At 35.7% G+C, this 144,179-nt stretch overlaps 9 protein-coding genes and 1 long non-coding RNA gene across 28 annotated transcripts; 3 read left to right on the top strand and 7 right to left on the bottom strand.

The window, feature by feature from the left end:
- Positions 1-5,287: 5,287 nt before the first annotated feature.
- On the top strand, positions 5,288-8,248 carry LOC110930746. Its single transcript, XR_002588067.2, has 3 exons — positions 5,288-5,460; positions 6,165-6,219; positions 7,973-8,248. It is a non-coding gene; the product is annotated as an uncharacterized LOC110930746 (long non-coding RNA).
- A 3,157-nt stretch (positions 8,249-11,405) lies between these two features.
- LOC110932567 (G-type lectin S-receptor-like serine/threonine-protein kinase LECRK3) lies at positions 11,406-15,638 on the bottom strand. The gene is made up of 3 exons (XM_022175894.2): positions 15,503-15,638; positions 11,858-13,826; positions 11,406-11,763 (listed from the first exon to the last, which is right to left on the bottom strand). Exons 1-3 carry the CDS (start codon positions 15,636-15,638, stop codon positions 11,406-11,408), a joined length of 2,463 nt encoding a protein of 820 aa, XP_022031586.2.
- Positions 15,639-32,096: 16,458 nt separating this feature from the next.
- On the top strand, positions 32,097-33,344 carry LOC110932568 (G-type lectin S-receptor-like serine/threonine-protein kinase LECRK3). Its single transcript, XM_022175895.1, has one exon. It carries the CDS (start codon positions 32,097-32,099, stop codon positions 33,342-33,344), a length of 1,248 nt encoding a protein of 415 aa, XP_022031587.1.
- A 10,504-nt stretch (positions 33,345-43,848) lies between these two features.
- On the top strand, positions 43,849-49,121 carry LOC110930747 (ATP-dependent Clp protease proteolytic subunit-related protein 4, chloroplastic). The gene is made up of 7 exons (XM_022174114.2): positions 43,849-44,193; positions 45,760-45,963; positions 46,308-46,363; positions 46,538-46,664; positions 47,144-47,221; positions 47,619-47,732; positions 48,793-49,121. The coding sequence occupies exons 1-7, from the start codon at positions 43,939-43,941 to the stop codon at positions 48,862-48,864; spliced, it is 906 nt and encodes a 301-aa protein (XP_022029806.1). The 5' UTR covers positions 43,849-43,938; the 3' UTR covers positions 48,865-49,121.
- A 2,671-nt stretch (positions 49,122-51,792) lies between these two features.
- LOC110930748 (histone-lysine N-methyltransferase, H3 lysine-9 specific SUVH3-like) lies at positions 51,793-55,650 on the bottom strand. 3 transcript variants are annotated; one of them, XM_022174115.2, is made up of 2 exons: positions 55,511-55,650; positions 51,793-55,222 (listed from the first exon to the last, which is right to left on the bottom strand). In XM_022174115.2, exon 2 carries the CDS (start codon positions 55,179-55,181, stop codon positions 52,032-52,034), a length of 3,150 nt encoding a protein of 1,049 aa, XP_022029807.2. In that variant the 5' UTR covers positions 55,182-55,222; positions 55,511-55,650; the 3' UTR covers positions 51,793-52,031. The 3 variants fall into 3 exon arrangements, with proteins under 3 accessions (XP_022029807.2, XP_035843640.1, XP_035843641.1); XM_035987747.1 differs by having other exon boundaries at positions 51,793-55,218; positions 55,511-55,633; XM_035987748.1 differs by having other exon boundaries at positions 51,793-55,210; positions 55,511-55,632.
- A 13,543-nt stretch (positions 55,651-69,193) lies between these two features.
- On the bottom strand, positions 69,194-74,396 carry LOC110930749 (GATA transcription factor 26). Its single transcript, XM_022174116.2, has 8 exons — positions 73,864-74,396; positions 72,707-73,129; positions 72,234-72,636; positions 72,065-72,131; positions 71,137-71,240; positions 70,310-70,496; positions 70,089-70,209; positions 69,194-69,789 (listed from the first exon to the last, which is right to left on the bottom strand). Exons 1-8 carry the CDS (start codon positions 73,901-73,903, stop codon positions 69,494-69,496), a joined length of 1,641 nt encoding a protein of 546 aa, XP_022029808.1. The 5' UTR covers positions 73,904-74,396; the 3' UTR covers positions 69,194-69,493.
- Positions 74,397-113,746: 39,350 nt separating this feature from the next.
- On the bottom strand, positions 113,747-116,768 carry LOC110930750 (bax inhibitor 1). The gene is made up of 6 exons (XM_022174117.2): positions 116,520-116,768; positions 115,483-115,626; positions 115,298-115,389; positions 115,017-115,203; positions 114,063-114,218; positions 113,747-113,979 (listed from the first exon to the last, which is right to left on the bottom strand). The coding sequence occupies exons 1-6, from the start codon at positions 116,634-116,636 to the stop codon at positions 113,929-113,931; spliced, it is 747 nt and encodes a 248-aa protein (XP_022029809.1). The 5' UTR covers positions 116,637-116,768; the 3' UTR covers positions 113,747-113,928.
- Positions 116,769-117,468: 700 nt separating this feature from the next.
- LOC110930751 lies at positions 117,469-126,031 on the bottom strand. 2 transcript variants are annotated; one of them, XM_022174119.2, is made up of 15 exons: positions 125,724-126,031; positions 123,550-124,212; positions 123,303-123,464; positions 122,423-122,734; positions 122,234-122,325; positions 121,327-122,112; positions 120,650-120,791; positions 120,399-120,558; positions 120,158-120,321; positions 119,994-120,079; positions 119,687-119,786; positions 119,036-119,097; positions 118,005-118,122; positions 117,712-117,919; positions 117,469-117,646 (listed from the first exon to the last, which is right to left on the bottom strand). In XM_022174119.2, the coding sequence occupies exons 1-14, from the start codon at positions 125,886-125,888 to the stop codon at positions 117,743-117,745; spliced, it is 3,189 nt and encodes a 1,062-aa protein (XP_022029811.1). In that variant the 5' UTR covers positions 125,889-126,031; the 3' UTR covers positions 117,469-117,646; positions 117,712-117,742. The 2 variants fall into 2 exon arrangements, with proteins under 2 accessions (XP_022029811.1, XP_022029810.1); XM_022174118.2 differs by having other exon boundaries at positions 117,469-117,919.
- Positions 126,032-129,596: 3,565 nt separating this feature from the next.
- Positions 129,597-133,476, bottom strand: LOC110930752 (vesicle-associated protein 2-1). The gene is made up of 7 exons (XM_022174120.2): positions 132,939-133,476; positions 131,664-131,734; positions 131,398-131,479; positions 131,023-131,138; positions 130,812-130,928; positions 130,644-130,718; positions 129,597-130,054 (listed from the first exon to the last, which is right to left on the bottom strand). Exons 1-7 carry the CDS (start codon positions 132,997-132,999, stop codon positions 129,881-129,883), a joined length of 696 nt encoding a protein of 231 aa, XP_022029812.1. The 5' UTR covers positions 133,000-133,476; the 3' UTR covers positions 129,597-129,880.
- Positions 133,477-136,689: 3,213 nt separating this feature from the next.
- Positions 136,690-140,102, bottom strand: LOC110930753. 16 transcript variants are annotated; one of them, XM_035987744.1, is made up of 8 exons: positions 139,739-140,102; positions 138,947-139,243; positions 138,781-138,814; positions 138,659-138,700; positions 138,286-138,443; positions 137,624-137,922; positions 137,521-137,544; positions 136,690-137,434 (listed from the first exon to the last, which is right to left on the bottom strand). In XM_035987744.1, the coding sequence occupies exons 2-6, from the start codon at positions 139,001-139,003 to the stop codon at positions 137,764-137,766; spliced, it is 450 nt and encodes a 149-aa protein (XP_035843637.1). In that variant the 5' UTR covers positions 139,004-139,243; positions 139,739-140,102; the 3' UTR covers positions 136,690-137,434; positions 137,521-137,544; positions 137,624-137,763. The 16 variants fall into 16 exon arrangements, 8 of the variants coding, with proteins under 8 accessions (XP_035843637.1, XP_035843635.1, XP_035843636.1 ...); XM_035987742.1 differs by having other exon boundaries at positions 136,690-137,137; positions 137,300-137,544; positions 139,739-140,101; XM_035987743.1 differs by having other exon boundaries at positions 136,690-137,137; positions 137,498-137,544; positions 139,739-140,101.
- Positions 140,103-144,179: the final 4,077 nt, after the last annotated feature.

Here is a 144,179-nt window from a genome sequence, read left to right as displayed (position 1 = left end):
GTTGCTAGGGATCACATCACTTTACTTCACGTGTTTGCTAAACATGTGTCGCGCATACTCTACAACGCAGTCTCGTGGTTAAGTGTGAACATAGTTTTGATAGTTACTTGCTTCGCCCGTTACGTGACACATGCTGGTTATGCGTAAACGCTTTATCTACTATATGCTATGCAAACTTGTGTACTCACCTTTACATTTTTATGTATTGACTTTATTTTAACGTATGTGACAGGTTGATGAAATCTTTTGTGGAATCAAGATAGGCAGTCTAGAAACTACACGAATAGAAATCTAGGTTGTCGAACTTGCTTTGTTTGAGAGAAACTCGTTATCTGTAATAATTACTTGTTGAATATTTGTTGATTGGTATGGGACAATTAACCTTTAAAATATTGGTAACAAATAGTTGTTATGGATCTCTTGAGCAATCTGGTTCGCCTAGTGCCGCGTCCCGATGTTTCCGTCATCGGTTGGGGTGTGACATAAAAACACATAAAAATGTGTTTTACCTAAAACGCAATGGACTAAAAACACTTCAAAATGTGTTTTTCTAAAACGCATTGGACAAAAAAACACATAAAAATGTGTTTTCCTAAAACGCAATAGACAAAAACACAAAAGAAAGTGTTTTTTTTTTCTAAAACTCAATGGACTAAAAATACATAAAATGTGTTTTACCTAAAACGCAATGGACTAAAAACACAATAAAATGTGTTATTTCTAAAACGCAATGGACTTAAAATACAAAAAAAAAAATTCATTCCTTTGTAAAACGCAATGACTCAATTCAAAAACCCAGATCGTAAAAATGCAATTCAAAATTTTTTTATAGGGAACGAAGCCGATTTCTTCGACGATTAACGACATTTGAATGCTAGAAACACTTACTAGCGATCGAATGGAACGAATCGAGTGATTCACTTCAAAATCATGGAAAAAAATGAGATATTTTATGAAATTAAACTGGGTTTCTTCAAAAAAGTTGAAGAACACGTTGATTAGGTGTTTGAATCATTGATTGGTGACGAAAATCACACTATAATATAGTGATTATTGAGATAGAAAGTGAAAAAAAGATTGAAGATGATGAGTTTTGAAACTGATGGGTTTGAAGTTACAGAGAAAGAAGAAGAGAGAAAATTAGATAAAATTGACTAAAATACCCTTCCCCTTTATTTTTAAATTTTTCCACATGTCATAATTCTATTGTTTCTATCCTTCCCAGCCAAAAGAAACTTTCTATTTGATCATCTCCCTATATATAGAATGAAAAAGAATCTTAACCTTTAATTTTTCAAATCAATGGTTATGATAAAAATGTAGGAAAAAAAGGATGGTAAGGGTATCTTTATAAAATCATATTTATTGACTTTCTCTCTTCACTTGCAAGATGCATATTTCACCCTTATTTTTTAAACGTTCGTAACTTTTTTATACGACATTATTTTTCATAAAACTTTCACCATAAAACCGAGCTTCTTTTTATCTTTAATTTGAGTACGCTATTGCTATATAAAATATGACAACCAAAAAAACCCAAAAATATGTTGTATTTCTGTGTTGTATAGCATTTTTTGTGCTGGATTTTTTTACTACATTTTTTGTGCTACATCTTTTGTGCTGAATTTTTTTATCTTAATTTTTTGCTGTATTTTTTGTACTATATTTTTTTTGTGCTAGATTTTTTGTACTTGATTTTTTTGTGTGCTATAACTTTTGTACTGGATTTTTTGTGTTATATTTTTTTTTTGTATTTCAATTTTTTGTTGTATTTTTGAGAAAAAAATGGGATGTCACATGTCATCTTCACACTACTACTTATAAAGACCAAAATATTTTGCTTTGGAACAGAGCTAACTGTCACGGGGTTATCTTTCAATCCCCGTGTGGCGTTCCCATTTCCCCGAGGATAAGCCAATCCTTCCCACTCTTTGTGTGGGTTACTGGTTTTGTCTTGCCTTGGACTCATCAGGAAACCAGCGACAACTCTCAACTAGTGGTGCGTTCGTCGCATAGACACAACCAGGCACGCACATCTTCTTAATCTGTTGAGGCCGTCCCTGATAAAGTCTCAGACTAGCCAGTAAACCCAAGCATTCAAGTACATCCCATAACAAAATGACATTCGAACATTTGGCCCTTGTAACATCCCAATTTCAGGTACAACTATACGTTCATGTACCTAATTTAACAAAGGGATGTTTTTGTTAAGAGTTTATTTATACACGGAGAAAGAGTACATTTTGTGGGTTTGTTTTTTTTTTGGAACTTGAATTTCATTAAAAAACACCGCGTATCTCCAAGACGGAGAAACCACCCAAAACAACTACATCAAATCAAAAGAGAACTTACTTCATTTTTTCCAATCCACGTTACCATCTTTCATCCTACTCCTATACCAAAGATAACCCAACCCTTTAACATCTGACACTACTTGGGAGACATTGACTTCCTGATTTCGAAATATCTTATCATTTCGAGCTTTCCAAATGTGCTAACAAGCCAGCACGAACAAACCATACACTATCTGTTTCTTCCTGTCGTTAGCTTCCAAGTGGTTTGTAAAATTCTGCACATCAGCGATAGAAAATAAAAACACCGGGGACAATTTGCACCATGACGCAATACCACTCCAAACTCCACACACCAACCGACATGCCGAAAAAATGTGATCCGTAGTTTCCTCCTCATCACCACAGAAAACACACTGACTGTCCCCTACCCTCATGTTCCTTCTACGAAGAGCGGTCATCATAGGAATCCTATCTAGATTCGCCCTCCACATAAAAAGATTACACTTACTCGGGAGCCACTTACACCACTTAAACTCACCTTCAAAATCCGTTCAAAAAGATGGTAGGTCAAATGATGAGGATCGTGTATTATGCAGTCATGATGAATCGTTTTTTTGTCAAATGATGTCAGATCGCTTATACGGAACTTGTCGGATCGCCTTTACGGTAAATGTTGGAACCGCCTTTACGGCATGTCACTATGAGCGGTTCCTAGTTAGTATATATAGGTCTTTGTTCATGTCATTTGTAACGGAGTTTAGAACTGATACCGAGGTGCTGCCGGTATTTCCTCTTACTGTAATCGCTGTAATATCAATATACAAGAGGATTAAAGTGTGATACAAGCTGTGTTTACATCCGTTTCTTTGTTTCCGCCGCTGAAACGGATTTGAGCTCTTCCAAACGACTCGTTTAGGTCGGAAATCGATCCTACATGATCCAATCTCTAGTCGCTTTAACCGAATAGTCCTTAGTCAACCCACCATTCCAAACCCACTCATCCTGCTTGTTGACTAAACGGATATCTCCAAGCAACCTATGACACTCAATCGCCTCCATCACCTCCACTTCCGACTCCGGATACGAGCTCCAATCCCAAGTCATGACCCGGCTGTCTTGTTGCATCTCCACTCTATCCGAAACATTACACCATCTATTATTATCCAACCGAAATAAATTTGGAGTGTACTTTAGCGGTTCATTGGCAACCCAAGGATCAATCCAAAATTTCACACGCTTCCCATCACCTATTACTCCCCGAATCATATTCACGAATTTCACACCTTGAATATTAACCCTATACCCAAGTCGAGCCACTTTAGTCCAAGGACTCGAAATCACCCTACTCGAGGGAAACTCATCCCATCTCCTGCTAGAAACATGAATAGCATCAATCACTTTCCGCCACAAAGCATCATATTCTAGTCAATACCTCCACAACCACTTCAACAATAGCGCATTATTACTAACTTCCAACTTGTTTATCCCAAGCCCTCCTTCTCTCTTTGACTTTGTCACCTTCTCCCATGAAACCCAGTGAGACTTATGAATCTCATCATTTCCACCCCATAAAAACGTTTCATCATAGACTCCAACTTATTCACCACTCCAACCGGAGCTTTAAACAACGAAAAATAATACGAAGGCAGACTCTCTAGCACCGACTTTATGAGAACAACTCGACCTCCCATAGATAAAGTACTAACCTTCCACTTTGACAGACGATTCGCAAACACCTTCACAACCGGATCCCAATTATTAATGCGATTCATATTGGCCTCCACCTGGATACCCAACTAGGCCTGTAAACGAACCGAACGTTCATGAACTGTTCATGAACTTGTTCGGCGGAAAGTTCGTTTATGTTCGTTTATTTAATAAATGAACGAACACGAACAAAAAAATTTGTTCGTTTAATTAAATAAATAAACATGAGCATACTTTGTGTTTGTTCATTTATGTTCGTGAACATTCTTTTATGTTCGTGAACGTTCGTTACGTTCGTTTATGTTCGTTTAAATCTTAATAAATACATAAATAGTTATATTTATATAAATATTAGGTTTTCTAACTAGTTATATAAATATAACTAATTAGTATATCTATGAACCCTTATTTAGATGTGTTTTCGGATGAAATGTAATATATTAGACTTGTTTCTTCAATCATGTTAATTTATGTTTATTCAGATATGTTCAGTAATTTTTTTTTATGTTCGATTGTGTTCGTTTATGTTTGTGAACTATTCGTTTAGGCTTTAAACGAACGAACATAAACGAACAGGAACATACCCGATTTCTTAATGAACGAACACGAACAAAAAAATGTGTTCGATTATATGTTCGTGTTCGTGTTCGTGTTCGGTTAAAATTAAATGAACGAAAACGAACATGCCTATGTTCGTGTTCGTTTGGTTCGTTTACAGGCTTACCAAATACTTAAAAGGCATAACACCCGATCTACATCCCAAAAATTTCGCCTCTAAAATAATTTCTTCTTGATTCACACCGACCCCAAAAATAATTGATTTATGAATATTTATCCGCAAGCCCGAACACAAATGAAAAATCCTTAGCATTCTCCTAAGAGTCTTGAAATTAAATTGAGACCACTCTCCCATAACCATCGCATCATCTGCATAAAGAAGATGAGAAATCACAGGACCACCATTCGGCAGACGAACCCCGTTAAAAGCACCAATATCACACGCCTTTCTAATAATACCAGAGAACGCCTCCATAACAATAATAAATAAAAACGGAGATATCGGGTCCCCTTGACGCAAACCTTTCTCACAACTGAACTCAAAAGTGGGAGAACCGTTCACCAAAACCAAGGAACGGGCAGAAGCTAACTATAGTTAAGTATGTTTTTGAAATAAAAGAAGTGTGTTTAAACAAAAGATAAAAGGTTTGTGTATTAAATGAATCAAATGAAAACATAGGGACTATATGTGCTAACCCCACTTGCTTATTAAATGGTATGGTGAAAGACCCATGTTTCTTCTGGAACTTAAAAGAAGGCTGATGTGTGTGTGGGCTATGGTGCGATCATGGAGAAGAAAGCAATAATGCAAGGAGAATCAAGTAATCGAACCGAGTAACTAATGATAAATTTTACCCAGAAGGTCATCGTCTATCATGAGTATTTGTAGTAGCAATCACTGGTATGTATTCTTTAACATAAAACTTTAAGGTTATTGCGGTTCATGTGTGTTCCTAATCTCATCTTAAATTCATGAAATTTAGGATGACTAGGAATGAAAAGTGATTACGATAAGTATAGAAGCTAAAATACATCAGAACCCATTTCTTTATGATGAACCCTAGTTCTCTAAATTAGGGGTTTTGGATTAAAGATGATTTAATGTTACAAACTGGATATTTTGGCTGATGTGGCTTAGTAAGATTTCAATGGTGAACATATTATGCTAAAAAAACGAGAAATGCCATTATTCATAAAGGTACATGTTTTCATGTTAGAGCTTTAAAGATTCTAGTTGATAGTGTATACATTTAATCTGAACTTTATGTAAAGATGATGGTGTATGCAGCTATAATAGTCCCGTCTCTCTATAAAAAATAGAGAATGATTGTGTTCATAAGTAATGGAATGAGTTGTTTTGAAATATCGAATCAAGTTGTTAGGTAACTCAATTTTCTGAAACCCGCCAAGTGTTTGATAAAATGTGTGGGTGGATTTAGTATAAAATTTATTTTAATGTATTTGTTTCCAGAAGAGAAGGTTTAAATGAGTTGTTGATTGTAATCAAGTTGACACAATGATTTACGTGTAAAACTAATCCATAAATGTTGAAACGTGAAGATATATTATGAACTTGATTATGATATATTGTGAGTTTTACTTCAGGGTTGTCAACTGGTCAATGGAGAAATTCATTACACGGACAATCCTACGGACGAAGGTGAGTGACTCTAGTTATGTTAAAGAAACTGTGGGTTATAACTACTTTCATATAAATTATTGTTACTTCAATATGCAACTAGTATTAAGCACCCCCCGCGTTGCGACGGGGGCGAACATCAATGCCACACTATTACCAGCGACCTCCAACACTGAAGTTGTAGCGTGTTAGTGCTAAGAAATTAAACCGAAACGTAAAACATATAAAGAAATAACTAAGTCGATCTAGGACCCGAGTGTTACGATGAACATGTCAAACGGAAAAAAAATAGACAATGTAAAAACGTTTAACCACACACACGTTGCGTCGTGTTAACTCGCAAAATAATTTATAGTATTTAAATGAAATAAAAATTTGTCTTTGTGTTAATGCGAAGAAATTAAACCGAAACGTAAAATACATAAAAATAACTAAGTCGATTTAGGACCCCGAGCGTTACGATGAACCTGTCAAACGGGAAAAAAAAATAGACGAAGTAAAAACGTTGAACCACACACGCACATTGTGTCGTGTTAACTCGCAAAATTATTTATAGTGTTTAAATGAAATACAAGTTTGTGTTTAGTGGATACAACTCACTAAAGATTATGGTACAAACGATAATGCATAGATGTATTGGAAATTAGATTTATACAAATGATGGAAGTATTATTGTGAGGAATGGTGCAATGTATGCCACATGACAAATAAGGAAAAGGTAGGTGGTGACTAAGCTTTAAAACAAAAATATAAAGGAAAGCAATTAAGCATAAGTTACAACATTGGTATGCATACCAATGTTGCAAATTAGATATATATATAATGGAATTCTGTTGAAAGGTTTAAGTTTGAGAGCATAATATAGGTGTTAAATTATGTATTGAATGTGTATAGAGTTGTAATGTTTAAGGTGATGTCTTTATGGCATAACTTGGTAATAGATTGGCATTTACCTTAAGGTGGGGATGGTTGTTAATTATTAGGCGTGGTGTGTAAATGAAGCCTTTGAACTTCAATGGGCGATCGATGGAGCTGAGATCTCTATATCTCAAAGAAAGTTACATGATTTTGTTAATCGGGAGGTTAATTACGAATGGGATGGTAAACATATGGTCATTGTACATTATGAATGGTGAAAATGGTTTAAAACCAATAGGGTTTGAACCACTTAAGTTGCATTAAGATGGGAAACAAAATTTGGGCATAGCATACGCTTAGCTGGTAGGCCAACGACCCTAACCACTGCCTTACGACATCATGGAGTTTTACCCAAGTCTAGAGTTATTTCCTAGGGGGTTAATTGTACGATGTTTAACCAGCATTAATATGTTTTTTTGGGTGTTTTGATGCAAGAGAAGTTCAAATACAAGGAGTTTACATTCTAAGGGCGGGTGTTATGAATACAAATAGTAGCGGTAGGTGTTGGAATAACATTAAAACAATGACCATGTATGTTGTTACGTGTATGACAACATTTAGTGGTATTTTATTTTTATGGTGTAAATTGACCTATGTAGTGTTTTGTTATTTCAAGTTAACAGGGCTTCTTTCTTGGAGGTGAAACAACCTAGAGACGGGGTCGGATAATGGAGGAAAAACCTAGAACTACAAAGTTGGGCTTTAACCCATTAAGGGAGTGGATTTCGGGAATGGAGTGTGATATACATCGATTTAAATATATTTATATTTTTTCTAATTATAATCGAATAACCAATTACTCGGGACCTGAGTCCTCACTTAGCTTTGACTAATCCATTGTGATGGTAATGTGTAGGTAGGACGAGTTGATTATTCATTTAAGTGGCCAAGACATGTGGATTAAGCGGATAGTCCCCAATTGCATATCATATTGGGAAATTAATTCGAGGAACTATTTTAGGGGAAATGGACGGAGAAAGGAGCGACTTAAATCGATGACCTGAAAGATAAGTGAAACCATGAGTTGTTCATAATTAGCCCCGTTGAGTAATACACATATAAACATATTTGTATATATATATGGTCGTGGATATGATACCATTGAAATATACAAACTTATAATTTTGATTAATGGTTTGGTGATGTCGTATGACGGATTAATATGATGAAAGGTAAGGGTGATCAAGACTTGGAAACGGGTCAACGGGAAAGAGATTTGACGTCATCAAGTTCCTTATTCGCATAGTTATCCTAACTATGTAGTATTTTATATGTTGGTGTTTTGAGTTAAATTTTTGTTGTTTTAACCACTTGATTGGACATGCATAGATATTTTGAGTCGAGTTAGTTTTAGTACATGTTTAATCAGGTTTTGTTCGTAAGGGTAGTCGATTTTACGAACCAGCCTTGGCGAAGTTTTTTGTAAGAAAGCTCATGTGTAATTGAGCTGTATTTTGGTGTTTAGATTATACGGAAGTACTTAAGTGCATATTCTAAAGTTAAAAAATGGGCCTACTTTCCGCAGAAGTATTCAATACTCTATTTAAGGTTTTTGGGCATTACAAGTCTGAAAATAATAATAATAATAATAACAAAAAAAAGTTTTGTGTGTTACAGCCCGTGACACCCTCCCACTACCATTTCATGCACGTCCTCTTGCACGCTTCCCGTCCAATACTAGCTTGCGTACTTGGACAATGCATCTTCCCATTTGTTGAGCATGATTTACTTTGGGAGGGTATGACACCCTATAGCACAACAACAAAAATCTTCTTTCGCGCCAGTTCAAAGTTTTTCCTCGATTAGTTTTTGAAGTTATTGTCGAGGATCCCGGTAGTAGTTTCAGGAATATGGAAACTGAAGAATGAAGAATGTAGTAGCTTTCACCCTTCATCTTTTACGACATTGTTTGTACCGTAGTTTGTAGTTTTTGAACACGAACACGAAGGGCTTCATTGACACCATACAAGGGCGGAGCTCACGATCCCATACTCGTGGCGTACAAAGACCTTCACCGAAGTGTCCCATATTTGGTCTTCTCTCACCACCATTGAGTAACCATACTCTAGATGTTAAACACATTTTGGTTAAGGGTCATGTTCCAACATATTCGAGAATCGACCTGCTCTGATACCACTTTGTCACGTGGTTATCTTTCGATCCCCTTGTGGCGTCCCTATTTCCCCGGGGATAAGCCAATCCATCCCGTCTTTGTGTGGGTCACTGGTTTCGTGTTGCCTTTGACTCATCAGGAAAGTGACGACAACTCTCAACCCGTGGTGCGCTCATCGCATAGACACGACTAGGTATGTACATCTTCTTAATCCACTGGGGTCGTCCCTAATGAAGTCCCGGACTAGCCAGTAAACTCAAGCATTCAAGTACATCCCATAGCAAACCGACTTTTGAACATTTCGCCTGTGACATAATGCCATGAAATGAAGTCGAATTGAATGTTACCCAGTCAGTCTACTTAGTATATTCATGCATGAACCAAAAAAACATCACTTGAAAGTAGTGAAGCAAGTACTACGTTATATCAAAGGAACTAAAGAGCTTGGAATCATCTACAAGAAGCAAGGATGATGTAAAATCACAGGTTATAGTGATAGTAGTTATGGAGTTAACACAGGCCAAGGAAAAGGTATAACTGGTCTGGTATTCTACTTTGGAGAATCACCAAGTTGCACTCTCATCATGTGAATCAGATTGTTAAGTGAAGTTACAGGCTGGAAGGTAGAAATGATAACACTAAGGGTGGATAACGCTTCTACAATAGCACTCATGAAGAATCCAGTCTTTCATGGAAGAAGTGAACACATAGATACACGCTATCATTTCATAAGAGAATGCGTGGAAAACGAGCATATCACTGTAGAACACATCAGTGGAGAACTATAACGAACATACATACTAACAAAGGCACTAACAAGGGTCAAGTTTGCTACAATGCGAGAACTGCTCGGAATTCAAGATCTACAACAACTCAAGGATATTCATGATTAGGGGGGGGGGGTGAATGAAACCGCTAATCCTTCACATCCAAGTACAAGGGTTATTTTGTATTTAGTATGAAGTTAGTTTAGTTTACATTTAAAGGAAGTAATGAAGTTCAAGGATTAGATGCGGCAAAACAAAAGTTGATAACCAACTCTCCTATGTGAATCGACATGTCCCTGTGGACACATCTGTTCTTCGATAGATCGGCTTCAAGAAACAAAAGGGAGGCGACTATTGGATCAACAAGACACACCTCTTCATATTCATTCTTAACCACAAGTTCAAGAGACACACCTATTCGTGAAGAGACACGTCTTTACAATCGCACCTTTAAGATTCTATAAATAGGCTATAGATTTCATTTGTAAAACACATTCATGTATTCAGATTTCAAGTTATATTCAAGTTCTGTTTAGTTTTATCATTCGTGTTCTAGAGATCAAAAGATCATTCTAGGCAACAATCATGACAACGCCCATTGGTCAGAAAGAGGATCACATGTACAACAAGAAACAACTGAGATAATTGTAAGTTTTAGATATACACACACATATAGTACTACAGGTTACAGATGTGTCCATGTGGCCATGCTACATAAGTAGAATACATGTATTAAAGTGAACATGTTTTCAAATACTTTGGAAAAGTTTGAAATTATTTATCTTTTATTAAGCAAAAAAACAAGTTTGGCCATTGAAGCAGCATGCATGACTTGAGTGATCAAGACCTCCAAACTAACCAACAAATGGTAACCTGAATAATTTAACCTTCTTCCACCAATCTACAAACAGAGAAGATGCATAGTTAAAACCATGCAACATTAATTCCAAAAAGGAATACATGCATAAAAATCTGAACTAATATATTTAAATAGAATAATCCAAAAATGGAGTGACTTGAGTTATGTTATATGGGTTAAGCTATCTTTATTACCAAAAAAGGAAAAGGGTCAGTTGTCTCATATGGGTCAAAAGTTATCATACACATTTTCAAATGTGTATTAACCCTCTTGTTTGACTTGTTTAAATAAAAAAAGGTAGACCATTAAAGATTTATTAGATTATAGATTTGTAATCATATCTAATATGCTAACTAACTATATTCTAAAAATTAAATAACCAACCCTTGCGGGTTGGCCTGACAAGACTTGCAAACCACACAAAGTTACTCGTTACGCAAACTGCCCAACCATCCCCATTTCGCAACCTCTAGTTTCATACACTAAATGACAGTAAAAATGCTGCAATGTTTTGCGACGTTTTAACTTAATAAAGTTTAAAAATTGAGAATTACCAAGTGGAAGTTGGACAAGGAGGAGTCGCGATGTCAGTAATCCCTTCTAACATCAACAACACACACTTCATAGAGGGACGATGAGCAGGTTCATCCTGGATGCACCAAAGTCCAACTTTGACCAGCCTCTCCAATGCCTCCTTCTCCACTTCTTCAAGGTTAACAAGCAGGTCCAATTGCCCCCTTTCAAAGCACTTGTAAACCCAACTAGAAAGAACAATCTCATCCGGATTTGAAACGTGTACATCTAGATTCCTTCTGCAACATATGGTTTCAAGCAGCACAATTCCATAGCTAAAAATATCAACCTTCAATGATATTGGGGAGTTTTTCTGCCACTCGGGTGCCAAGTACCTGTAACAAAAAACAAAACATACGTCATACGGTGTATCAATTGCATGAAACTCGTATATTAAAATAAATCTTCTATTATGCAGAGTACCCTTACCCTCTAGTCCCTCGGACGATTGTGAATGTCTTGGTTTGATCTGGCATTAATAGTTTGGCCAACCCGAAGTCGGAGATCTTAGCAGTCCAGAAATCATCCATTAAAATATTTTGGGGCTTTATGTCGCAATGAATGATGGGAGTTTCACATTCTTCATGAAGGTAAAGGATTCCTCTCGCAACGTCTAGCGCGATTCGCACTCTTTCAGACCAGTACGGAAGCCGTTCGGATTTAAATAAACAGTCCGCAAGGGTTCCATTGCTCATGTATTCATAAACCAAAAGCCTTTGGGTCTTACCTTCGGCACAATAACCGAGCAGTCGCACTAGATTTTTGTGATGAGTTTTCCCAATCACTTGCATTTCGGCTCGGAACTCTCTTTCGCCTTCATCCACCACCTTCTCGAGCCTCTTCACCGCTATCGGTTTCTTCCCTTTGTATAAAGACCCTTTATAGACCGTCCCAAATGAGCCTCTTCCTAGTTCTTGTTTGAACCCGTTTGTTGCCTTTTTGAGCTCGCTGTATGAATATGATCTTAGGATGAGGTCCTCAGCCAACCCCAAAGTTTTACTTTCCAACAATCTCTTGTACTTTAGAAGACGGAACTTGAATACGAAATATCCTGACAAACTTAAGGAAATGCAGGAATAGATGGAAAACCCGATGGTTATTACAAGAATTAGAATCCATGTCTTCTTGCTTGTAGTTGTGGTTACCACCACCTTGTCCCCCGCCTGTGGCACCCTCCTTACAGAACTACTATTAAAGAATTCATTGGGTTGGACATAAAGGCTTGCATTGTTGGTCGTCTTGAAGAAACTCAGCCAAGCATTTACATCTGCAACATGTACATATCGCAATGGGTACTTGTATTTGGAACAATAACCATTTAGAAAAGTAGCGGCGTCACAGTCACAATCCTCCAAACAGGATTTGCTGCAGTCCTGTTTGTTGTCAGCAATAGCTCGATAGTAGAAACCGTCTTCTTCCCACAGTAACTGCTCTTCTGTAGCCAAGTTGTAGTATGTCACGTTTTCGTTTCTGCTTCCACACCTTTTATCTGTAAAATTCTTTTGGCAGCCACTAGATTTCTGATCAAGATCTATAAAATCAGAACCCGGCAGGCAAACACAGTAGTGCTGCTCTGTTCCATTTCTGGTGCAATAGCTGTTAAATCCACAGTAATTTTTCACATCACATGGATCATCTGGCTTGCTCCATACTAAAGAAGGGGAGGAGTTAGTATGTCTGTAAGCATATAGCCGAAAGATTCCGTCATAACCTAGCGTTGCACGATACATGACAGGATAAGAAAGTTCTGTATATAAAAACTGGATGGCTGTTGAAGTACGGTTATCAAGAAGCTGCAATCCCGTATCATTTAGATGCAGGTAGCTCTCTGATTTCGTTAATGGACCCACATAGGTCTCGGTAGCCCAGTAAGCATATAGAGGTTCATCTGTCGTGTTTGTTGGGTACATAACAAGATTACCATCCGTCTGCATCTTGATATGAAAACGTCCACTCGAGTAATTGGTTTTAGAGGTACTAGAAACCAATTCGATCCCACCACGCAGACTCTGGCCTTGCAAAATGGTATCAGGAGGATTGTCAAAACTCTGCCACAATACCTCCATATGATTGTTGTACAGCATAAAGTTTCCATTGTTTTCCAACACAGCAAACGAAATACTGGCTTCAGTTGTTACGGGCTTTCTAATATCGCCCTTCTCCGAAATTAATACCAGCTCCCCTTTATGGGTAAGGTTCAGCGTGGTATTTGGTGACACTGGCGGGTTATCTCGGCCAAGAGTCCACACAACCTTGTTTGCGTTTTCTTTATCTTTAAGCGTTAACCAGATGGCAACCAAATAACCAGCTCCTTGTGGGTAAAACCCAAATGCAAACAGCTTAGACTGGGAGTACCATGCGCTAGGTTGTGCACCAGCAACAAGTGAAGATCCCAACCCTAATTATGGAGTGAATATTTGACCCTTGGTCTGACCCAATAGGGCAATAGGAAAACGAGAAATGCAAGAAGTAGTGAAGCCATGAACAGGATATGCAACAACACAATTATTAGTACGTAGCTTGTGGGTTACAGAGGCTATGAAGATGAGATACTTGATATGAGGCAAAGACTTGAAGGTCAATTCATGGAAAAATAACAATGGGTAGTGCCAACTAACACCATTCATTGAATCTATAGCGACTATCACCAGTTTTCATACACCAACTAAATTCTAAAGGCAAGACTAATATTCAGCGAAGAATAATAAGTCATCCTAGAAGTCTTTGTTTTTTTAACTTTTTCAATTTTCACACTTGTTTGTATTATGACGAAAGTTTAGACCATCCTCAACAATTAAGTAGGTTTGAAATCCATCTGAAAGACCCTACCAAGATAAAACAGTTTACTATTCAGAGGACTAAAATGCAGAATTACAAGTCAATATCCAATAAATTTGATCAGCTTCTTTGGGCATTCCACCTAAAGCTATATGTATAGGGTATTCAATCAGAAAGCGTGTGGAAAAAGTTGTGCATGGTTTGATTAGCACTGTTACAAAAGGTTGAAACATGATGGAACCAATTTGAATACGACACAAGGATAGCTAACAGCTAACTGGCATCAGGCCTTACTTAATATTGGTCACAACTTACGCTCGTAAACTTCTCGAGATAAGGCTAGACGGTACGGGGCTCGGCCTGGGCTCGTCCAGGCCCGTCGCCGATCCAAACACCGTTTCACCCCCCTCCGGCGTCGTCCAAAACGTCGAGACCCACGTTGATTTTCAAAAAGGCTATAACTTTATCATACGTTAATATTTTTTTTTTAAATTACACAGTATTTAACGAGCATTTTATTCTCTTTAATTTAAACAGTCTATTGCTATAGTTTTCTTAAAAACAATTTACAAGATTTTGAATACTCATTAGTCCATTATGTGATTCTAAATACCCAATACGTGATTACACATTCAACATAAAACATTACGTGATTACACATTCAATATAAATCCATTACGTTATTACACATTCAATATAAATCCATTACGTTATTACACATTCAACATGATTTGTTATAACTAATGTTATTACAATTGATTTTGTTTCCTACCCTTCGTACAAGAGAAGCCTTTTGTACATGATTCTTTATCTCTCTGCATATGTGTGTGTGTATATATATATATTGCATGCATACAAATAATTATATATATAACATTATCTGTTATGTAAATTATGAAGCTCAAATTGTGTATTATAAAGGATCCGCGGATTCATGTTTAATTCCAATTCAAAGGTCTTAGCTTAGTTTGATTTGACTGTTGATCTTGTAAGTTGTTACCAAAATTAAGTAGGGCCTGATGCCTGTTCGCTAATAGTCAGATTAGTTTCATCATGTTTCAACCTTTTATTCCAATGCTAATCAACCACGCCCGATTTTTGAGAAATTCACGAAAATAGCCAAGAATAAGTTTGACTTACCAAAATGGCCACCTCATGCGTCGGTGGAGGAGGGCATCACTAATTACGAGAGATCTTATGCGTTTGCAGGGCTCATTCATGCGTCCGCCAATGTAGAAGTGACACGTGTCTCAATGACATCATGCGTCCCATGCGTCCGTGGCTCATAAAATTTACTTTTAGGAGATTTGAGGCATCCCATGCGTCCGTGACTCATCCCATCATCACATGCGTCCGTTTGAGGCATCCCATGCATCTGTGACTCATTCCATGCATCCCATTTCCGTACTTGCTGCTTCATCCATACACGCATCCATTTAAAGAATTAAGGATGCATAAGAGGGGTGATGCCCCGTTCCAAAAACGCATAAACTGGCTATTTTGGTAAGTTAACTTTATTATTGGCCATTTTCGTAAATTCCTCCCGATTTTTTCCACACGCTTTCCGATTGAATTCCACACATTGGAATAGGATGTAGGCAGGGCCGGCCCTGAGAATTCGTGTACCCTGTTCGAGCTTGAAAAAATGTGCCCCTAAGGCCTTAACGAAATTGGGTATTTGGCTCACCAAAGGTCTAAACCTAATGCCAAAGGGGTTAATAACTAATCTAAACCATAAGAATAGTTTTGTAAAGAGGCCTATGTTGGTGTTTGTATGGATGTACCCGATTAAAAAAATATTTTACATATACATATCTGGTTTTTTTCATAAAAAAACGTGCCACTCGAAATATCGGGCACTGGCCGGTGGTCCTCCCCGCCCACCCACAGGGCCGGCCATGGATGTAGGTTTAGGTGTGTGTGTGTGGGGGGGGGGGGGGGGGGGGGGGGAAGGACCAAATTGCCATCATCTATCTTATTTTATTATTGGATAGTGACTTGTTGCATTTTAGTCCTCTACTTTGTAGGGTCTCTCTGATGGAATTGAATGTGTGGCAGTAATTGTACTAGTTACTTCAGCTTCCATTTATTTGGCTGATTATTTAACTATTCAAGAAAAACACTCACTCTCGATCACCATATATAGAAGCTCTATAATATGGCCTTGGTTATGATAATCTTGTTCACGATATTCTTCCTTTTAGTTACACAAGGATCTCTGGTTAACGACTCCGTCTCCTACAATATCGCCTTAAATTCCACATTAACTCCACACAAAAACCCATCATGGTTTTCGCCTTCAGGCCTTTTTGCATTCGGTTTCTACCCACAAGATGATGGTTTTGCGGTCGGAATATGTTATGATAAGAAATTGAAAGAAGAATCGTAAGAGAGACGAAAGATCAATTCATTATCAAGATACCTTCTTACAACTGATTGTAACTACTAATAACGATCAGAAACAACTAACTAACTATCTTCTAATATTAACCCTCAAGTTTACAACAATAGCAAATTCGTCCCTGTACTTATTATGCTAAAAATGACAATTCAGCCCCTTATATTCTAATGTTCCTTTTAACATGTAACAAAACTCCCCTCTTTAAAAATTCTTGTCCTCAAGAATCAGTGCAAAAATCTGGATATCGAGCCATAAAAACATCAGCTTCCACCCACGTAGCATCATGACTCGGTAGATTCTTCCATTGTACTAAGAACTTTACCACGGCTCGATTACCACTTTTAGCCAACTTCCTATCCAAAATAGCCAAAGGTTGAAGAGTCTGAACAGGTGTTTCAGGTATTGATACTGATTGTATTGGAGGTCCATATGCTCTTTTAAGCAATGACACATGAAAAGTGGGGTGTAATTGAGAACCAGCAGGAAGATCCAAGGTATACGCAGCTGAACCAATTTTTTTAATCACCTGGAATGGTCCAAAGTACTTTTGAGTAATCTTCGAATATCTGTGTAATCTTAATGAAGACTGCACATAAGGTTGAAGTTTAAGATAAACCCAATCACCCAATTTAAATTGTCGATCACTCCTTTTTAAGTCTGCGAATTGTTTCATGCGATTTCTAGCCCTCTCCAAAGCATGTTTCAACGTACCAATCATCTCTTCTCTTTTATTCAACCACTCTTCTAAAGAATCTACAGTGGTATGACCAGGAATATAAGGCAAATGTACAGGAGGATCGATGCCATATAATGCTTTAAAAGGCGTCATACGTATAGTTGAATGCCAGGTGGTGTTGTACCACCATTCAGCTAAAGATAACCACTTTACCCAAGTGTTCGGTTCAGACATTGCCATGCACCTTAAGTACGTTTCTAAACATCTGTTTAAGACTTCTGTCTGACCATCCGATTGTGGATGATATGCAGTGGATAATGCCTGATCAATGCCCTGCAACTTAAGAAACTCCTTCCAAAATAAACTGAGAAACAAAGGGTCTCTATCAGAAATAATTGTCTGTGGGCACCCATGCAACTTAAACACAGTATCCATCATCACTTGAGCAACTTGTACAGCTGTAAAAGGATGTTTCAAAGGTAGGAAGTGACCATATTTTGTAAATCTGTCCACAACCACCAAGATCGTATCTTTACTTCCCGATTTAGGTAACCCACTTATGAAGTCCATAGAGACATCCGAAAACACAGATTGAGGTACAGGTAAAGGACTCAACAACCCAGGAGTAGAAATGGCTTCGTACTTAGCTTTTAAACAAATGTCACACCTTTTAACCCACTGTTTAATATCTTTGTCTGCTATTTTCCAGTAGAACATACTTTTAAACCTTTGCAAAGTAGGTTGAATTCCAGAATGGCCACCAATTGCAGATGAATGACATAGTAATAGAATCTTTCGTCTTAAGTCATCATCTTTTCCAATCCATAACTTTTTCTTCCTAGTTAACAAAATACCATCCCATGACAAATGCTTAATCAGTTCACCTTGAGTTAATCTTTGAATCAACTGTTGAGCTTGTATATCTTGGATCCAATGAGCTTTAATTTCCTCTAACAACAAAGGATCATAGGAAGAAACTGCCAATTCAAATAAAACTGAACTGTGAACTCTGGAGAGAGCATCAGCCACATTATTCTCTATGCCTTTCTTATACACAATATGATAATCATACCCCATCAATTTGCTTAACCATGTATGTTGTAATGGTGTAGTGATCTTCTGTTCTAATAAGTGCTTCAAGCTTTTTTGATCAGTTCGGATAATAAAATGCTTCAATATAAGATATTGATGCCAATGTTTGACTGCAAGAAGTATGGCTAATAACTCCTTTTCATATACTGAAAGAGCACATTGTCTTGCCGAAAGTGCTTTACTCACATAAGCTATTGGGTGTTTACCTTGCATTAACACAGCTCCTAACCCCTTAGAACTTGCATCAGTCTCTACAATGAATTCTTGAGACCAATCCGGAAGAGCTAGTACTGGAGCCTGAATCATAGCCAACTTCAGTGTTTCAAAAGCTTGTTGAGCTTCATTTGACCATTGAAATGCATCCTTCTGTAAGAGGTTTGTAAGTGGCTTTGCAATTGTTCCATACGAAGACACAAATCTCCTGTAGTAGCCTGTTAACCCAAGAAAACCTCTCAATTGTTTCACATTTGTAGGAGTAGGCCAATTCTTCACTGCCTCTATTTTAGATGGATCTGTAGATACCCCTTCCTTTGAAATCACATGTCCCAAATACTCAACCTTAGAACCCCCAAAACTACATTTCGACTTTTTTGCATATAGCTGATGTTCTCTAAACAATTGTAGTACTTCTTTCAGATCCTCCACATGTTGCTGCATACTCTTACTGTAAACCAGGACATCATCAAAAAATATTAAGACTGTTTTCCTTAATAGCTTCTTGAAAACCGAATTCATTAAACCTTGAAATGTGGCTGGTGCATTGGTTAATCCAAAGGGAAGGACCAAGAATTCGAACAACCCTTGATGAGTTCTAAATGCTGTCTTAAAAATGTCATCCTCATTCATGCGAATCTGATGATATCCAGACCTCAGGTCCAGCTTTGAATACACTTCAGCTCCTCCTAATTCCTCTAACAGTTCGTCTATTAGTGGAATTGGAAACCTATTCTTAATTGTGTGATCATTAAGTTTTCTGTAATCCACACATAATCTCCAAGTCCCATCCTTCTTTTTTACTAACACCACAGGAGAAGCAAATGAACTAACACTGTGTCTTATGATGCCCATATCTAACATCTCCTTAACCATCTTTTCTATAATATCTTTCTGTCCCACTGGATACCTATAAGCCCTTTGGTTAATCGTTACTGATTCATCAATCAACTGAATTCTATGATTGCACTCTCTGTTAGGTGGCAAACTGTCAGGAGTCTTGAATACATCTTCATATTGTACCAACAATGCATCTAATTCACTATTCTTTCCATCACTAGTTACTTTAGCCTGATGTTGAAACACCCCTTTAGCATCTTCTTGCATGCTGAATAACTGTAGTTGAACCATCTGATCATCATTCTGCAGCATGTTAGACAATTTTTCTATTGAACATAGAGATACACTATTTTTATTAATCCCTTTTAACACAATAGTCTTCGAATCAACTTGAAATTGCATTGTAAGACTCTTGAAATTCCAGACGATGGCATTCAAAGATTGTAACCATTGTATACCTAACACCATATCGTAATTGTCCAGTGGTAATAATAACACATCAGTTCTAAACCATGTACCTTGCATCAACCACTGAAAGTCTTGACACAGCTGATTACAGTCTAATTTTTTCCCATTTGCAACCAATACCTTCATTTCAGGAACTTCTTTAGTATGACATTGTAATCTAGAAGCCAACTTTGAATTAACAAAGTTATGGGTTGACCCTGAGTCAATAAGGATGTGTATTTGCCTAGTGCCAATTGTTCCAACTACTCTCATAGTGGAAAATGAGGTGACACCAGTCATAGCGTACACAGAAATCTGAGCTTCTGCCTCTCTATCTTCTTGTTCATTAGAATACTCGTTTCCATCAATTTCCTCATCATCATATATTTCTAAAATGTAGAGATGTTTGAACTTACAGTTATGAGTAGGTGAATACTTCTCGTTACACCAAAAACATTCCCCCTTAGCCCTCTTTTCCTCAGCAACTTTAGCGGGAACCTTTTTAACATTCTTTTGCAACTTGTTATTCGATGGAGTTGGTAATAATGCCAGAGTATTAGTTGGATTTCCCAAGGTCTTATTACCCATAGACAACCCACTAGAGTAAGTAGAACCACTGTTGCTTATACTGTTATTCACAGGCCTTTTCAACTCTTTTTCTTTAGTCCCAAACAAAGTTGAGTAAATAACAGTCTGTTGTTTAACCATAGATATAGCATCTCTCATAGTTTTAGGTTTAAAGATCTTGACTAAACAACGTATTTCAGGTTTAAGACCACCCACATACAAACTTGCAGCATATTCATCATGCAACTTAACTCTATTTAACAAAGAATCAAATTCTTTAGTGTAATCAGAGAGTGAACCTGTTTGATTTAAGTTCTTGAGTTCTTCCATTGGATCCTCAGACAATCTTTCAGAGAACCTGTTGATAGCGGATCTTGAATACTCATCCCACGTTATATCCTCTATACTCCTATTCTGGCTATCTACATAACCTTGATGCCATTCTAGTGCTGAACCTTCTAAATTGATGACTGCATAATGCACCTTCGCATACTCTGGTGTTTTGTCCACCGTGAAAAAATGATTACAACGAATAATCCAACCCTCAACCTCACTACCATTGAACTTTGGAAAGTCCAATCTTCCAGTTCTAACCATTCTTTGTTCTTGATGACCACCAAATCTGTCATTCCCCAATTTGTTATTGATTTCGGTCATTTGAGACACCAGCGTCGTCATTCCGATCTGCAACATCTTAATAGCTTCTGAATTCTGATCCAAAACCGCTTGTTGAATCTCAAGAGTTTTCGCATTCTCTTGAGCTGTCTTCTCCAATCTTTCCATTTCTTGTTGGCGAGTAGTCATGTTGGAATCAATCGAACAATGATTAATCCCGAATTGAACTGAATCGGACTGAAATTGATCAAAAGAATGATCAATTCTTAACAATCAAACGAAACACAGTGAAATTAATCGAAAGAATGATTAATCTCGTTGACAATCGAATCGAATTTTGGGAATTTTCTATGAATTAGGGTTCGACTTTGGGTATTTTCTATGAATTAGGGTTCAATCGAGAGCGTCCAGAGGATCGAATCGCTCTGATACCAATGTTATGATAAGAAATTGAAAGAAGAATCGTAAGAGAGACGAAAGATTGTTGGACCGTTCTATGACCCGAAAAGTCAGTCGAAGTAGTTCATCTTCACATACGAAGGCGGAATCAACGTAAGTAAAGTAACAACAGCTAATCCTTTCAATTCCTTGTGTTTGTATTGCTTTCTGATAAAATTTCAGCAGAGTTTCGGCACCTTAGCACATACATACACTATTTCAAATGAAGAACCGCTCCTCCCTATTTATAGTTATCATGGGTCGCTTATGTGACAGTCCAATAAGCGATCCAGCATCTTGTCACATAAGCGATCCTACCTTAATGTCCTAAAAGCGGTTCCAGTCTAAACCTAATGACACAAAAGCGATCCTAAGTCTATATTACTCAATATTTACACTTTGACCCCTTTAGACCAATCTTGACTTCAGACTTTTTGTAGACGCAGTCAACAGACATTCCGTGCATCAACAGACTCCCCCTTGGATGTTGACGTAGTCTTTTTAGCATCTTCAGATCCGTAGTCTTTAGTCTTTGACTTTTCACCAACGCTGTCTGTCACCTCAAACAATCTTCACAGGTTCTCAGACTGACTTCTAGCTTTATCTACCAACTTCCCAATAGCTGTTAATCCAGACTCCCCCTCTCACTGACTCCCCCTCTCATTATGCTGGAATCTTGAGATATCTGGTTCAAGCTTTTGCAATTTGCCTCCGTTGGGAAATATCGTCCAAACCTGTTACTCAACCGATAACATTACATTCTATCTTATCAAACAATAAACACAACTTCAATCAGTTTTTAAAAATCCACTCAAGTTTTCAAGTTCAAATTAATGACCCTGAATACTTGATTAATCTACCAAGTTCAATTTAATGACCCTGGTTGATCTTGTGACGAAACAAACTGATTTAGTAAAACAATTTTCCAATCTTCTGAAAAATAACAAGTATCAACTTAATGAACTTGTTTAAAACTTTTGAAAACAAACATTTTCCAACAATGTAAGCTCTCCTCGATCTTCAGCTCAGAATCTCCTGCATCTGCTTCATTTTGCAAGAATCCGACAATCAACTTTCCACTCTGGTTTGTCTAAAATAAAGCAGAAATAAAAATTTTTTGGATTTTAGGATGATCTAAACTAAGAAATGAAATAACAGAAAACTTAAATTGCAGAAAACAAACTATTTACAAATTTGTTTTGGCGAGCGTGTCAGGGAATCATATCAGCTTTTCAGACAGATTACAAGTACCATTAAGCTATATTACATATTCAGATTTAAACAATTCACCTCGATTGTCGATATACTGATCCATCTTAAATTTTCATACAAACTTCAATCTATTCAGGATACTGTTTAAGTGTTTTAAGTACATAGATCGATTCATGTGTCCCACCTCTTGAATATACTCCCGTATCCAGAATCCCAATATTCAGTCTTACAGGCAAAGATACTACAATGATGTCTGTACATAAATTAGGGTATGCGAGAACTGAGGGATCTCAGGTCAGAACTTCCGTTCAGCAGAGAGATATCAGCTTCGACTTTGCAATGTGTTCCCTTTAGAGAATCTTTTAGCTACAACAACTGATTATCAATTTTATTGTCTAAACAGCTGAGGGCTATAATGCTATATTTCAAGCATTTTGGAGAAAGTATTAGCCAGGGACTAGGTCAGAACCACCGTTCAGCAGAAGTCCCGGAATAATACCCCAGACATCATAGAGTATAACCACCTAGTATATCAGAATACGAGACCTTTCAAACGAGATTTCAGGGGTTACCTATATATCCAAGTAGTGTTCCCCACGAATTTCACCAGTTTGAAATTTTAGGTTTATATCCCGGAAAAATCTACTAAATGTACGAAAACCTATCGACACATCATTAGTGAGACTGTTTAACTCATTTTATCTTTCCAAATCTTTAGCATACTGTAATTGTCTAGCTGATGTACTATCATTTTCCCTATATACATAAGCTCTTTTTCAATTTTATCATGTTTTTGGATTTTTGCATTTTTTACTGTTTTTGTATTTTTCTGAAAATAAAATATGTACACCTATCTATCTCCCCCTAAATACCAAAACAAGTAAAAAATCGACAAACCATCGCAGATTGTTTCTCATCTTCATCCGCAATAGTACTCTCATCAACGCTCACAACCCCATCCGACACCGAAAGCAATTTCATACCATTAAGTTTTAACAAATATTGAAAGCGATTTTTATCAAAAGCTTTGGTATGCAAATCAGCTTTTTGGTCGTCAGTGTGGATTTTCTCAATTCGTATCAACTTTTTCTCGAAGCAATCGCGAATAAAGTGATGACGAATCTCAATATGTTTAGTTTTAGCGTGATGTACTGGATTTTTAGTTATATTAATTGCGGCCTCATTATCAACAAACAGAGGTGTGTTAAGAAACTGCAAACCGTAGTCGCGCATTTGTTGCTGTATCCACAGGATCTGAGAGCAGCAACTGCTAGCAGAAACATACTCTGCTTCACATGTAGATAGCGCCACAGATGTTTGTTTCTTACACTGCCAAGTAACCAATCTCGAACCAAAGAACTGGCATCCTGCAGTTGTTGATTTCGCGTTAACTTTGCAGCATCCGAAATCTGAATCGGAAAACCCTTCGAGTGTAAAATCGCCATTGCGAGGATACCACAACCCCAATGTGGGTGTGCCTTTCAAGTAACGTAAAATCCTCTTCACAATAATCATGTGCGATTCTCTCGGGTTAGACTGAAATCTTGCTGCGAGGCACGTTGGGTACATGATGTCAGGCCGTGAAGCAGTTAGGTACAGCAAAGAACCTATCATGGATCGATAAAGTGTCTCATCAACCCTGTCTCCGGTGAGATCTTGGTGAATACCATGATTTGTCGCAAGTGGGGTAGCAGCTGGAGTAGAACTTGACATTCCAAATTTCTCCAGAATATCATGCACGTACTTCGTTTGATGAATGAAAATCCCTTCAGGAAGTTGTTCAACCTGTAATCCCAGAAAGAATTTCATCTCCCCCATTGAAGACATTTCAAATTTCTGCTTCATCACCTGTTCGAAATCTTTGCATAATTTCTCATTCGTCGACCCAAAAATTATATCGTCTACATAAATCTGTACTATCAGAAGATGACCATCAACGACTTTAGTAAAGAGAGTGGCATCCACTTTTCCACGTATGAACTGGTTAGCGAGTAGGTGTTGAGATAAAGTCTCGTACCAGGCTCTTGGCGCCTGATGTAGACCGTACAACGCTTTGTCCAGCAAATAAACTTTGTTCTTGTGGATTGGGTCAGTAAAGCCCGGCGGCTGACCAACATAAACCTCCTCTTTGACCTTCCCATAAAGAAACGCTGATTTAACATCTAACTGAAATACTTTGAAATTCTTCCAAGACGCAAATGCTAGGAAAATTCTGATAGCCTCTAGTCGTGCGACAGGAGCATAGACTTCAGTAAAATCAATCCCCTCCTGTTGACTAAAGCCCTGAACAACGAGTCGAGCTTTGTTCCTTACAACCACTCCTCTGTCGTCCCTCTTACATTTGAAAACCCATTTTGTATTAATTTTTCTTTGACCATCCGGTAGATCAACCAACTTCCACACACCTAACTTCTCAAACTGACTTAATTCTTCTTGCATCGCTATGACCCAAGAGTCTTCAGTAAGCGCCTCTTTGTAAGTCCGCGGTTCGACCTGCGAGATAAAACAACTTAATGAAAATTCAGTTTGTAAAGGTGCTACTGTAGAATAAAAACATGTTAAGCCCTGGTCAATTTGACGTCTCGTCCGAACGCCCGATTGCAATTCTCCTATTATCAACTCCTCTGGATGATAAGAAAGAGTTCGCGGCATCACTTCGCTTGGAACTTCTATATTTCCCTCCAGATTAGTAACATTCTGCTCTGCATCTTGTTCACCAACTTGGTTTGTTTGACTTGACAACTGGATCTGCTCCCCCTCAAGATCTGAATCACCATGGTCAAAAAATGGCATGTTTTCAGCTTCTTGATCATCATTCACCGCTGACTGATTACCAGGAGCAACTTCATCATCATGTTCATCAGCGTTACTAGGACCTGCTTCATCATCATTTGAAGTCTCCCGAGGTCTGCTAGAATACTCTGCTGGAAACCTGAGCGACGATTCATATTCTCGTAAAATATCCAGCTCATCAAAGAAATCTTCCTCTTCCTCTGATTCTTCTCTCATGTCAAACGACTCCCAAAGTTTGTCATAATTAAAACGCCATGAATCACCAGGATTCTGAGGCGGCATTGTATAACCCTGACATTCAACATTTGCTGCTTCAATAATACGCTTTTCGCTTGGAACAAAGACACGCCGTGTAGGACCTGAATATCCAACAAATATTCCTTCAAAGTTCTTCTGACTAAGCTTGCCATGTGACTCTATTACCGTACAGGGTGACCCAAACGGTTCTAGATATTTCAAATTCGGCTTGCGTTTATTGATTAGCTCAAAACACGTCTTGTTGAACTTCTTCACAGTAAGAACTCTATTGAGAGTATAGCATGCAGCAGAAACAGCTTCAGCCCAGAAATTGATTGGTAACTTGGAATCTGCAAGCAGCGTTCTGGCTGTCTCGATTAGCGTCCGGTTCTTGCGTTCTGCAACTCCATTTTGCTGAGGAGTGTACGGAGCACTAAACTCATGCAGTATACCTCTTTCATCACAGTATTCCTCCATCTTACTGTTTTTGAACTCAGTACCATTGTCACTTCGAATTCTACAAATCGGTCTCTGGTACAGATTCTCAATTTTCTTAAACAAAACTACCAAACTATCAAAGGTTTCGTCTTTCGTTTTCAAGAACATGACCCACGAAAATCTGGAGTAGTCATCAGTCACGACCAAACAGTAAGAATCTCCTGTTATACTTTTAACATTCACTGGACCGAACAAATCCATGTGAAGTCTTTCCAAAGGTCTCGAAACTGAATTGACTTGTTTTGTAGGGTGTGACTTTTTTTTCTGTTTACCTCTGACACAGCTTATGCACTCCCCTTCCAGATGAAAACCTTTAATATTCACTCCGGTGACCAAGTCGTTATGCACTAAATGATTCATTTTCCTTAAATGAATATGCCCCATCTTTCTGTGCCATAACCTTGACTCCTTCTCCGTTGCTCTGGACACAAAACAATGAGCCTGACCCGTGGTTGTAGTAGCAATGCTCATGTCCAACACGTACAGATCGTTGACTCTTGGTGCCCTCATGATGATCCACTCTTCAGGTATCACAAAACCCGGTTTCAAGATCAAACATTCTTTGTCGGTGAAATGAGTAGTATACATCCTGTCACAGATCTGGGAGATACTCAGCAAGTTGTTTTCCAGCTCAGCGATGTAGTTAACTCTCTCAAACGTGATAATACCATTTGATAATGTTCCTTCACCTATGATCCTGCCTCCTTGATTACCCGCAAAACCCACATAACCACCATTAATGTCATTCACATCATACAGCAATGCGGTCTTCCCTGTCATATGCCTTGAAGCTCCACTATCCATTATCCACCTGGATACAAGTTTTGGAAGATCCTGCACATAACAAATCATCATTTAAACAACTTCAAGAAAGATGCCGATTCATGCTTCGCAATCCAGGAAGCTCCGGCAATTCAATCTGTTTAGTCAAACATAGAGTCCACCCAGGCCTCATCAGCCTTAGGTGCAACCTTGACTCTTGCAATTTGAATTTTGAAATTTTCAGCCTTGAGAGGCGGAAAATTTGCATCATAATCAACAATAATTGGCTCTTCAGCCTTTTTCTCCTCAGAATTTGAAACTTTCTTCTCAACTTTTGGTTCAATTTTAGGTTTCCACACCTGTTGAGCTACAGCAACCCTCTTATAAACTTTATCATTTTGATATACCAGCTTCTTTACGGGTTCAGTTTTTACATTCAAGTTGTCAATTTGAACATTTTTCTTCCAAACAACTTTCTTCTCAACATACATCGGTGTTTTACCCTTCACATCAACTTTCTTTTGTTGAACCTTCACAGCTTCAGTCTTAGGCTTCACATATGTACACTTTCGTGCAATATGACCAACCTGGTCACATCGAAAACAAGTACGAGTATCAACTACCCTACTCGTGCCTTCAGACTGAGCCTGTGAAGCTCTCTTCTCAAAAAATTCTTTGTTTGATTTTGTAAAAATTTCTTTTTCTTCATCAGCAAGTGAACTTGAACTATTCACAAACTTTTTCTTTTCGACATACCTCTTGTTTGAAACATTTCTTTTATGAAATGGTTTACCCCCCTGATAACCACCCGACCAATTGTTTCTGTTGTTATTGTAAAAACGTGGTGGATAAACAGCTTTCTTGTTGTAAACCCTTTCTTTCTTTCGACTTAGATTGTTCACTGCTGACAACTCGACTTCGACCAGTTTGAAAACATTTGTCAATTTGTTCAGATTAACATTCTCTAATGGAAACTCAGAATCCGAAAACAACTTATCCGATCCCGACATCTTGTACATGACAAGATCAGATTCATCATATAAGTTGTTTTTGGACTTTTGCTTCGGAATATATTTATCTAGAAAACACCCATCCTCCTCAGAAGTGTCACAATCCGGTTTAAGCACTTTGTCTATCACACTTTTCACCACATCATTTTGGACACCCTCTTCATTGGAAGACGTGAACGTGACATCAATGTTTTCAGGAAGTGTAACATCACTTTCTTCCTCAATTTCCATCAAACTAGACTGCTTTTTCGTGTAGTTGTCTAAAATTGGCGGTGGAACTTTGTGAAACCCTACACCCGTTCCATCAGAAAACACGTCCTCACCAGCTTTGTTTTTTCCTATAGGTTTGGGAACGATGTGCTGCAAAACAAAGCTAGCTGAGCTATAACTGTTTAATTTCAACTGAATTCTTTCATTTTCAATCTCAATTTCTTTAACCTTAAGTTTTAAATTTGCAATCTCATCCAGTTGTTCATTAATTGATTTTTCTTTTAATTGCAACACAGCTCTTAGATGTTCGTTTTCTTTGAATGTTTTTCCGTTTCGATCATCACTGTCTTTCACAACACTTTTAAGTTTCTCAAATTTTTCGGAGATCTGACGGTTTTCCAGAATTAACTTTTCATTTTCAATTGTAATTTTGTCACATTTAGTGGTTAATTCATTAAACCGTTCAGTTGAAACTTTTAACTCTGTGTCACGATCGAGAATCTGATCTTCAAAAGTTTTAACTTTTGATTTCAGATTTTTCAATTTCTCATCATTCAAATACGTGACTGTACTACAAAAATTGCATTGTTTGTTGCAATTTTTGCAGTCAACATTTCCATCGACTTTATTACCTGACCTGGATGTTGACACACTTTGACTGACCTTCTCTTTTGACTCAGAAACAGAAATAGAATCTACCTCAAGTGCTTTCGCAGCTAGCACTTGGTCAGCCACTTTCTCTGAATTCTCCGTATCAACCATCTTTGATCTCTCAGTCTCTGCGTTTTCTTTCTTCTCTCTCTCTTCTTTTTCCTTTCTCTCTTTTTCTTTCTCCTCCTCAATCATCTTCGAAGTTGGTGTTCCCCACCACTTATGCTGCCAGTATTCATCATCTTCTTTGTACTCCTGAATGATGGCTTCAATATCTAGCGTTTTGTCATCAACTGCCACATTGCCATACCGATCAAGATAACACTCCCTGTCTGGATCCCAACGATTTGCTCTTCTTGCTTCCAAGTACACACCAGAAAGTCTGATAATCTTTGTTTCAGCAATCAACTTCCTGTATTGATACTTCTGTTCCTCTGTTCGATCATCCTTCCAAGGAATCGGTTCATCATGACTTGCCATGAAAGCATAACCAATGGCATCATCTTCCGGCAAAACCTCTTTGCTCCAATCGTAACCCTCATCATCATAGATCACAGCTAAAGCCCTTGACTTTTCTCTTTGCTCTTCAGCCTGCTTTAGTCTGGGCGGCTCCGATTTATTTTGATGATATATTGCCTTCTTGTAATAATCGTCACGAAATGGATTTTCAGATTCATCAACGTATGCATTCCGACATTCTCGCTTGAAATGGCCCTTTTGTTTGCACTTAAAACACGTCACTTTTGACTTATCGAACCCAAGCTTTGTTGACGGACCACCAATTGATTTCCTCCCGGTAATTTCCATAAAACGTTGCGCACGTCGCACAGCACTTGCCATTGCCCAACGAATGTCAATAAGCTCCATTTCCTCGGGATCTATCTGATCGTAGTCTTCTTTGGTCAAATTTGTATTTCCGATCTTCCCGGCTACCAAACCTTCATAGGACTCCAAAACAGACGCTAGAAAAACCATCTGTTGCTTTGCCGATTCTTCGTCAAAGTTTTGTGCATTCTTCAAATCGATTGCAATGTTGCATGAAAACTTCGCATCAGAACGATTTGTAGAAGACGTAGATCCACTATGATACCCACTGTGACTTCCACTACTTGAACTGCTTTGACTTTCTTTGTTTGTTGAAGAAACATTCTCAGCAGAAAATGCCGTTTTCGGAGAAGAAGCTTTCGGCATCAAGCTTTTTGGATAATACAGATCCAGATTCTGCTGATAGGATGAGTGATTAACTTTGTATGTTTTCTTCAACTCTAGCTCATGACTTTCAAGTTTCTCAATCACAACATCTGGTTTCAATTGGTCAGGAGCAATAGTGTTCTTTAACATCAATGCATAATATCTCTAATCCATCTCATCAGGTAGTGAATCAAACAATTTATCAACTATCTCATCATCAGGATAATTGATCCCATGTCGAACAAGTTCCAGCTTAAGATGACCAAACCGTTCAATCATTTTACCCACTGATTCATTTTTCATACACCCAAACATATCAAATTCTTTCCGAAGAAGTTTCTTCTTATTCTTTACAATTTCCCCGCTTCCTATACATTTTGCTTTCAGTTTTTTCCACAAATCTTGTGCATTTGAGTAATCGATCAAGGAAATGATGTCTTCTCGGATAGATTGAAAAAGCAATGCTACACACTTTTGTTCTGCCACAAAAGCATCAATTTCTTCAGTTGATCTCAACGCTTCACCATTCTTCTTGCCATTTGCATAGCCATTTTTCATGCTTTTCCAGCTTGGAAATGCAAATGCCATCATCCAATCCTCAAACTTAGTTGCCCACCTACTATAATCCTCTATAGCCATAAGCTTTGGGGGTTTGTTGAATGTTCCGAATGCGCTCTCGGACTCCCATGCTTCTTTCTTTCTTTCTTTCGGCGGACTTTTATCTTTATTGCTTGATGACGTATCGTTGTTGTCCGTACTACCTGAGAATGCGTACATATCACTGAACGGATTTAAGAAAATATCATCCATTTTGATTGTACCTGCAAAATCAAACAACACTTAGCAAAATTTTTGATTTTGAAAATTATCAGAACCACAAAAGCGGTCCAGAGTATTTTCAGAAAAGCGAGTCACAACTTGTCCGTTCAAGCGGTCCTAGGTATGTCCGTTCGAGCGGTTCAAGTACTGTCACAAAAGCGATCCAACTTTCGTTTGTTGGAGCGAACCTGAAGTGTTCGTATGAGCGGTCCAAGTATGATCGTTCGAGCGGTTCAACACTGTTGTCCGTTCGAGCGATCCAGAGAGTCAAATTGTCCGAAAGAGCGATCTCAGGTGTGAATTTGGAGCGATCCAAACAGTTTAGGTCCAAATAAGCGATCCTACGTCCGAAAAAGCGATCGACAGATTTTAACAAGTTTTTACCATTTTTAGTCCGTATTTTCACCTGATTCTTTCTAGGGTTTGTTAAAAGTGTGTTTTACACGTAATATTTAATTTTCAGACAATTTTGACCGTTGGAACCACTGAAAACCGAAAAAGTATGAGAGAAAGTGAGTAGAAATGAGAGATTTCTGCAGATCTATGCTGTCGTAGTATGAACTCCTCGTCCTGAGCTCTGATACCACTTGTTGGACCGTTCTATGACCCGAAAAGTCAGTCGAAGTAGTTCATCTTCACATACGAAGGCGGAATCAACGTAAGTAAAGTAACAACAGCTAATCCTTTCAATTCCTTGTGTTTGTATTGCTTTCTGATAAAATTTCAGCAGAGTTTCGGCACCTTAGCACATACATACACTATTTCAAATGAAGAACCGCTCCTCCCTATTTATAGTTATCATGGGTCGCTTATGTGACAGTCCAATAAGCGATCCAGCATCTTGTCACATAAGCGATCCTACCTTAATGTCCTAAAAGCGGTTCCAGTCTAAACCTAATGACACAAAAGCGATCCTAAGTCTATATTACTCAATATTTACACTTTGACCCCTTTAGACCAATCTTGACTTCAGACTTTTTGTAGACGCAGTCAACAGACATTCCGTGCATCAACAAAGATCAATTCATTATCAAGATACCTTCTTACAACTGATTGTAACTACTAATAACGATCAGAAACAACTAACTAACTATCTTCTAATACTAACCCTCAAGTTTACAACAATAGCAAATTCGTCCCTGTACTTATTATGCTAAAAATGACAATTCAGCCCCTTATACTCTAATGTTCCTTTTAACATGTAACAGAATATGGCTGATGACCAAACCGGAAATCACAGTTGTTTGGACCGCAAACCCTGATGACCCACCTCTCTCGTCAAACAGTACTATCGTGCTTAGCAGACATGGTTGGCTGCGTCTGCTCACTCCATATGGTAAGGAAAACACCACTCCATATGGTAATAACAACATCCTTGTATCACAGGATGATTCAGCAACCTCAGCTTCTATGTTTGATTCTGGTAACTTTGTACTCTATAAGGACTTTGAGGTCGTATGGCAAAGCTTTGATTACCCTACTGATACGATATTAGGTGGACAAAAGCTTGTTGCAGGGTATGCACTATACTCTAGTGTATCGGCTTCACATCACTCGAGTGGACGCTTTATACTGTATATGCAGTATGATGGAAACCTTGTGGCTTACCCTCGAAACAGTTCCTGGTCAAGTGATGACTCATACTGGTCTACCGAAACCTATTCCACCTATTATGATTCATTGAATCTCAGCTGTAGTGGCTCTCTGTACATGGTGGGGTTTTCTGAGCCACAAAGAGTTCTGAATCCACATACAAGCTCACCGGCAAGAGAAAATGAGACAGTAATCTATCGTGCTACTCTGAATCCAAAGGGTAACTTCGTTTTGTATTCCCACACATTCACAACTCTCCCTAGTAACTTGACTAGGATGAATATTGAATGGGCTGCTTTACGGAACCCGTGTAAGGCCAAAGGCAGCTGTGGTGTTAACAGCTACTGTTCTTTTACCACAGCTGACGATGCGGAGTGTCATTGCTTTCCTGGTTTTTCATTTCTCAATGATACGATAGATAGGAAGATCCTTGGCTGTAGCAGGGGTTTCACTGATGAAGAAGCCTGCAGCCAAAGTGGGCTAGAATATTTTTCCTATAATATGTCCGCGTTGGAAAGTATAGAGCTTCAAGCACTCGATCCTTACTCCGTGAGGAATCTTAGCAAGAATGCTTGTAGTAAATCTTGCCTGGATGATTGCAATTGCTGGGCAAGTCTGTATGCAGATGATGGTTGCAAAAAGCTCATGGATCCAATCGTTAACGCACTGCTTAATAAAAGCATATTAGCCACAGTCTTCATCAAATTTAGAGTCCCGCAAACAGCCTCAGTGAACATAATAAAACAAAGTGTAGTAGTTGAAAGGAAAAGACTTGTTTCTGTTCTAGCCATAGCGTTTGGTATACTTGCTCTTATTTGTACTCCGATGGCATTCTCTAGTTACTTCTTCTACAGAGTGCATGCTCATAGGTGAAAGCCGTATAATACACTGCAACATAAAGCCTCATAATATTCTTTTTGACGAGTCTTGGACGGCTAAGATCTCTGATTTTGGGTTATCAAAGCCATTGAGTCCAAATCAGAGTGGAACCCTCACTAGTGTTAGGGGTACACGAGGATACCTGGTGCCTGAGTGGTTCAGAAACACCTTAATCTCTACCAAGGTGGATATTTATAGCTTTGGGGTTGTACTGTTGGAAATTCTGTGCTGCACAAGTCGGATGGGGATAGACGTGATAGGGTTAAACCCTAAAAGAGAAGAACTAGGAGAATATTTGGAGAAGATAGGAGAATTTCAAACTTCAAATCTAATTTCCTTCATTCATATTACGTACATAAATAAGTAAATAACCCAAACAATTACATTAGACTCCCTAAACTACTAATAATTGGTAAAATACCCCTAAACTATTATTCTTCACGTAACAATACTTCCCCCTTAAAAGATTCTTGACCTCAAGAATCATAAAATAGAGAAAAAAATGCAGCATCCATGAGTTCTTTTGGGTCGACTCATTCCAGGGTGGACGCCATTCGGTCTTTCCGATTGCAATCGGAGAAATCCTAGCGATGCGCCATGGTGGGCGCCAATCATTTACGGAACTCGCCTTTGCCTTTAAACATGCACCAAAAAGATTGTTGTTAACAACGTCAATTATATCATCATCTGGAAGGGTATCAAACTTCCTACCATATTTGACATGAAGACCTTGACGAACAGGAACCGCATCACTGTTCGGAACCAGTAGGCCAGCCTTAACAACATTGTATAGTCTAGTTTTGGGTTCTTCGCAAGCGCCATTAGCAAGGATTATGCAAAGTGTGTCCCTATGTTTTCTTCCTTTATGAAGAACGGTGTATTCATTGAAGGGCTGGAGCTTTTTCACTGTCTCATGTAGTGCAACAATGGAATTATCATTGTTAATATTTTCATCAACAACAATTATGTCTTCTGTCTTCCGAGTACCCGTCCGCGAATCATCGCCAAACAGCCTTTTATCAGGGCCGCCTCCGCCGCCGCTGAAGCCGCCTCCGCCGCCGCTAAAACTGCCACCGCTTGAATGCTCCTTGAGTGCTCGTAAGATCTCTTCTTGTTGTTTCATCGACTGTTCTTGTTGTTTCAACATGGCGGCTAGGGTTTCTTGGAGATTTGAGATTGCCTTGCCATGTTCCTTGAGAGTGCTGTCAATTTCTTGATTGCGAGTGTTAGTCATGGTAATCGAAAGTAATTCCGACCGGAGATCGGAACGGCTCTGATACCCTTGATAGGGTTAAACCCTAAAAGAGAAGAACTAGGAGAATATTTGGAGAAGATAGGAGAATTTCAAACTTCAAATCTGATTTCCTTCATTCATATTACGTACATAAATAAGTAAATAACCCAAACAATTACATTAGACTCCCTAAACTACTAATAATTGGTAAAATACCCCTAAACTATTATTCTTCACGTAACAGGATAGACGTCTCGTCTGAAGACAAAACGCCCCTTACTACATTGGTTTACAATTGTTTTGCAGCTAACGATTTAAATAGGCTGATTGGAGATGATGATGATGATGAAGAAGAAGCCGTAGATATCTACATGTTTGAAAAAATGGTGAAAGTGGGACTTCTATGCATTCAAAACGATCCAGAAGCAAGGCCTTCGATGAGAGATGTTATCCTGATGTTAGAAGGAACAACTGATATACCAATACCCCCATCACCAGTTCCTCGATCTAGTTGTCTTCTAAGTTTTGAATATAGCATGTTCTCCAGACTCCAATGGCGAAATTAATATATCCTTGTATGTCATATGTGTGTTATAGAAAAATAAAACCCGTAACGTATTTCCATACTATAATTTACTAACATATTGATGCTATATGTTGTTGTATCTTATGCATAGGGAGTTTTTCAAAAAAAAAATTGATTTTCCATTTCAAACCCAAAGGTTTTTACTTTTGTATTTTAACCCATTGATTTTTTACTTTTAAAACAAAGGTTTTCATCTTTTTAATTTTAACCCCCCCCCCTACTTTTTATTTTCAACTTTGGTCCCTCACACTTTTCATCTCTAGCAAGTTTTTCGTTTTACGTTTCGTTTTAAATTTTGCGAGTTAACACGCCACAACGTGCGTATGGGGTTCAACGTTTTTTTCGTTTGGTTTTACTTTTCTTTTTATTATTTTATTTTTACAAGCTTTTGCACTGTTGGTGGTCGCTAGCAGTGTGTGGCATTGGTGCAACTTGGTACGGTTTTACAAACGGTTTTAACGTATTAAGTTTTTTACTAATAGTTTGTTTTGAGTTTACCCATGTACCTCCTTTACTTAAAAAAAACTAATTTTTTAGGTGCGTATATTTATGTATGTGTCGGTATAAATTCGATTTGTTCTACGTTTCGACGTAAACTTTTTCTGGAAACGAGTCAGGTCAAATACAATATATTTTCGTTTAAAAAATAGTGTTACGTGCATATTTTATGGACGTTTTGCCGTTTTGGTATAAATTCAAGTTGGTCTACGATTGGACGTTAATTTTTTGGGAAATGAGTTAGGTCAAATATAATATGTTGTCGTTCTTATTTTATGGATGTTTCGTAAATTTTGTTTCCAACCGAGTGGAGTCAAATTGTGGTTTCTTATTTTTTTCAAAAGCTTTAATTAATCCTTTTTGATTAAACGTGTCAATTTTTCCTTTATACCCGTTATGTTTTCTATGTATGAGTTGGATCACATATAATACGTTATGATTGTACGAAATAAACTCGATTTACTTTACGTTTTGATCCAATCGCAATGCTTATATAGGTTACATTGAGTTCAATCGGATATGTCGAAACAGACATTTTCATATGGTTAACGCATCGCATAACGTTTGAATTAAATTCATTCGATGTTTACGATGTACCCGCGCCACAACGTGCGCGGATGTTATTGCTAGTTATGTATTATTAATCAACTATATATATGGATACAACGAGGATAACTACAATGGAAACTAATCAAACCGTATCTTCTAATTATTATGGTAGAGATAATTACAATATACCTCTAACATATTTTGTATAATAATCACTTGTAGTCGAAGCGAGAGGAAATAGGACATTTAGACTGTAGTGAATAACAATGAAGGTATAAAATGCAGTCCTGAAAAAATAAGAAAAAACAATGGTTTTTAAAACCTAGGTTGGTGTCTGATTTGAATTTGTTCTGGTTTTAAAACTCGGGTTGGTTTCTAATTTGTAACTTGTTCTATGGCGGCAATGGATGGTGACAAATCTAAAGCCATAACAGCGTGACAAGAGGCACAATGGCAGAGCTGTTGTGACAGGAGGTACAACTGCGTTGACAGAGGATATGATTGTAGTGACACAACCTAAGTAGTTAATGAGTAAAAAATGGGATATCAGTCGAGGACCGATATTTCAGTAATCGCAGTGGGATATCAGTAAATTTTAATATCATGCTGAACTTATATATATAGCAATTTAACATTAACAATTCAGTATACTCTCTTACCATTAACAAATTAACCTTTTACAACTTGCAAAACACAAACAATTGTAGCAAGTATGAACTGATTAAAACTTATCACACTATCATTTACACTAACAATTAAGAGTTAAAACACGAATGATTGAAAGAAGAATGCTAGAGCTAAGAAGAAAGGTACTGATATTGGGAAAATTAATGATATATCGGTCAATATCGCTAATAACATTGGTATCGATCTGAGTGATATTTTGCACCGATATCTCATCACTGGACCGATAGCCGATATATTGCGATTTAAACTACATAAGACACAACGATAGCATGATAATAAAAAATAAAGCATAATCTATATATGTGTATAAGCATCCCCGAGTGAAGGATGAGTGGGGGAAGAAAAGGAAACAAATAGTCGTTAAGGAGGGATGATTAGGCTATGGTAATATGTGTTATTATTTAACTATACAGGGATACAGTAAGAATATATATAAATGAAACCTAATCAAATCATATATTCTAGTTAGGCTATGGTATGGAGGTGGTGGATTGGATTATAGATTGCCATGCGGAACGTGATTCTCGTGGTACACCGTCCCTTTCCCAAACGATGGTGGTTCGCATGGTTTAATCCATGACAACCATGACCCTCTTTCGATTTATTAGGGGATTTTGATTGGTGAAGGATGATGGTGGATGATAGTGGCCTAGTGGACGTCATGGTCCACACCATATAAGGTGATGGATTAGGTTGGTGGATGAGGGTGGGGTGACATGACGCTAACGTAGAGGGTGGTGGTCGTCATTTGGGTCATGACCACACCACATAGATATAATTACAATAAATTATAACTGATATATTAAAAAAAGGCCTGAAGGCGAGAACCATGAAGGGTTTTTGTGTGGAGTTAATGTGGAATTTAAGGCGATATTATTATAGGAGATGGAGTCATTAACCAGAGATCCTTGTGTAACTAAAAGGAAGAATATCCTTAACAAGATCATCAAAACTAAGGTCATGTTGAATAGCTTCATTGGTGACTGAGAGCGAGTGTTTTTCTGAAATGATTAGCCAAATAAATAGAAGCTGAAGTAACTAGTATGATTTTACATATAGAATACTGGCAATTGATATAATTAACAAAGTCAAGTTATTAAAAATATAAGGGGGCGACTAAACTTAAAAAAAACAAAAACATAAAACATAAAACTTAAAAAAAAATAGTAAAAACAACAATATTGTACGTCTACAAAAATTTTGTGTTTTGTGTTGTTATTTGAAAATATATAATATAAAATGCTTGATTGCAATTAAAAAAAATAGCTTGAAAAAAGAAAAGTAAAACGAAATGGAATTATTAGAAATGAAGAGGGGACATTAGACCATGCGTAGTCGTTGGAGTGAATAATGCCCCATCCTAGGGCGTTTTGCGTCATGTGGCAGCACAGTAAGCAATGGGGCATTATTGGGCGTTTTTACAAAATGGGTGTAATGGGGATGTGAGACATTATGTTAAATGAGATGTAAATAAAACAAAAACCCTCAAAAAATCTTATTGGATAATAAAAAGGGAGATGGAAGGTGATTGGACAAGGAAATGGGGGGCAAGGCGTGTTTTAAATCACGCTAGAGGGGCTTTTATTGCAAAATCACGCCCATGGGGCGGTCGAGGGGCAATATTGAGCGTTATTGGGGCTAAATTTTGAAAAAACACGCCCCACTACGCCTACGCATGGTGTTAGGCCAATATTCTAGATGTTTTGGTGAGTAGACAAATGGACAAATTCTATCAACTAATGACCAAATCTTTTTCTTTTACATTGACCATTGACCAAATTGCATTTTGGTAATTAACCTTTAGTTGAAGGGCTTTGTCCCTACTCTAAAATAAAGTTGTGTTTTAATATGAACGAGTTTTTAGGACCTGCATGTTCGGCAGAACCGTTAAATCAAACGAAAATAGATGTTAAAACGTTTAACTACGTAAGCGTGTTGTGGGCCGTTACATAAACGAAACAATAACATTGGTTCGTTATGTTTCGGGCACTCGCTACAACAACTAAAAGATTAAACCCAAATGCCCAAAAGGATTTTCATCGACCGAGATCTATAAAAATGTGTACCTTTACCTATACAGAATATTAACTATATTTAAATAACATATTTGGTTTCGTGTTTTGAATATTTGAATTTGATGTTTAACCAAACCGAATATTTTTTTAATAAGATGCTAATCCATGAATTTTGAATGGAATACAATATTGTTTATAGATAAACATATTTTGTTTACAAATATACTTGTCAAGTTCCCTTTTCAATTTTTTGATAGTATCTATAACTTTTAGAAAACGTTATTTTTTAACAAAAGTATCTACCTTATTGAAGCAGGGTACTTAATTAGGTGAGGACGAGTTTGAGGCAATTAATGTGTTCTAGACTTCTAGGTAGTATTTGGTATACAGGAATGAGAGATGGAATGGAATACATGATTACGAGGAATGAAAAAAATGGTGTTTGGTTGGTCAATGGAATGGAATCACCCATTCCAAAATGCATTTCATTCCCTCAAAATCATTCCTTCCACCCCCATGTTTTTTTTTTTCATTTCATCTTCTCTTGCACCATTCATCAACAATACCACAACCCACCACCTTCGCCACAACCCACCACCACCACCGACTCCATCGCCGCCACCCGCTATCACCTCACCCCGACAGCCACCGCCGCCGCCGCCCACCACCATCGTCAACGCCATCACCACCGCCACCACCAACCGCCACCTCTGCTGCCACCCACCACCAACGACCACCTTGCCACCACCACCACTCGTCGTCGCCGCCGCACCGCCACTCGCCGCCACCACCACCATCCATCGCCGCCGCCGACACCCACCACCGCCACCTATAACCACCCACAATCACTACCACCGACCACCACCATCACCATCACCACCACTCACCGGCTCCGCTGATTTGTCTCCGCTTTTCTTGCCTACCGAACAATACACGATAATAACTCATTCCATTCACACATGGTAATCAAACAAGACATGGAATGGTAATGATCTATTGCATTCACTCGTCCATTCCATTACCTCGTCCATTCCATTCCTTCGTCCATTCCATTACCCCATACCAAACAAACCCCTAGAGTTCTAGATTCCACTCAATTGTATCCATAGTTTCTAGCAATGTTTTAAAAACCGGTTTAAACCAGCTGGTAGTACCGGTTAAACCGTCTGATAGAAACGTTTTAACCATCTGATACACCCGGTTCGGCTGGACCACCCGATACACCTGGTTAAACCGTTTCTGAGCCCAATCTGATACGGTATAAAAACCTGGATTTTAAAACATTGGTTTATAGGCAATCTTTTTTTAAGTAAAAACCATGTGCAAACTCAAAATGGTGGGTGCTAGCTTGTAGGGGTGTTCATCAAATCGAATATCGAATTTTCGAATTATTCGAATAATTTTTATTTTCCCTTGAATTCGAATTCGATTAAAACATACCGAATTCGATTCGAATTCGTATTCGAATAAAAAAACCCAATTCGTATTCGATTAAATATTCGATTTCGAACAAATTCGATTTGATTCGAATTCTTTTAAAACATGTAAAAAACTATTAAGATGAAACATAAATTTTAAAGCAACCATAAAGCACGATATCACATTAAAAAGTTCCAAATAAAGTACCATAAGAATTAAATTCAAAACAAGAAGTCGGGACTAACCACTCTTCAATTACAAGTTTATATTTTTAGGGTTAAAAATCAATTGATAGATTTATTACTTAGGTTTTAGTTATGCTCATGTAGTGGGTTTGGTAATGGCTAATTTTAATACTTTGAATAAATTTTGAAAATAATTTATAGTATAGCCCAATAAAAGTTATATATATATATACACACACACACACACCCCGCTTGCGGTATGCACTTATAATGTATATATGTGTGGGCGCTCAGGGGGCAAAAGTGAAAGTGCACTAATTTTAACGTTATTTTACTAATTTCGTGAAAATAACGTTAAAAGAGGGGGATGGTTAATTATGCATCATGTGGTGGCGCTGATACCGAAAGACAAGGGGGTACATGCACTAATCGGCAGTTGTCTCAATTGCTGAGTGTTATGTGCCTTACGTCAAAGGCTTGATGCAAAACTACTATCGAGCCGGGGGTCTCACTGGAAGCAGCCTCTCTATTCCTACGGAGTAGAGGTAAGGCTGTCTACATCTTACCCTCCTCAGACCCTACCTTAGCTTTGCTATTGGTGGGATTTACTGAGTATGATGATGATATATATATATATATATATATATATATATATAATAAATAAAAAAGTATACTTTTTATTCGAATTTCGAATCGAATTTGAAATTATAAATTTGTATTCGATTTACTTGACTCGGATTGAATCGAATTCGAATTCTTATAATCGAAACGAATTCTTAATAATCGAATCGAATTTCGAATTTTTCGAATTCGAAACGAATTCTGGACACCCTTACTAGCTTGATACGGTGATATCAGAAAAGAAAAGAGTGGGTGAGAGACAGAGAGACAAAGAGAAAGAAAGAATGGTAGTGGAGTGTGGTGGTTTGTCTCAGCCCTCAATGTTTTTAAAAAAATCTAGTAGAATTTGAAGGACCCCATAAAAATAATAAGATGGACACCATAATATCAAAGTGAAGACTGGTGTAGTGGGAAATTCCTTTGTTTACCAACAAAGAGGTCATGAGTTCGAGTCTTGTATATCGTGTTTTTTGTTCTTTTTACAAATTCAAATAGTGCACCACAGGTCTCCAAGATTCCCTCTCCTAAGCCCCATTTGCGGTACGCACATATAATGTATATATGTGTGGGCGCACGGGGGGCAAAAGTGTTTTTACTAATTTCGTGAAAATAACGTTAAAAGAGGGGGGTGATTAATCATGCATTATGTAGTAGCGTTGATAGCCGAAAGACAAGGGAATACATGCACTAATCGGCATTTGTCTTAATTGATGAGTGTTATGTGCCTTATGTTCAAGGCTTGATGCAAAACTACTATCGAGTCGAGGGGTCTCACTGAAAGCAGTCTCTCTATTTCTACGAGGTAGAGTTAACGTTGTCTACATTTTACCCTCCTCGGACCCTACCTTAACTTTGCTATTGGTGGAATTTAGTGAGTACGATGATGATGAGGTCTCCAAGATTCCCTCTCCTATAGAATCTTAATTTAAATGGCTGAGGAAATGAAGGATTTTGGTAAGTTTGTTGAGTGTAAATGGTGTTAACGAAGTAGGGCTCATACGAAAAGGCTATTTAAGAGATAAACATATTAGAACATAATCTTGGTTGTCCCTATGGTTGTTCATGAGCCGAGCTGAGCCGAGCCAGGCCAAGCTCAGGCTCGGCTCGATTATAAACCGAGCTGGCTCGGCTCGGCTCGGATTTGAAACCGAGCTGAAAATCTAAGCTCGGGCTCGGCTTGGTTTTAAACCGAGCTAGCTCGGCTCGGCTTGGTTTTAAACCGAGCTAGCTCGGCTCGGCTTGGTTTAGCTCGATTTTATAAAAAAAAAACTAATATATACCTCTTAAAATTTAATAGCCTAAAATATTATTCAATAATTTAAAAGAATATATTCAAAATAAGTTCAACCTAATACAATTCAAACCAAAATAAAGTTTAACAACACAAAATAAGTTTTAATTTCAATAAAATACAATATTAGTTTATTAGTATGATAATCAATCTTCAAATATGCCATAAATATCAAATTACAAACCTATATACATGTAAATAATAATCAGTTTTTTTGTAATATATTATAATGTATATTAAATTAAAACTTATTATAAGTAAAATAATTCGAGCTAAACCGAGCCGAGCTACAAAGCGAGCCGAACCGAGCCAGCTCGGCTCGTTACGAGCCGAGCCGAGCTAGGCTCACTTTCTAACTGAGCCGAGCCGGCTCGGCTCACTTTTAAACCGAGCCAAGTCGAGCGAGCTTTTTCCGAGCTAAATCCGAGCGATCTTCGAGCGAGCTCCGAGCCGCGAACTTTTTGAACAGCCCTAGGTTGTTTGTTTTGACGGGGTTGACATTTCAATGCGATCTCCAAGGTATACAACCAAATAATTAAATTATGATCGAAGTAATTAAAAAATGAATATTTGATTATGGTTGAAGTATAGTGTAAAGTCGGATAAAGTATTTTTCACTGGTCTGTTACTTGTCTAAGGTAAGCGGCAAAACATGTAATGGATCCTTAACAAAAGATAAAAACTCGTAGGAACAACTATTATTTTTTAGTTTTCTTTTGTTTTCATTTCGAATGGCATTTTACTTCTATTGTGTGTTTTAAAAAACGAGCAATGATCATAGACAAGAGAAAAGACAACTTAATTTTTTATGTTCATCGTTCCAATCTGACCGGAACCTAACGACGACTGACCCGAAAATTCTAATGTTGATTGTGGAAAATCTTAAAAGCAGACCAAATTGAAAAAAAAAAAAATCTTGAGTCTGTCAACGTATTTGTTTGGAAACAAGTTTAGGGGTTGTTTGTTTACCTCTTAATGAGCATTTTAATGGTTCAGACCTCTTACTGGTTCAACACTTAATGGTTCAGACTGTTTGTTTCGCGAGCAGATGTCTGAATGGTTCAGACATTTGCCTTTGAATGATTAAGATTTACACAGAGTCTAAATGGTTAAGACTTATAATTTGAATTGGTCAGACATTTGCCTCTGAACGGTTAAGCATTATACAGAGCACTTAATGGTTCAAATCTCTTACTGATTCAGCATTTAACCATTCTGATGTTACCAAACAGCCTCTTAGTCAAATAGAACACATTTTCATTCAACGCTATGAATTCGGATTATTCTACGTTTCAACATAAATTTAATTAAAAAACAAGTCGGGTTGATTATGGTCTATAATTTATCACGTCACATACGAGGCCTTCTTCAACAATTACTTGACCCGAAAAACAAGGGTAGGTGGTGTCGGGTCGGGTCAAGTAGCTTCTTCCCCCAAACAAACAAACCTCCTCATCTTGGTTACCATATTCTTCTCCACTTCTTCTTGTACCTAAACCAGTAATGGAAGTGGCGACAATGGCTTCCCATTTCTTCCCCACCACACGCCTACCATCAATCCCCAATTCAAGAAACACCCGACCCGTAACCGCTTCTTTATCATCATATCCATCTTCTTATTCCTCCATTAAACCCTCCTTATCCACCAATTTCATCTCCCCGTACATCGGCAACAGTGTTTCCAGCGACTTCTCCGGGCATAAGATCCGACCCGCTTCCCTCAACCCGTCTTCAAGAAAACGAGCCGGTGTTACTATGGTATTTTTCTCTTCTATTGGCAATTAAAATTTATGGGGTTTGTTATTTTTTTAATTTTAGGTTGTAAAAATTGTTGCTTTAATGATATAATTAAAGTTTGTGTTTTTCACAAGTTACTGGTTCGGTTGTAGCAATAGGAGATGTAGTATGACATGATATATTGCTACTTTTAGTACTCATAAGGTTGAGAAGCCTGTGTATATTTGTCGGGCGGTGTTAAACCGATATGGGTCAAACGGGCCGTATAACAAGGCGGGTATGGGTCAAACAGGCTGTATAACAAGCAGATATGAGTCAAACGGGCTGTACAACAATGCAGATATGGGTCAAATGGGCCGTATGAGAGGGCTAAGATGGCTATATGACCTGTAGGGAGGGGTGTTTGCCCGCACCATACGGCTCGTTTGAGGGTGCGACTTGCTATGCAGTTAATGCGGTAAAATATCGGATATCGGTCAAGGACCGATATTTGAAATATAGGTTATCTCGGTGAGATATCGGTGGGATATCGGTGATTTTAATATAATGCAGAATTTATATATATAGCAATTTGACACCAATAATTCAGTGATATATCGGTTATATCGGTCAATATTGTCGATAATATCGGTACCGATATTTTGACCGATATTTTACTAAGGGACCGATATCACCGATATTAACTGCATAGGCGACTTGATAGAGAAATGACTGATGTGATAGTGAATAGTGTGATATGATCCATACGTCGTGTATGAGCTTTTTGTTGACCCCAAATAACGTGCTTACAAAGTAGTTATTGAATGTATTATAACATAATTTAGTACTTTGGATTTGTATCTAACGGAATGAACTTACTATTGTTGTCCAAATACTTGATGGAATGGTTGTGGTATAGCTAGCCATTAACTTGTTTAGTATGCAGCTTTTGCTTCAATTTATTAAGAGGTTTAGGGACTTGCAAATAAACTAACTTGAATTGGCCCTTTCTGACGTTGCTTCTTGTGCTTATAGAAAATAGAACTATAGAATATCTCTCTTCATGAAGTGAATAATTAATAAGTTTGGTGCAACGTATCTATTTCTTGTGCTTCGCATACTCTTAACATTAACTTAAAGATTGCATATTCTTTCTCATGTGTTATTGTCATGGTATTGTGATAACTACATGAAAGTGTGAACCCATTTATAGTTTAAGAGTAAAGTACACGGATGGTCCCTGTGGTTTACCAAAATTTTGGATTTGGTCCCTAGCTTTTCAAAAGTACACGGATGGTCCTTGTGGTTTGCACTTTGTAACGAATTTAGTCCCCAGCCAACAAATCTAAAGGTTTCAACAGGTCCAAGTGAGGGACCAAATGTGTTACAAAGTGCAAAGCATTGGGACCATCCATGTACATTTGGAAAAAGTTGGGGACTAAATGCGTTACAAAGTGCAAACTACAAGGACCATTCGTGTACTTTTGAAAACCTAGGGACCAAATCCAAAACTTTGGTAAACCATAGGGACCATCTGTGTACTTTACTCATAGTTTAATGATTATGTATTGGCGTATGTATTTACATTTGTTGTACTAATTACGGCAGGTGATTCCTTTCTCGAGGGGAAGTGCCTGGGAGCAACCGCCTCCAGATTTAGCATCGTATTTGTACAAAAACAGAATTGTGTATTTGGGTATGTCTCTAGTCCCGTCTGTCACAGAACTCATACTAGCGGAATTTCTTTACCTACAGTATGAAGATGACAAAAAGCCAATTTACCTTTACGTAAACTCTACTGGAACAACCAAGGTACTTGCTTTTTTTCCAAGCTGCTTAATAGATTAATTTTATTCTTTGAGTTAATTACTGTTTTCGTCCCTGTTGTTTGTCAAAAATCACTATTTCAGTCCATTAGTTTAAAAATTGCGATTTCAGTCCTTGTGGTTTCACTTTCATAACCATTTCAGTCCCTGTGGTTTCACTTTCGTGACCATTTCAATCCATTTATTCTGTTAGTACAGGGACTGAAATGGTTACGAGGTGGACTGAAATGGTTACGAAAGTGAAACCACAGGGACTGAAATCGCAATTTTTAAACTAATGAATAAATATCGAACATGATCATGCTTTTTATTTGTGTTTACGTTTTGTAGGGTGGTGAAAAGTTGGGCTATGAAACAGAGGCTTTTGCAATTTACGACGTTATGAGGTAGCAAGTTTTATTACTTCTCACTACTACACTTAAAACTACCATTACAGCAGTTGTTTGTTACATTGTCAATTGTTTGTTTATAATATTTGCAGTTATTATAACCAATTTATGTGGTTATTTGATGACATAGGAAACTGGAATAAAATCAGTAATTTTTTTAAATATTTGTAGGTATGTGAAGCCACCTATTTTTACGCTTTGTGTCGGAAACGCATGGGGAGAGGCTGCCTTGCTATTGGCTGCTGGTGCAAAGGGAAACCGCTCGGCTCTGCCTTCTTCAACCATCATGATAAAACAGGTAAAATACTTCAAATAAAAAAAAAATAAAGAGTTAAATGCCATTTTAGTCCCTGTGGTTTGGGTCATTTTGCCAGTTTGGTCCAAAGGTTTGAAACGTTGCCATTTTAGTCCAAATAGTTTCAAACGTTGCCATTTTAGTTCACTGGGTTAACTTCATCCATTTTTTCTGTTAACTAGAAGGGCAATTCAGTCTTTTTTTATGTAATTCTACTAACTAGAAGGGCAATTCGGCCATATAAAATGACCGAATTGCCCTTCTCGTTAACAGAAAAATGGGATGAAGTTAACCTAGTGGACTAAAATGGCAACGTTTCAAACTATTTGGACTATAATGGCAACGTTTCAAACCTTTGGACTAAACTGGCAAAATGCCCCAAACCACAGGGACTAGAATGGCATTTAACTCATAAATAAAAAACTAAAGTCCATTTATCCAACGTTACTGATATTTGATGATGTTTCTTGATTATTTTGCAGCCAATTGCAAGGTTTCAAGGTCAAGCAACTGACGTTGAGATTATGAGAAGAGAAATAAAGAATGTGAAAACCGAATTGGTACATACATGCGCGTTTTCTTCTGCACGTAAAAAACTGATTTGACTAATCAGTTGCTTAACTGTTGTTTCTTTTTTTTAGAGTTAATTACTGTTTTCGTCCCTGTGGTTTGTCAAAAATCACTATTTCAGTCCATTAGTTTAAAAATTGTGATTTCAGTCCCTGTGGTTTCACTTTCGTAACCATTTCAGTCCCTGTGGTTTCACTTTTGTAACCATTTCAATCCATTATTCTGTAAAGTACAGGGACTGAAACGGTTACGAGGTGGACTGAAATGGTTACGAAAGTGAAACCACAGGGACTGAAATCGCAATTTTTAAACTAATGGACTGAAACAGTGATTTTTGACAAACCACAGGGATGAAAACAGTAATTAACTCTTTTTTTATGATTAAAGGTGAAACTTTATTCAAAGCATATTGGGAAGACAGAGGAGCAGATTGAAGAAGATATAAGGCGTCCAAAATACTTTAGTCCTAGTGAGGCTGTTGAATATGGAATCATTGATAAGGTAAGTGTAGCAAACTGGGAGGGTCAAAAAGATTCTTTTACTTAGTACGGGTTGGGTTGACCCGCAAAACAATTTATTATCCATCTTTTAAGTTCCTTACATATAACTACTAGTTTAACTACAACTACAACTATTTTGACGTGATAGTGATAAAACATGACCTGCATTTGACCCATTTACAAGTACTAACTGGATTGAAATCGCGACTTTACTGAATTCTAGTATCTTATTTGTTTATAATCTATGTAGTTAATATCAGTGATATATATTTATATATATCACTGATATATCGGTTATTGGTCCCCATGTAAAAATATCGGTGTCAAATATCGGTACCGATATTATTGGCGATATTGGACCTATATTTGACTGATATGTCACCGATTTTCTCAATATTAGTACCTTTCTTCTTAGTTCTACCATTCGTCTTTCTTCTTATTGTTGCTATTAGTGTTTTAAGTCTTAATTGTTGATTGTTACTTGCTACAATTGTTAATGTTCTGCAAGTTGCAAAAGGTTAATTTGTTAATGGCATAGTTGTCAATAGCGGCTATGTAGCGAGGCGACTAAGTGTCGCTGGTCATAGCGACCAATAGCGTGAATAGCGACAATTAGGGTTTTTTTTTTTTTTTTTTTTTTTTTTTTTTTTTTTTTTGATGTAAATAGCAATTAGATATAGCTATAAGATAGCTGGATTTATAGGTTTTTGTTAAATATACATGTAAAATAGCATATATACCAAGGTATTTTGATATAATATACATATAAAAATTTTCAAAATTCTTTTTCTATTGTATCGCTGTTTATAAAATAGCGGTCGCTATTCGCTATGTAGCATATAGATCCCTTGTCGCTATTCGCTATTAACAACTATGGTTAATGGTAGGAGAGTATACTTAATTGTTAGTGTTAAATCGCTATATGTACATAAATTTTGCATGATATTGAAATTACCGATATCCCACCGCGATAACCGATATCTCAAATATCAGTCCTTGACCGATATCCAATATTTTACCGCTTTAACTGCATAGTTTATAATTATATTTGTTGTTTGTAGGTTATCTACAATGAGAGAGGGAGCCAAGATAGAGGAGTCCTTTCGGACCTGAAAAGAGCACAGCTAATCTGACAGCTGTCGATTGGTAGCCATGGCTGTGGTTTCATTTTCAGCGGCTTTGGTGTAGCAGTTGTGATTCGATAATCTATATATGATGGCAGTAGCTTTACTTGTTTGGGGCATCCAAGAAAATTTTAATGTTTGCCGACACGGATTTTGTTAAATGCAGCGCAATTTGTAAAATGGAAGGCAGTTTAAACATTAAAGTGTTCTTGTTAATCCAAAATCTTTTTGTTTGGGAATTAAGACATTAGGTGTTTCACCATTAACATCTTGGACTGCAATTTCACTATTAGTTGTTTTGTTTTGGCGTATGTGATTGTATAACAATCCATGTTAGAGGTGCACAAAATAATCAGTTTCATACCCGACCCAGAACCGTACCCGGTAGTAGGAGGAGGATTGGAGGAACCGGTAACCGGTCACAACCAGGTAATAACCGGTTCCAACGGTAAAAAAAAAAAATTGAAATCGATTTCTAACGTTAAAAACAGTTTTTTGACTGTTGGAACCGGTTATTGTTTATCCAAAATCAGTATAAATAGCTTTGGGATTGATGTATTGGTTGATTACCCAACTCGAAAACGGATAAATGAACACAATAAACCGCAAAACAAACAACTTACGAAAATGTCTCAAACTTGGAATGATGACGAGTACACGTTGGGTCTAGCTTTAGTACACGTTAGGACCAAAGACTTACGAGAGGAGGGTACACGTAATAATTTTGGGAGTGGTTTTTGGTCTTGTGTTAAGGTAATTTTGAGAGTGGTTTTTGGTCTCGCGTTAAGGAGAGGTTTGACAAGAAATGGGTTTTCAAACTAACGGTACAGGTAATGGTCTTAAAGCGAAGATCATAAGCATGGTCCAACCAATAGAAAGATTTCATGAAATTTACGGCCGACGAATGGGCGAGTTGGAATACGCAAATGACGATGAGCAAATTATCGAAGTATCAAGGGCGAGTATGAACGAGTTAATGGAACATAGCTTACCAAGCTTAAAATTTGGAAGTCTATAATAGATGTTCAATTACAGTTGGTATTGGTATTTTAGTTTTAGTAATTTGGTATTAATAAACTATGTGTAACGTTAACTATGTTTAATATTAATGTTATTTTAATAAAATTCAACATTAAAGAATAAACATGAAAAAAATTAAAATATTAAATATTAAACATTACATCCTGAGCTTAAACATTAAAATTTAACAATAAACTTAAATAAATAACACATAAAGTGAAAGTTAAACACTAACAATATTGTTGGTTGACACTAACATATCTAGATAACTTCCCCTCTTTTTTCACTATTAGACAAAGTAATATAGTATAGGGACTAGATGTGCAATATCGTATCTATATATACACCCACCTCATGTAACCGTAATTACACAGTTACAATTCTAATACAATTCTAATTACAAGTTTAACTTGGTATCAGAGCTTTAAAGACAACCATCGGAAAACACCACTGGAGGGGGGCAGACACCGCCCCCTACCACCACCACCACAACTACAACAGCGATGGGAGGTATGGTTTTGATGTGGCGGCAACCACGACTAACACCTCACAAAACAAAGAGGTCTTCACAGGGGACGAGTTCGACAAGGATAAACAAAGCCCTGTTAAAATTGTCTGTGAGGAAAAAAAAAAAAAAAAAGCTTGGGCTGACTTTATATGGTGAAGAAATAATTTGGCCTACATCCGTTTTTTTAACACACAAAAAAAAAAAAAAAAATTGAAGACCATCATGTTTTTTTTTTTTTTTTTACTTTTCAAACAAAATCGATCCCGCGCTTAGTTTGCAAGGGAGTATTAGGCAAAGTAATATAGTATAGGGACTAGATGGTTGGTATGGTGTTCTATTATCTATATAAACACCCACCTAATGTAACCCTAACTACACAGTTACAATTCTGATTACGAGTTTAATTCACTTTTTTTCACCGGCAATGTAATTGTCCATATGTTTTTTGAAAGTTGAGTTTGTCATGGCTTTCAAGAACTTCTAACAATATTTACACGGAGTCATTTTGGTATTGTCAGACATTAGACATTAGACACAAGTCATAGTGCTTCCAAACCTTAGACTAGAAGGTATGGGGGCCGGCTTAGGCCCGGTGCCGGTCCCCCACACCGCCCCTTCCGGCCCGTCCCGGCTTGACCAGCAACCCCCGGCCGTTCTTGCCGGCCCTCCTTCTCCTTCCTTCTCTCACATATACCTATACATACATACATATATATACACAAAGGGGTTCATCCCCACCCCTAGGTCCATCCCCTCCAAGCCACTCCTACGTGGCGGTTACGTGGCGACCCATCCTTTGAGGACTTGCCTCCTCCATACCTTCCAGTCTTAGGGTTTCGTTTGGTTTCAAGCACCAAAATAACATTTTTAATACTTGCCATCGTTGAAGGCTTGGAAATATAAAAAAAATTGAGTCGTTTTGTGTTTTAGAGAGTGTTTTAGATTTAGAGAAGTGATGTGGTTAAAACAAAACATTTTAGGCCTATTAATAGTAATTTAGAAGGTTAGAATGGTAAATAACCGGTTCCAAACGGCTATATTACATTATTACCGTTAGTAACCGGTTTTAAGAATTCAAATTTCACCCCTACCCAATTTGCACCCGGTTCCGGGTTACCCGATCTGGTTCCACTGGTTTCTAATACAAGTCCAATGCCCGGTTTTGATTCCTACCCGGTTCTTCCAAATACCCGGTTCCGATTAAACCCTATCGGGCCTTACCCGGTTCCGGGTACGACCCAAAACCCGTTTTGTGCACCTCTAATCCTACCCGGTTCTTCCAAACACCCGGCTCCCATTAAACCCTATTGAGCCTTACCCGGTTCCGGGTACGGCCCAAAACCCGTTTTGTGCACCTCTAATCCACGTATCTTATAAATGGGGTTATTAGTACCTCATCACAACCATGATTAAACAACATGAATATCGACATAACTAAATGATCACACGTTCACTAGTTACAACCTTAAAAAACATAGAACATGAACATAGTCATTTAGGATCTCATAAGGACCACCAAACTGATTGCAACCATAAGCATCTTCTCCACAATACTATTACCAAAATCGAAAATGCCCAAGTAAAACAAAACAAAACATAAGCTTTTCTTAACTCGATTTTACTTTTAATTATCATAACATAAACTTACCTAATACAATCTTCCGGTGCACTCTGAAGAGCCACAATAACAGCTTTTCACCTTAACATTCCCTTCGGCATCATGAACTTCATCGACCGCATAATTATAATGATACGTCAACTCCTGTAAAGGCGGGATATTTTCAGTAGCAAACAGCATAATATGCGGCATCCGTTTATCATCCTCGTCATAGAGTACGTTTTGCGCATAAAGATTTGGCGAACAGCTATGATTTATAAACCGACCAATGTTCCCATAATCCGCAGCATCGATAGTAAACCCATCACCCGTGTTAGCAATCTTCACAGGATTTGTATCGGGGTTAAGCGAACAATCATTGTAGTTTTGCCCGATATCGAATAGATACTCGTCTTTACCCTTTCGTTCTTCCGCTTCCGATTCTTCCAGAAGCTCACCGACGTATTCACATATAAAGCTTCCGGAAGAAATCGAACTCAAAGACCGAACCCCCCACCCCCTTGACTCCGTCTTAAAAATCTCGAGATGGATTTTCATACCGTGTTGGGTGACCCGATTATAACAAGAAGGTGGACACTTGCATAACGGGCCACATTCATAAACCAACGTTTTTGGTTCGACTATCGCGCCGTTACGATTATACGGTATCTCACCGCCGTTTTTGAACGCACACGGGCATTTTTTTTCAGAACACCGGCCCACACAGTCGCATCCTTCAGGGGGGATCGGCTTATACCAGTCAGGATACATGATTTTCGTAATGTAAGTAAATGCTGGTGGTTTTTCATCGTCAATTGTGTTAATCGCACATATTGGAAACTTTTCTTTACCATCGCTTATATCTTTAACACAAACGCCTTCTCGTTTTTTATACTTTTTCGACATCACTTCTCGTATTGCGAGCTGTGGTTGACCCGGAACTCGTTTCAGTTCAAATTTGAAAACCATGTTACCTTTGGGTCCAGTCACCTGATTGCAAGACTCCACCGTGTACAACCCGTCGTATATGTAGGTCGTTAGCACCTTGTTATTTGAATCCGATGATTCAGGTGGTTTGACTTTATATCCACGGATAACCCGAACCGGATACTTCAAATCCACGTTATTTTTCAACGCCAAATTCCCCCTCTCAAGTTTTTGGTTTTCGTAGCTTTTATCTTTTCCGACCCCACCCGCACCTGAGTACATCAAGCAATCGGGCTTATCAACTTCATTGTCGTAACCGCCAGACGCAACTACACTAACTGCAAAAAACTTGTTACCCTTTTTAACATAATCTATACCACCCTGAAGCAGGCGGTGAATACCCACCAAAAAAAGCTCGACCCGGTACTGAAACTCGTCTCCGACCTCTACTCCCGGTACCGGCCCGTACGTTTTATCACCTAAAACGAGCGTTCTGCCTCTTTTTTCCATCTGAGCTTTTGCTTCAAGGTCGACTCGTTTCTTTTTTGAGTTTGCATCATTGGTTTTGGCTTCTTCAGCCCGCAAGAGTTTTCTACACAGAAATTGAAAATATTGTAAAGCTTCCCGAACTTTATTCCGCGCATTGTTCGAACTTCTGGGACCAAAAGGAGGTAACGATACATCTACATCTACGTCTACGTCTACATATACATCATCTGTTCCTTGTAAATCGAGAAATCCTTCTTTTACTTCGATATCGGTGAGAGAATCTTCCTCATTCCTGACAACCATTGCGAGCGCACTAGCCACAGTAGCCTTTTTTTGTTTTTTCTTGATCGATTTTTTCGGTGTCATTGAAGCATCCCCCTTCACCTTGTTGGTTAAATCTTTTTCTACCTTTTCAAGTGTACCCGTATTAGCAGCCTTCGTAAAGCTAGACTCCCCAACAAACTTTTCTTCGATTTTTTTCGGTGTTATTGATGTACGACCTTTCGCCTCTTTGGTTAAACTGTTTTGTTTAGTTTCCCGTGTACAAAGCGATGGAGCTTTCAGACCGATGACCACCTTAATCTTGTCTCCCATAAATACAAAATCTTTAGTACCATCCGACGGTCTCTTTTTCACATGTCTCTTGGATCCCGCTTCTCGATTATTTACATTCATGTCCTTTTGAATTATGGAAAGTGGCGTGTTGTCTCGAGCATCCTCGTCACAATCTACATCACGAGCATCAGCCGACGATACTATCTGCATATCTTTGTCAAGCGTGTACACCACAAGCTCCTGGCACGCTTGACCTATGTTTTGCACCTTTTTACTTGATTCAAACCTCGCATTTTCAACATATGTCTTTGATTCAACTATCATTTGCATCTCTTGTTTTGTTACAGAAGCCTCATTTGATTCATCTGATCGAGTTTTCTTGACCAAGTCCCCGTTCACACCCCTGTTTGACTCGTTTACACAACTCTTCATTCCGTTAATTCTTCTACGGTCTTCTTCTGTCGGTTCAGGTGCGTTCGGTCCACAAAAAGGAGGGAAATCCCGAACCGCACAAACCTTTCTTGGTTTATATTTCATCCTCCGTCGAGCTTCCGGAACAACACTAACACCATTATCCGCTTTAACATCTCCATTCCGCACCACATCATTCACCAAATTTCCCACATTCGATCCCACCGCTTCACCACTCCCAGCTTCACTGTTAACATGACCATCAACAACCGGTGATGAAACCGGTTCACCTTCACGAGGAACAACAACGTCGATCGGCGCATCACTAGCTACATGATCACCAACAACCGGTTCAGCTTCACGAGGAACAACAACGTCGATCGGCGCATCACTAGCTACATGATTACCAACAACCGGTTCAGCTTCACAAGGAACAACAACATCGATCGGCGCATCACTAGCCACATGATTACCAACAACCGGTCCAGCTTCACGAGGAACAACAACAACATTGATCGGCGCATCACTAGCTACACGATTATCAGCAACCGGCGACGAAACCAGTTCAGCTTCACGAGGAACAACAACATCAACCGGCGCATCAGTACCTTCGTGATTATCAACAACCGGTGATGAAACCGTTGGAACAACAGCAATCGGAACCGGTCCACACCCTGGCGGAAAATCCCTAACACAGGACACATGCCTACGCTTCCATTTAACCGGACGAACAGGCGCCACATTCACCGAACAGTTACCGTTTTCATTTCGACTTTTCGGCACATTCCCATCAGATATTTTAATCGACATAACCACCATTATCAACAGAGATATCCACCTTTTAATCCCTGAACAACTAACTAACAATCAAACAAAAATTAAAACAACAATTACAAAAAATGTAAAATAAAATAAAATCTAGGGTTACAGTTATACGACACATACGAAATTGAAAACATCCAATGTTTAATTGCACATGCAACAACAAAACTAGTAACCGATCGATAACATAAACAATAAACGGAATGATTCAGAAACGATACGACTGATAAAACCTAAAAATATTGTTGATAAATTGATCGATACGGGATGATTAACGAATAAAACCTAAAAACATTGTGAATAAGTGAAATTGAGAAGCAAATTACCTTAAATTGGTGATGAAATTACACGAATTGAATGGGCATTGAGTGTAAATTAGGATCGATGTTTTGTAGGGAACCGATCAGAGGCCATCTTGTACGACGCAAAGTTTGGTAGTGGTGATATATATAGTATATAGATATATGTAGTAGAAACTAGAAAGTAGAAACTGCTAATTTTTATTTATTTTTATACGGAATAATGGATTTAAATAATCTGAACTATTGTTAACTGAGTGTCTCTGGTCCTAGCTACAAAAATCACCACTAGCAGTCTGAACTATTAATATCTTGGTCTCCAATGTTAACCTGACTAACGGAACCCTAACGTTGTTACTCGCGATCGTCGGAAAAATGTTTTTGGCCGTAAAACTCAACCTGTCGTACCAAACCTCTTTTGCGTTTTTATATTTAATGGCGTTTTGTAGACTAAGATGATAAAATACACTAACATAGAAAAAATACACGGGAACAATAGTTTTTATTATTTGGTGTTTTGTATTCAATGACTTTAATGGTATTTTTTGGCATTTTGTAACTAATGAGATAAATATAATATTTTATTATTAAAAAAAAATTACACAAAAGAAAACAAAAAAAAAAATAAAACTCCTCGTCAAAAGTGACTTTGTCCGAGAAGTATACATCACTTCCTTCGTCTTCTTCTTCGGAGTCTTCTTCTAGTCTCTCATCCAAGTCATCACTTTCACTTTTATTGGCTTCTTGTTCTTGAAGATTTTGAAGCCTCCATTTGAACATGTCCTGCATCAACGCCATTTTTATGTTATGTCTGTGTTCAAACATGTGGCGTTGTGTAACTCATCCATGAACCAAACCCCCTGCTTGGTCATGATGTCTTCAAGTATCTAGTATTCCTGCGCTCCGTTGTCACATATAACGGTGAACATGTCTGTATCTTCATCAAAACGCCTGTTATGGGTGAAATTCTGAGCCCATATCCTGACATGATATCTTGATTTTATGTTAAATATTTATGGTCAGGAAACCAGGATATTGGTAATATACTTAGCCAGTATCCTGGTAGTTACTAACAATTTGCTTGTAGGTTATGCTTGCAGGATCATAACGTTCACAAAGATTTGTTCCCCTAGAGACTCGCTCAATATTGTTGGGAAAAGAACGTTGAAGCCGGAAGAATAGGTCTGCAACGGTCAATGGGGAATATTCAAGGGTATCCCGGAATTATAGGATAGTTTGTTCATTATTGTAACTATAAATTCGGATGGCCAGATCGTAGGACACATTATTCGGGCTCTCTAACTCTCACACTCTTCTTTCTAGCAACAATCACACTTTAACACTCACTACTTGCAATCGTTGTAACACTTAGTAGCGATCTGAGCATTATCCTGCACTGTATCCTGGTTATTCAAAGTAATAAGAAGAACAAGGAAGCCGACGATTGTCAGCTCCCGAGGTTTTATGCCGGAAATCTAGATTGATCAAGGGCTTTCCACGTACATCATGTGTCTACTTTTACTTTTACTGCTCATTGTTTGATTATTGGTATAGCTTGATATACTCGAGCTATATTCTGAAACTGTTTTCATAAAAAATCAACCTAACATATTTTTTGCAAACATCATTAGCAAACTAATTTGATCACTTAATTGATTCGGTAATATTTGACCAAAACAACGCCATGATGTGATGACTGGGTCCATTTTTGCATTTGCTTTGCTTGGTCCAAATTTTCTGGTTAATCTTCTCATAACCTTATGTGTTTCATCACATTCGTTATCAAGAGGGATGTCAAGCAATAGGATACCCCTCTGTACCTTTTCTTCCATTTTCAAAATTGTTTTGATTGTTTTAACAAACACTCTTCTTCTGTTGTCAAAACATATGACGAATCTTCTGATTCTCAGGGTGTATCTCCATGAAACGATGGTTGCCATTTTGGCGGTTTGCTTAAATATGGCGTTTTGGTAAAAGATGGTGTTTTTAGTATGATCAATGGAAGTGATTATGGAAGAGATGTTAACGTCGTTTATATAATGATGTTTTTGGCGCGTAGTTTAGGAGGGAGTTTCTTCTAATAAATGTTAATAATTGACTTTCAGTTACTGTTTGTTTCTTCTATCTGTAAGTCTGCAACGCGTTTTATCATTAAGCTTTGGCGTTTTTGTATTAATGGTGTTTTATTCGTTTTGAATGGTGTGTTTCTCATTTTAGTTTGGCGTTTTGAATTTGAGCAGTAAAAGACCTTTTTACCCTTAATGAATCGCGTCCATGTAATAAAATTGATGTTATTTACGAAAACGCCACCGCCAATCTAGTCCATAGATTGTTATGATCGGACGATCCATAAGCGTTCTCATTGTTCTCACACTTTTCACCGTTTTCCCTAAATCCTGACCCTATATATATATATATATATATATATATATAGCCAACTAGAAGCTGAAAAAAAATAAAAACAAAACAGAAACGACAAAAAACCCGCCACAATGGCCCAAGACACTACATCATATCAACAATATCGAAGTCAACCCACTTGTCCCACTTCAGCGTTGGCCGGTTTGATCTGTTACTAACCCACAAGAAGGCGTCTTCTTTAATAAGAGACACCGTCTCCCGGGTCGTAATAAAGTTCCATTCGAAAACCTTTAGGTTCCTAGTGTGCCAAATCCTCCAAATTGTAGCTAGTGTGACTGTGTGCACCGCTCTTTTCCAAACTCTCAACCCCGGGTTCAGAGCTATAGCCTCCATAATCCCTTTTAGAGTGTTCATATTCAACGGAACCGGAATCCTCATCCAAACACATATTTGTCACCAAATGCTTCTAGACCATAAGCAATTTCCGAACATATGGTTAGTGTCTTCAATGACATACCTGCACCTGTCACAGGGGTTGTTTGGAATGCCCACACCCCGGTCACCTGTCACGTGTCTAAATCATGCTTACATACGTACTTACATACAAACATACATTCACATCTACATACATACAAATTTAACAAGATAATAATGTTAAAATCCTTCAATTTTCACATAATTAAGTATACGCTTAGAACGGATTCGAAATATGAAATTATACATAACTTGACAATTTTGGCTGGGCTCCACCGTAAATTACGGTGGTCACCGTAATTTACGGTGGGCGCTGGACGTTTATGGTTCTACCGTAAATCAGTAAAGAACCACCGTAAAGATTTACCCTCCACCGTAAATTACGGTGGTACCGTAATTTACGGTAGCTTCTGCATATCTTTCCTACTTTGCTGTTTTGACCCGTTTATACCAATTTCTGCACTTTTAAGTCATCAAAGCGCAGTACGGGGCATTTACACAATTACATACATACATGCATACATACATACATACCTTTCCTACATCTTTACATACATGCATACACTCATACATATCTTTATACATACGTACATACACATCTACATACGTACATACCTTTCCTACATCTTTACATACATGCGTACACTCGTACATACCTTTATACATACATACATACACATCTACATTAATACATATCTTTCCTACAACATTACATACATTCATACTCTAGTATATATATATCGTTATACATACTTACATACACCACTACATACGTACATACCTTTCTTTCATCCTCACATACAAGCATACACTTGTACGTATCACACTTGCATACATATACGTTTTGTCTACATACACACCTAAACACATACATTCAGACTCATAAAACAATCATACGAGTATACTTACATACCTACTTACATACCTACATGCTTCTTACGTGCCATGCTTACAAATCATCGTGTCAAAAACGATGTACCGGGATGCGTTACGGATCATACGGAAGTGCAACAAAAAGAAATCGGAGAAACGGGCTAGACAACCCGTCGTCGACGGGTCCAAAGACCGTCGGCGACGCCCTCTTAAAATGCCCGTCGTCCAATTATCCCGTATCCAGTCACTTAAGCCATCGCTCGTTTTTGTGGTTTTGAGAGCCCGTCGGCGACGGCCTTGACCCCCGTCGGCGACGCCCTCTAGAAAACCACTTTTCCTGCAGATCCGTTTCGTCGTCCGTACGCACTAAAACACGCATAACTTTTGGACCGTTTACCCGTTTAACCTCCCGTTTCTTCCTACATGCTTGTAACTTCACATCCTATCATATGAACTTAAAATCCCATGTCCGGATTAAGGAAATTCTTAACTTGCACTCTATCGGCTTATTTCCCTCTTACCCAAACTTCGACCCATTCATACATTCATCAACGTAACTTGTTTGCTTTACCATACACTCTTATAAACCTAATAATATCAGTGACAACTATCATAAAATACTAAATTCTTGGACATTATGCATCCTCTTAACACATTGTCATTCATATGCTTATTTTTGACCCGTTAAGGGTATTTGCGCGTTAATTGGTTTATGACATACCTAGACCATACTCCTCGCTTCCATACCTGTCCATAACATTACACTAATCGTATAACTTGTCTCTAAACTACTTTTAAGATCGTTTACCCCAAAATACCCATCAAGGGCATTTTGGTCAACTTTAATCCCATCATTTACAACGAAAGACTTTAACACATATTTGACCTCAAACATCCTGTTTAATTAGTTACATCACTTTATCACTTACTTAAACTAAGAAGTGATTACGGAAATCACTTACCTTATGCGCCCGTGCTCGTATCCGATTCCTTGCTTCTTCTTGACCCGTTAACACCTCATGCTTGAGTCCGCCTCGACGTGATTCCTATACTTTCATTTCATCGAAATCACACTCTTATTAGCATACACCCTTGTACATGTAACAATCATATCACTCGCATAATTTCACACTTAACTTTCCTTAGTCATTTCTAACAAGCATTAAAATACATAATCAACTTCATATAATCATATTCGTATACATTAAACTCATGTAACTCATCATGTCATTACATTTAACACGGATTGCTATAACATGTACCATACGACTTCCCATCAACCTACATTTACGACAACGAGTCAAATCATGTTTCTTATACTTAGTTGACTTTCAAAAGTCAACTATTAACCATACTTAACTATCGACTTATCATCATATACCCGTAACATCATAATCGACTATACGGACGACACTATATACATTTCATCATTCACTTGATGTGAGTACTACTTTTTAAGCATAACGTACAACTATTTCATGCACAATTCTTCTAAACTCATACATAACCCATCAAAACCAACTACTAATCATCATGTATCATACCAAATGAACATTAAACATAACATCATCATATTCCTATACTTTCATCTAACAATAATTCGTCATACCCACATAATACATCATTCTTTCAACAAGAATTAAACATAAATGGTGATTCAAGTCATCTTCCTCACCATAACAAACGGGTTTCACATCTAAACTTCAAATTAACACAAACCTTACATAACCCATGTTCTATATGATGTTTCTAACCCTTATACATAATCAATTTCATATTATCTCACGGATTAGAGCATAACCCACTTCACCCATGATCACCAATCTTAGATTTAAAACATACCTTATGATCTCCTCGTGTTGGTGATCATTAATCCATGCTCGGTTATGGATTTAAGCATCATTTAGCCTTTCGATTTGGATGATCTTTCATGTTTAGGGTTTGGAGCTCTTGAGAGCTCCTGAAGCTTCATGAACACACACGTATGTGTGTTTTTGTGTGTGTGTGTTGATCTTTTAATTAGTAAACAACTTTCATTTGTTCCACTTTAGCCCCTCGGGTTTTCCTTTAAAACATAACTGACACTACCTTTCATCACTTAATACTTTTGACCATACCTTAACTAGGTTAAATAGCCTAGTTATTTATTTCATGACGTGTCATAAAGGAACATCCGACAAATATTAACATTCAGATTTTGGGGCGTTACAATAGTCTTCCCCATTAGTTTAACTTGCATTTGTCAAGTTGGCTACCCACTCCTCATACAAAAATAACTAAGAATATGATAAAATAGTTAGGTTTTAAAATTACAACTACTCAGTTGGATTGAGATTGGTTTGACATATTTATCTAGTTAGCTTTACATACTGGATGTCGAATTTATACGAGTGTGGATTATACAATTTACTCATCACTACTTATTTGATACTCATTGAACGTGTTTGATTGACGATTGTTTTGAGTTAACCATGAGGTATTATCGAATAATTAAGCGTAATCACTCCAATTGATCGAGAAATAGATTTATGGGTTATCGAGACTTTTAAATCAGTTTATGCAATGCGACTTTCCTACACCATAAAAAATCTAAAACATGATAGATGTGTCATGTCATGTGGTTGTGTTTATTTTCTATCTTTGTCAAATGTGGGTATCCAAATGGATAACATTAAATGGAATTCATATTTCGACCACAGGCGCCATTTTCACTTTTAATCAAGTACAGCCAGCGTGAGCCTAGTTAAGACAACATAGTCTGATCAAAGTGGGGGTTAAGGCTCTCTATTTGAAGAGTGTGAAATCTCTTTCAACTAGATTCTCACCGTTAAAAAAAATTATCTATGTCTACTTGTATCATATGATAAAAGCATATTGCGTAAACGATAAGCGATAATAAGTATACAATTAAATTGCGGCTGTTTCAATAAATATTTAATACCAAATAAATCGTATGCAAAATTGTATAAGTATCAGTTATGTTTTTTTTTTAATGAGTAAATTGCCATTTTAGTCCTTGAGATTTGGTCAAAATTGCCATTTTAGTTCAAATACTTTTTTTTCTCTGTGTCCCTGACTTTTCCATTTTCTTGCCATTTTGATCACATTGTCTAACTCAGTCTAAAAATCTGATTATAACCAGGGGTATTTTTGGCATAACTGTTGTGTAGTGATAACCATGGGTAGTTTACAACATAATTTATAAACCTCATAATAATGTAATGCCAAAAATACCTCTGATTATAACCTGGTTTTTAGACTAAATTAGTCAATGTGATCAAAATGGCAAGAAAAAGGAAAAGTCAGGGACACAGAGGAGAAAAAAAAAACTATTTGGACTAAAATGACAATTTGAACAAAAACTCAGGGACTAAAATGACAGTTCACTCTAAATTTAAAAAATGTGTTTTACAAAGATAATTAGGGCTGCAAACGAACCGAACAAACACGAACAGGGCATTGTTCGTGTTCGTTTGTTAGAAAATATATGTGTTCGCGAACCGTTCACGAACACTTATCGAACTTATGTTCGTGTTTGTTTGGTAAGAAAATGAACTTGTTCGTGTTCGTTCGTGTTTGTTTGTTAATTTTAGGCAACGCACAAAAACAAACGTTGAAGAACACAAATGAGCACAAACTAATGTTCATGAACACAAATGGAAAAAAAAACGAACACAAATAATCGTCCATGAACAAAATATATAATACACTGACACTTATTAAATATTTAATTTGTTGGAATTTTGAAGTATTTAAATAAATATAAAAACTAAAAACACTAATGATTTATCGAACACAAACGAACACGTTAACAAACGTTCACGAACATAAACGAACGAACGCGACCTCTGTTCATGTTTGTTCGTTTAACTGTTTAACTAAATGAACGAAATTTCGTGTTCGTTTGTTAAATAAACGAACAAACACAAACAAACTTCCCGCTGAACGGTTCACGAATTGTTCGCCGAACGTTTAGTTTGTTTACAGCCCTAAAGATAATCATCCGTCCCCCAAGGGACATCCGAAAAATTTGGAACGATAAAGATAATAATCCAAAATTCCAAATATGCTACATGAGAATTACTGTAATCAGTCACCAACATACACCTAAACATTAAAATTTGTAAAGGAGATTTATTTTAGCAACATGTTACACATATAGGCAAAAGATCAAATATAAATAATCTTAACATACTAAACATACAAATTGAAGGAAAACTTAAAAAGACAAGGTGACATTTTTGTAATTACCACCAACTATCAAAGTTACTTTACAAATGTGAACTCAACCAAAAATACATAAAAAACACAATTTTTTTAACATTTTTTATTAAAAAATCGCTACATTTTGTTATATTTTTTTTTGCTGCTACTAAAAGTAGCGATTTTTTAATAAAAAATGTTAAAAAAATAAAATAAAATAATTTGTGTGTTTTTTTTTTATTTTTTTAGGTTTTTTGGGGGTTTAGTTTTTAACATTTTAGCTTGGGTGGGGGTGGGGGTGGGTGGGGGGGGGGGGTTAGGTTTTTTTTAGGTTTTTGGGGGGTGGGGGGGGGTTAGGTTTTTTTAGGTTTTTTTTTGGGGGGGCGGGGGGGGGGGGGGGTAGGTTTTTTTTAGGTTTTTTAGGTATATTTGTAGAGTAACTTTGATAGTTATTGATAATTACAAAAATGTCACCTTGTCTTTTTGAGTTTTCCTTCAATTTGTATGTTTAGTATGTTAAGATTATTTGTACAAAAACTTTACCCTACACATATAAATGAGTATCAAAGACTTCGAATATTCGGATCTACTGTCCACCCTAGTCACGCCTAAGTTTATTTTATAGAAAAAAACAATAATGTATACCTATGTTTTATAAGGCGTTAGTCAGGCGATTAGGTACCGCCTAGAGATTAATCGGGATTAATTGTATTGAGATTTGTATGTATAACTTTCCAATATTATACATATATAATGTTAGTTTAATACTTTTTATGTAGAAATTCACAAGTTTAGGGACCAAATATAAACTAGTAAAGATGAAGGGTGGTTAAATGTTAAAATACCCAAACTAATATAAATCTAATCATCCCCATCGTTCATATCCTTCACTTTTCTCTCCCTTCATCTCTTCATTCATTAAACGCATAAGACGCATAAACTCCTTCATGGAGTATCATCCGATTTGGTTCGAAATCATGAGTATCATCCTATTTTCGAGGTAAGAAGTCGTTTTACTTGACCTAATTGGTCCAATTTTGACCGAACTTCATTCAATTTTGACCTATTTTAGGCGAGTTTGACCAATTTTTGACTTTGACCGCCTAATTTGACTGATTTGGTCAAGTCTGGGCGGTAGGTCTTCGATGAACGATTAATTTTCGCCTAAACGTGATTTCTACAACAGTGATGCAATGTTTTAAAAACCGGTATTTTAATCGTATCGGGTTAGAATCAGAAATGGTTCAACCGGTTGAACCGGGTTGTATCGGACGGTTCAACCGTGTTAACTAATTAACTATATAAATCCATAAAATATATTTACAACTCAAAAAATAATCCTAAACTACATCAGTCCATAATAAAAAAAATATTCCAAAAGTTAATCTATAATAAAAAAATTATCTAGAAGTTTATGATTAAATACCCATTATATAGCAATTAGCAAACACTATAACAATTAACAACATGAATGATTGAATAAAAGTCAAAAAAAGGTAAACCTAGATGATCTGTTGAATAACTTAATTTGAAAAACTCAATGATTTTTTATCTTTGAGTGAGGAAGAAGTTTGATCGATATGGATTGTCAATTGTGGACGCTAAATTTTACACTTTAACCAAGAAAGTAAATAATCACCTTTTTTAGGCACCTAAAAATTAAAAGTTCAAAATTTTGATCTTTGTCCTGGTACAAACCGGTACCGGTATACTGGTTTAAACCGGTATAACCCAATTTACCGGCGGTACAACTTCTTTGCCGTTTCCTTAGTTTACCGGTATGATTCGTGCCGGCCAAACATCCGGTATCCGGTTTAACCGGTTCAACCGGCCGGTTTAAACCGGTTTTTAAAACATTGCAGTGATGTACACTAGTGTTCTCTATTTTCCTATAAAGTAAAATCTAGTTATCAACAATTTTATGTACGATTGTTCACATTTCGATAATATAAAAAGTCAAAACTTAATTTTTGCTAAATTATAAACCGTAAACATACGTTTAATTTTGCCATTTTTAAAATATAACAAAATTGAACTTTTAGTTTCAAGAGAAAAAAAGCTTAATATACCTTACTCTAGTAAATCTAACATCTAAACTATATCTTATATGTCATAAAACAATATTGAGTTCTTTACTTCTTTGAACGAAAAAAAACTTTTAATAACTGCAAATAAAAGAGTAAATTGTCAAAATCGTGTCTTTGAGGTTTTGGCATGTTTGCCCGTTTCATTCAAAACAATTTTTTGTACCATATTTCATTTCACTTTTGGGAGTTTTTTGTTCCAGACGTTTGAATGAAAACGACAAAAAATCCCAAAAGTAAAGGGCAGTATGGTACAAAAAAAAGGTTGTTTTGTATGAAAATTCAAAAATACCCAAACTTTAGGGACGATTTTGGCAATTTACTCCAAATGAAAAGCAAAAAACACTTTCAACTGTCACTTTAGCTATTTTGTCATTTTATAGGGTCAAACATGAAACATCATTTAAAATACAGGGGGGGCTATTTAAAAATACTTCGTTTAAGTTTTAACAACCCCCACATGAAGGCGGGAAAATACCAGTACCTAACCACACAAGTAATACAAATTTGGCGGGAAACTGACCTTAAGAAACAGAGAGCTTACCCTGCTGCTCGGAGACTGAGATCGCCGGCGACCTATCTTCTTCTCCGATCATACCTAATCGGAATCACAACGGGCTCTCTGCTGAACAGCTTACCAGATTTATGAGTAACAACGACCTCATTCTCAGAATTCCTGCGGTAATCAGGTGCCGTAAATAAGTAGCGAAGCTGTCGATCGGAAATAATGATGTGGTGCTTTAGGGTTAATGAGGTTAAGAATTGGAATTTGGGTAACGAAAGATTGGGGAGAATGGTTAATTATTTTGTCAATTGATAACGCACATAAGGTGTTTGTGAAAATGTCCCTGAGAGACAACAGGATGATTATGAGCGGGAGTCATAGGGGGTCTGTTTGGAAGACAATGATGTGGTGATTTGGGGTTAATGAGATCAAAATCGGAATTTGGGTAACAGGAGGTTATAGGGCGTGGTTAACCGATTCGCCAATTGAAAACGCACGTAAGGTGTTTGTGAAAATGTCCCTGATAGATAAGAGGATGATAGGAGCTCTAGAAAGTTATGGAAGTATTAGTGACGGATCTAGAAGAAAAATTCAGGGGTATCCCAAAAAATAAAATTACCCTACATTCATAAAACGGAGAAAAAAAAAAGAATTTTCATTGTGCATTCAGGGGTATTCTGCACTTCGTCAAGAAAGTTGAGGGGTATCCAATAAAAAAAATTACCCTGCATTCATAAAACGGAGAAAAAAAAGAACTTTCACGGTGCATTCAGGGGTATTCTGCACTTCGCCAAGAAAGTTGAGGGGTATCCCAAAAAAAATTACCCTACATTCATAAAACGGAGAAAAAAGAACTTTCACTATGCATTCAAGGGTGTTCTGCACTTCGCCAAGAAAGTTGAGGGGTATCCCAGGTAGTCGGGCACCCCTGAGCCCTTAATAGATCCGCCCTTAGAAGTATCGAACTCAATCATGTAAGTTACATGCATTGCCATTTTTATGTAAGTGCAAGACAAAGGTAACTGAGGCAGGGTAAGTATGCAAAATTGAGGGTTCATATTGATGTCTCGAATCATGCTTTGAAGATATTGATGGTGGTGGCGCCTACTTGAAGGTCTTCAAGATTAAAGCTTTAATCTCAAAGAAAAAAAAAACTGGTAAAAGCTATCTTTTTCAAGAACTTATTATATCTTTTGGCAGAGGTTGTTTGGTGATCTTTGTCTGTGTATTAGGTTTGTATATAACTTTAGATAAAAGTTCTTGTTTTGAAGTAGGTGGTTATCTACTACTATCACTCTTGAATGGATTTTTTATATTATAAATGTGAGCATGAATTGAGAAAACCAGTAATTAATAACAATAAGTGGAGATATTACCATTGGAATGGTTTTAATTAATTTTCATGATTAAATTTTATACAAATATGAGATATTCTAATTAAATGCCGGAATATTTTTGTTATCCAACTTCACTTCTCCAGCCTACCCTAATTTAACTTTTTAGAGATTTTATTTTGTTACAGAAAAACTTTATATGTGTCACGGGTTTTACATGTCCGATATGACATAGAATTCTATTAGTTTGCGTGCAAGAAATGTTGTTATCGACTTTGCATCAATTTGGGTTGCTATAATGGAGTTTTCCATTTGATCCCGTGATTTACATATCCGATATGACATGAAATTATATTCGTTTGCTTGCAGAAAAAAAACGTTATTATTGACTTTGCATCTATTTGAGGTGCTATAATGGAGTTTCCATTAATCCATTCGATCCGTTCGATCATTTGTCTTTTAATCTTTAGTTCTAGTGGAATCCTTTTTCAGGGTATCTATGATGTTCGGTTTATAGGGCTTTCGCGCTAGTCACCCAAAGTGGGTTGATAGCCATTGAGCACAAAGTGTAAGGTCCCTTTTATCCAAAAACAGATATGCATCTTTCATGTACAATATGCAAAAGATAAAAGAGTTAAATACTATATACTAATATACCCCTATGCAATGATGTGACATCATGATGGTGAAGCATTATTGAAACAAACACAACATGTAAATTTCTTGAATATTATTAGCCATGTATATACCTAAGTTTAGGTGTATTGTTTCATATGTTCCTATAAAAGCTATTTCTTGAGTAAAGTTCACCATTGATTGGCTTGCATATAATAGAAAATATATATATAATGCATGCTTTTGGGCTTTTCTTCCCTTTTTATCACACATGTATGGTTCTAGGTAAAGATCTAATCACCATCATTCATGCAAGAGAGCACTACCTTTCAAACCTAATTCACATGCTTCCCACATAGTCAAAACATTTTTAAATATGACATCTTTCTCCCTTACTTCCATTATAAAATTACAATAGGCAAATTGGATTTAAATAATCTTAACTTTCTCAATTTGGCTGATAATAATCCCAACTCAGTTATTTGCCGATAATAATCCAAATTGGTCCACTTTTGGCTGATAACAGTCCATCGTTAAAAATAGTTTAACAGAGTTAAGTGTTTTTCCGAATTATAAACCGATGTTTTTGGGATTTTGATCAGAACGAGGATACAAGTAGATTTATGTAAAACTTACTTCGAAACGGTGCTCCAAACGGCTTGATTTTTGTTAATTGGAAGTTTAAACACCCGAATTGAAGCACCTTTTCGTCGTTTGGGGTAGTATTTCGAAGTAAATTTTACATCAATCAACTTGTATCCTCGTTCTAATCAAAAGCCCTAAAACATCGGTTTGTAATTCGGAAAAAAACTTAACTCCGTTAAGCTATTTTTAACACAGACTATTATCTATTATCGGCAAATAACTAAGTTGGGATTATTATCGGCCAAATTTAGAAAATTGAGATTATTTAAATCCAATTTGCCTAATATAAAATTCACATCATTTTGAGAATGAAAATATAAATCTAAATATAAAAAGACCCTACAAGTTTAAATAAGAATGGTTTTTGGGAAGATAAGTAATCAACTAATCAAAGGAGTGCATATGTTAATCATGGGAAAACAAAATTAGCATAACAACTCCACAATAATTAGGCATAACCTAATCAATAATCACCACTAAAATACAAAAAGCAAACAACAAAAGACATTAATAAATCCTACCCACACTCAATATATAAAAAATACTAACTATGGTTAACTTATGTGCCTAAATACTGCTTTTCTGCATTTTTAGAACTTTCAAAGTGAACTCCAAGTTGGATACAAAATCTTTTGGGATTACCATTTTCCATCATTATAACCTTTTCACAATACAATCTTTTCGTCAGCGCGTACATTAAAAAACCAAAAAACGCAACCATCAAACCTAAATGTTTACGGTGCAAAACACAACGAACCCAAACGATAAGATCCTGTGCGAATATAACCAACAAAGCCGCGGTAGCAAGTTATTCAGTACACTGAGGCTACAGAGTTTACAACGGTCCGGCATAAGTTATCATAATAGAATAGTCACCTACGTAAACCCTAGAAAGAGAGGTTTCGACTAATTTGTGTCACGGGCCCACAAAATTTTGATATATTGAGCTACTACTAGTGCTTGCTTGGGCGGTTGGTAGCAGTAGTTCTGCTTGAGGGAAAGAATTGTTTGATGGCACATCTAGCAACAGGTCTTGATCGCTATTTTCATCTGCGTATTTTAGTGAATCGAGCATTAGCGAGCTATGATCAGGTGGTAACGCGAACAAGCTTCTTGGGCTAAAGCCCGGCCCATCATTGTCCGTAGGCTCTTTGTGCTCATAGCTTGCCTTCATTGATGGTCTTTTCGGGCTCTTCATTGCAGTCTTCGATCCTGAAAGATTCAATTTTAACAAATTAACACTTGGGCGTATTTGATTGAAATTTAACCATTGGGTGTCAGCCCAATGGCCACCAGCCCGCATTCTAACCCGGAGGTGGCGGGTTCGAGTCTTGCTCGTTCCCAATGCCCCTACGGTAGCGGATTTACCCCCAGACTCAGGCTTGCTGGGTGGCGGTCTGCGAGGTGGGATCACCTCGGCGGTTGGGAGGACCGTGGAATATCCCCCCCCCCCCCCCCTATTTGATTGAAATTTGAACATTAACATTTTTGTTTTAAAATGCAATGCTGACCTGGATATGGTTGAAATAGGGCATCTCGAGATCTCTTTACGTTTACAGAATGGCCAGGTGTCATGGCATTACGCGCTCCACCAACTACAGACCCTCCATTGTCATATTTACGTTTTGTATCCTAACCGAAACACAAACCCAAAATTAGCGTAAATAAGTAAATGTTTTCAAAAAATTTCATTTTGACGATACGGGTATTTTTATTTCGTTCGAATGCAAACCTGAAGCTGATTATATTTCTCCACCCAATCAGATTTTGTAGCACTACAAAGCGCAAGCTTCTTCAATGTTTTACAGCCTTCGTTTTTCACTGTTGGTATAGAGAGATCGAAAACCCCTTCAGCAAGAAGCTTCTGGAAGGAAGATACGTTCTCCTTAAAGTGAGGGCTATCGAACATGCTTTCGAGGCTGTAAAGTTTGAAAATAGATGTATATTACAATCATTAATATGAACTTAAGTAACTTTGTTGGTGCATATCCGTGTGTTCGTTACCAGTGGCGAAGCTTGACCCGAATGACAAACCGGCCGCGCGCGGGGGGGGGGGGGGGGGGTCGAAAACGTATATACTCAAATTTCTATACGGAAACTACATATATAACACTACTGAGCGAAAAGTTCCGGGGTCGGGCGCCCCTCCCCGCCCCTTATATATTTCGCCACTGTCCGTTACTGTACGAATAGGCTAGATAAAGTCTGTACTGAATATGTGTTTGTTATTGTGTTGTAAACGAATGAACAAGGTTTAAACGAATGAGACATTCGTTGTAAAGTGCCGAGATATAAGCGTGTACATTTGTTAGGGATCATAAGTCTTGAGAGAGAGAGGCCAGTGCTTAACGATGTAAATTCTTTCGATATATCAATACAATCCGTGCCGGCTTGTTCTTATCACGTTTATTACCGAATGGAGTTCTTCGTCTCAAAACTTCCGTCTTGAATGGTTTTCAAACACTAATCTTAGGGGTTTCGATCCGTAACACGTTATTTTAGATTTGTCTATATTCATGTGAGTGATGTAAGATAAGTATTATAAGATACGATGCAAACCTATCGGGAACTTGAAGAGTGTCAACACGAGGTAAATATTTAAGCAGTTGTTGCTGTTCATCGTACGTCATTTGACTTTTAAACTCTTCAAAGTTGATAATATCCTGCAAAATATGAAGTTAATGTTCCCATGAGTACAACTGCTTTCAAAACGCGCATCCAAACACCCTCTTAAATTTAAAAAAAAAAAAAAAAAAAAAACCACCAGGGGCGAACCTACGTGGCTATGCAGTTAATATCAGTGATATATCGATTATCGGTCCCAATGTAATATATCGGTGTCAAATATCGGTCAGAAGGCGATAGTGACCGATATTTTCGATATTTAACCGATATATCACCGATATTCCCGATATCCGCACCTTTCTTCTTAGTTCTACCATTTGTCTTTCTTCTTATTGCTGCTATTAGTGTTTTAACTCTTTATTGTTAATTGTTACTGTTAAATGTTGGTATTTTAAGTCTTAGGTGCTGTTTGTTTACCTCTTAATGAGGCTCTTAATGGTTCAGACCTCTTACTGGTTCAGCATTTAATGGTTCAGACTGTTTGTTTCACGAGCAGATGTCTGAATGGTTCAGACATTTGCCTCTGAATGGTTAAGATTTATACAGAGTCTGAATGGTTAAGACCTCTAATCTGAATTGGTCAGACATTTGCCTCTGAATGGTTAAGCATTATACAAGCTCTTAATGGTTCAGACCTCTTACTCGTTCAGCACTTAACCATTCAGATGTTGCCAAACAGCCCCTTAATCGGTTCCTACTTGCTACAATTGTTAGTGTTAAATTGCTATATATATAAATTCCGCATGATACTAAACTTACCGATATCCCACCGCGATAACCTATATCTCATATATCAGTCCTTGACCGATATCCGATATTTTACCGCATTAATTAATATAAATGTAAGTAAAACTAAACTTACATTCAGATCAATGTTGTACAGTGGCGAACTATGGTTCACGAGTATGTGCAACTTTTCGTCATCATCCCTATAATCAACAACAAACGTATACGCATTTCGCTTGTTTAGAAAAAAAAAGTGTTCAGGTCGTCTAATCAGTAAACGTATATCTACGCGCATATATATATACCGGTTCAAATGGTCTTGATTAATGGGCTTTTTGGGCCGGCTTGAGAAATTTCCACCCTTGTTAGCATTATATACAGGAAGGGTAGTATTAGTGAAGCGTGAATAAGCCTCGTTTTTCGTATCAACAGAAAGTGAACTCGCTTCAGACTCTTCTTCACGAGCCACGGAATTCGGATGACGAATAAGAACACTCCCATGCCCTATTTCAACCGAAACCATCGGTGTATCACTTTCGAAAATCAAATCTTCTTCTGACGAACCCGAAAAGTACGATTGTTGTTCATGTAAAATGGTGTGTAAATCTTTGGTGAGTTTCTCAACAGGAGATTGTTTTAGTCGGTTAACACATGTTCGTTTTCGTGACGGTACCATTGTATCCCAAACAACCGATGATTGCGCTGGACCTGGATAAGTCAAAGAGGGACATGTGAGCTTCGAAAGTGATTATATATACGATTTTCTAACGTAACGTACCGGTCAAATCACTAGCATCTGCGCTGGCAAACTGCATATAGCCATCGGAATTCGATATAGCAGAGCCGGAACTCGATCTATTACTAGTATCTTCATCAAACGCTTTGCGAAAAGCCTGGTTATGGTAGTCATACCCAATCCCACCGCCACCGCCACCGCCACCGCTTCCGAGCGTAATGCTAGCGGTACCGTTTCCGCCTGCTACATTGTCGTAATTCGGCTTTCTTTTTAGTAACTTTGTCTCTTTGCTCTTAATGGATATAGTCTTCACTCTAGAAACCCTTTGGTCTATCAAATCATCAGGCTCGGCTCGAGCGTGAAGTGGCGTGTAGTTTACAAGTGATCCTTTGGTTCTCCAACGCGACCCGCATGCGTTGCACAATACGGGCTTGTCGGGTGGCCCGTTTCGCCACAGCGGGGTGCCTGTAATCGCAATTCGTTTTCGCAAAATGTCACAAAAGAACTAAATATATATATATATCATAGATTTATTTATATAATATATACATAACAAATTCAGTAGAGCTAAACAAGAAATAACACAGGATCATGTATCATAATTAGAAACATATTCCAATTTTCCATATATTTTAGATTGAATAACTATATCAATATACATAAATGTAACAGAATTATATTGCATATTCATAGTGAGGGAATCTTCATATGCTACAAATAACAGAAACACATATGAGACGGTAATTCGATCGACAACACGAAGCGAATTATCAAACAGATGATGGCATTAAAGAAAGATTACTCTGTATTTGATATTGAACAAGTCAAACATCTAGTTAAAAAAAAAAAAAAAAAAAAAAAAAAAAAAAAAAAAAAAAAAAAACCCCTCAAATTTCAACCATTTCTTGTGTTTTACATTGAGATACAATTGAAGCTAACAAGGGCTCAAATAATTATTCTTAAGCAAGATATTAAATATAAAAAAGTTTCATAAACAGACAATAATCAGCACAATAATCATTCATGTATGTTGTTAATAATTGTTTCCAGGTAATTTCTGCAATCCTAAACCAAAATACCAAAAACAAAGTTATAAAACTTAGGATATGAAACAAATTATAACAAAAGAAATTAGCAAAAAAAATCCAAAGAACCCATTTTTATTATATAAATCAAAGTCCCCTAAATTATAAACTCACTTGTAACACCACAGTGACAGCAAGGTCCTTGCTTTCCCATCTCTGAACAATTTTTTTTTTCACTTAAAATATACAAAAATTAAATAAAATCCAAATTAAAAGTAAAAAAAAAATTAAAAAAGAACAAAGAGATGAACTATTCTCTGTAAAGAAAACTCATTTTTCAACAAAAATTAAAACCCATAAATATTATGAACAAACTTCAACTGGGTACAGAAAGATTTCAAATAAAGATTTCAAATAAAGATTTGAAAGAAAGATTTCAAGAAATCCCCAAAAGAAAAATGAAAAAGGGGTTTAATTTGTTGAAAACCCAAGTAAAATAATGGAGGAAAAAAGGGAAATTAGATGGGTTATTGTTGTTTCATATGAACATAAGCATCTGCATAATAATGATAATAATCAAATGGAAGAAGAGGAAGAAAAGGAATCTAATAAATGGTAGGAAAAGAAGGTGAAAATGGCGAATGAGAGAGAGAAAGAAAGAAAGAAAGAGAAGTTGTGTTTGTGTGTGTATGACCCTCGCTTCTTCTCCTTCTTGTTGTATTGTATACGAAGTAAATGTTTCAGCTTTCTTTTTCCTTTGCTTTAAATAAATAATATTATTATTTATGTTTTTTTATTATTTTTTAATTAGTTATTTATTTTTAAACTGCGATTTAAAAAGTAAAATCAATGGGCAAAGATTTAGAAGCTTTTAAACTTGGATATGTATCTATGGATCACCGAGCTTAATAACTAGCTTATTTCTTGGCTAAGAGGACTATAGTTCGGGTCGGTTACCAAAGAACTCAGTTCTTTTTGGAAAGTTGGAAAAGTTAAGCTACTCAGACTAGACTCTGTCTTTGTTTAAGGACCATAGGCTGCTCTAATTTTTTTTATTATTTATTAACATATTTTTTGGAAATTAGAATTCCATTGGAAAATAATTTCAACGTTTCTTTTGAATATCATTAAAATCCCAAAAATAATATTTTAAATGATAAAAAATATGTATTCTTATTGGAAATTAGAATTCCATTGGAAAATAATGTTCAACTTTTCTTTTGAATATCATTAATATCCCAAAAATAATATTTTAAATGATAAAAAATGTATTCTTAGTCTGTATTGAATAATGCTTTTCTTTTTAATATCATTAAAATCCCAAAAATAATATCCTAAATGGTAAAAAAATAATGGATTCTTAAAATCCCAAAAATAATATCCTATATGATAAAAAAAATAATGGATTCTTAGTATGTATTGAATAATGCTTTAAAGAATAGATTATCTTGAAATATAATAATATTAGTTTTTTTGTATGGTGAGAGGGTGTGGTATGCTTTTGTTTGTCACATTGGTCATCAAGAGGTACATCACATCCTTTGTGAATAAAAATCGGAACATTAATTTTAAACTTAATGGATAATATTTTTTTCATGTTGTAAATCAATATACGTATATACACTCAAATACGCTAGAAAAATATTAAGTAAATATATATGAGTGATTTAATACGTGTTAATTAATGACCTAAAACTATACATTAGCTATTTAATTTAAAACGCGTATACATAAATTGATACATAATGGACATATGCATGCACGCACATAGTAGATACAATGTAACTAAACGTTATCCTAAATAAGAAGTAATGTGGACATGTTTATTGAAAATTCTGGTTTTTTTTTACTCACAGAACATAATTAAAGTTACTAATTATAACCCAACCCATGAGTGTTTTATAGGATGATAAGATATGTTTTGAATCCATTCCAACTTTGACTGATGGTAGATGCTTTTGACTCTTAAGAAGAAGACCACGGTTCAATTTCTGACATGAGATAAATTAGGTATAATATAGAATAATTTAGGAGTAGGTTATTGTAATATTTTTCCTTAAAAAAAGAAGGGTGTTTGAACTACTTAATAAGGTGACATATGGTTGCCTTTTAGTTAAAAAAAATTATTTGGTTTTCTAGATGATCAAAGTATCTACTTGTTAGGGCTGTTCAAATTGCTCGGCGCTCGATGCTCGCTTGGAAAATGCTCGAAATTTGCTCGTTCGATTCAACTCGATTAAAAAAATGCTCGGTTCGGTTTGTAAACGAACCGAGCACGAGCAAAGGTCCGCTCAGTTCGGTTCGGGCCGGTTGGCTCAATTTATCTTTTAATATATATATATATATATATATAGAGCGGTTAACATACAAAAGGCCTTATCGTACTTCACGTACACGACAATACTGGCCATCAGATCCATGCGTGATTATTTTCCATGCGTGATTATTTTCAGTCTTTGATACTTGCGTGATTAGTTTACCACATGCGTAATTACCAACATGCTTATTATACACATGCGTTATTATGTTTCCCATGCGTGATAATCACAATACATTGATCCATGCGTGATAATCTGCTCCATGCGTAATAATGACACAAAATCAGACGGTCAGATTTGTCGCGTACGTGAAGTACGATAAGACCTTTTGTACATTATACTTTCTCTCTATATATATATATATAGGTAAAGGATTCTATACAAAGTCATACTTTTGTAAGAAGTGTGAGAAATAATTTGGTGATGACAAGTGTCCTCTATCTTAATTAATTCAAAAGGGTATATTAGTAATTTACCTTTCTTATCAATTAATTGAGTTTCAAGATAACTGAAAAAAAAACGTCGTCCTATTTTTTTGCAAGATCCAATTCGATTTTCACCTACGTATCATTTCTTCATCATCTTAATCGCAACATCTTTTAATCGTATATTGTTCATATCTTCTTTTCATCATCTTTAAATTGCAATACAATGTTTTTTGGATTCCAGATAAAACACCATGACTTGAATCATAGTCAATGTCTCCAGAATGTATCCAGATGTTTTAAAACACCACACCATGAACAATGTCTACAGAGAAAACACCATGACTTGAATCATACTCATGGTGTTTTAAATTCTGGGAATGTTTTGTATTGATTCTCCAGATGTTAATACACCATGGATGTAATCACAATACAATGTTTTTTAGATTCCAGATAAAACACCATGACTTGAATCATAGTCATGGTGTTTTAAAATCTGGGAATGTTTCGTATTGATAAAACACCATGACTTAAATCATAGATGTTTAAAACACCACGTAATGAACAATGTCTCCAAATAAAACACCATGACTTGAATCATAGTCATGGTGTGTTAAAATCTGGGAATGTTTTGTATTGATAAAACACCATGCCTTGAATCATAGATGTTTAAAACACCACGCCATGAACAATGTTTCCAAATAAAACACCATGACTTGAATCATAGATGTTTAAAACACCACGCCATGAACAATGTCTCCAGATAAAACACCATGACTTGAATCATAGTCATGGTGTTTACGATTTTTATACAATGTCTCCAGATAAAACACCATGACTTGAATCGTAGATGTTTAAAACACCACGCCATGGACAATGTCTCCAGATAAAACACCATGACTTGAATCATAGTCAATTTATCCAGTTGTTTTAAAACACCATGCCATGAATCTGATTACAGTTCTCGTTATGATAATGTATGACGAATATGCAACCAAAGACCTCCTACAATTAAGGTGAATCATTAATTCCGATATTTAAGGAAAAAGGAGTAAATGTAGGAGTTTTTTGGTCGTGTATGATATGGTTACCATATTTCAAACATTGAAAAAGACACTATTGCCCTTCAATTTTACATAAGGTCCCTCTAATTAAAACACAATTTACATTTTTATACCCTATTGATCTCAACCATTAGATCAAATATCCAATGGTTTAAAACACTTCTTACATTTTAGACACTTTTTACCATATCCCTACCCTATATATATATATATAGAGAGAGTGTGGATCATGCGGAAAGTGTGTTTTTCCTAGAAAGTCTAGGAAGCGATCTGGTCCATCCAATGGGTGTGTTTAAGGGTTGAGATTAAACCAATGGCAATCTTGTAATATTTGAGTTTAATTAATTGATTGTTTTAAATGAGTAGGGGCAATTTTGTCAATGACCGGATTTTAAATCAATCAAAAAAACTGCCAGGCAATCACAACTCCTATTTTCACGCGAATTTCCCTCTCTCTCTAAAACCCACATTTGGAAACCCCTAAAATCATACCAAATATACCTAAAATCATGGATGAAGATAAGAGATTTTTCTTGTTCTATATACATAAGATCAAGCTGTTACTGTACTACGTGTTTTACAAAGCGATTACGGGTGTTAACACACTAACTTCAGAGTGTTAAAAACACACTGACTTCAACCACTCTGACTGGTAAAACACATCACCAAACATGCTGATAGTTTTCCAGATAAACACATTGACTTCCAGATTTGAATTCGAAAACAACAAAAATTCCGAAAATCTTGGAATATTAGTTAATGAAAAATAAATTCCAAAAATAAAATTAAAATGTGAAATTACATAGTTGCCCTTTTAGTTAAAATAACTCAATGCCACATGTCCAATTCTCATTGTTTCCTATACTTTCTAGGAAAAATACACTTTCTACCCAACTCCTACTATATATATATATATATATATATATACTAGTTTAAGTACCCGTGAATTTCACGGGATGCGAAAACAAAATATCTTTAATATCACCGTTAACATAAATATTATAATTTCATACACGTTAAAACACGAACAAATATATAAGATTACAACCACAAATTGAAATACATGAATATGCAACAATCACAAATCGTTGAAAATATCTCTATAAACCATATTAGTTGTTTTATTTATAATGTTGTGTATGGATAACGAATAAATCAATTGATTGAAATAAAATTTATTAGGAAGAGTGTTTAAATAAGAAATGTACTGTTGTAAATGGCTTTAATAAAATGTAAATAATATGAATTTTTTCAATATACTAACGATTTTATCGGCTGATTGAGTTCCTATATTACTTTATGATAAAGATATTACAAAAAATAATGAACACGAACTATACTTTGATGAATTACAATTCGTTGAAAATCTCTTTATAAACAACATAAGTTGTTTTATCTGTAGGTTACGTATAGTTAAACACTGATTTTCTTTCAGAAGGTGCTCATAAGCGGTAGCGTTTCTTTGTAGTACAAATGCCTGAATTTTGGTGCCCCGCAACAGCACGGGTTATAATAATGTGTTAAGTCAAAATAATATATATATATATATAGATAAGTTATAAATGTATATAAACAAACCTCTTGGTCCATGAAAATCATGTCGTAGCAGTAAATCTTTCGAGGATTGTTGAAGGCAGGTCTTATCCATAATCGGACAATGCGGACTCTGATAGTGTAATCATCAACATTAAGATCAACATTGTTGAGAAGTGTAATAGCAGGCTGTTCCATTTCTGCAAATGAATAATAAAGAAAACATTATGGTGTAATCATCTGCAATATGTTAATCGACAATATAAAAAACTGCTGAATTAAAATGAAACAAAAATGATAAACATACATTGTTCTGAGAGAAAGTTTGTGAGTAAGATGTGAATGAAAGTGTAATATGTCAAATGTGTTATTTATAATAGGAGTTGGGAAGTTAATTTAGGAAAAGCAATTTGTTATTATAATACACCTTTGGAATGAATTCTTTATTAAAATAGAAAATTCATTTACATCTATTTTTATATGATTGATAATTTCCAAATATAAATATATTAGAAAATGTTTATGGGTTTTGAATTTTAAAAAATTAGGAACAGAAAGTTGACCTAAAAAGTAAATTAAGATAAATTAAAGAAACGTAAAAAAAAGTAACAGAATTTTTAAATTACATCTTAGCCACATGAATTAAATTAAGATAAATTAAAATAACGTAGAAAATAGTATCAGAATTTTTAAATTACATCTTAGCCACATGAATGAATAATAAATTAGAATCATGCAAAATATCATAGACGATCAATCACTTTAAAAGAAATAAACGGACAAACGTTATATTATATATGATCGATGATCGATGATCGGTTATCAATAACATCAATCACGATTCAACAGGATCGAGAAGAGACATACCTGGAAAAAATGCCAGTTCAAATCAATCACAAATACACTGCAAATGAAAAATTGGTAAAATAATAAGGCCAAATAAATATTTAAACTGAAAATATTAACATAATAATTAGCGTCGGATCCCTAAATAAAAATAAAAATGACTTATAATAACTGCGTAATACCTTAATGGTAGCAAACAGGGCAGTAGCCTTCCTTGCTATCCAACCTCGAACACAGTTTTTTTACAAAAGTCATCACATCTGAAACCGAACTCGGGATGGAACGAACAAATATAAGTTATAGTTCCATATATCGACAATGCCTGTAGGTAGGGTGTCGTTGCCAACATCATTATTACAAATACCTTATAACCAATTAACAAAGGGCTCAGAATAGGTATTGTGGTTCTCATAGCTGCATAACAGGTTGCAAGAAGAAAACAGTGCACTCGCCATCCATGCTATGCAACATCGAACCAAGTTTTTTTTTTACCAAAGTCATCACAGCCGGAAATCAAACTCGGGACGCAACGACCGAATATAGCTTTCAAATTGTCACACCCCTAATTTCCACGTTTCACCGGTGGGGAATTCCCTGACGTAGTTGATATCATCATAGTCAAACAATACAAAATATAAATGCACAGCGGAAGCAAAAGATAGATTTATTTCAACCAACTTAAATTGTAATGTCGAATATCACAAAAGTTGAAATAGATCCACAGGCGGATCAAAAACAAAGAGGAAACTTTTATTCAACAGACTTCATGCATCCTAAGCTTGCGAGACTTAAACTGATGCTAAGGAGTGGCCAGCCTATTACGCGTAGTACCTGCACTTAGCCTTTTTGGAAAATACGTCAGTTTACACTTGTAAATACAATTTAACTGACTCATTTTGAAAAGGTTTAAAAATTGATTTGAATGTCCGCGACACAAAACTTTTTATAACTTGGGATAAATATTTGCTTATAATATTGTAAAAGAATTACATGTTTGTATGCGTTCAGTTGTCCGGGTCGTGCCGGGTTAAAGTTTAATAGACACACCACATAGTATAGTTCCGCCGCGAGATTTCCTCTCGTACCGACTGTTATACTTTATTTATTTAATGCACTACGGGTGTACGCCTACACCCGTATGCTAAGGTCGTGGCCATTCTTTGAATGATGCCAAGGATATCCGGGACATGGTCATTAAGCCCCCAAAGGCGTTAAACAAACAAAACAACATTTTCAAACGGGTTATTTGACTGCTCTTAACCACCGACCGGTTAAGGTCAATTACCCGACCAAGCGGTTTTTTATATACCGTACCCCAAGCCCGTATAGGGAAAATAAGTTAAACATATTTACCTGAGCAAGTATAATTCAAATACAGCAAGTACACGTAGCTTTTAATGGGCTCCTATATATGGAAATGAAGGTTTTAATAACCTATTAGAATCCTAACGGGTCTTTTAATTTGGCCTAAGCCTAGACCGGTTAGTCTTAAATGAAGATTACGGTTTTAAACGCACGATGCGGCGAAGACCGTCTTAGAATGTGGTTTTGACCCAACAAGCTTGCACACTTGTTTAATATGGGTAACTTAATCACATTCTGGATTATAAGACCGAAAAGATATGGTTTGACTCGTTTCGGCTAAAATGAGTAAACTAGTTACATAAGCCGATCCGAACGCGTAAAGAGCGTAACGAGTAACCATAAGAGTCATATACAAGTTTCCTAAGTTATTATGCCTTAAACATGTTGTGATATCAGAATGATACCTTCCATTATGCCCTAAATGGATTTAAACCTACACTATGCCTCATAAGGGCATTTTGGTCATTTTAAAGGGTGTAAAAGAGTTTAAATGACATTCTGAGTTATAGGTCTGAATAAATCAGTAAATATACTCATTTTACTAATTCATAACAGTAGGGTATTAATCCTAGGTGAAATTTATCAATCTTAATCATTCTAGACACCGAAGGGGCGTTTTGGTAATTTCACATATGCCTAAAAGGTCAAAACTGGAATTCTGATCTTAAGATATTCTTCTACTGTTAAAATATAAAAATTTTACTGAACACATCAGTAGGTTTCAACCCCATAAGCTTAAAAGGGTTCTAGCACATACTTATGCGTTAAAAACGCTTAAAAAGGCGATTTGGAGCCATTTCCGGGTTTTATATAGAAAGCTGATATTTTTAAAATTCCAGAAGGCTCAAAATAATTTATTTAATATATTAGATCAGTAGAAAAAAGGTTTGGGGTCAATAGGATTTATAAAACTCATTTTATAGCCTAAAAGGGCAAAACCGGCATTAGCCGAATAAAGCTTAAAACACTAAGTTATGCTCAGCCTAAAATTACATAAAAATTTCTAAAAATCCCAAAATATTATTTTATAACAGTGGGTATAAAGTTTGATATAAAAATTTGGGTTTAGATAGGCTATATGCAATTTACGCCATTTAATTACTAAAGAAGCTTCTAATTACGCTAATGAGCATAACTCTTAATCTACACCTCCAACTGACCTCAAATTTTGGGTGCAAGCTTATAAATCAGAAGCTAAGGTGTCTACCCTTTCACATTTTCAAAAATCATATTTTAAGGTCATTTGGGCATAATGGTTAACATATAGGCATTTAACGGAAACATGTATGTGAATAGGATATCTAATGAACCAAGTTGTATAATCACAGGGGGATATACTAACATGTAAATAGGTCCAAAAGAAGCTCTAAGGCAATCCTAAACTTGACTAAAACGGGTCAGAACTGAAAGTCAAATCGAAAGTCAAACTATGCGACTTTCGGTTCCAAACCGGGTCTAAACAGAAAATTGTCGAGTTGAACATGTTGGGACATGTTCTTACATTAATTACCAAGTTATATTAATGATCAAACAGGTTGCATGTATCCTACATTGCTAATTATGCATTTATATGGATTTAAACATTCTGTTGACTTTTTAAGATAAGCTTTGACTCGACAATTAACATGGTTAGAGTGGGAATCTGGAAATACCCTTTTAAGGGTTTGTTACCCACATAATTACCTACTTAAAGGTATTTTTAATTCGAGATTTGACTGAGTAATTATTGACTAATCTCGAAGTCAATCCTTAATTACGACGGTTTGACTTTTAGCTAATTAACTAAGCTAAAATGGATTAAAGAGGATTAAGGACACTTACAAGAGTCCTAAGGATGCTTATGGAGCCTAATAGAAAATGGTTGCTGTCCAGGAGCTCCAGAAATGTCTTGAACAAAAGTCCCAAGTGAGCAAGTGAAATGGTTACAACTTCATGCTCTTATATAGTGAACCTTATGGTCCAAGATCATGCCAAGATAGTCTAGGATGGTTACAAGATCATCCCAGATGTCCCTATGTGGCTAAATACTACCTAGCAAGTCCCTGGTTTCGAAAACCATAACATTAAGTCGGTGTAACAGGCTGAACAGGAAGCTGTCCATTTTCTGCTGCCAGCGACAGGCTTACAGACCGTAAGCCTAAGCTCCTGCGGTCCGTATGCAGCTCTTGCGGACCGTATGCTGAAGTGGTTGCGGTCCGTAACCGACCTTTGCTGAAATCTCCCAGACATGCACCTTACAGACCGTAGGCTATGACCCTTACGGTCCGTAACCGATGTTCTGAGGACAAAATTTTGCAAACTTTCAAGCCTTGACCATGCAACTTTACAAGTCCAAATCCATGCCATCTTTTTCAGTTGTGGGTCCTTTTTGCTCAGCCATTGCATGCTTGTATGTCCCTTACATGTTTTCACTTCACTTTGGATTCTTGTGGGAGGTTAAAGTTGACGGAAATACCAAGAATTCATCTTGGATTCTCATAATGGTTGAACAAGACTAATTAACTACTTCCAATTCCCTTTATACAAAGGTTTGAATCAGAATTTTAGTAGTAACATTCCTAATGATCCAATTTCCATATAAAAGATGGAATTTTTATTTATTTAGAAGCAACCGGTTAATATATCAGATGTTTATCAAACGATTTAAGGATCTTGGGATTTATAAATTTGGGTCGCTCAGAGGTGCTTTTAATAACATGTCGCCCTTGGGTCGTTTAGAGGTATTTTAATAACATAACGCCCTCTTTAAAATCCTACCATACATCTTTTATTTGATCCGGTTTCCTGACACGTTTGTCTCTCATGACACGTGTCTCTATTTTATTGGACAGGAATTTCCGAGGTGTTACACAAATCAATAACAAATGCACTGCAAATGAAGAATTGGTAAAATAATTAGGCCAAATAAATATTTAAACTGAAAATATTAACATAATAATTAGCGTCGGATCCCTAAATACAAATAAAAATGACTTCTAATGGCTGCGTAATACCTTAATGGTAGCAAACAGGGCAGTAGCCTTCCTTGCTATCCAACCTCGAACACAGTTTTTTTTACAAAACTCATCACATCCGGAAACCGAACTCGGGACGGAACGAACAAATATAAGTTACAGTTCCATATACCGACAATGCCTGTAGGTAGGGTGTCGTTGCCAACATCATTATTAAAAATACCTTATGACCAATTAACACAGGGCTCAAAATAGGTATTGTGGTTCTCATGGCTGCATAACAGGTTGCAAGAAGAAAACAGCGCACTCGCCATCCATGCTATGCAACATCGAACCAAGTTTTTTTTTTAACCAAAGTCATCACAGCCGGAAATCAAACTCGGGACGCCAACATCATTATTAAAAATACCTTATGACCAATTAACACAGGGCTCAGAATAGGTATTGTGGTTCTCATGGCTGCATAACAGGTTGCAAGAAGAAAACAACGCACTCGTCATCCATGCTATGCAACATCGAACCAAGTTGAGATGATACAGGTTCAGGTAACAAAAGGAAACCCTCTGTTGTAGAAGCAACCAGTGAGAGAGTTTCGATGGAATTATTAAGAGGGGTCGGTGACATTGTCGAGGAGTATAAGAAGATGTTATCACTAAGAATTTCCTGACACTCCTCGACAACATCACCGACACATCCATGTTTCAAGCAGAAGTCTCTAACTGGTTGCTAATTCAACAGAGCGTTACTTCTTCCTAAATCGATCACACATGCACGAAGCATGTCTTCCAAGGTCTGGATGGTACGCTCACTCTGCCCATCCGTCTGAGGATGGTAAGTTGTACTAAAATTCAATTGTGTGCCCAGAGACTGTTGGAAACCTTTCCAAAAGTGTGAAGTGTATCTAGTATCCCTATCAGAGATAATAGACACTTGTACCCCGTGCAGGGATACGATTTTATCAACATAAAGTTGGGCCAACATGTCCGAACTGTAAGTTTCCTTAATGGGTAGGAAATGTGCTGACTTAGTCAGTCTGTCAACTATCACCCAAATAGTATCATTTCCCTTCTGCGTCTTTGGCAACTTGGTGATGAAATCCATCGTCACCATTTCCCATTTCTAAGTGGGAATTTCAGGCTGTTGTAGCAAACCTGACGATATCTGATGCTCAACCTTGACTTGAGCACACGTCAGACATTTAGCTACATGGATAGCTATAGACTTTTTCAAGCCTATCCACCAATAATTTGCCTTCACATCCTGGTACATCTTATCCGCTCCAGGATGAACGGAATATGTGGAACTGTGAGCTTCCTGAAGGATGACGTCTCGAAGTCCTCCATAAACAGGAACTCGTATTCTTCCATTTAATCTCAGGATTCCATATTGCATTTCACTTTTGGGAGTTTTTTTGTTCCAGACATTTGGATGAAAACGACAAAAAATCTCAAAAGTAAAGAACAATATGGCACAAAAAAGTTATTTTAATATACATTAGCTTTTTAATACATATTAATTAATGACCTAAAACTATACATTAGCTTTTTAATTTAAAACGCGTATACATAAATTGATACATAATGGATATATGCATGCACGCACATAGTAGATACAATGTAACTAAACGTTATCCTTTATAAGAAGTAACGTCGACATGTTTATTGCAAATTCTGATTTTTTTAACTCACATAATATAATTAAAGTTACTAATTATAACCCAACCATGAGTGTTTTATAGGATGGTAAGATATGTTTTGAAGCCATTCCAACTTTGACCGATGGTAGATGCTTTTGCCAGACCACAGTTCAATTTATGGGGATGAATTAGGTATAATATATTCAGGAGTAGGTTATTGTAATATTTTTCCTTAAAAAAGAAGGGTGTTTGAACTACTTAATAACGTGACATATGGTTGTCTTTTAGTTAAAAAAATTATTTGGTTTTCTAGATGATCAAAGTATCTATATATTTCAAAAAAGTTACAAAGATATTATTTTGCATCTTCATTTTATTTCTTTTAACTCTTCAAGCTATAATCTTATATCCATGTAATATAGTTTCTTTAACAACTAACAACCTACTTCTAAATTCATATATATGTCCATGGACTATACTTTTAACGACTTTGAAATGAACACCTTTACTACACTTCTTGATTTTGACACCCAAACTTTCCGCTTGATAAAATGGATTTCTATGCTTATCAGGAAGTAAGGCCCATGAGGGCATATTGGTAATTTGAGGATTGAACCTGAAGCGGAAAGGGAGGATTTTACTCATTATTTCCTCATTCGTTCATTGTCACTTCAAGGTTTTAGAAAGAGAAAGAGAGATCGATTTCAAGATTGAATCGGCATCTATATGTTGATTTTAAGCATTTGGACACCTAAAGTTGGTATCTTGACTGTGTACAGTCTTACAACATCACAACTGCCACGGGAGCTCAATCAGGGTTTCTAAGCGAAAGAGAAAGGTAACGTTTCACACAAAAATAGTTACTTATTGCGCGAATAGTTGGTTTTCGCGCAAAACATACAGTTATTGCGCACATAGTATATATTTTGCTTAATGATAGTATTCGCTTGATAATTATCAGTTGGTCTTGCCCGCGAAATGTGGATCTTAACTAAAAGTGGTGTATAGAACGAAATGTTGTCCATGCGAATATTCACTTTTCACATAAAATGGTCACAAGCGAAAAAAACTCTAAATTTTTCCAGGTAGAGTAGGAGTTGGGTGGAAAGTCTATTTTTCCTAGAAAGTCTAGGAAGGAATAAGAATTGGACATGTGTCATTAAGGGATTTTAAGTAGAAGGGCTATCATGTAATTTCACATTGTAATTTTATTTTTGGAATGTATCTTCATTAACTAAAATTCCATGATTTTCGGAATTTTTATTATTTTCGAATTCAAATCTGGAAGTCAATGTGTTCATTAACTAAAATTCCATGTCACATTACATCGCATATTCCATTGTTCAAAAGATTACTGGAATTTATCAGCATGTTCTTGGTGCTGTGTTTTAACAGTTTACAGGGCTAAAGCCAATTTTTTTATAGATCCCACAATATAAAGATGGTAAAACACAGGGTATGAATCTGATTGCTGTTAAAACACAACTGTATGAATCTGAATGCTAAAACACAACTGTATGAATCTGATTGCTGTTAAAACACAACTGTATGAATCTGAATGCTAAAACACAAGTGTATGAATCTGCTTGCTGTTAAAACACAACTGTATGAATCTGTTTGCTGTTAAAACACAACTGTATGAATCTGAATGCTAAAACACAACTGTATGAATCTGCTTGCTGTTAAAACACATCTGTATGAATCTGGATGCTAAAACACAACTGTATGAATCTGAATGCTAAAACACAATTGTATGAATCTGCTTACTGTTAAAACACATTTGTATGAATCTGCTTGCTGTTAAAACAAAACTGTATGAATCTGTTTGCTGTTAAAACACATCTGTATGAATCTGAATGCTAAAACACAACTGTATGAATCTGCTTGCTGTTAAAACACATTTGTATGAATCCGGATGCTAAACCACAACTGTATGAATCTGCTTGCTGCTAAAACACAACTGTATTAATTTGCTTGCTGTTAAAACACATCGTCAAGAAAACGGAGATGATAAGAACAATATTTGAATGGTGATGATGAACTCGGAGATGGTGGAGATGGAGAAGTGTTTTAATTTGATCTGATGCTCTCCATCGTTTCTAAAGTTATCTTCTTCCATGATTGTAGTTATTTTTGGTAGGGATTGGGGTTTCCAAGATGGGTTTGGAGAGAGAGAGAGAGAGGGAAAATCGCTTGAATTTAGGAACTGGGCGGTTATCTAATTGATTTAAAACACGGCCATTGACAAAATTGCTCATACTCATTTAAAACAATCAATTAATTAAACTCAAATATTACAAGATTGCCATTGATTTAATCTCAACCCTTAAACACACCAATCAGATGGACCAGATCGCTTCCTAGACTTTCTAGGAAAAACACACTTTCCGTGCGAACCCTACTCTTGCCAGGTATGTTTGACACAAAAAGCCATGAGTTGTATGTGGAACGAAAAGTTAACCTAGTTCATGTAGTCTTTAACCAGACTGACTTAGTGTCCACGGTCAAGATCTTTTAGCAAGTTAAGTGTAAAAGCAATCGTACATGTGAGTTCTAGATGCCCTTTTAAGGTGTTTTTGGGCTAATATGCATGATTAGGAAATGTTTTCATTGAAATTATTATGGTTTAACAATAGACATAATGTGAATAAATTAATGAACTGTTTGAATGTTTATGCCTGTAAAACTTTTAATGTCACAGGACGGTAAAGTTTAATGTTTGTAATGAAAAAAAATGTTGTCAAAGAGGAATGTATATGGTTTTTCTTTAAATGTGAATCGTAATGATTTTGGATGAAACACTAATTTTAGGAACAGTTATGGGATTAGTGATACTGATATGTACAAAGGACTGGGGAAGGGTAAAGGGAATGTGAAGTCCTTCACTGATTGTATGGGGGGACTGTAAAGTCCTGCATTGGTCGCAGGCAGGAATGGTAAAGACTTATACCTAGGGAAGCCAATAATTGTAAAGACCTGTATTGATTACAAGCGTGAATTGTAAAAGGAGAATAGATATGTGTAACACCTCGTAAAATCACGACCAATGTAATAAAGACACGTGTCATGGACTTTAAACGTGTAATGGATTGATCTGGAGGGACTAAAATTGTCAAACAATGTAAATATGTGAATAAAAGGATCCAAAGTGTCAACATGCCTAAATTGTGCCTCTGATTGACCTCACACGACGTTCGTATTCTTTAATGAATAAAATATCGAACTTAGAAAGTCGTTTGTGCTTAAATTGAAAAGTTTACAAAGCATAAGGGTTAAATGTGTCAACATATTTAAAATTACCTCTGAGTGACCTTTTAACATTTCTGAGACTTTGTAATACTTCCTTATACTTCCACGAATGTTGGATAATAAATTCGTGGAGTTTCGATGCACGTAAATAAACAAAGTGGTAATCCCAAGTAATAAGGGTCAAATGCGTCAATGTTGCATTTCAAGACCGTTCGGGTGACCTCGTAACTAACCGAAAGCTTATTGATAAATGTTTAAAGACTCAAGACCCTTAAAAGTTAAGTTTGGGGTTAAAAGTGCAATAAACGAAAGTTAAATCAAATTTATAAGGACCAGTGACCAAAGTTGCAATTAATGAAACATGTTTTCCGGTCATAAGGAGTGTCACGGCCCGCGTAGAAGTACCAGATGCAGAAAAAGGGACAGCTGCATGTCCAGCCAGTTCCACCGCCTTTGGATGCATTCTGAGCAATACCTTGGGCTTGTAAATGGTTTTTACTGCCCTAGGGACACCTGTAAACATCTGAATTACTTCCTAGGTGCAGATGGAGTGATCTTGGAGCATCAAATTTGCTATATAAGGGACTTGTGTTCATGAGTTCATTTTCTCACTTGAATTTTACTCACTACTCATTCTCTGGAGCTTCCTGGAGATCAAGCAAGTTTTCCTCAACTCCTAGTTCGTGGTAAGAGTCCTAGTAAGTATTCTTAGCTTCCTAAGTTCAAGTTTTATTAGTTTAATGACCGAAAGTCAAAGCCATCGTAGTTAAGCTTTGACTTAGTGATTAATCACTAATGGTCCTGCCATTATTCGAATTGAAAGTGGCTATGAGTTGGTAATTATGTGGGTAATAAATCCTTAAAAGGGCACCCACTCATTATCACTCTAACTTGGTCAATTGTCGGGTCAAACTTAATATTAAAAAGTCAACAGAAGCTATTTTTGCAAATAAATTCATAACTGATAATGTAGAAGTTATGGAACATGTTTTAACACTAAAATAACTTGGTAAATAATGTAAAAACATGTCTAAGCATGTTCAACCCGACAATTCTGAGTTTAGGTTCGGTTCGAAACCGAAAGTCGCAAAAGAAGACTTTTGCTTTGACTTTCAGTTCTGACCCGATTTAGCTTAGTTTAGATATGCCTTAGGGTTCCATTAGGACCATATTACATGTTAGTATAACCCTATGAGATTATACAATATGGTTCCTTTGTAATACGAATCATTTGCATGTTTCCGTTAAATGCTTAATTGTTGACCATTATGCCCTTTTGATATTAAAACGAGATTTTTGAAAATGTGAGAGGACAAAAACATTTATTACTGATTTGTAAACATGTCCGAAAAATTTGACATCAGTTTATGGTCTAAATAGGAGTTATGCTCAACATCGTAAATTGAAAGCTTTTTATTAATTAAACGGCAATTTCGGCATAACACCCATTTAAACCCAAATTTTGACACCAAACTTTCTACCCGCTAATGTAATATAATATTTAGGGATTTTTGGAAATTCTTATTAATTTTTAAACTGATCATAACATAGGGTTCTTGCATTATCTCGGTAATTGACGGTTATGCCCTTTTTGCTAATAAAATGAGTTTTACACATCCTTTACATATCAAACCTTTTGCTACTGATTTTATATATTAAATAAGTTATTTTAAACTGTAAAGGCTGTTCAAAATCTCAGATTTCCTTATTCAACCCGAATATCGTCAAATACCGACTTTTATGCGATTTAGACGCATAGTATGGTTTAAAACCATATTTGGCACCTAAAGCTTATTACCTACTGATGTTATGAATATTTTTTTTATAAATTAACAGTAAGTAAAAGTTTTGAACTCATATTTCCAAATTTGACCTTTAAAGCTTATGTGAAATGACCAAAATGCCCCTATGGTGATATAACCTACTAAAATAAATATTTTTACTGATCAGTTTAGACCAGAACCTCATATTATTATTTAACCTCTTTTATAATCTTAAAAATGACCAAAATACCCCTACGGGCTTAAATTGATATTAAATTCGTTTTGGGCATAATGGAAGGTATCCTACTGATATCACAACATATTTAAGGCATATTAACTTGTGAAACCTGTACATGACTCTTTTGGTTACCCGTTATGCACTTTTCACGTTCGGTACGGTTTATGTGACTAGTTTGCATAAATTGACCGAAACGGGTCAAAACTTATCATTTTCACTTCAAAATCTAGAATGTGTTTAGTTTACCCATATTATACAAGTCTTCATACTTGTCGTGTCTAAATCATATTCTAATCCGGTCTTCGCTTAATCTTGCATTTTGAACCGTATACCTTTCTTTAAAACTAACCGGTCTAAGTTTAAACTTAAGTAAGACCCGTTAGGAATCTAATAGGTTATTAAAACCTTCGTTCCAGATTTAGGAGCCCAGTAAAAGATATTTGCACTTGCTGATTGTTATACGACTGAGATAAATTTGTAGTTTTGCTCAGGTAAATACTTTTAACTTATTTTCTCTTATACGGGCTTGGGGTACGGTATTTAATAATACCGCTTGATCGGGTATCGAATCTTTAATCGTATGAAGGTTAAATCATTGAGATAACCCGTTTAAACTGTTTTGTTTGTTTTAAGCCTTTGGGGGGGGGGGGGGGGGTTAATGACCATGTCCTGGATATCCTCGGCTCATTCATTGAAATGGCCACGACTTAAACACGGGGTGTAGGCACACACCTGCCGGTGCCTATGTGAAATAATATACCTGCTTGTTCGAGAATAACTCGCCGTGGGTTATATTATGTGGTGTGTCTATTAATCTTTAACCCGGTATTTTAATGTAACACCCCGAAAACAGGTTTGGTAATCAAACTCCGTTAATACTAAAAGACGGGTAAAGTACCGTTAGCAGTAAAAATAACCCGATAAATATTTGGATTTAAATAAGAAATCCTAATAATTAAATACAAGCGAATCAAAGAATTAAGGAATTGAGTTTATAAGAGCCCGAGTTAACGGGACTTAAAATAAAACGGATTTTAACTACCGGAACCCACTAAGTTAACTAGGTAAAATTAACCTAGTTAGTAATGGGTAATTAAATAATAAACGATGAGTTATAGTTTAATTTATGAATCTCTAAACTTGAGGGACTAAACATGGGCAACTAGAAAAGTGTTTTATTAAAACACTTATATATAAAAAAAAGAAATAAAAAACACACACACATGTGTGTACGTATGCGACCAGGATAAGCTCTATGGGAGCTCAAACCCTAACTTCAACAAATCAACAAAATTGAAGGACAAATCTAGCCCGAATCGGATGCATGAACACGTATTAATGATCACCTAGTTGTGGGGATCACAAGGTATGTTGAATTTTATGATTTAGTGATACTTTGAGATTATGATGAACAATCATAATCGAAATTCTGAAATTAATGTTGAATCTATGAGTGTTATTATGATGAAATCTTCGTTTAGAAACAAACCCTAGTTGAAAAACTTGATGAATTGGTGTCAATACTAGGGGTTTGATAATTACCCTATTATGTGCTAAGTGGGTTTATTGACAATATGATGAACACTCGGATTAGAGTGTTAAACTGATGAATATTGATTGTTATGATATAAGTTCTTGATGTAGTTCATGAACACTAGGCATAGAGGTTTGATTTTGATGTAAATCTTGGCAAAAATAACTAGTTATAAACTAGTTAGTAAATATGTAGAATTATGCCCACAAGGTGTTTGTTAAAATGCTTAAGTGAATGTTCATATGTTGAAATTACGAATGAAACGCGTAATTGCCTTGTTTGACTAATTACGCGAAATATGGGTTGAAACGGGTTCTAATCATAGTATTGATTTAACTTAATTGTGCCTATTGTATGATTCAAGTTAATTGACTTTTTTATTAAAAGTCAAAACAACCGACGATAAAGTCAAATAGTAGTTTCGACATAGAAAATATATAAGGTGGAAAAGTCGGGAATTGGAATGACTAATCTAACCACCTTGTGAATGATAATAGTTTGTCGCTCGACGAGCTAGGTGGAGGCTTGGGAAAGAAGCGGTCAAACGAATCAAGCACGAGAAGAAAAGCGTATTCGGATGGAAGGTAAGTCAAAACTTACACCTTTTATTAATACCTATTCGGTTTATAGATTGTGAATCATGGAAAGTCATGTTTGAATTATGATGTTCCGACACGACATGTGCGGTTCGGAATAAAAGACAATGGTAATAAACCATGTTTAATGATTAAAAAGAGTTAAAACGATTATATGGTCATGCAATGACTAAATGGTAATGAATTTCGAGTGGTTACCTTATAGGGTAAACCCATATAACTAATAAGGGCAAAATGGTAAAATTGGTCACGCGTTGATGGTAACCGTTAGTTTTGAAAGCCACTTATGGCGAAAATCATAATGGGTCAAAAGCGTTTAGAAATTGTTTATAAGTAATATGACCATATGGTGTTAACCGGAGCGAATCATGTAGACGAGATGATAATAAATATCATCTCGTAAAGATAAACGGTCAATTCGGCCAAACGGGTCAAAGGGTATTGACATCACCTTTTGACAATGTCGACTAATGATTTTGTCGAGTTATATCCTTACAGGAATAGATATAAAATGGATATTCGCATCGCTCTTAATTAGCGATTATAAGGCAAGGTATTGAACCCGGGTTAAATAGTTGATCCGAGCCAGGTATGTATAATAGGTCAACTCATCATTTGGAACTTGAAGTTCTATGAGAATTAGACAAAGTAATAAGGGACATTCGGTTACCTTAGAAGGCAAACCGAAGGATTTAAATTATAGACAGAGTGTTTTGAAAACAAGATTTGGTTAAAAAATGAGATTTTGGGCGTGCACGGCTTAAGCAAATCCTTCGTCGTAAAAGAAGGGTAAAAATGACCAAAACGCCCTTGTAAGCGTAATTAAGCAAACGACCCTTAGAAGTCGCTTGAAAACAAGTTTTATAATCAAGTCAATACTTAGAATAAGTATAAAAGCGAAAGATGTAAATCCTTGGTCAAAAGACTCTATATGAGTCCTTGCCGTAAAATGATAATCCGAGGGGTGAAACTCGGATTATATAGATCGACATACTAAAACCCATCACAAATATAGTTGTGATGGAAGATCATTTGATAAATAATGTGGAAATAAGATGCTAAAAATAAATGAGTGTGAATTATGCGTAAAGGTGCTTAAATGCCCTTAACGGGTCAAAATTTGGTAAAAAAGTAATAAGCCGAAGACTTAAAAGTCTTAAATTTTGTTAATCCGGATGTTGGATTTTAACTCCATATGATGGAGAATTTAATTACGAACGCGTAGGAAAAAGAATCGTGTAAAACGGATCAATAACGAATGAGTTATGTCTGTTTTCGTAAAACTTGGTTTGGCTGGGAATATGCAGCAACATAAAATGAACTTGCTGTCAAAAAGGGGGCTAGGTGGGGCGTCTAGCCCCTAGGTGGGCGTCTAGCCCCCCCTGAATCCCAAAAATGTTTAATTTTGTTTGTTGACCCATATAACTTGTTTAAACGTGTTATTTAACTATCAAAACTAACTTTTAAGTTGGTTTTGATCATAGGTGATCGCCAAAGGTGCCCGGATGAAGGTCAAGCTCGAAGAAGAACCGAACACATGAGATTAAAGCTTCCGCACGACGTTACGTCGTAACTTTTAAACAACGAACTTATTTATATTATGTTGAAAACTTTTAAGTTGTAAAAGTTTTAAATTACTCGTATTTTCTAAGGATACTTAATCTTAATTACATGTTTATTTCCGTTATTTATACGAAAACCTTTAAAATAATAACAAGGGTGTTACATTTAACCCGGGTTACTGAACGTATAACAAACATATAATTCTTTTACAAGATTATTTTTAAATAATTATCCCAAGTTATGAAAGAATATTTATGCCTTGTGCATTTAAATTAATTTTATAAACACTTTTCAAAAGAGTCGGTTAATTGTATTTACCAGTGTAAACTGACGTATTTTCCAAAAAGGTTAAGTGCAGGTACTAAGCGAAATAGGCTGGCTACTCCTAGTATCAAATAAAGAGTCTTGCAAGCTTTTGATGCTTAAATCTGTTGAACAATATTTCATTTTGTTTTGATCCGCCTGTGGATCCACTTTGCAACCGTTATGTAAAAATTTATGTTACTTTCAATCGGTTTGTAATATTTTACTTTAGACTTCCGTTGTGCATTGAACTGTGATTATTTGACTATGATGATATCAACTACGTCACGATACTCCCCACCGGGCCACGGATAATACATGGAAATATCGGGGTGTGACTTAGTGATTAATCACTAATGGTCCAGCCATTAGTTTAATGACCGAAAGTCAAAGCCATCGTAGTTAAGCTTTGACTTAGTGATTAATCACTAATGGTCCAGCCATTATTCGAATTGAAAGTGGCTATGAGTTGGTAATTATGTGGGTAATAAATCCTTAAAAGGGCACCCACTCATTATCACTCTAACTTGGTCAATTGTCGGGTCAAACTTAATATAAAAAAGTCAACAGAAGCTATTTTTGCAAATAAATTCATAACTGATAATGTAGAAGTTATGGAACATGTTTTAACACTAAAATAACTTGGTAAATAATGTAAAAACATGTCTAAGCATGTTCAACCCGACAATTCTGAGTTTAGGTTCGGTTCGAAACCGAAAGTCGCAAAAGAAGACTTTTGCTTTGACTTTCAGTTCTGACCCGATTTAGCTTAGTTTAGATATGCCTTAGGGTTCCATTAGGACCATATTACATGTTAGTATAACCCTATGAGATTATACAATATGGTTCCTTTGTAATACGAATCATTTGCATGTTTCCGTTAAATGCTTAATTGTTGACCATTATGCCCTTTTGATATTAAAACGAGATTTTTGAAAATGTGAGAGGACAAAAACATTTATTACTGATTTGTAAACATGTCCTAAAAATTTGACATCAGTTTATGGTCTAAATAGGAGTTATGCTCAACATCGTAAATTGAAAGCTTTTTATTAATTAAACGGCAATTTCGGCATAACACCCATTTAAACCCAAATTTTGACACCAAACTTTCTACCCGCTAATGTAATATAATATTTAGAGATTTTTGGAAATTTTTATTAATTTTTAAACTGATCATAACATAGGGTTCTTGCATTATCTCGGTAATTGACGGTTATGCCCTTTTTGCTAATAAAATGAGTTTTACACATCCTTTACATATCAAACCTTTTGCTACTGATTTTATATATTAAATAAGTTATTTTAAACTGTAAAGGCTGTTCAAAATCTCAGATTTTCTTATTCAACCCGAATATCGTCAAATACCGACTTTTATGCGATTTAGGCGCATAGTATGGTTTAAAACCATATTTGGCACCTAAAGCTTTTTACCTACTTATGTTATGAATATTTTTTTTTTTATAAATTAATAGTAAGTAAAAGTTTTGAACTCATATTTCCAAATTTGACCTTTAAAGCTTATGTGAAATGACCAAAATGCCCCTATGGTGATATAACCTACTAAAATAAATATTTTTACTGATCAGTTTAGACCAGAACCTCATATTATTATTTAACCTCTTTTATAATCTTAAAAATGACCAAAATACCCCTACGGGCTTAAATTGATATTAAATTCGTTTTGGGCATAATGGAAGGTATCCTACTGATATCACAACATATTTAAGGCATATTAACTTGTGAAACCTGTACATGACTCTTTTGGTTACCCGTTATGCACTTTTCACGTTCGGTACGGTTTATGTGACTAGTTTGCATAAATTGACCGAAACGGGTCAAAACTTATCATTTTCACTTCAAAATCTAGAATGTGTTTAGTTTACCCATATTATACAAGTCTTCATACTTGTCGTGTCTAAATCATATTCTAATCCGGTCTTCGCTTAATCTTGCATTTTGAACCGTATACCTTTCTTTAAAACTAACCGGTCTAAGTTTAAACTTAAGTAAGACCCGTTAGGAATCTAATAGGTTATTAAAACCTTCGTTCCAGATTTAGGAGCCCACTAAAAGATATTTTGAGAACTTCTGACGAACTAAATATTTTGAGAAATATATGACACGCTATTTAAAATAAATCTTTGAGTTAAATGCTATTTTAGTCCCTGTGGTTTGGGCTATTTTGCCAGTTTAGTCCAAAGGTTCCATTTTTAACCTGTGGGTTCAAAAAGGTTTCACAATTGCCATTTTAGTCCACTTGGTTAACTTCATCCATTTTTTCTATTAACAAGAAGGCCAATTTGGTCATTTTGTATGTAATTCTGTTAGCTAAAAGGGCAATTCAGCCATATAAAATGACCGAATTGGCCTTCTCGTCAACAGAAAAAATGGATGAAGTTAACCCAGTGGACTAAAATGGCAACTGTGAAACCTTTTTGGATCCACAGGTTAAAAATAAAACTTTTGTACTAAATTGGTAAAATGACCCAAACCACAGGGACTAAAATGAGATTTAACTCTAAATCTTTTTAAAAAACAGTTATCTAACCTATATAATACATAAGTCTCTAGTATATATATTACATTTTTATTTAAAAAAAAAGAAATTATAAGAAATGAAAAAGAAAGTTTGAGGCATGGGTCATGTCGTACCAAAGTTCATCTTTAATTTAATTCGCATTCATATTTTCCAACATCTTCTGAAATTACTGAGAAATTCTTTTTAAAAATATTGACTTATTTTAGAAATGTATTTCTTGACTTTTTTTTTAGTAAATTTCCGTTTTGCTCCATGTGGTTTGGTGACTTTAACGGTTTTGCCTCAAACCTTTAAAAATAGCCATTTTCCTCCAATAGTTTGCTATGAGTTTTCCATTTTGCTCCCCAGCAAAATGGAAAAACAGACAATTTGGATGGAGTTAGAAGCGGGGAGCAAAATGGAAAAACCATAACAAACTATTGGAGGAAAATGACTATTTTTAAAGGTTTGGGGCAAAGCCGTTAAAGTGACCAAACCACAGGAAGCAAAACGAAAGTTTACTCCTTTTTTTTTGAACGACAAATTTGGATCACTGGAGTATCATCATACCACCAGCGGAACCACCCGATCATATCCATCTCCACTAGGCATAATGCCTATACACCAATTCATACCACCAGCGGAACCACTCGATCATATCCATCTCCACTATGCATAATGCCTATACACCAATTCAGAAGGAAACCCAATAAATATGAGAAAAATCCCCTTGTAAGAATTGAATCCAGAAACTATTGGTCTTAAAGTCTTATCTCACTCTCAAGATACTACTAGGCTATAAAGCTATGGACGTATTTCTTGACTTTGATATGGATATATTTAACATAGCAAATTGTATAATCGTATCCGTTGATGTTGATGAAAAGCAATTCAAGATCGGGGTCCACATGGCTACGTGGCATACACTAACCATTAATTATTCAATACTTGGATTCAACCAATATGGTGAAAACATGAGCCTTGGTGCTTTGTAACCGCAACGCCTATAGGTTTTGCAAATGAGCCTTCATTTGCTCCTTCAAACTCTCAAATGGTCATTTACAAACATGGTTTCTAACATCCTTACTAAAGAGTAGGGACAGGGGCGACTTTGATGGTGTGTGGGGAGAACCTCCACACAAGTCCTATAATTTTGAGGGGCATACGATTTAAAAAAAAAAATTCAATATACATATGTTATTTTTTTTAAATAGTAAACTCATACCGATTCTAATATAGGTTCATTTACAAATCATTTTTACGGTTTAGAATTTAGTCCACTTGCGTTAGGTTTATTGAGCCCAATACCAATTTGATTTTTTTAAAATAATAATAGAAGATTACGGAAGGGCACAATTTTCAAGCTCGAACATGGTACGTGAATTCTCAGAGACGTCTCTGAGTAGGGATGTTCTTGTTTATTATTGTTAGTAACGGTTTTTAATTATTGTGAATCAAAATCAAACTCTTAATCTTAAATTAAATCTAATTAAACCGTTAGTAACACTCAGTTTTGGTTTCATGGTTTGAATTTACTGGGCTGAAAAACATGGGATGAGTTTGAAACAGAACCAAACTTAACCGGGTGGAAGAAGTCAGAGATGGTTGATATTGGGGAAGACGTGATTATAGCACATTGTGATACATCCGAGTCTAGATTTGTGAATCATGGTATAACCCATTTGGAATTTCCAAGTAAATATCGTTTCTTAAGTACGAGCATTTGTAGTTGATTGTTTTAAAAACGCTTTTATATGGGATTGGGGTCAAGCCTGATGAATTTTGTTGTTTTATTATGGCACCGAACCGTTTGTGACCAAGTTTACAAAATATTAGATAAAGGTGTTTTTTATGAACTTGAGCTAGCATTTTAGAAAATATTAGTTGAGTATATATAAACTTATGCTATTAAGGTCTCGATCCAAAGATTTGCACACATCAATACAAAAGAATAATATTAAAAATAAGTTGGAGATGAGCTGAATGACTACAATTTCTTAAAAAAAAAAACCATGAAATCAAACAATATTTTCCATAAAGTTTCATCTTATACAATAACAAAATTTTCTGAATGGAAGTTTTTGAATTTAATTAAATTTCGATACAATTATTATTACGAGAAAATATCAAATAGGAAGTTTATTTTGGTTAGAAAGTGTAGGAAGCAATAGTATTAGGACACGTGGCAACACCTAAAATAAAGAAAAAGAGTATTTTAGTCAATAATCACCATCTTCAACCATTTCTTCACTTTCTATCTCAATAATCACTACATTATAGTGCGATTTTCATCACCAATCAATGATTCAAACACCCGATCAACGTGTTCTTCAGCTTTTTTTGAAGAAAACCCAGTTTAATTCATAAAAAAATCTCGTTTTTTCCGTTGATTTTGGAGATAATCACTCGATTCGTTCGATTTGAGCATTGATAAGTGTTTCTATCATTCAAATTTCGTCAATTGATGAAGAAATCGGCTTCGATCCATGTAAGAAATTCTTTAATTTCATTTTCACGATCTGGGTTTTTGATTTAGTCATTGCGTCTTCCAGAAATTGGCTCATTTCGAAGACAGTAATTCGTAGACAATTCAGACAGTTCACAAACAGTTCACAGACAGTTTTATGTGTCAATTGCGTTTTAGAAATAAGAGAGTTTTATATGTTTTCTGCTATTGCGTTTTAGAAAAAAACACATTTTTAAGTGTCTTTAGTCATTGCGTTTTAGGTAAAACACATTTTTGAAGTGTTTTTAGTCATTGCGTTTTAGGTAAAACACATTTTTAGGTGTTTTCAGTCCATTGCATTTAGGGCTGTTCAAAAAGCTCGTGGCTCGGAGCTCGCTCGAAGCTCGCTCGGATTTAGCTCGGAAAAAGCTCGCTCGATTTGGCTCGGTTTAAAAGTGAGCCGAGCCGGCTCGGCTCGGTTAGAAAGTGAGCCTAGCTCGGCTCGGCTCGTAATGAGCCGAGCTGGCTCGGTTCAGCTCGCTTTGTAGCTCGGCTCGGTTTAGCTCGAATTATTTTACTTATAATAAGTTTTAATTTTATATACATTATAATATATTACAAAAAAAAAACTGATTATTATTTACATGTATATAGGTTTGTAATTTGATATTTATGGCATGTTTGAAGATTGATTACCATACTAATGAACTAATATTTTATTTTATTGAAACTAAAACATATTTTGCATTGTTAAACTTGATTTTGGTTTGAATTATATTAGGCTGAACTCATTTTGAATATATTCTTTTAAATTATTGAATAATATTTTAGGCTATTAAATTTTAAGAGGTATATATTAGTTTTTTCTATAAAATCGAGCCAAACCAAGTCGAGCCGAGCTAGCTCGGTTTAAAACCAAGCCGAGCCCGAGCTTAGATTTTCAGCTCGGTTTCAAATCTGAGCCGAGCCGAGCCAGCTCGGTTTATAATCGAGCCGAGCCCGAGCTTGGCCTGGCTCGGCTCGGCTCGGCTCATGAACAACCCTAATTGCATTTTACAGATAACACTTTCTTTTGTTTTTTTAGGCCATTGCGTTTTAGAAATGAGACATTTTTAAGTGTTTTCTGGCCATTGCGTTTTATAAATAAGACATTTCTTTGTGTTTTTTGTGCATTGCGTTTTAGGTAAAACACATTTTTATGAACCAACTGGGGTAGCCCAGTTGGCCACCGACACCCACCTCTTCCCAGAGGTACCGGGTTCGAGTCTGGGGAGTGGCATATGTCGCCCAGGGTAAGAACTCGGCATGGGGAAGTCACCGCGGAGCTAGCTTGGTCGGGTAGCGGCTCCCGGAGTGAGATCACTCCGGCGGTTGGGAGGACCGTGCACTATCCCCCCCCCATTTTTATGTGTTTTCAGTCCATTGCGTTTTACAGAGAACAATTTCTTTTGTTTTTTAGTCAATTGCGTTTTAGAATGAGTCATTTTTAAGTGTTTTCTGGTCATTGCGTTTTACAAATAAGACATTTCTTTGTGTTTTTTGGTGCATTGCGTTTTAGAAAAATGTCATTTTTTAGGTTTTTTCTTTCATTGCGTTTTACGTAACTGGGGTTTCTCTATTGCGTTTTCCGCAACTGGGTTTTTAAATTTTTTTTAAATATAGCAATAGTATACTCGTTTTAAAGATAAAAAAACGCTCGTTTTTTTGGTACAATTTTTATAAAAAATAATGTCGTATGAAAAAGTTATTAACATTTAAAAATTGGGGGGGAATTAGAGGAGAGAGAAACTATTGTGCTGAATTGACTAGAATGCCCCTAACAAACCCACGCGCCTCTTTTTTTTTGCTTCAATTTCATTAATTTAATCTTATCCATTGATTAACTAAATGGATGGTCAAGATCACTTTCTAGTCTTCCTAGCCAAATAAACTTTCTATTGTATCTCCACCATTATTATTATTATTATATATTATTACTATATATTAATAAACATTACTATATATTACTATATATTAATAAACAAATTACTATTACTATATATTACTATATATTACTATATATTAATAAACAAATTACTATTACTATATATTACTATTACTATATATTATTACTTTACTATATATTAATAAACTAATTGAAATAAATAGTGATTTTAATATTATAATAATATATAGTTTTTTAATACTTTTATTATTTTAATATTATAATAATAATTATTTCCTTTACTTTTTAACTTTAATTTTTTTTTTTAATATTAGGGGTTGGGATAAGCTTGGTGTCAACCGGTATCGAACCAGTACTGGTATTGAAAATACCGATACGGTCCTGTTCGGTATCAGTACATGAAGGTAAAAACCGACACTAATACAGAAAACGCCAAAAGTTGGTGCCGAATTGATATTGGAAATCTTTTGGTTCGGGAAATTCAGTGCTGCTACCCGGTACCATTTGCTTATCCCAGATTACGGTTACCGTATGAACAACGGTATCGTACAACTTTCTTTTTTGTTGATTTTCTTCAACTTTTAATTTTTTTCTTTTTTTAGTTTCAGGGGTAGGGATGAGCTCGGTGGCAACCGATACAGAATCGGTACTGATACTGAAAATACCGGTTACGGTACCAGTATATGAAGGTAAAAAACGGTAGTGAACCGGTACCAGGAACGCCAAAAGTCGGTACCGAATTGGTACTTAAGATCTTTCGGTTCGACAAATTTTGGTAGCGGTACCCAGAACAATTTGCTCATCTCTGACCACGGGTTTCATACGAACAACATTGTTACCATACAACTTTTTTGGTTGATTTTCTTTCGTTTATCTTTTAGTGTTTTTTTCTACATTTTCTTTTATTTTTCTCAGCAGTTCCGTTCGCAACACGCTTGTAGTGATTTCAAAACACATGTAAACACAGACTAAATAACAAAAGAAATTCGCCGCAACGCGGCGAACTTCTTTAAACCTAGTTTAGATAATTGAACGATTTATTTAATTATCATAACAAGCTTTCGAGATCTTTAGGATATGAAATCTCTCTCTCTCTAACCAAAACATCATCAGCATCACATATTATAAAATTAGGGAATTGGCCTGTAATAATCACACCTAGACCTTATTGGCCATTAATAATCCCACCTCAGAATATTCCCCCACCAGTCCCACCTTTCACCTATTTTTCCTACAATGGTCCCCCGTTAAAATAACTTAACGGAGTTAAGCTTTTTCCAAATTACAAACAGATTTTTTAAGGCTTTGGATCAGAACGACGATACGAGTCCATTGATGTAAAACTTGCCTCGAAACGGTGCTCAAAGTGACTTGATTTTGGTTAATTGGAAATTTAAACACCCGAATTGAAGCGTCACTTTCATCGTTTGGAGCACCGTTTCGAGACAAGTTTTACATCAATGGACTCGTATCGTCGTTCTAATCAAAAGCCCTAAAAAATCTGTTTGTAATTTAGAAAAAAGCTTAACCCCGTTAGGTTTTTTTAACGGGGGACCATTGTAGAAAAAATAGGTGAAATGTGGGACTGTTGCGGGGAATATTCTGAGGTGAGATTATTAATGGCCAATAAGGTATAAGTGAGATTATTACAGACCAATTTACCTATAAAATTTGTATTATACATGTTATTTATTTGTAATTTTCTACACATTATCATATTTTCATTTTTCCATTATACAACCATAAAATAGTTATTAATAAAAACATTGTCTTTAGAAGTAAATAAACATCAATTTAAGGTTGAAGCATAAAATATAAATATTTGGATAAAACCTTCACCTTCCTTCATTTTGATCTGTTCCATATGGCCCTTTCTTTGTCAAACAAACCACACCATCCTTGAGTCATCTTCACAATCAAAGTCCAAGGACCAATATTAGCCGTCGGATTAGAAATACAAAGAAAGACTAAATTACCCTCTAGTTGAAAAAAGTTATTGGGCGGCTAATGGGCATCATCACGTTTTGTTGGGGTTCACGAATTTATACGGTCATCACTATTTTACTTTATTCATCACTCCTTAAGTTAATATATAATACATACATAACACATTTGTATTTTGACCTTAGTATATAATACATACATAATACATTTGTACTTTGACAGTTAATATTAATACATACATAATACATTTGTATTTTTACATTTTAATTGTTGTATGGTTTTATTTTAATTAATATTTCAAAACAAATACAGTTAATGATTACATATTCATACTTAACACACATGTAGTATAATAAAAATGATACAATTCAAACATTTGTAAAAAGCTTAATGTAAAAGATGTATTTTTATTACCATAAGATACTTTACACAGCTAACTTGAATTTATCACAAAAATTGGCTAATGTTAATAGATAACACTAAAATACCATAATAATCTGTATGTTACATGGATTGAGTCATAAAAAAATTGGTAATACATAAGGGTGTGATTAATTTCAGAAAAGGGTTTCAGTGCGCAAAAAAAAAAAAAAAAAAAAAAAAAAAACCCTAAACCGCTGAATGTTTGATTATTTGTTTCTATATTTTTTGAAGTTTTTTTCTTTACAAACATATATGTATGTTATGTACATAAAAATACATTAGATTAGTTTTTTTTGTATGTTTATAACGATTAAAATTTTCCAGTGCATATGTTAGATTATGTGTAGGTAATATTCCTATGCATAAGCTAAACATGTGTAGATTGTAAAAATAAACGAATGTTGTTCATATTTGTTTTCTTAAATTTAAGCTAGATGTATAAACATTATATTTTAATAATTTCTTATTTCTAAAAGTTTTTAATATTGAAAAAATGAATTATTTATCGGGGAATTGGCCTGTAATAATCCCACCTAGACCTTATTGGCCATTAATAATCCCACCTCAGAATATTCCCCCCACCAGTCCCACCTTTCAGCTATTTTTCCTACAATGGTCCCCCGTTAAAAAAAACTTAACGGAGTTAAGCTTTTTTCCAAATTACAAACAGATTTTTTAGGGATTTTGATCGGGACGATGATACGAGTCCATTGATGTGAAACTTACATCGAAATAGTGCTCCAAGTGACTTGATTTTGGTTAATTGGAAATTTAAACACCCGAATTGAAGCGTCGTTTTCATCGTTTGGAGTACCGTTTCGAGGCAAGTTTTACATCAATGGACTCGTATCGTCGTTCTAATCAAAAGCCCTAAAAATCTGTTTGTAATTTGGAAAAAAGCTTAACTCCGTTAAGTTTTTTTAACGGGGGACCATTGTAGGAAAAATATGTGAAAGGTGGGACTGGTGAGGGGAATATTCTGAGGTGGGATTATTAATGGCCAATAAGGTCTAGGTGGGATTATTACAGGCCAATTTCCCTTATTTATCTACTTCTCACAATTTTCATATTTATTTGTCTTTTTTAATCTTCCCCTATATCCATACTCTTCGTATGACTCAAATTACGTATTACACTACATATAATAATGTATCTAAACAATATTGTTTTTATTATTACGTATCTTTTAATTAAAGTAAATGAAAATAATTGCATTGGTATATCATAAATTAGATATGTTATTCTTACTAATAATTGTTATGCAGATTTAATTAATAATCCAAGGCAAAGAGCAAGAGTTAAATGGGTGAGGATGAAAATTTTACGTATTTCCACGTGGTGGTAAACAACCACTTGGCAGGCAGGAAGCAAGGTGAGCGACATTTGGGTGGACGGGTCACGGGTGACAGTTCAAATAAACAATTTAGATTGTCTTTTAAGAAGAAATATAAAGAACTGTGTAGCTCGAGACCGAGGGTTGGATTCAAAAGAATTGGAAAGGAACAAGCAAGAGCTTTAGTGGAACCTTTCTTAGCGGAGCGGAGGAGATAAGGGCAGTAGTGTGGGAATGTGGAAGTGAGAAAGCTCCTCGGTATGACTTTCGTTGTTTTAAAGAAATATTGGAACGACTTTATGCCATTGGTAAGTGACATGATGAAACAATTTCATACACATGGCTCGGTTCATCAAACAGTAAACTCGTCATTTATTTCTCTATTATCTAAAGTTCCAGATCCGGTAACCATGTCAGTTTTCATATTTATCTTTTATTTTTTTTGAAAATAAAACTTCATTAAAAACCAAGCTCCGACCCAAACGGGCAAAGGCCAATACAAAACAAAATCCCTGACCCAAACGGGGCAAATGACAAAATTACAACATATACATAGGATATTTACACCACTCATTCCAACAAATATATTTACATAATGATCTATTTTTTAGTCACTCAAAACCTCTCGTTTTAATCTCTATCAAAATCTCTTATGCTGATCTTATCTGTATATGTATTTTGTTTGGCACTTATTCTGGACATTGTTGGGTACTTGGGTCAATAACCCAAAAAAAGTCTTTGGCGTTGAACATCACAAAGCTTTTCACAATATTTAAATCACGATTGCATCTGAGCCGTTTACTAAGCCACGTGTCGTTTCTGGGTCCATTTATTGAACTGATTTATCGGTGAATAACAATTGGTGTCATTCTACAATTCTAATTATGCCCAACAGAAAAGAAACCCATCATGTTACATAACTACTATTAAATTAAATATTAAATAATGAAGTATAAGATAAGAGAGATGATGTAAACTGTAAAGTGTAACTTATTCTATTTAGTTCGAATTTGATTAGCCTCTATATCTTAAATTTAAGCCCCTCTTGTTAGTAAATTTTAGCACTATCTCCAAAAGATATAGTATGATGTCATAGGATCAGGGGCGCAGGATAGTGTATCTCCCGTGGGGGGGTGAACTTTTCGATGCATAGTGTTATGAATAGTATTTTCGTATAGGTATATACGTTGGCGTCCCTCGGTTTCGGGAAAATTGTGTGTGTGTGTGTGTGGGGGGGGGGGGGGGGTGGCTTCGCCAATGCATAGGATTGAGGATTTAAATTTAGCAAGATATAAAAATAGAGTATTTCGGAGTAAATTAATTTGATGTTATGTAAGTTTTAATGTTAAGCTATTGTTTAATTATTTTTATGTATATATGTATAGAATTATATTTGAGAGATATTAATAATTATATGTATAGTGTAAAGATTAAATACGATCAGTCTAGTACAAGAACACAAAACTTGGTGAATTAATTTTGAATTCCATCACGTATTATAAATGGCCAAATAATTTAAATTTAAGCTCGTTGCACGACTCGACTTATTAACCTCCTAAAGTATGTCATATAAAATATTAAAAAAATGGTAGGATTACAAAAATAGTAATAAAAAGATTATCTAAACCCTATTGTATTGATGATTGATTTCGTCTAATCCTTTGTCTTCGTCAATAAAAAGGTGGGTAAAACAATTGTTTAAGACACGTATTCCATTTTTGGATGTATTTAAACAATACCTATTTTGATCGTATTCTCCTTGTATAACATCTTTAAATGAGTAATTGTGATAAATAAGTGAATATAATAAAATAATAAATTTGACATAAAAACAATAAGTCTACTGTTTTTTTTTTCTTTTCTTTTGTGGATGAAATTGAAAATTGTTATGCTCATCCAAATGTTAAAAGCAATAATTGTTTCACAACATGTTTGCAAACACTAAAAATATGTCATAAAATAAGAATATGAATTAAAATAGTATGACAATAAGATTAACTAAATTTGAAATGAATTTTCTTATTCTATTGCGTAAAAAGAATACATCATATTTAACCGAGAAAAATAATTATACACAGCTAACGACACCACCACCTCTACGATTGTCGTAATCATCATTGCCACCCGACCGGCAACCACTATTGTTGTCGCCGCTACTGCCACCACATCCCAACTTCTTTAACAAATTTACAAACAAAACAATGATTAATTTACCAACAAAACGCATCAAAAATTCGGATACCTTTAACATGTTATAAATTTATAATTCTTGATATTCGATCCAATAATTTATTTTGACATTTTTATTCAAATCCAGATTCTTGAAATATATACTAATTTGCATTTTTTTTTGCATATGTCAGTTTAGGTTATTTAAACACTTCAACAACAAACAATGAGGTGGTGGTCCATTAACAAAGACAATTCCCTTAAACACTTCGGGAGGGGAAATTCTTGAGTTCAAATCTCACACACGACAGGAGTAAAGAAATTTGGCGTTCAGAAAAAAAAAAAAAAACACATCAACAACAAAAAAGTAACTTTGAGAATTACAAAACTACAATATGGGGAACCAATAAACAAGGTTTGACAGTAGGAGAAATGTTGTTAGGTCATACAAAGACACAACAATCATGAACAATACAAGTTTGGATGAAAAAGAAATGAAGAAGAAGATTTTGAACAAAACCCATGATAATATATAATCGAGGGGATGCAAAAAATAAAAATTAAAAAATTAATGAGCATAAAATCATTAAGCATCGCTAAATTTATTTATGATCAATATAACGCATGATACCCGAAACACAGAAGGCATCGATACATAAATATCAATGTTTTGAAATCCAGTTTTTATATCATTCCAAATTTGACTCAAAACCAGTTTTTTAAAACACTGATAAATAGTGTTTTTAAAACTCGCTAGTTTGAACTAGTTTTAAAAACATTGATACATAGTGCTCAAAACAGGGTTCAAGATTTACATTTGAAAACAAAATCCTGATTCTTACATAGACAAATGTATCATATCATTCGAATTCCTTGATTCTTAATAAAGAGATTATTGTTCTTGATATTGTGTTTGTGACATATCTTTTGATTTAATGTAGGGTTCTAATTTATAGATACATTTTCTAAAGTTTTTATTTGAATTTTCTCATTTTTATATATAATGTTATATGAAATTATGAGTGTTCAGGATTCTTGTACTTCTAGATAAACCAATTGCCCCATAATCCTCTTCGATATTGATTTTTTATTTATTCATGGCACCATCTTTTTATTATTCCGATAAAATATTCCTTCGTGTTGTGATTTATTTATGGCAAGTAACATGGTATACTAAAATGTAGATCTCAATAATTGAAACTTGAAACAAAAAGGTTTATCTTAGTAACCAATAATCATTAAAGTCGAACAGAGCTTTTATACCTATAACGTATGAGAGCAGAAACTAAAGAAATAACAATAATGTGATTGTAAAAATCCCAACAATCTTTGATTAGTCGCCGATTAATCGATAGTTCAAGGTTCATTGAGTAATTTTATCCAATCGGTCAATTAATCATTAGGTGGGCAACAATGGTCAAATCAGTCATAATTGGCCAAACATTAGTGGCAGTCTAGTGATTCCGGCTAGATTCTTGACTAAAACCTGTAAATTTCGACGATTAATCATATCTACTTGAAAATATGGGTCGAAAAAGATGTTAGAGCATGTCTACGTAAAAAATACATATAAAATGTGTGTATTAATCATAGCTACTTTTATGTATGTATTGTTTTGGTATGTGCTAATTTAACTTTTTTAAGTGCTAGGATCTGTGCTTACGGTTTGTAGGATAAATATAGTTTGTACCGGAACCAACCCCTACATATAAAATCACAATCCGATTAATCCCAATTAATCACTAGTCGATACCCCATCGGCCGACTAGACTAACGCCTATTGATTACAACCTAGCCAAGAGATTTATATACTTTTAGTTTGTCAAAAAAATTAATCGTCAAATATGATTCAGACTATAAGTTGTTTTCAAAATTGGGTAAAGTTTCTGTACAAATAGCCTTATCGTACAAAACGTACGAAAAGCATGAAAATGTAAAAACAATCGTGCTGTCATTTTCGTAATTATTTTACCCGTAATTACCCTACAAGATAAAATTACCTTACAAGATCATTTGTATAGTAATTTTGATACCATACAAGATCAAAATTAGCCTACAAGACCATTTGTATGGTAATTTTGATAATTACTCCACGAGTAAATAATTACGAAAATGTCACCGCGTTTTTTACCTTTTCATGTCATTCGTATGTTTTGTACGATAAAGAGTATTTGTATTTGATCTTTTGCCTTCAAAATTAATATTATGTTAAGAACTGTAAAAATTACTTATATATGTTGCTTTGAATGTAATACACAAAGAAGTTATATAATTGCAAACCCCACTATCTTTTTGTTTTTCATTAAATCATCAATGCACTATGTATTGTTTTTGTAGTTCTCCCCATGTTAATACGTTTAACCGTCTTTTATACATTCAAAGCTACAAGTACAAATGCATTATGCGGCTTTCAACTTATCATTGATTTTAAAAATTAAACCTCCCTATACACACATAAGAATTCTTGTTCATTCTATTCAATTTATATAATAAAATGTATAATAGTTTAATCAAATTTCACAGTTTCCGACACATTATTAGTTTAAAAGTAAACGTCGCCCTCTTTGTATCGCACATTTAGACTAGAAGGTATGGGGGCCGGCTGAGGCCCGGCTAGGACCGGTGCCGGTCCCCCACACCGCCCCCCTGGGGCTCGGCTCGGCACAACCGGCACCCCACAGCCGGGGTAGCCGGTCCTCTCTCCTCCTTCCTTCTCTCACATATACCTATACATACATACATATATATACACAAAGGGGTTCATCCCCCAACCCCCTAGGTCCATCCTCTCCAAACCACTCCTACGTAGCGCCTACGTGGCGGCTCATCCCCTCCAAGCCCATCATCTCCATACCCTTTAGTCTTAGTCTCTCTATTATAGAAAATGAAAAGGACAATGATGATCATATCAAATCCAGTTTTCATAAAAAAAAAAGACACGACTGACAGGCATGTATTAACATTAAGAACAAGATGAATAAGTGCCTTGATTATCTTTTAATGATAAGATTTTATTTTTAATTTTTATCTTAAATATATTTTTTTTGGACGGCAACGAATGACGTGTCAATCACCGTGATACCGGACGCTGTGGCCAAGGTCGACTACTTGACCGCCACCAGCCCCTTTGCTCTCCCAGATGCGCGGAAACCCGACCTCCACCCGCCCGAAGACACGATAGTGGAATAATTGGTAAAACCTCACCTCCCATTCAAGACGAACCGGCGTCACCCATATTCGCCCTCCATCTGGATGCCGCAGGAAATAATGGAGAGAGTGAAAATCGTACATAGATCACAAGAAACATCAAATCTTTCCCCAACCACTTCATCAGTATCTCAATTGCTTTTATGTTAAATTATATGTTATCATTATTGAAAAGAGATGATGAGTGAGACACACACTGAAATATAATGGATTAAAATTTAGAAACACCAAAATCTTTATGTTCCGGGGTGGGAAAGGACATAATCTTCGGTATAACCAATGAACCAGTGACAGATTCCTCTTGAAAATTTTTATATAAAATATATTTATATTTATAAAGAATTACATTAGTCTTTTTTGGCCTTTTTATTTTTGTAAAATGTCTGTTCACTCAACAACCCCACTTGATATAATCAACTTATTATCATGTTTCATAAATCAAAATGATAAAATGCAATTTCACTGGAAAATAAACTTCGTATAATTAGGTGTTGTAAGATAAAACATGCTAGAATTGGGTGATATTATTGTTATTATTATTCTTCTTCTTCTTCTTCTTCTTCTTATTATTATTATTATTATTATTATTATTATTATTATTATTATTATTATTATTATTATTATTTTTATTAATGTTGTTGTTGTTATTATTATTATACATTATTATTAATGTTGTTGTTATTATTATTATACATTATTATTATTATTATTATTATTATTATTAATGTTGTTATTATTATTATTATACATTATTATTATTATTGTTAATTATTATTATTATTATTATTATTATTATTATTATTTTGTAATTGTAAATTAATTGGTTTGGATTGAGTTAAGTCGATAACATTATCTATATTTTCTTGAATTTATAAGACTGTGTGGTGTGGTATAAAGTCCCTAGGGGCTTTATAGTGTCACGTCAAAGCCACGTATGCAGAATATAAGCGAGGGGCTTTATCGTTAACTTGCATTGTGTGGGATAAAACTCCTTTAAAACCCCATATTAAACAAATTCCCAAAAAAAAAAAAAAGAAATCAAAGAGGAAAAAATCTGACTGGTTGAAATCATTAGGTCTCATCTACACATTCCATTGACGCTTGTTACTGGGATGGAGCCCCTCCATAGCGCCCCTCTTTGACGTCTAAGAAATGAGGAGAGGGGCGTTATAGGATGCTATAGAGGGACAAGGGACATTAGAGTTTAGCACATATCATGGCAAAATCCATTTTTTGTTTCATTTAACCTTTCCAATTTTTAAAAGTGATTTATGCACCCTTTTAAGTTCATATATTATTAGACATGTTGAGGGATTTCCACTACCACATTTCCTCTCATTTATTTTGTCATTTTCACCATTCCCAAACAAACACTCAAAATTCAGCATCTTCTTTTATTTTCGTTTTCTTTAAAGTTCAATGAACATGAAATACTAAAAATCTTAAAAAGCATAAAGTTCAATGAACATGAAATATTAAAAATCTTAAAAGCATAAATGGTCTTCTTGTATGTGTGGGTCAAAGGAAAGCCATATGTTTTTCACCTTTTCATAGGAGTTTCTTTTGGTCATGATCTACAAAAATTCTAGTAGATTAACGTACGACAGAAATTATCTAATCATCTTTTAAAGTTTCAAGCTGGTATAAAAAGTCCCTAACTTTTCATATTAGGACTTAGGACCAGCTAATTATTACAAAATTACATTACAAAAGTATAAATAACCAACATATTTATGCATAAAGTAGTTGTATTGTTAGCATTGGGAGTTTTTCAAAAAAAAAATTGAAATTTTCATTTCTAACCTTCAAGTTATAGTCCTTGACAATTTAAGTCTAAAGTTTCAATCTTTAGTAATTTAAACCCTTTGACTAATTTTTTTTCACTTTTAATTCAAAAGTTTTCACCTTTTGCAATTTAACCCCTTGATTATTTTGCTTTTAAGACAGAGTTTTTCATCTTTTACAATTTAACCCCAGCAATTTTTTACTTTCAATTTTGATCCCTTGTACTTTACATCTTTCGCAAATTTTTCGTTTAACGTTTCGTTCTAAATTTTCCGAGTTAACACGCCGCAACGTGCGTGTGGGGTTCAACGTTTTTTCATCAACTTTTCCCGTTTGACAGGTCCATCGCAGCGCGTCTATTTTTTCCTTTGATAGGTCTGTTGCAACGCGCGGGTCAGTGATCGATTTATTTATTATTTTCTATGTTTTACACACAGTATCGCAGTCATATAAAAAACCATTTTCAATTCATCTAATATGATATAACTAATGAATCTCCCGCCGCATTGTGGCGGGTGGTAATTCTAGTTTAACAAAATAACCAATGGAGTGGTGGTCCATTACTCTATTAGTAAAGACAAAACTTTTAAACACCTTGAGAGGGAGAGATCTTGAGTTCAAGTCACAGACGACACAGGAATAAAAGAAATTTGCTCTTAAAAAGAAATATTAAACAAAATGAAGTCACAATTTTTTTTTAACTAATTAATAACTTATTTCATGAAGGTGTAACAGACCTTAATGACACATTTACTTTTTTTTAAAGGGTTTATCACTTTATTTATCAATAATTTGTGCCAAAACACACTTTAGTTCTTTTTTTTTTTTTTTTTTTTTTTTGTGACACTATACATACATATTAAACGCCTCATAAATCATAATGGGCAAAGAATTCCATACAATTAATCAAAATAACCTTTTATAATTGATTGCACTAAACGAAAAATTCAAGCTCACATTTAGTCTCTAATTGAAACACAACCATATGCTTACAAGTTTGTGTTTACCTAAAGACATATCAAAGAAAAGTTGCAGCCATTATTATTACCATCATCGGTGTTCGTGGTTTTTGGTCGAGTCTAGTCCCTCCTCTTCTTCTTCTTCTCTTCCCTTTCAGCTGAATTTTTCAACTGTGTTACAGGCGATAAATCGCAAGTTCAGTTTTGTACGTGACAACTCAAGGAAAAAAACATTAAAATGAACATTAACTTACCATGATGATGAGGATACGGACAAAGACTGCAACGAAGTCGGTAAAGAGTGTGAGTGCATGCTTCACATAATCGAGATCTCCAAGGTGGGCTTTCTCAATGATCTCTTGTGTATCGACCACCATGTATCCAACAAATACCAGAAGCCCAAAATACAGCTGAAAGTAGATCCAAAACAATTAGCTATTAATCCTATTATATGCATGCCCTTGTTCGTGTTCGTTTGTTAAGAAAATGCATGTGTTCACGAACGACTCATGAACACTTACCTAACAAGATTTTCTGTTTGCGTTCTTTCATTAAAGAAATGAACGTGTTCGTTTGTTAATCTTAGGTACCGAGCACAAACGAATGAACATTCATGAACACAAAGAAAACAAATGAACATAAACAAGTGTTCATGAACAAAAACGAACATTCATGAACACAAATGAATACAACTAACACAAAGAAGCATTCATGAACAGAAACGAACACAAACGAACATATATTAAATTGTGACTAATTTGCATTTTTCATCACAGACATTAAGTAGATCCACTCAAAATATACTAACCTAATTATCCAAAACATACTTGAGTCCTTAACATAATCTTGATAAACATTATTAAGACAAAATAGTGTTTTAAAAAACAAACGAACATAAACCTAATCTTAGGTACTAAGCACAAACGAACACGTTACCGAACGTTCACGAACATAAACGAATGAACGCGGTCTCTATTCATGTTTCGTTCATTTAACTAAACGAACAAAACTTGTTCGTGTTCGTTCATTTATTAAACGAACGAGCACAAAAGAACTACCAGCCCAACCGTTCATGAACTGTTTGTTGAAAATTCAGTTCGTACCCTATTTATGAGTGTTTATTACAGGTTAGTTAATACTTATATGTTTTTGCTTTAATACAAATACATTTATTAACACTGTAAAGAAAGGATTAGGGTTTTTGTTACCTCAAATTGGAACATAGCCACAGAACCACCAAAGATAGATGAAGCAAAATGCAACCAGAAGAGTATCGAGACACCAGATGACAAAAGGCCACCTAGATATAGGTACTCTCTACGCCTTGCCAACATGGCAGCTCCTGAGAAACAAGCAAACGCGATCGCGGTCCCCACGAATGCGCTCACCAAAATGCTGTGAAACCAACAAAGTTCCATACAAAGATTGTTCAACTAGCCCGCATAAACGTATATAAATTCAACGTACCGAAGAAAGAAGAAAAACATACCTTGGTTCAAAGTCAATGGCCAACTCAATTAGAGGACCAATTGATGCTCCTTGGAAAAGGGCTGAAGCCATCAACAGTGAAACTCTTTTTTGCTGTATTTTCAAGACAAGATAAGTCAAATGATTCAAATCTTATGAAGGATAACTATCAAGAATATAACAAGGTAAAGTGAAAGATAAATTTACCTCTTCATACGGAGGAGTGGCGAGTAACCATGACATGCATCCCAAGGTTGCGAAGGTGGTCAGGAGACCACCAATGTTCCATAGGATGTGAAGATAAGCACCCACAGCAGATGCCACAAGGGCGCAACATAGAGACAGATAAACCTGCAATTACATTATAAGGACACACTTATTGAATGTAGATGAAACTTGAGAAAACAGAGAAACCTATGTCATAAATAAACTATTCAAAGCCTGAAATATTTTGTTGGATTTTCTTTTTTAATTCCAGATAAAACATTATCAGAAAATGCACAAAGATGCAAGCCATTATTTCAATTGAGAAAGTAAATCTATGACAAATCCTAATATAAGTTTTCAAGAAGCGTTTAAGACCAGTCCAAAACCTTAGCAAGACTTGTTAGGCTACAGCACAAAATCAAGCCACAGCCACTGGATCAAATCAAGATACATTTCATAGTTACATTGCCTAACACTAACTTAGATGACATATCAAGCCATGTGATTTTTCATACTCAAAAGCAGCCAACAACCTATATTTTCTTACAAATATTGTGTTTAACCCCTTTCTTCGCAAAATATATAAGATTCGTCTCTTTTTCCTTTTGTAGTTCTCAAGTTAATATCTAGTGTAATTTGAGAATCATCTTACAACAACAATCAATTAAATCCCCTTCAGAATAAGATATCCTTTTCGATTCATCAACGAAGCCTACATGTATTCACTGTGTATATTACAGATTATAGAAGCTTATGACAAAAAGAAAACCTCAATTCACATTCTTATGTAGAGCTCAAAGAAGATAATCCCTATCAAATTCCTTATAGAAAATCATATAATAAATTTACAGATCAAACACCAACAAATTCGTAATAACAAGTAACCCTAGCACCAAACAACCGAACACGTATCAATCGATTTGAAGCTTTATTTCAAAATCAGTATCTATATTAAAGCGAAACATCAATTACACAACCAAAAGCACATAAACGATTCATTTAGGCGAAATTCATAAATTAGGGCAAAATAGACGAACCTGTTTGAGATGAGTTTGAACTTTAGGAGAGATCTGACGGAAATTTCTCAGAGAATCATAGGTCCAACTGTTGCGAGAAGCCGATTGCGAATCGAAGAACGATGAGAACGATTCCATTGATTGCGAAGACTTTGAAGAAATTTTGTTATGAAATTCGATGACTTTGGGGGCAAGAAAACAACGACCTCTATTTATAGCACACGTTGAACTTATCTGGTAGTTTCGCGAAGTAACGATTGGGCTAACTAACACCCAATTGTCAACATCCTGATTTTTTAGATATTTATATATTTTAAACATTTATAATTTATAATTAAATAACTTGTAAAATAAAATATCATTTTTTTTTTTGAACAGCAAGGAACGACGTGCCAACCACCGTGATACCGGACGCTGTGGACAAGGTCGACTACTCGACCGCCGCCAGCCCATTGGCTCTCCCAGATGCGCGGAAACCCGACCTCCACCCGCCCGAAGGCACAACGGTGGAATAATCGGTAAAACCTCACCTCCCATCCAAGACGAACCGGCGTCACCTGTATTCGCCCTTCACCTGGATAGTGATGAGCATGGTACCCGTTTAATACCAAACCGGTACCGAAAGTTCTGGTACCGAAAAACGGAGAAAAGTGGTACCGGTACCAGTATTAACCGGTGTTTTACCCGTAAGTACCGGTACCGAAAAATAGAGAAAATGGATACCGGTACCGAATATACCGGTTCGGTACCGGAACCCGATACCAAATGCTCATCCCTACACCTGGATGCCGTAGAAAATAATGAGAAGAGTGGGAGTCGAGCCTGGGTCACAAGGAACACCAAAATTTTCCCCAACCACTCCACCACTACCTCATTTTCTTTTTGAACCTAAATTGATCACAAAACATATCCGGTGGGCCAGTCTGGCGCATGGGTTTAGATTTTTTTTATAGCAAAACTTCTATATAAATATAGAAACCGGACCAGCAAGAAGCTTTTGCTGAAACACCTTAAAACAAAAAGTTACAGGATTACATTACGAATATTAAAATCCACACCACCTCTCCCTCATTAAGGACATTAAATTTTGATCTACTTCTCACCCACAAGAATGAATTTTGCTTGATCTCATATACGGTTTTAGAAACCGAAATAACTACATTATTGAACTCCTTTTCATTTCTGGCCTTCCAAAAAGTAGGTAAGAAGACGGCGCTAATAACTTTCTTCCGATCTCCATGGGTTTAGATGGAGAAAATACGGTGGCCCATTTCTTCATTGATGACGTTAGAGTAATGGTGATTGTAATCGAGATACTCCCAGAACCTTGGAAGACTAAATTCTACGTTCTTAGGAGAGTTGAGATAACATGTGTACAGTTGTTTTATGTTCTGGTCAAATGTTTGTTTGATGGTGAGAACCTGCATCAGAAAAAAAATAAAAAATATAAAAAATGAATAATTATGGTTGAAAAAAAAAGAATAAAACAGAAAGTGTAGATATGACCTGAGAGACATCCGGCAGACCTCCATATAGTGCAGCAACAGATCTGAAGTCCAATGCACATTGCAAAATGCTTTGAATAATGTCGGCTATTTGTTTCATATCGTTTGATAAGAAACATCTGCAAACAAGATAGAAACCGATAGAGTTAATTACTGTTTTCGTCCCTGTGGTTTGTCAAAAATCACTATTTCAGTCCATTAGTTTAAAAATTGGGATTTCAGTCCCTGTGGTTTCACTTTCGTAACCATTTCAGTCCCTGTGGTTTTACTTTCGTAACCATTTCAATCCATTTATTCTGCAAGTACAGGGACTGAAATGGTTACGAGGTGGACTGAAATGGTTACGAAAGTGAAACCACAGGGACCGAAATCGCAATTTTTAAACTAATGGACTGAAATAGTGATTTTTGACAAACCACATGGACGAAAACAATAATTAACTCAAACCGATATCTATAAATAAGCCAGTCAAAACAGCGGGTTGGGTTGGGTAACATGTTAAAACGGGTATGGGAAAAATAGGTTCGGGTCAAAACAGACTGTTTTAAGAAGGTGTCAATTTGGTTCGATTCAAACATGTTTTGACCAAAATGGGTTTGGGTTGAAATGAGTTGTTCATAAAAAGAAAGTATCAAAATTTCTTGTTGTAACTCTGAGAACATGGCATGTATATATGCAGAATATAACTATAGAGTTAATTACTGTTTTCGTCCCTGTGGTTTGTCAAAAATCACTATTTCAGTCCATTAGTTTAAAAATTGCGATTTCAGTCCCTGTGGTATTACTTTTGTAACTATTTCAGTCCCTGTGGTTTCACTTTCGTAACCATTTCAATCCATTTATTCTGTTAGTACAGGGACTGAAATGGTTACGAAGTGGACTGAAATTGTTACGAAAGTGAAACCACAGGGACGGAAATCGCAATTTTTTAACTAATGGACTGAAATAGTGATTTTTGACAAACCACAGATGAAAACAGTAATTAACTCATAACTATTTATAAGAACATAAAACAGAAAGAGAACGACTTACATGCATTGTGAATCCTTGAGATAATCCATATGGACAATGTCAAGATCAGTCAAATCTTTAACCTAATGAAACAAAGACCATAAAATTACGTTCAAGTTATGATTTATGAATGTTGATTAAAAACTAATACAATTGCTATATTGCAGATATAGACACGGTTCTAGTCAGATGTTACTGAAAATACATACATCCGTTTAACATGCATTGAACCTTGAAATAAGTGTGATGATGATAATTTCTAAAGGAAAAATTACAAGTTTTGTCCTTTATCTTTATACCATTTTTCAGGCGTTGTCCTTTTTAACGAATGTTGACAGGCGGTGTCCTTTACTAGCTATTTTGTTGCAAGTTTAGTCCTTTACACCCAACCCAGTTAAAAAACCCTGTTAATTGTTGGGTGTAAAGGACTAAACTTGCAACAAAATACCTAGGTAAAAGGACTAAACTTGCAACAAAATACCTAGTAAAGGACACCGCCTGTCAACAATTAACAGGGTTTTTTAACTGGGTTGGGTGTAAAGGACTAAACTTGCAACAAAATACCTAGTAAAGGACACCGCCTGTCAACATTCGTTAAAAAGGACACCGCCTGAAAAGTGGTATAAAGATAAAGGACAAAACATGTAATTTTTCCATTCCTAAATTTCAAACCTTATGCTTGAGAGACTGTAGAAATCTGCACCAGGATACATGTGATAATTGAGACTGAACATACTGCTGCAATGTTGATACAAAATGATATATCTGGTGCCTGAAACATGCAATTATATAAATTACGAACAGAACAAAACTACAGTCCACAAAAGATGCGACTATCGTGAGACTAAGCTTTATATGTATTTCTTACGAAATCAGAAAGCTTTTCGTATAATGGAATAATTTGGTAACTATTATTAAAACATATTCCAGTTGTGTGATGTTACTGTGAGAAAATCTGCAACTGAAGCTTAAAAAATACCTCAATTTCACCATAATATTGAAATTGCGCGACTTTGATTTACGTGCATTAGAAGAACGGTCCTTGTTGGTGAAATGGATTGATTCCTGCGTATCAACAAAGCATATTAAATTACGTTATAACTATGACAAACAAATTCTGCTCAAGTTCCCGCAGTTAAATACCTTAAACGAGCACCAAACTTCTGTCAAAGAAGATGATGCCAGTTTGACTTGTATCAAGAAACTGAAAATTTGAGCATATATCTTCAATGCGCCAGGTGTCAAAACAATGCTCACTGGCCAATCTACTCTGTACCCCAGCCCTAAACCGTTGAAAGATTGTATACCTGTTGTCATTATACCATATATGAATCTCTCAATATTACATTAAGAAAAAAAGTTGTGTATATATGTATATATATACCAGTTGTAAAGCTAGGAAGAGATGATGAGTCTTGTTCTTTCATGTACACGAATAAACGATCCTTATAATGGTCCTTTTCGCATGAAGATCTCTGAACGGCAAGTTCTAGAAGGCCCTGAATTTCAGATATCCGTTTATCCGCCTCTCTTGCATACCATTTCTAAACAAAAGAAATAAAATTCAGTTTAGATTATGGAATAATCGTATAAAGCATAAAGTCTTCTAGAAGAAACCGGGAAGAACGTAGTTACGTGTTGCCAGAGTGAGACGATAAACAAATCTGCCCAGTCAGCTGATTCCATCATGTGGTACCGCCTCAAAGCCAGCAAATGTTGTTGTAACGAGAAGCCTTCTTCAAGCAGCTTGATTGTTAATTTACTGACGTACATATATCTAATCATATTAATTAAGGATACACATGAAGAAAACAAACATAGTTTATAAAATTTTTAAGAGTGAAATGCCATCTCGTCCCTGAGGTTTGGCCAGTTTTGCGACTTTTGTCCAAAGGTTTGTTTTTCCACATTTGGATCCAAAAGGTTTGAAATCTTGCCATTTTCATCCTGCTCGTTAACTCCATCCATTTTTCTTCATTAAGTCTGTGGTATTTTCGTCTTTTTTTGTTAACTTAAAGGGCAATTTGGTCTTTTTCACTTTATGTACAAGCATTTAGAATACCCTTACTAAACAAATGTTAAGTCCCCTGACTTTAAGTTAACAAAAAGACAAAAATACCTTTGACTTAATGAAGAAAAATGGATGGAGTTAATGAGCGGATGAAAATGGCAAGATTTTAAACCTTTTGGATCCAGATGCGGAAAACAAACCTTTGGACGAAAGTCGTAAAAATGGCCAAACTTCAGGGACAAAAATGTCATTTTACTCTTAGAAAACTATTAATGTGCAGACTGCAAGAGATTATGGATACTGTAGTTGAATCTCTTCCAACAAGCATTTCTCGAGAACAAAATCCAACGGTATCTCGATAGCCGGGCCCACACTGGTCTTACGTTCGCCAGGGTGGATATTATTATCATTACCAGTGCCGTCAAGAAGACTTTCCCAACAACCACCACCGGATACATCCAGTAACGGTTCCTGTTCTTGGTGATTACTTTTCGAACCAAAAGATGCTTGTGTGTGGAATGAATTCTTTTTCACAGTGATTGCATCATCAACATGGCCTTTATTATGGTTATTTCTCATATTGTTATTTTTCATATTATCAACACCATTAGTTCTGTAAAAACTGCCTAGCCTATCAGCGCATTCGGTAAGTGGATTCTTCACAGACTCAAAGTCAAAAGTAGGTAGTTTGACTTTGGAACATCTTTCCCGAAGTTTGTTTGACCCCAGAATTATGTTAGCATGTTCAACCTCGCATGGTTTCAAGCTTCTTAAACTCGTAGAATAACCGGCCAAATCAGCATTATGTGATGGTTTATGTGATGGTTCATGTGATTCAGTCACCATAGTGGATGCACTTTCATCTTGAGAAGGCGTTTTTAACGGAATATTGTAGGTTTCTGAAGTGATTTCTAAAGCAGACAAGTACTTTTTCTCTAAATCGTCTGGATCGTGAATATGGCCAACCGTCTTCTCTTCTTCACCGTAGTCTTCGACAGATGAACATTCAGATGATTCCAATGAATCCTCAAGATAAGAATATTCATCTGTCATGCTTGATGCATCACACTCCACTGTACCAAGAGGCCTGCATTCAAAGTATCAGTTATATTATCAGTCGTTTATAATTAAGGATTATGATTTTTTTTGTCATTTAGATTAACGATGATTTCTTTTCTTATATAGATACATAGGCGGATAAATCTTACAGATTTTGATTCATATTCTTTGCTGCAGGAGAGACCGATGAAGCTTCCACACTTCCTCTACCAGAAGTTGGTAATGTGGCGTACGTAATTACCTGTTGAACCATTATATCCAGGTAATCAATTAACTAAAGAATAAAGGTCAATGAAACAGTTGACCAAAAAACTTATCCAATGAAAATATGAAATCACCTGATGATATTTGAACTCTAGGTTTGGCAAATGATTTTTGAGCTTTTCCATCATAATCTGGTAATAATCCCTCCTTTTAAGTACCATCATTTCAATTCCTGCCTTGTTGAAATCCATATGAAATGCATGCGACAAACGAGAGCTTGACATTCTACTCCAATAAGGAAGAAAATCCTCATACGTTCGGTTCCAACTCCCAACACCATCAGAAAACTCTAGCAATTTTATTAACACTTGAAGCTGCTGACCAGCCCTAAAAAGTGGGATCAAGAATTCCTTCAGAAAACACGGAACATAAACTCCATCTTGCTCCTGAAATAAAAAAATAACACCAAAAGAATAACCGTCATATGAGTACTAACTAGTAACTACTAAGACCATCTTTTCAAAGTATAACGTCTTTGAATAAAACATAAGAGTAAAATGCCATTTTCGTCCCTGAGGTTTGGCCCGTTTTACGACTTTTGTCCAAAGGTTTGTTTTTTCGCATCTGGATCCAAAAGATTTGAAATCTTGCCATTTTCATCCGGCTCGCTAACTCCATCCATTTTTTTCCGTTAAGTCAGGGGTATTTTATCTTTTTTGTTAACTTAAAGGGCTTTCGGTCCTTTTCACTTTACGTACATTATGCTAAATGCTTGTACATGAACTGAAAAAGACCGAACTGCCCTTTAAGTTAACAAAAAAGATAAAATACCCCTGACTTAACGGAAAAAATGGATGGAGTTAGCGAGCCGGATGAAAATGGCAAGATTTCAAACCTTTTGGATCCAGATGCGGAAAAACAAACCTCTGTACGAAAGTCGCAAAACTGGCCAAACCTCAGGGACGAAAATGGCATTTTACTCAAAAAATAAAGATAATATAGTTCAGTATTTACCCTGATGGTGACTGTGTTACTCTCGGCCTCGGCTACTATGAACTCTTTAAAAGGATCGGTAATTTTGGCCTTGAAAATCCAAGATCTAATAAAGTCAAAATACGGTTCACATGTACGGATGAATAGGGTTCTGAGAAGAGCGGAATGAACTGGATCCGCAACCTGATACGTTCACACCGAACAAAATCTGTCACAATACCAATTTTTCAAAATGGAAATATAACACATGATTACATGAAATGCTTACCTGGAGCTCCTTATACAAGAACGTAAGAAGATTTCCACCTCTAGGAAAGTCAGAAAAGTTTGTTTGAGTAACTAAATTCTCAAGGGGTGAAACCGAGAAGGAATTAGCTAAACTATGCACATTGCAGATGCTTCCGATAACCTCAATTTGGTTCCTCAATTCTTTAGTATGAAGATAAACCTCTAACAACGTAATCTCAGAGTGCCCAACACATGAAAGACAGCCACTTGACACGCTATCAACATTTGATGACCGTCTTAAACGAACCGACGAATACAAAGTATCCAATGCAGCAACGTAACCCTCCAAAACATCATTAACAGCAACCGCAAAAGCCTGGTTGGCCAAACTATACGGAGGATAATCATTTCCTGCCGACTCAAGATTCTCATCGCTTCTCAAACCGGCATCATCAGGATTTAAGCATGTGAAATGATTAACGAATTTATAGAGAAAGAAAACTCCACATCCCATGCAGCCTAAGGATCTAAGTATATTCTCGAGAGCAAGTGTACTTACAGACTTAGTCCACAAGCTTGGAATTCGGTGAAACGTTCTGTCGGTTGGATCCGACTGAAATATTGCGCAAAGTTTTTCTATACTTATAAGAGATGACTCTAAACCTTGCAGAGCGTTCATTGCCAACCTCACTAAACTAGCCTCCTGCATTTAAATATATAATTTTCACTAAAGTTAATCAATCATAAATCTAACATATACAACATTGCAAGTATAGTTCCAATTAGGGGTGCAAACGAACCGAGCTGAGCCCGAGCTCGGCCAGGCTCGAGCTCGAGCTCGATTAACTTATGAGAGCTCGAGCTCGGCTCGTTTGTATTTTATCAAGCTCGAGCTCGGCTCGGGCTCGGCTCGTTTATTATCTATTAATTAGTATATTAAATAAAAATAATATAAATAATAGACTTTTTAGGCTTGCGAGCTCGATAAGTAAAGCTCGGGCTCGGGCTCGTTTACTAAATAAGCTTATTTTTAGGTTCGAGGTCGGCTTGTAAACAAGTTTAAATAAGCTCGGCTCGACTCGGCTCGTTTATACTAAGGCTCGATAAGGCTCGACGAGCCTAACGAGCTTTACATGTGAGGCTCGAGCTCGGGCTCGATAAACAAACGAGCTTTTTTTTGAGGCTCAAGCTCGGCTCGGGCTCGATAAGGCTCGGCTCGTTTCGAGCTTTTTCTCGAGCCGATCTCGAGTAGCTCGCGAGCCGCTCGGCTCGTTTGCACCCCTAGTTCCAATTCACACAGCAAAATAAATTAGGTCTAAAAACTAGGGCTGTAAACGAACCGAACGAACACGAACGAGGCCTTGTTCGTGTTCGTTCGTTAAGGAAATAAATGTGTTCACGAACGGTTCATGAACACTTACCGAACGAGATTTCATGTTCGTGTTCGTTCATTAAGGAAATGAGTGTGTTCACGAACGGTTCACGAACACAAGCGAACACAAATAAATTTGGCAAACGCGATGAAGGATAAGGTGGATGGCCCAAAGAGTAGCACTAGAACTTGAATCCCTTATTGTGGAACGGAGGTAGATCATATTCGTCGATGTAACTAATGAGAAAAGAAAGGGAAATGGTGTATAAACAAGGTGAAAGAGGGTTTCCTAGTTTAATTGTCAGGGTAATGATATGAATAAAAGTTTAATAGTATAAAAAGTATAGATAAAATATATGAAAGTATAAAAATCTTTAATTAAAACACGAACATACGAACATAAACGAACGCAAATGAACGAATGTTCATGAACACCTTACCGAACGTTCACGAACACAATTGAACGAACGAGACCTTTGTTCATGTTCGTTCATTTAACTAATCGAACGAAATTTCTTGTTCATGTTCGTTCGTTTATTAAACGAACGAACATAAACGAACTTCCCGCCGAACGGTTCACGAACTGTTCGCTGAACGTTCGGTTCGTTTACAGCCCTACTAAAAACTAAGAGATAATCGAGTCAATTGCTAATTATAGTGAAAACTAACATATAAATTCTACTATAATTATCACACTAAATCAATCATAGATCTAACATATACAACATTGCAGGTACAATTCCAATTCACACATCAAAATTAGGTCTGGAAAGTAAGAGATAATCGAGTGAATTGCAAATTCAAATCAACATTTACAAAAGAGCAGAAGAGAGGAAGCTTACGGAAACTGATGACGTGTCATAGAAGCGTGTAGAAGATGAGGAAGACGTTGAAGTTACAGAGAGTCCGCTTTCGGTAGGTATGGATTCCCAAGGTCTAGGTGGAAGCCATGGATCTTCGACCTTTAAATTGTTTAAAAGCGATGTGAAGTCTGTATCCACAGCCATGGTCGCCGGAGAAGGTGGCGGTGGAGAGAGGCGGAGGAGGGTGGCGCCGGTGATATCGCCGGTCAGTTGGTACGTGTGTTTGGAGGGAGGAAAATTAGAAAATTGGCTGAAAAGGCCCTTCTGTCGAAGTTGTAATTATGGGTGTTCATCGTTTTTTTTTTTTTTTCGAGTTTTGGGTTTTTTAGGTAGGGTTATTCGGGTTTTTTTCTAGGAAAATTTGACCCAATAACTGACCATTTAAAATTCGGGTTAGTCATTTTGGGTTGTTCGGGTTAGTTCGGGAGGGGTTATTCGGTTTTCATGTTTAGATGTAAAATGAAAAATTAATTTTTTTTTTACAAGATATCATCAAAATTCATATTAATACTTTAAAAATATCATCATAGTTCAAACATTATTTGACAATATGCTATTATAATATTTAAAAGTCACAAAACTTAATGTTTCATATGATAAAGAATCCAAACCAAAACAATTCTATAAGAAAAAAACAATAAATGTTTTGGGTTTTTTCGGGTTTCGTGTTTCAGGGTCGGGTTGTTCGGGTTTTTTTGTAGGGAAAAAGTGGCCCCGATAACCGAACCATTTAAAGTTCGGGTTGGTCGGGTTCGGGTTTTTCGGAGATTCGCTAATTCGGCTTTGGGTGACTTTGAATTCGGGTCGGGTTTCGGGTTTGGATAAAAATGAATAGCCCTAGTTGTAATAATTTCAAGGGAAAATGCTACCGAAATGTAATCAATTTTGTCAATTGTTACAATTAAGTCATCCAAACTTTTTTTGTTTCTCTAAAGTAACCACACTTTAAGGCATGTTTGGCTAAGCTTTTTGAAACAACTTATTGACTTTTTGAAAAGTCATAAGCTCCAAAAAGATGTTTGGCAATGAGGATGTATGTGAGGGAAAAAGTGACTTTTCCAAAAAGTCACTCCATCCTGACTTTTTCAAAAAGTCAATAAGGAGTTTCATAAGCTTAGGGCTGTTTGGTAGCCTCTTAATGACCATTCAGATGCTACATCTTAATGGTTTAAAACCTCTGAAGCCAAACATAATGTTCATGTATCTGTATCTGTTGTACGTTTCTTTTTAAATGAGACTTGAGATTTAACCTCTCAGACATCCCCCCGCCACCGCTGCAACTCGCCCCGCAAGTACATCCCCGTTGCAAGCCACCCGCAAGCGACGGCATACCTAAAATTTTCTCTTTTTATTATTTAGCTTATTGTAGATTTTCATTTGTTTAACATGATAGAATTTCATATAAACGTGTGTCATAATCTATACCATATTTAAAAAAAAGTAAATAGATAATATTATATTTTCACACAATAGAGAGATAATTAGGTCAACAAAATCTAAAGAATGAAAGTTAAAGCTTTGGTGTTTGTTTATGTGATTTACTGATTTAATGTTTAAAACTTTGATGTTTAGATGTTTGCAAGATGAAACCTACATGTTTACTCATTATAACATTTTCAAGCTACGTTTTGTTCCTTGCCCCAATGTCACTTCACTATTACCTGATATCATATTAACGTCTCTCTTATCATTGATATTCTATTTTCAGTATAGATAGTGTAACACAATGAGGTTGTCACTCTTTATTAACCCAGACATAACAACACTATAACATATATAATTATTTGTATTAATCGTAACAACCCTAATCTTCACAAACTTAAAAGTATATAACCCAAACAAGTCAAACAAGTTGCTAAGTAAAAAAAGTTAAAGGGATTGTCGAGAGAAAGGAAGGGGCACTTAAGGGTACTTACTTTCAACACCTGACATGTCAAATTTCACATAAAATACCCATTAGCTAGTAAGTAGTGGTGGCACCTTACCCATGCGATTAACTATGTATTTTTTTAATATTAATAAAATCAAATACTCCAACCAATCACAAGCCACCAACAAATCTCAAAGTCAACACCATATTTGACAAGCACCTTTCTCCTACGGGTAAACCTACTGGCTAACCGAACACGCCTTGCCTACCTTTGAGGGTGACGACGGTGTTCTGACATAAGTAAGTACCCTAGATTCCTCTACCTGCTAGTGCCCCGTCCCCTCAATGACTAATGAGGATAGAAAATCAAGTCAAGTGTTTATGGCCTTTTTTTCTAATTTTAATTGGCATTTTGTGACAACCTTATTGAAAATATAAAATTATATATTTGGTGAATCATATTTGTTTATTCATAATGGTAGGGAGTAATGACTAATGAAACAAACCTACCAACAAGTTCTTAAAATCGGATCATTGTTTTATATTTAATCTGAATGCATATTTTTGGAATATATTCCAACTTAACACAAAGAAAATATTTTTCGTTCTTACCATTGGTCATATGACTCATATATTTCAATTTTATTGCATAATCTAAAACAAAAAATGGTCATATAACTCGTATATTTCAATTTTATTGTATAATCTAAAACAAAAATAAAAGATTCAAAAATATTTCTTTCCTCCTATTTTTTTCTTTATAAATACTCTTTTCATAATCTCTTTGTTTTCAATATCAACACAAGAGAAAGAAGACAAGCAAGCACTCGGCAATATGTCTGAAGCTGAACCGGTATTTTAACTTCATAATTTATTTTTCATCTACTGAACCGGTACATAGAAGTTTGACAAAGTTTTGATTTCTTTACTAATCATAAGTGTTACAATTTGCAGATTCGTACCGAAAAAACTGCACGAAAAAAGAAACATAAGTCGTGTTGTTGCAAGTATGAAAATGAAAAGAACCATCATAAAGTCGAAGCTTATGTGACGCCCGAAGTTGATAAAAATGTATGTCGAGATATATTTTGTAAGGATCACTATAAATTACCAATCATCATGCCGTCGTCACTAGACAACGTACGGCCACCACCGTTGTTTCCACCACCTACGCCGCCTTTTTATCATCAACAAAGGTTCATGTATCCTCCGCCGCCACCGCCACCGCTGTTTTATTCTTCGGCATCACCGTCGCCACAGTTTTACCCTTACCGTGGTATGTCGCCTTATGGTTATCCTACATGGGGAGGAGTATATAGAGGTTGATGGTGATTCGTAGTTTTTTTTTGTTGAATAACGAATAAATAACAATAACGATTAGTGCTTCCTCGTTAAAAAGTAATATCTCTCTCACATGGGGGTATGTTCAGTATACGGGATACATTTAGCCACCCCGGATTGTATTTGATTTTACTTTTGAAGAAAATTGTTGAATATTATGACCAAAATGTGCACCGTTATGTTGTAAGATGACAAAAACTCATTACTTAAGATAAAATCATTGTAGATCGATGGAATTGTAGTATTGTTCTTTTCAAAAGGTTTTGAGGACATGTTTCATGGTTAGGGCCTAGGGGAGTCCATAAACCATCAAAACCGACCGAACCATCCAAACTGAAGAAAGTCGGCCGGTTTGAAATATGTAAGGTTAAGTTTTAACGGTTTACAGTTTGGTACTTGGAACCGCCCATTAGGATTCATTATTATTATTTTGCTTATATTAGAAAGATGAATCAGCTGATTCAGTTGACCCAATGAACCTGGTTGGTTCGGTTTGTATTTTCTTGAAACCATAGTTATTGGTTCAGTCCAAAATTTTTGTCAAAACTGGCTTAACCGGAGCGTAAACGTTTACCAAGTAGTCCGGTATACCATATCATTAGTATATAATAACACCACTAATTTAGATATACCAATAACAGTTTCATAAACTTCCAAGCAATCATTGAGTTAAAGGTCCAACTTCTTAAACAGACATGAGTTATATCAATTTAAAGAACATACAAAAGTTCATATAAATGTTGAGAAAAGTACCGACGAAACAAAGTTGCAATTCACAATGGTCAAATGTACAAAGGCAAAAAAGAACACAACACATAAAACCATCAGCTTGAGACAACTTGCAGAACAGCATAAGAATGAACGAAAGAATCATAATCATCATCATCAGTCGGCTTTTAGATTTTAAAAGAAACAGTACAGAGAATTAACCATCTACTGATGCAGTTGGTGGTGGTGTAGGTGGTGGTATCGGTGATGGCGGTGAAGATAGAACCAGCTTTAAAAGCAACCCGACCATTATCCCAATCAATCCAGCAGTTATCGCGAGTCTTATCGAGAATCCAGGACTCTGTTTTTGGTTCTTTTTCTTTAACATATCCTGAAAATAGGTCAAACGTATTGTAAGCGTAATAAAAACTTCAAAATAAAATCAAATCAAGACTCGTTTTTTAGGACGGCAAGATTGACATACATTTTGCTAAAGAGTAAATGCCATTTTCGTCCCTGAGGTTTGGCTAGTTTTGTGACTTTCGTCCAAAGGTTTGTTTTTCCACATCTGGATCCAAAAGGTTTGAAATCTTGCCATTTTCATCCGGCTCGTTAACTCCATCCATTTTCTCCGTTAAGTCAAGGGTATTTCCGTCTTTTTTGTTAACTTAAAGGGCAATTCGGTCTTTTTTACTTTATGTATAAGCATTTAGCATAATGTACAAGTATTCAAAATACCCTTACTATACAAAAATAATATAGGTAAAAAGACGAAAATACCCCCGACTTAACGTAGAAAAATGGATGAAGTTAACGAGCCGGATGAAAATGGCAAGATTTCAAACCTTTTGGATCCAGGTGCAGAAAAACAAACCTTTGGACGAAAGTCGCAAAACTAGCCAAACCTCAGGGACGAAAATAGCATTTTACTCTTTTGCTAAACAACCAATAATAGCGAGAGGGTAAAAAGGTAAATGTACCAGTTCCTGTTGCAGCTGGGTTGCTTCTTTCACAGCTGCATCCCTAGCGGCTCTTGCAGCCTGAATTGCCTGATTCTGCATTTTAAGAAAGAACACAAACCATCATAATCTAGTTAACTACAGAAAGAACATTAAAAGTGTAAAAAGAATCGTTATCAATTCACTCACAGAGCTTGGATCAGAATTTTGTTTGATATTATTATCTGAATTCCCCTTATCAGTGCGAGCAACATAGACAACCTTAAGCTTGTATTCCTCTAATACTTTACCAGCTTCCTTGCTAAACTGGATGCAACAAGTGTAACTCTCAACTGTTACTTATCATTCAATGAAGCTTAAACTGATTGGAATATGATATTCTGAAAGTGAATGTTCTTACAGTATTTGCTGGAAGTGCATCAGTGTCGCTATTTGGAGGCACAGGGGTGCTTTGTAAAAGGAATTTATCTCTGCATTGCATATCCGGAGGGTATTCAAGTTGAGCTTGAAGGGTAACTAGATGAACATCAATAAGTTGAAGTCAGATAGTGTGTAGTTCCCTAATTAAACATGATGGATTTGGTTTTGGATCGATAATTGTACACTTTATATTATAAATTTCAGAGCATGAGTTAATAATATCTTACTCAATATATTCACAATTAATTCCACTTCTCACTCAATATAAGGAATATGGTGATGTCAATTAGTTTGACTTCTCGGGAAAAAGTTAAGATAGTCTAAAACTCTAAATGATAGCAGCAACATACTTTACCTCTTATGATACATGTATCCCAAGGCGGTATAATACCAGTGTTTGGACGAACAAAGTATTTCTTCGGCGAAGTAGTTTTGACCTAGCATAAAGCAAGAAAAGGGTACAACAATCATGTGGATGAATGCATCATGGACTAAATTATCATATTACACATGAATATCAACGTTGAAGGTGAAGAAAAAAAGAATGGCATGAACCAAGGAATCAGAAAGTAATATGCGCTAAAAGAATCTCGAATTTAGGGTGAAAACAGAAAAGCATACCTTAAAGGCAATATTCTTGTCCGTTGTATTAGAAACTTTCAAATCACAGTGGCTTGGTTTCCCCAGTTCAACTGTTGGAATCAACATCAAACAGATAAATGGTAAGTCATGCATGTGAATCACAGAAAGATATGCATTCAATGACAGTAATAGTACCGTGTTCTTAAACTTCAACATATTAAATCCGTTTTTACGAAAGATGTGCATTCAATGAAGGTAATAGTACCATGTTCTTAAACTTTAACATATTAAATCCGTTTTTACGAATAAACAAACACAGCAATCCTTCGTCCTAACTAGTCACCAAAACAGGTCTTTAAGCATGTAAGTTTTGTTGGCAGCGGAAGTTTGTCATGAACATCATGTTCATAAACAGAACTTGATTCATCACAACCATAAATGGATTTCATGTTGAATCAGTTTATCAACAAGGATCACACACTTGAATGAATTAATAATAGTGAGAATTTGGAATAAGGATATTAAGGATTAATATCTTGGTACCGAACAAAACTGCCGGTAAATGTATATATATACAGACATGAAGATGGCGGTTGGCGGTTGTTTATGGCAGTTAGGATTTGGCGCCAATAACTGCCATTCGAACCGGTGTCATATATGACACATGCCTCTTCGCTTATTTATACAATACACACACATAATAGTAATAATGTTACAGATACATATCATAATAATAAACTAAGATATAATCGAGTTTATTGTTTCTAATAAGTTTTAAGTCATTTCATGATACATATCGCAAATACACCCGCAGATGCTGTAGATGTTATATATACTTTGGTTTCTAATAACTAATAAGCATAAAAGCATCAGGTGCAAGCTCAGGACACATATACATATTGAGTAAGTTGTTCTTACTATATCTAATCTTCACATTCATATGCATATGCATCTGCATACATTCCACTAAATATCATCCATTATACCTAGATCTCCACATGATTCAGCACACAAATCTCCTCATAAAAATCATCACTAGTTACCTAACTCCACCTCAGATTCAAATATTCTAGCGCTAATACAAACATTTAATTCCACACACAACTCTACGAATCAAAACCTCTATTAAAACCACATGATTCAACACGATCCAAACCTAATTATAATACATATACCTAATTGATCAACAACGAACATACGATGATTATATATAAAACTAAATTACTTAAATAAACTAGAACGAAGAAAAAACATATGAAATCAAAATATCAAATACATCAAAATCTAAATCAATCATATTCAAATCATGCTTACATTGAAACCTGAGCTCATCAGGATCGATAGTGAGCAGTTTATCACCACCGCCGGTAGCCATTGGTGCAGAGATAAACGATCAAAATTCAAAACCTAAATATGATTATACAAAAAATGATGTAATCTCGTTTTCGTCTAATTAGAACAGCATAGGCTGCAGATAAGAAACGGCATGAACTGATTTGACGATTTGCGGATAAACGGAGCCCTAGATCCGTGAGAGAAACGAATTGAAATGATTTTACTCTCGTTGAATGAAGTTGTTACGGTAGCGAGATGAAACGGAATATGAGGATGAAATTATGGAGTGAATTTGGTATGGACACGTGGCGTGGTGGTAGGTGGTGGTGGATATGACGGTGCGGCGGTGCGCAACCGTCGGAATCGGAAACGGAATCTATTTTCCGGCGATAGTGTGTACGTGAGTGCGTGCGTGTATCTGACAGTTCAGGGGATCGGAAGGTGCTAAAAGAGTAATTTACATGAATAGTCCATGAACTATCCACATGGTAGTTGAATGATCCTTTGCTTTCTATTTTGTGTAATCTTTGTTGCTATAGTTTTTTTTTTCTAAAATAGTTATGGTTGTTCACGGAGTGAGTCGAGTTAGGCTCAGCTCAGGATTAAAATAGAAAATAAACGAGATAACTTTCTCAGGTTGAAGTACTTAACCGAGCTAAAAACCTGAACTCCAGCTTCGCCCGGGTTTAGTTCGAGCTAGCTCGTGCCTCTTTAGTTTGAGAGAGCTTAAGTCCACTCAGTCTTGGCTCAAAATTTTAGTGAAGTGATTTGTTCTAGCTGGAATTATTTGAGCTGAGTTTTGAGCGAACTTCAAACTACGAGCTACTTAACAAACCTAACGCTAAAGATGCTTATCCTTCATTAAATAAATAAATCAAGCAAATAATAATGATAACTACAACAAGATTTTTTTTTTTTTGTTTAAATATTAAATTTCATTCCAATCATCAGGGCAAATTACATAAGGATAGCAGGTAGACGAGCAACACACTGCGCCGCCATCCCTTTTTGAATAGAAAACCCTAATCTACTAAAAACAAAGCCTCGCCCCTGAGGGGTCGAAAAGTTGCTATGGACCACACGCTGAACTCTAGACAAGAACCGAACTGCCTCCGGCGCCAAGGAGCCGAACGTGTCAAACGCCAGGGGGACAAAGGCATAAGGTCATATTTACAAGTATATAACATAAAAATGGTTTGATCATAATCATTGTAACTATTTTCCTTTTGTTTGACTATAAGGTTATATTTACAAGTATATAACAAAACATTATTCATTATTTATGAGAGACAAACACTCACGTGTTATAACATGTGAGTTTATAGTCGAGAGTCTTTTACAAACACATATGAGTTTATAGCCGAGAGTCTTTTACAAACATGACATGTACCGCTCATCTAAAAGCCATTAGATAAAAAGATTTGTTTGGGATACCTTTACACATTAAGCATTTTTAAGTGATAGTGAAAGCATAACTAAAAGATTTATAGCTAACGACCTTGTATATGCCACGATGAAGTGTTTTTTTAAACAATTTTTATATTTGAATATCACTTAACCTTGTATTTACAAAGATTTAAACCCACAATAATTTGTGATGGGAACAAATATCATACTACTAGATCATAAGTTGGATGAAGCAAATCCACTACATCACATAGTTGATACACTATGTATTGACAAAAGAAAGTTGAAGTACCAAGTGCGATGGTAAGCATATAATTCAGGGACCATAACAAAATATCGAAAAAGCCTATTTCGAGAAGCATAAAGCTAAAGCTTGGGGGGTTAGGCAGGGTAACGTGGCACCATGCTTCGCTTTAAAGGCATGGAAATTGGCTTCTTTATTGCACCGGCTGGACTAATAATTCGTAGCTCGTACCTATCACATATTAAATTCATGTGAAAATGACTTATTAATTCTTTCCCATGAAACATTATAAAAGTATTTCTGGTCATTTTATCATATTTTTTTTTATAAAAATACATATATTATTTTATCACCCTTACTGTTAGTTTATATATTTTTGTTCAAAAAAGGTAAATGAAATTTGTTCAAAAAAAAAAAAAAAAAAAAAACTTCAAGATGATATATGAATCTTCAATACATAATTATTAAGTAATTTGATAGAAAGTCCTAAAAATACTCACGGGAGAAAACATGTTATACACAATTATCTGGAAACGAATGCGAACAGTCGGTGTAATCTACGCGAACGTAAGAACAGTTATTTGAAAACGACACGAACATTGTGAAAGGTCGTGGTAAACGACACGAACATAAGAACAGTCATTTGGAAATGACACAAACATTGTGAATAGTCATTGTAAATGATTGTCTTTTTTATTTTAGGTGAGTAAGCTAAAATAAAAAGATATAATCATTTACAATGACTATTCACAATGTTCGTGTCAACCTCTGTAGGGCTGTAAACGAACCGAACGAACACGAACAAGCCCATGTTCGTGTTCGTTCGTTAAGGAAATTAACATGTTCGCGAACTGTTCACGAACGCATACCGAACATAAGTTTATGTTCATGTTCGTTCGTTAAGGAAATTCAGTTGTTCACGAACAGTTCGTGAACACTGGTCTCGAACACAAATGAACGCAAGCGAACACAAACGAACGCTAGCAAATAAAAAAGAACGCAAACGAACATGTAACTTGAAAATAAAAAAATAAAAATATCGTTATCCTTAAACATTTGATATAAGTAGTTAAATACAACTATCAAATGATAAATCAAAACACAAGAAGTCTAATACACCACCAAACGATGAATCAACTTTAACTAACTTAGACATAATTACCCCCAAAAAATGTCTTAGCATGTCCAAATATTAGCTAAGTTAGAAAAAAATAGGGTTTCAAGTTTTCAATATGTTTAGATAAAAGGTTTATTAAAATTTATTATTTTTTAATGTAATCAAACGAACACGTACGAATGTAACCAAACATATTACCGAACGTTCACGAACACAATCGAACGAACGAGACCTATGTTCATGTTCGTTCGCTAAGCTAACCGAACGAAATTTTTTGTTCGTGTTCGTTCGTTAAGCTAATCGAACGAACATAAACGAACTTCCCGCCGAACGGTTAACGAATTGTTCGCTGAACGTTCGGTTCATTTACAGCCCTAAACCTCTGTAATCTATATCCTCCCCATGTAAGATAACTATAATGCACGGTAAGGGTAAAATTAACACGGTTAGGTTCTAGTGTTCTAGATTATACTTCTCCCTTGTTTTAAATTATAGAAAAACAATATCTATATGAATGATCTTATATTATAAGACTAAAGTTGAGATTTCGTGTTAAATATCATTAATCCCATATTTGATATCAAAAGGTTTGATACTTTATCACGGAATTGGTCCATAATTTCATTTCAAATAACATTAAACATGATTGTTACATTTTAAATGTATTTACTTTTTGATTTAAAAAAAAAAAAACATTAAGAATGGATGCTACATTTTAAACAAATTAACTTTTTACCTTTTTAATAAAAAGAGGAAATTTCATATAACCACTCTAAACTTGTAACACGACTCATAACTTGTAACACAAGTATTATGTCGTTTCTTCTCTTGTATTGTATTTTTTTGGGTTTTCACATTTTCACAGCATATGTTGGTAATGTTCTATATTAATAAAATTCTACTGTAAAAAAGATATTTAAATAATGAACAATGTACTCAAAGCATAATTAGGATACGTATGATATTTTTCAATTTCAAATAAGCATATATGAAAGTATGAAACATAATTAAAACACACCAAAAGGAAGCACAAATAGACATGGACTGGGCTACCATCTAATGAAAATGGCTTGAAGGCCTGGTCCAGTTAACACTACATTCGAATCCCTTTTTTCTTTATTTATATTTGTTTTTAGAGTTAAACTAGGGGTTTACTGGTGCGCGCGTTGCGTCGCGCTTCATGGTCTTTGCTTGTTTTTAAATGAATCCGGTGGGTAGGCAGGTGTTGTCAAAAAAGGGTTCGCCTAAACCATGTCCTCTTTACGTCAAAAGTGTGAGCGCATGTTAGGTGACCAAAACCTTGTCTTTTGGTTTACTTCTGGAGTGTTCGCCACGTACTAATCGACAAAGCATCAGCTTGTGAAGATGTCTAATGGATTGGATCCTCTGTCATACCCGTAGAAGCTGGATCTGTACAGTACAAAAAAAAAAACAACAAAAACATCAACCAAATCAAAAACGTGTGCAAATGCTTAAGAACAACAACCACATTAATCCCAATCCAACAAACCCCATCATATATTAATGATATCTAGTTATAAATACATCATATATATAAACATAAATTAATACATAATTATGTTTCTTTAGAAAAATTGGTTTACGATGGTTGAACCAAACATCCAAACTGTTAAAACCAATTGAAAATGTTGAACCAAACTTCCAGCAAAAGATGTAGCCGGAAATTTTCTCCGCAATAAATTGTGCCTACAAAAAATAGAAAATGGTAAATAAAATCAAGGGAATTTGAAACGTAGAAAATGTTGTTACCAAGAGAAGCTAGAAAGCCAGACCATAAAATACCCAAAACTGGTAGCCTGGGAAAACATTAGAAAAATAAGAAAATGTGAACCTTTTATTTCATTGAGCAACAAATTCAAGAAAGTTCACTCTTACCGGTGGTTGACAAAGTCCACCTTGACCCCGGGCCAGGCTAGTTGTAGAGAGACTGGCCCAGCTGCATCACCTCTTGGTTGAGTGCATCCGTGGTGTCTTTTATGGTTTGTGTTGACCTGCCAGATACGGCCGTCCTGAGCTCACCGAGTTTGGTCTCCAGCTTTTCTTTCACATATGCAGGAACTTTGTCTCCTAGTCCCTTTTAGTTGTTTCTCTGTTTGGTACACAACCGAATCTGCTTGGTTCTTCGTGTCCTTTTCTTTTGCGAACTTGTCAGCTTCATTAACCATTCTTTCTACCTATTTAAATAATAACACAGCAAGATGATTAGATATTTAATTTCATATCACACATCCAAATAATAGCCATATATCCCATGTCTGGTTCTAGGTACAAAGAAGATCTAAACATCACCTGTGCAAACAACAGTCAATACTTGACCCAACACCCCAAGAAGATAGTTGTCTCATACCTACCACCCTAATGACAGATCAACAAATGAATGCTCAGGTTGCTCTAAAGGACGAATTAACAAATGAATAATCAGTTTAAGAATCTATGTCGTCAAATAAGCTAAAGACTACCGGAAGAAACAAAGCTAGTAACAGCAAAAAACATAAGCTCAAATTAAAGCTAACCGCGAGAAATGACGAGAGATAAACCTGCAACGATGAACACAGAAGCAGGCGATAAACGTGTAACAACACCAAAGACGATGTATGCGAGAGCTGGTGCAATTCCGAGAACCCCTTTTTCAGCAAAACTCTCTGCCCAATTTCTGTCAAAGTTTTGTCTCTCTCTGCTGCTGCTGTTCGGATGTCTGCGGTTGTGAAAGATGATTAGGGATTTTGTATAGAAATATAAAAATGGACAAGCAAGAACTAAAACCCGAAAACAAATTACATGACAATGTCTTGAATGTTAAAATCTATCCATAAGAATACCTTATTCTTTATAAACACAGTTATTTTGTATTATGTATTTAAAACTAAAAAACAAAATTAACAGATTTGTGAGGGAGATTAACCCAATCACCTCCAGTACCATTGTTTTCAATGAGGATCTTGAGTTTTGCATCTTCTTTCCATCAAAAGTGAAATAAACATTCAATATCACACAGATATGAAATTCAGTAACCTAGTTCAGTAAAGGTGTACCTATTTTGAAAAGAAATGTAGGCATGAACACAACCTATCATCAAAATCATGTAACAGTAACTAACTGACAAAAAAACATGAATAACGCTTAGCAAATTAGGGCAAATATAGTCGTCATGTTAAATAGCCAAACAACTAAGTCACTGCAAACTGGACAAACAATTACCTTGACATCATGTCCAAACCCAATCAGATCCGCAAAAACCCGGCCAAGCAACGACATCGTTGAGGTTTTAAGCCGGCCAGTCGTGGCATCGCCGGTTAAGGCGGCATTGTTTAAGCTCGAAGCGTACCACAACAGTCATCGATCTGACTTCGTAGACCACCATTCTCTCTCTACATTGCTCTGCATCTCTCTCTTTCTCTCTCAGACTCCCTTTTTCTCTCAAACCTGCATCTCACCTCTTTTGATGTTTCTCACTCTCTATCTTGGTTACATGTACGCGATGAGTCAAAAGTAAGGCTTCTCCAGCAAGCCACATCCGATGTACAAATAATATAAGACATCATACAACATAGATGAACACATAAAACATTTTATGCATAAATTACAGCCATCTATTGCCCAAACATGTTGCAAATTTATATTATACAAGCAACATAAACACATTAAAAATATATCTACATCAGATTCTAACACACACATACACATATATAAGAAAGGGTAACTGAGAACATACACATATATACACTTCTCTATCATTAATCTCCAATCTGAACTACTCTTTTAACCCTTTATTGATTCACAAAAGTTAAGGTCTCAATAAGGCAAACCTTCGGTTCTTTTTGAACCCCAACCACACAGGTGACGTTCGAATCCCGAAACCCCCAAAATGCAAGCCCCAAATGAGAATCAACAAAACCTTAACGATTCACATGCAACATAAGAAACGCACGAAACAACCAAAGGAAATCCGACCATTGGCCAAATCAAACAAAGAAGCAGAGAAGTGCATACCGTATCCTCAAGCGGAATCGATGGCGTCGACTTTAAATCACCGCTAACAATAACCGATTTTACAATTTCGGTACTTCAGGGCTGGGTTGTTTACAGCGGCTATTGGAGATGGCAAAGATGGTGGTCATAGTTTCACAGAGGGAAGAGACAGAGAGGAGAGGGGAATGGTGGTGGTGACGGACTGACGGAGATGGATGGTAGTGGTGATGTTAAGATCGGGAAGGAACGGCGGTGTTGATCAACTGGATGTGAATCTTTCTTTTTTAGGGTTTTACAGGTCGAAGAAACCCATAGACACCATGATGTACAACAACACAAAGCAGCTACGTACAACAATAATAAGCACAAAATATCAATACAGCCTAGAGTACAACATCATATTGCCAAAACATGTTACAAATTAGAGTATATATAAATGCAATACCTACGGTTTGGTTATTTTGTCAGTTTAGTCCAAATTTTCATTTTTTCTTGTGGGTCCAAAAAGGTTTCACCGTTGCCATTTTAGTCCACTGGGTTAACTTCATCCATATTTTCTGTTAACGAGAAGAGCAATTCGGTCATTTTATATGTAATTTTGTTAACAAGAAAGGCAATTTTATCGTATAAAATGACCGAATTTCCCTTCTCGTTAATAGAAATAATGGATGAAGTTAACACAGTGACCTAAAATGGCAACAGTGAAACATTTTTGGACCCACATGCGAAAAATGAATCATTTGTACTAAACTGACAAAATGGACCAAACCACATAGACTAAAATGGCATTTAACTCTTGTTTTTATAAAACTTATCATTTATTATATTGGCATATTCTTTCCATAATCAATATCATGTTGGGTGACATATGAACCTTATATTGATTGAAAGAAGAAGTTAACTTCATGTATTGGATTAATTTCTTTTTGTGGTTTTAAAAAGTTGAAACCGTAGAATAGGAGTGGCCAAGGATAACAAACCTTTTGATTGGTATTCACCTTCTTTTAATCAATTTTTAGTTTTATGAAGGTGCGAAACTGCTTTAAATCGGTGTCAAAGCGTCATTTCGCCTCAGCCCGCAAGAAAAAACATAACTAGTAGTACAGGCAGAAAGAGCTTGCATAAAACACGTGCCAAAGATTGTTCCTATTCAACTTTACCAATCTTAACACCCCAATTGTCCAATTATTGTATTTGTAAACTTATTATAAAATTTTATAATAAGTAAACAGTAAATTAAAGTTCATTTTTAAAAGATAAATCTTGACGACTGTATATGTTAACATATGACATTATATTTTATTCAACACGTGCAATATACGAGGTTTTTTAAATATATATCTTTTTTTACTATTTATCATATTTATGCAAAATAAAAAGAAAAACAAAGTAAAATGTTATAATAAGTAAATAGTATATTAATGTTCATTTTTAAAAAATAAATCTTGACGATTGTTTGTATTATCATATAACATTATATTTTATTCAACGCGTGCAACATACGAAAATTTTTATTATTTATTATATAAAATTAGATTTATGCAACCCGTGTAATACACAAAATTAGTTTAAAAAACAATTAAACAAAAAATAAAAATGGTGGTAAAACTCTGTGACTTTTACTCAATTGGCACGTAATACCTGAATTTCAGTGCATATGATTGGGCATTTGGGCATAGGCCGCCACCAGGGCCTATATTTGTTATAGGATTGACCAAAAATGAAGCCCATATAGATATGGGCCGGGCTACCATTTTATGAGCACGGCTTTAAGGCTTCGTCGACTGGCCCTTCCTAGCCTTATTTTTAACAATCTTTTTAACGACGAAATATATATTAATCTATCTATACTATATAATAAAAGAAACCATTCTGAGGACACTTGTCATCATATTAAGCCATGTTTTATAGATAAGTATTATTTTAGTTTAATTTTTTTTAATTAATTATAGATAATTCTCCTACTAAATATTATTTAGTTTAATTTTTTATGGATAATTATTATTTAGTTTAATCTCCTTCTCATTTATAATATTATTTATTTAACTAATAGAGTAAATTACGATTTTGGTCCCTATGGTTATAGCAATTTTACTCTTTTAGCCCAAAAAGAATTTTTAACATCTGAGCCTCCAACGTCTTTTCTTTCTAATCTTTTTGGCCCCTAACGTCTTTTTTCTAAGCCTTTTAGCAGATAACATTTAATGGATGGGGTTAGTGTTAGGGGCTAAAAGGGTTAGAAAAAAAGACGTTGGGGGCTTAGATGTTAAGAAATTACGGATAAAGTTCCATAAATTATCTTATTATTTATTTATATTAATTACTAGGTTAGAAATTATATCTTAATAATTAAAACAAATATCGAGCATTTTCATAACGAGGGTGGAGGGAACGATTTTCTTCTTTATATTAATTAGTAGATTAGAAAGTATATCTTAATAATTGAAACAAATATCGAGCATTTTCATAATGAGAGGGGAGGTAACGATTTTCTTGCTTAACAAATAATTTATTTATTTAATATATTTAAAATACAAGAAGAATAATAACTACATTTATCATGCTAATAAATTTATCCAAAAACAACCATCTTTTTAAGATGCAACTCAAGTCTATATGTTTAAATTTTAAAGTTATATAACTTAAGAATTACCGATAATTTATACTTATCTTATTAATTTAAATATTATTTTGTAGCTATAAATTTATTTAATTGGCTAATTGCTATATGCCTAATCTAAACATTTCAACAATATTTTTAGAACTAATAACTTAATACCACTGTTATTTAAATAAAACTTGGGTTCACGTCGTGAGAAAGTCGATGATACAGTTTGTCTTCTAATCGATGGTTCAAATGTTTTTATATTTATAAACTTGACAAACATCACAAGTTTTGATCATACATAAAACAAAATTTTGTTCGGATATAAGAAAAGTGTCTTAAAATATCGTTTTATAATTGTTAAATCTTCGTTATTAACTATTTGATATTTTATTTTCTCAACCCGTGTAATACACGGGGTCATAACCTAGTAAATAAATATAGTAAAGTGCCAGAGTCCAAGTACAAATTACATATAGACTTTACAAACCACGAAAGAAACTAGGGGTGTAAACGAGCCGAGCTACTCGCGAGCTACTCGAGTTCGAATCGAAAAAAAGCTGGAACGAGCTGAGCTTAAACGAGCTCGAGCTCGAGCCCAAGCTTCGCTTATCGAGCTCGAGCCGGCTCGCGAGCCTAAATGAGCTTTCTATTTATATATATATATATATATATATATATATATATAGAGTAGGGTTCGCACGGAAAGTGTGTTTTTCCTAGAAAGTCTAGGAAGCGATCTGGTCCATCCGATTGGTGTGTTTAAGGGTTGAGATTAAATCAATGGCAATCTTGTAATATTTGAGTTTAATTAATTGATTGTTTTAAATGAGTAGGGGCAATTTTGTCAATGGCAGTGTTTTAAATCAATTAGATAACCGCCCAGTTCCTAAATTCAAGCGATTTTCCCTCTCTCTCTCTCTCCAAACCCATCTTGGAAACCCCAATCCCTACCAAAAATAACTACAATCATGAAGAAGATAACTTTAGAAACGATGGAGAGCACCGGATCAAATTAAAACACTTCTCCATCTCCACCATCTCCGAGTTCATCGTCACCATTCAAATATTGTTCTTATCATCTCCGTTTTCTTGATGATGTGTTTTAACAGCAAGCAAATTAATACAGTTGTGTTTTAGCAGCAAGCAGATTCATACAGTTGTGGTTTAGCATCCAGATTCATACAGATGTGTTTTAACAGCAAGCAGATTCATACAGTTGTGTTTTAGCATTCAGATTCATACAGATGTGTTTTAACAGCAAACAGATTCATACAGTTGTGTTTTAACAGCAAGCAGATTCATACAGATGTGTTTTAACAGCAAGCAGATTCATACAGTTGTGTTTTAGCATTCAGATTCATACAGTTGTGTTTTAGCATCCAGATTCATACAGATGTGTTTTAACAGCAAGCAGATTCATACAGTTGTGTTTTAGCATTCAGATTCATACAGTTGTGTTTTAACAGCAATCATATTCATACAAATGTGTTTTAACAGCAAACAGATTCATACAGTTGTGTTTTAACAGCAAGCAGATTCATACAGATGTGTTTTAATAGCAAGCAGATTCATACAGTTGTGTTTTAGCATTCAGATTCATACAGTTGTGTTTTAGCATCCAGATTCATATAGATGTGTTTTAACAGCAAGCAGATTCATACAGTTGTGTTTTAGCATTCAGATTCATACAGTTGTGTTTTAACAGCAAACAGATTCATACAGTTGTGTTTTAACAGCAAACAGATTCATACAGTTGTGTTTTAACAGCAAGCAGATTCATACAGTTGTGTTTTAGCATCCAGATTCATACAGTTGTGTTTTAACAGCAATCAGATTCATACAGTTGTGTTTTAA

This window comes from Helianthus annuus, chromosome 3, assembly GCF_002127325.2.
Source record: "Helianthus annuus cultivar XRQ/B chromosome 3, HanXRQr2.0-SUNRISE, whole genome shotgun sequence".
NCBI classification, from domain to species: Eukaryota; Viridiplantae; Streptophyta; class Magnoliopsida; order Asterales; family Asteraceae; genus Helianthus; species Helianthus annuus.
This window is presented reverse-complemented; position numbering and strand designations above follow the sequence as displayed.

What these genes read in the sequence shown, in the direction of transcription:
- LOC110930747 (XM_022174114.2), top strand. Translation starts at nt 43,939, where the DNA reads ATGGAAGTGGCGACAATGGCTTCCCATTTCTTCCCCACCACACGCCTA. An exon ending in AACGAGCCGGTGTTACTATG is followed by an intron (nt 44,194 to 45,759) that starts GTATTTTTCTCT and finishes TAATTACGGCAG; the next exon opens with GTGATTCCTTTCTCGAGGGG. An exon ending in AATATGGAATCATTGATAAG is followed by an intron (nt 47,733 to 48,792) that starts GTAAGTGTAGCA and finishes TGTTGTTTGTAG; the next exon opens with GTTATCTACAATGAGAGAGG.
- LOC110932568 (XM_022175895.1), top strand. Translation starts at nt 32,097, where the DNA reads ATGACCAAACCGGAAATCACAGTTGTTTGGACCGCAAACCCTGATGAC.
- LOC110930750 (XM_022174117.2), bottom strand. Translation starts at nt 116,636, where the DNA reads ATGGAATCGTTCTCATCGTTCTTCGATTCGCAATCGGCTTCTCGCAAC. An exon ending in CCACTCCTCCGTATGAAGAG is followed by an intron (nt 115,390 to 115,482) that starts GTAAATTTATCT and finishes TTGAAAATACAG; the next exon opens with CAAAAAAGAGTTTCACTGTT. An exon ending in TCCGTATCCTCATCATCATG is followed by an intron (nt 113,980 to 114,062) that starts GTAAGTTAATGT and finishes CCTGTAACACAG; the next exon opens with TTGAAAAATTCAGCTGAAAG.
- LOC110930748 (XM_022174115.2), bottom strand. Translation starts at nt 55,181, where the DNA reads ATGGTGGTTATGTCGATTAAAATATCTGATGGGAATGTGCCGAAAAGT.
- LOC110930753 (XM_035987744.1), bottom strand. Translation starts at nt 139,003, where the DNA reads ATGTCGTTGCTTGGCCGGGTTTTTGCGGATCTGATTGGGTTTGGACAT. An exon ending in TACATTTCTTTTCAAAATAG is followed by an intron (nt 138,701 to 138,780) that starts GTACACCTTTAC and finishes GATGGAAAGAAG; the next exon opens with ATGCAAAACTCAAGATCCTC. An exon ending in TTCTGTGTTCATCGTTGCAG is followed by an intron (nt 137,923 to 138,285) that starts GTTTATCTCTCG and finishes TTATTTAAATAG; the next exon opens with GTAGAAAGAATGGTTAATGA.
- LOC110930752 (XM_022174120.2), bottom strand. Translation starts at nt 132,999, where the DNA reads ATGGCTACCGGCGGTGGTGATAAACTGCTCACTATCGATCCTGATGAG. An exon ending in ACAAGAATATTGCCTTTAAG is followed by an intron (nt 131,480 to 131,663) that starts GTATGCTTTTCT and finishes GCTTTATGCTAG; the next exon opens with GTCAAAACTACTTCGCCGAA. An exon ending in ATGCACTTCCAGCAAATACT is followed by an intron (nt 130,929 to 131,022) that starts GTAAGAACATTC and finishes TGTTGCATCCAG; the next exon opens with TTTAGCAAGGAAGCTGGTAA.
- LOC110930749 (XM_022174116.2), bottom strand. Translation starts at nt 73,903, where the DNA reads ATGGGAAAGCAAGGACCTTGCTGTCACTGTGGTGTTACAA. An exon ending in CTGTCACTGTGGTGTTACAA is followed by an intron (nt 73,130 to 73,863) that starts GTGAGTTTATAA and finishes TTGCGATTACAG; the next exon opens with GCACCCCGCTGTGGCGAAAC. An exon ending in TGTACAACATTGATCTGAAT is followed by an intron (nt 71,241 to 72,064) that starts GTAAGTTTAGTT and finishes CATATTTTGCAG; the next exon opens with GATATTATCAACTTTGAAGA.
- LOC110932567 (XM_022175894.2), bottom strand. Translation starts at nt 15,638, where the DNA reads ATGCGTGTATGGATGAAGCAGCAAGTACGGAAATGGGATGCATGGAAT. An exon ending in ATGCCTCAAATCTCCTAAAA is followed by an intron (nt 13,827 to 15,502) that starts GTAAATTTTATG and finishes CTCCATAATTAG; the next exon opens with GGTTGGGATCTTCACTTGTT. An exon ending in ATCGTCCGAGGGACTAGAGG is followed by an intron (nt 11,764 to 11,857) that starts GTAAGGGTACTC and finishes TTTTTGTTACAG; the next exon opens with GTACTTGGCACCCGAGTGGC.
- LOC110930751 (XM_022174118.2), bottom strand. Translation starts at nt 125,888, where the DNA reads ATGGCTGTGGATACAGACTTCACATCGCTTTTAAACAATTTAAAGGTC. An exon ending in TCTTCCTAGCTTTACAACTG is followed by an intron (nt 120,322 to 120,398) that starts GTATATATATAC and finishes TAATGACAACAG; the next exon opens with GTATACAATCTTTCAACGGT. An exon ending in AAGTTTGGTGCTCGTTTAAG is followed by an intron (nt 120,080 to 120,157) that starts GTATTTAACTGC and finishes GTTGATACGCAG; the next exon opens with GAATCAATCCATTTCACCAA.